This window comes from Falco cherrug, chromosome 2, assembly GCF_023634085.1.
Source record: "Falco cherrug isolate bFalChe1 chromosome 2, bFalChe1.pri, whole genome shotgun sequence".
In the NCBI taxonomy this organism is placed as follows: Eukaryota; Metazoa; Chordata; class Aves; order Falconiformes; family Falconidae; genus Falco; species Falco cherrug.
The window spans coordinates 67,734,640-67,870,127 of NC_073698.1; the positions used below are offsets into that span (position 1 = coordinate 67,734,640).

Genomic DNA, 135,488 nt, shown 5'->3' on the forward strand with positions numbered 1-135,488 from the left:
CTTATCCTCAGATACCTGTGAGGCAGAAAGGGAGGCATGTCAAAGTTGTCCAAATACCTGGTTAGGAGCTGTCTAATTCCAGGATTTAGACAGTCAAGTCACTAAACAAATAGACTGATTTTTAGAAGTTATAATATACCAACAGTTTCATAAATTATTATTGACTTCAGTGGAGCTAAGATGCAACATCGGCATTCGAGCTGCTCTTCTAGATTCAGCATTTGGCAAATCACACCATAATTTTCCACAATTTTAAATAAATTTAAAGAAAGTTGTTGCTTTTTAAACAGAGAAAGCACAGTAGTTATAATGGAAAAAGTCTTTATTACTAAATATATTTATACGACAGTTTTAAATCATAAACCAGTATGTTTGAAATTCTGGTAGCATTCTGACATTCTTTGAATACTCAAACTTAACGCTTTTTCCAAGTGAATTTCCGTCTGGCTCCCTCTTGACCAGGCTTTTTTCGTTCCTTCACACGTGGGTCAAGCGTTAGCAGTCCAGCTACAAAACACAGAAAAGCACCCATTTGTTTACCGGTTTTAGTTGGTATTACAGACATACTACATGTGTGGGATTCAAGGCAGCCAATAACTCTGCATAGGAACGGTAACATCTAGAAGCATAAGGGTTCAGTACAAAACACAAAAGGAATTTTATCAGATGCTCTAATATTTTAACTTTTCTTCAGTAAATGAACTTTCTTCACATTTTACTTCACAAACCACTAAGAAAATCCCACATTGTTTTATATCTATACCGCTTAAGCCTTTACAGCAGCAGACTCCAAACATTTTTGGTCAGTAGCCCCTACCAGTGAAAATTTTAAGCACGCACCCACAACGTATGTGTATTTATTTATTTATAAATCTCATACAGTAGTGCAATTGTAACATTTTCTTCCTGCACTCCAATGGATCATCTTGTGCAACACTGGGGTGCACACATCCCACTTTGGAGACCACTGCTCTGAAGTGGACTTAAGTGTTTCCGAAATATATTTGGCAGTGTCCAAAACACATTCAGAATTACACTGTTCTCATCACAGATAGCCAACTCATTACAATGTCAGTTTACAGGGGTATTCCTAGCAAGTCATACTTGTCAGTACTGAAAAATCAAAGAAACTTGTTTCAAAGATACTAGCACGAAGATAGCTTTACTTCCATGGATGGCAATAGAGTAAAAAAAAAAAAACAAAACACATAGCTGTTCTGCCAGTAATACATGCAGGTATGCTCCCTACTAGTCCAGGAAGAGCACAGTTAAAAGCTCACTGTTCATAATTCTCTATTTGGTGAAAGAAGTATGGCATCTAATCACAGAGAAGCAGCAAACGCTGCAGTTACCCAAGTAAGTTCTATCTTATCATAGGTAACTTGGAAACCCTAAATAAAGCAAGAGAGGAAAGAAGCTCCTTCGGTCTGGCTAACTGTACATAATGTTTCTGCTCATTACTAACCCCTTCAATGCTAACTCTCTAGCATCTAGTTTATGTTCAAGAATAAAACTTCTTTAAACATGAACAAGATGCAACTAACCAAGTAAAACAAAATACAATGTTAGGATCTTACAGCTCACTAATACCTGATCCACATTTATTTGTTAGAGAATAAACATTCATGTTTTGTGATTCTATGTTGAGGCAATATGGTTAATACAGCCAAGAGAGGTCGTGAACAGATGGAAAAATGCTCAAGAAGTCATCCAAAATGTACACAAAGGATGCTAGGAAACAAGTGAAAACAATTTATAAATAAATGCAGAACCCTTCCATGCATTATACAAGGTTTCACTGGGATTATTTACTCAAATTTGCACTATCTGATCCTTAATGATCCTTCTATTAATTCTGTTAATTATCAGAAACACATTAAGAAACACTGAAATAATTTCAATTCCTACCTTGCCTCATGAATTCCACCTCCTTTTCAGTCACAAAACTCCTTAATGCTTTTGCAGAGGCTAAACGTATTGCTCCAGCTTGTGCGGATCTTCCTCCACCAGAGACTGTGCAAACCGTATCATGTTTTCCAACTCTATCAAGAAACTGGAAAGGGAACAACAACTGTTCTCTAAAAAACAAAAAATATAAAATTTAAAAAATTAAAAAGCAAGACCAATTTTCATATAACAGTATGTTATACAGAAACTAGAATATAGCATCAACTCTGTGGAACACAGCACCAAAATATAATTGCACGACATGACTTTTGCTGGAATAATTTAAGTACAGAGAAGAATACAGCATTTCATGGTGCTCTCACCTGTCCTGCAACACTGGGAAGTAATGTAAAATGTCTATTCCATTCACTGTAATTTTTCCAGTCCCGTTGTCATAAACTACTGCAGTAGCTCTTGCTGTTTTTCTTACACCTTAAAGGAATTAAAACCAATCTGTTATGAGGTTTCCATATTCTACAGAACTTCAAGTGCCCAAGAATTTAAGCAAATCTCAACACTTTCATAGAGTACCAGCTGCTTCTTTTTGGAGGCTGAGGTAACAACAACAACAACAGAAGTCTATTAAGCAGGGGGAAAATGTGTGTTGGGAGAAGATGAGAGGTAACACTCTACCTCCCAAAACTTCAGTAGATCAGAACTCTCTATTGACCTGGTGACGTCACTGTATATGAAAATAAACAGTTTGCTGAATTCCTATGTTTATCCTAAGTACAATTTCCAAAAACATTAAAATACTTTATAAAATCATACAAAGGTCCAGAAGTTTAAGAATATTCACATGGAAAAGGTTAACACTTTAATTATACTGGCATAAGTAATGCCTATGCATCATTTAGCATAGTTTCCTCAGAAATTACTACTTACAGTTACCTAAGTGCATTAGCTTCAAGTTAAACTGTGCTAAAGCCTAAGACCAATCTTCTGTAGCACAAAGGAAGCAATCGTTCTGATAAATTATGAATCAAATTGGATAGTTTTCTTAATTTAGGGGGGTGATGGGACACAAGACTGTTCTTGAACTTATAAAATCTGGTGGCTTTTCTTACATAACATGGGGTGCATGTTTAGCAAACCTCAATAACTACTGTTCCGAAGACTCTACTGAAACCCAGTGTGGATTAAGTCCCAGTTAGGTGCTCTCACATCTCCTTGTCACAGCATCTTGAAGCCAACCCAGCTAGAACAGAGCTCTCTAGCCACCTTGTCCTCAAATTCTCTGCGACTTTTGTTCTTATCCTCAGCTGCTGCCTGCTGCTTAAGAATACATGTCATCTCTAAGATTCCTCTTAAATGTGCAGCATAAAGTGTATGTGTGCACATATGCTTCATCCACAAAGTCAGACTTTCCTGTAAGTGTGTTGCTGTGTTACTTTTTCTAGGCAATCACTCATATCGTAGATCATATTCTTCCACTGTGTGATCCTCCACTGAAAACGTAAGCAGACTGTGTTTAGAAAGTACAGAGACCTTCATGGCTTTTCTCTAGCATCTTCTCCACCTCAATACCAATGACCAATTCTTGTCTCTGTCTCAAATGCTCTGTCCACTTGTTAAAAAAAAATAATAACCTATGAATTCCCTCTTTGCGTTATCCTATACTGTCTGTAAATATCCAAATGCCTTGGTATTTGTTCTTTGCATCTTCGAAATTCTCCTTTGCAGGACTCCCTACAAAAGTTATGATAACGGTTACTTAGTGGCCTCAGCATGCCACTTTAATATTAAGCAATGACACTGTTACATCCCCGGAATTCTCCATATGTGTTCATGCTCCCCTAGTCCTCCAACCCTTATGTTCAACACTCAACTCTTGCCAGCAATGAAAGTCTTTTGGTATCCTACAATACACAGCACAACAGGGTCCGCTTTACAGAGGTACTGCTGTATAGAAATACAGATAAAAACTAACAGTTGATAGACTGTGCCAAAAACTTCCACTTTGTTACCAGGCCATGTCATAACTTAGTACGCCATAACATAATTAAGTTATACATACAACATACACATAAGCATATAAAATGAAGTACTGACAGATTCAGCAATGTTGTGTATACTATTAGAAAGTAGCATGAAGACGAAAAATTCTGCATTATTACCAAACAACTAAAAATTATTACCTTCACCAGTGCTGAAGGCCACTCCTCGCTCGTCATACTTCAAGGGCTCAATAACTACCTTTTGTAACTGAATAGGAACTTCTCTGGTAAACTTTTGCAAATAACTCTCCTCGATGTCACTACATGGCAACATCACCAATTTTTGTAGGAGCTGAATAAATCTTGAATACTGTAGACAACAAGACTTCATTAAAGGATGCAAGTGTAATTGCATTTGCTTAAACTTTCTATTTCTGTATAATTTATCTTTCTTATTTCATTTTTTTTATGATTTCTGACAAGATGACACTTTTGCACCTACATGCTGATTTAAGAACAGCATGCAGATGCACCATTTTCTGTGTGACTAAAGATACCTAGTTCTGTCTTCAGGCAACAATGAAACTTTAATTCAAAGCATAACCAACCCCTCTGTAATACAGTATTATTACATTAGAATGAAGTTCATTTCGCTTTTGAAAAGAAAATATTGAGGAGAGTCTTCACTCTTTTGTTTTAATAAAATGGCAAAAGGAAAAGATTTTTCACCTCATTTTCAATAAGTCAGCATGTTCATTGACTTGGAAATAATTTTATTTCACTAAACTGAACCTCTTAAATGATTATATTTCATAATATATACAGGAAATACCTATCTATCTATCTTTGGCTGTTCAAGCTGAGTTACTTTAATGTTTATGATTTCCTTTAAAACTGAACAATCAAGCTATTTAAAAATTCAAGAGATACTTGACTTAAAGGGCAACCTCTTGAAATAAATTATCCTTTGCTACTGTGTGGTTCTCCTTCCCCCTTGCACCCCCCTCCAAAGTTCTTCAACATGTGATTAAAAAGTAAACACCACTGTGTTAACCCATTTGTAGTAAAAGCTGGGATGTCCTGTTATGAAGTGTTACTGGCAGGAGCACTAGGCAGCTGGCCACTGGATATAAAGGTATGCAATCATCTAAAATGGATTTTTCACATAGCTATCATAACCTTATTTTTGAAGTTTTCTTTACTTACAAGTTATTAAAACTACTTTTTCTTCTCTCTCTGACCAGAGTCTTCTGCACAAAATTAATACTTTTCTTGTAACCTAGCAATAGCCCCTGGAACTCTGACATCATGTGGAAAGCTACTTTTGTCTAGTGACAAGACACATATGCGTGGTAAAGCCTTTGAAGAGCACAAACTGAAAAACACAAAAATTTAAAAACTTTAGAGGCTATAGATGAAGAAAGCTTCCAACAGTCTTCACTTGCAGAGTGCAAAGAAGAAAAAATATCAATAGCTCTGATTTTGTTTAATAATGCAAACACCACAGAAAATCAGAAAATTGTTGCAATGGCAAAATACAAGAATTTGAGCAGGTGAGACTGGTAGCTTATATCAAGACATTTCAAACAGATTTAAACATTTGTTTCTATAGACCAAGGCTTTGTGGTTTTACATGCGAGGCCAGTACGTACAAGGGTATGGGGGGGGTTTGTGGCTTTTTGGGTTGGTTTGAGGTTTTTTGTTTGTTAGGGGTTTTTTTTAAAGTGCACTGCAGTCTACTTTTACAGATGTAGAGTGTACAAAAATCAAGCAGTGAAGAACTCCAAGCTGTTTGGTCATACAACTAGACCAGTTCCTGGCACTCTGAAAGGAAGAACAGCCATTCCAAATGCAGGAGCTACCGAAAACACTGAAGTCCTAACTGCTTCCCCACAAGGAAGATAAAGGAAGTCTCCTGGGTATACCAGGATGGAGAATTTACAACAGTGATTTCTAACTTACACTTACAGGCCACAATCTGCTCAAGACCTTTTCACATCGCCCATAGACAAGGAAGCCATCACGTGTTACTGTTCTGAATGTCAACTGAGCAAAGGGCACGCTTGCTGCTGCTATGCTATTTTTGCAATGATGCTGTCCACAGGACAGAAGAGATTGAAGAACACTGTTTCTAGGTGAGGAAATACTTGGGATGCTCAAATAGTGTTATGTTCTCTGGTACTATCATATTCAAGCTTAAACTTTCAAAAGAAAACTGAAGCTGGCCACACAGACTGAACCTGCTGTTACAAAATCTGATGCTATTTGGGGGACTGTAGGAGAAAGCTCTGACTGAGAAAAAAGCATACAACTATCAGGATAAATAATTTTATTCCCAAAGATACATGTAAAGAAGGACTCCAAACTTAGACAGTGATAGAGTTTGCAGCTACCAGGGAAACTGCAAAACCATCCTCTCTCCCACCATATTAACATTCAAGGAGAATATAACAACAGATACCTGTGTCAGACCACAGATCTATGTAGCTTTGCATCTTGTTTCTGGTATTTGATTCTAAAATCATTAAGAAAAAGGACTCCTTATTTCTGATAAGCCTTCTATGTGACTTTTCCATCATTATCATGTCCTTCTTCAGATTAAATAATTAGAAACTGCGTGCAGGTTTAGCATTACACAGATCCATTGTGTTTCCCAACTTGAACATATACCCCATATCTACAATAAGCAACAGAGTTTCTAGCTCTGTCTGGTTTTCATCTGTAACTAGAATAAATAAATATTTATTTCTATTAAAGTGTTACTATACTCCATTCCTGACTACATAAATAGACGGCAAGGAACAAGTGATCTAGGTCGCACAACATCACCAGAAGAAAAACTAATCTTAGTAACAATGTAAACCCCTTAATAGTTCTGTACTGTGCCAGATTAAAAAAAGTGACACCGGTCACTTTTCAAGACATGATGAATGTGACAGTGCTGTGAGCATATACAGACTTTATGAGAAGGATGACAATTCTTTTGAGGAGCACCTGCTTCTACAAAGTACCTTTTCAGTACCTAAAAATGCATCCAGAGTCCGTATTTTTAAAGACACAAGCCTCCTTAAGGTTAGAAAGATCAATTACTTACATCATCATCTGACAGTTTTTCTAACAACATTTCTTCCAATTCAATCTTAGTCAGCCATCTGCTGCCAGCCAGGTTTCTGTTTAAAATACCACATATATTCTCCCTTTAATTAACCATGCAATTAGAATTACATCACAAAGGACCACACATGCAGTCAGTCTTCATTCAGAAATAAGTTTTCCATTACAAATGAATACAGAGCACATCCCTATAGTAAACATGAGAAGGCCTATGTTGATTTTAAAAGATCTGTCTTTTGAAAGGGACAGTAACCATGTATTGAGTTAACCACATGAAAGTTACAAGTATCAGTTATGCATTATTCATATTACTGAAGTCCCAGATTGAACTAAAGTAATATCATAAAACTAAAGTAATACCATAATAGTAAGCAACCTTCCCCACAACTTCGGACTTAGTTTTAAAAGGCTAGGAAAAAAATTGGTTTACAAGCAGCAAAGAACAAAATGAAAGGCAGAACCTTAAAATCAGATTCTCAAGTAGCACAATTTTGCCTCGTCTTTACTTTTCCGATCAATACAAAAAACTCCACTAGCAGCAGGTAGTACTAGCAGTAAGCACAGTCAAAGAACTAATGCAGGAATGACATACTGTATTCTGTCTATTTGTAACCTTCACCTGTTTAGCACAGAATCTGCACTGATGATAACAAAAGCAGAAATGCCTAAGAAAACAGCCTCATACAGAGATGCTATACACAAAGGAAAACCAATGCTTGAAAATCTTTGTGAAATATGTATGATACGGAGTGATCAACTAAACAGAATGCCACCATAAATATATATGTCAACATTATCAGGTAAATTTAAGGCAAAGCTGTAACTAGTTTCTTACTTCTTCAGGTTATTTAGAAACTATCTTAATGAAGGTTTTCAGCAGCATTAAGGAAGCTGTGATTCAGAAAAGCACTCCTTCTGAAGGTGATTTTAAGTAGTACTTCTTCTTAAGTATGTATTTTAATGCTTTCCTGAGTCAGGGCACAAGAAACATTTATTTAGAAACAATGCTGGTTTTAACAGTAATTTTAAAAAGCTTCTAAACCTGACAGACTCAAGTATATACTTACATTTACATATTGCTACTTCCAGTGAAGTCAACAAATTTTTTCACATGTGAAAAGCTCTAAACAAAGTAGTTCAAGATCAGGTCCTCACCCTAGCTAATACTACAAAATGTATCCAAAATAGATAATTTGGGGAGCCTGAGGTGGTTGGCGACCAGCCCTACCCACCCACTACATACACTTCGGAGAGAAATTATCCAGGCTAATCTGAGAGGAAGTACCATATCCAGCGTGGAAAATAAGTCTCAAAAATCCTTTAAATTCTCTGAGCTTTTACAAAGCTAACAGGAAAAAACCTTTCGTCTCTGACTAGCTTTAGGTCGTTTTTCACATCAGTAAATCCACTGGCTGAGCTCTGTAAGGAGTCAGGTTGTTTTTTAGCAGCATACACCAAGCAACTAAATTTATTTTTTCTCGTCTGCTCAGAAGCTAACATGAATCTACAATAAAACATTCTGTGGGTCATAGGACACTTTATATCATGAAGAAACATGAACTTCTGTTATTTAAGAAATTGAAATAATCTCAGTAAATTAATCCTTTCTCTTCCTAACACAAATAACAAATGGCTGAAATTAAGAAATGACAAACCAACATGATGTGCAACTGTAACAGCACATAAATCTGGCTAGAAAATACACAGCAAGAACAAAGATAAAAACAACTTGGACAGTGAAAAAGTAACTACACGGAAAAGCAGTAAAAGCCAAAATCAAAACTTCCTAGCTGTAACCGTTTCTTTTAAAGACTTGCTTAATTTAATATGCTAACCTATCATTAAAATCCTTGTAAAATATCTCAAAATAGAAAAATCAAAGATACAGTCTAAGAGAAGCAAACCCTTCTTAAAGCATATACCCATTTCAAAGACAATCCCGACTGTATGCACTAAGAAAGTAGTGTAGCATCTCCCATAGCTGCTTCTGGTTGACACATCTCTTTTCTGTTCAGCAGCTAAGTAGCTACAGAGCTTGCTGTGCATACCAGAGAAGTATAAGAGGACAAAAAGGAGAAACTAAATTCAAATACTAATAATGGTGATATTTAAACAAATCCAACCAAATAAACTTTTCTAAGATTACTACAGTTTTCAATTTAGCTGTTCAAAGGCATTAGAAGAAAAATAGTGAAATTAAGTATTTTGATACTCTTCAAGTTAAATATTGGTAAGTAAAAATATTCAAGAACTAATTAATGAAAGACTATTAAGAGAGCTCAGCTTTAGGCCTTAGGAATTTTCCAACAACTTATTTGGCAATTTAAAGGCCTCGTTTTCTTATAGAGAGTTTACCTCCTTTTTTAAAAGCCTTTAATAAAGAAATAATTAGAAAACTTCATATACAGCAACGTAGAATTCTGGATATTCTCTACTTATTTTCAAATCATTCTTAAGAATTTTTATATAAGACAGAATATTGAAAAGAGCAGGGAGAGATTAAAGAACAAGATAAATAGGTGGGGTTTCCCTGTTCTAGCAGGGAGAAGCAAGGACTCCACACGTACATACTAAAGGTGAGACTTTTCAACCTGGAATTATCATGCAAGTATTAGACAAGGAATAAGGAGCGTCTGAAAATGTGCTTGTGGAATAAAAGCCAGGCAAGGCAAGGAACCACAAGAAGTGACAAAACAACATACTGAAGCATTTTAAGAAAACTTGTATGAGTATTAATTTTAACTGGAAGTTTACCTTTTTTCCTTCTGAGGAGGAAGGTCTTGAGCAATCAGTTGGTCTTCATATTTCTGAACATTCAGCAATTTTTCATATGTTTCCTAAAACGTATAAAGTATTAAATATTAAATGGGAAAATGCATTTAAAATTTGGTTATTTAAAATGCACGTTTATGTGGTTTTGCTCTCCAACACTTAAGATGCAGAAGTCAGAAAACAAGCAGAACTCTGATGATAAAAAAAAATCACAAGTTAAATCTAAACCAAACAACCTTTAGACAGTGTATATAATATTTTCATATGCAAAGTAAATAATTTTGAATTCTGGTATTTTTCTTCAACAGTGTTTGTTGCCTTCTTACATGCGCTTGTAAATAAAAAATTCTCAACTGTATAGAGAAGAGCAACTACATTTTTATAACTGATGTAACTCTAAAACATACTGTACAATAATTTCATCAGTCCATTCTCATTTTAGCTTGCCTTCTTCAAAATACTGACAAGGTTTAAAGACTATAAATAATTTCATTTAGTTAGAGTATCAACTTTATTAGTGGTCTCTATCAGTCAGAACTCCCTCTTGCCCAGGCATGTCTATAGCGCCACACATAGTTGTACGTTTACCATAATCAGATTTTTTGTTCTTTCAAACATTATAAATATATTAAAAAAATACTGAAAATTCAGAGTAAAACAATTTTCTCAAAATTCTTAGCTATGCTATTATTTTCAAACAATGCTGTGATACCGATTTACCACTTCAGAAAACCTAAAGGAAAAAATATTCCAAAAAAGTCACACGAAGTATTACAGAAGAAACCCACTTTTATTTTCAGGTTTTCAGTTCAGACACTTTCTGAACTATTTGGTTCTAAAATATAACATCTAATGTTCTGAATTACAACAGTGATTCAAATCACAAGTTAAATAGCAGCATTTAGAGAAATAATTATAAATTATACTGAAACAAAACAGGATTGTTATACTACAGCAAAGTACTTATATACCAAATAATTTACTTCCATTAACAGGTGAAAATAGCAAGCTTGTAATAACTTTCATATACCTTATTAATATAATGAGTTTTACCAAATACTAGAAACTAGTATAAGAATTGGTAGGGACAAGAAACAATGGTTGGGGTTTTTTTCTTTGTATTACTTACAAAAGACAGTAAAAGAAGAAATGTGAGACAGCTCTGTATTGTCAGAAATTAACCAATGAAATACCAGTTCTTAACGTAATACTGGGATTTGCAACAGGATGCAACGAAATTTCTGCAATAGTTTACATTTAAAAAAACAAATGAACAAAAGCCCCTTGCTTATTTATAAACACCTACTGTTCAGGCTGATTTATCCACTAACACAAAAATACACCCACACATTACTAAAAATATTTGTATTTAAAGTGTATGAACTAAGAACAGATCATTATCTGAGCTGCACTCAAAGCATTTAAATGGGGACAATTTACTAAAGTCTTTCATGCAGGTCACTGGTTATGTTTTTAACAGCACAATGAAACAGAAGTATTTTTGGAACAACTCTACAGTATAAAATCCTGAAGTACAAAATCATCCATTTTTGAGACAGCAGAACTCTTCGTGTATTATAGTAGTATGCTTTTCAGAAATCCTTCATTTTTTGACAGACACATCTGCATCAGATTGAAGCTAGGAAAAATTACCTTCAAGCATGGAAAACATCATCGAAAAGAGCACAACAAAACATATTTTCAAATATTTCCAGGCCTCACAAATATATCTGTAGGTCTCTAAGATAACAAGATATGGTAGCACTACTTTGGACAAGGTTCATGTCACATCACTAAATGGCTCCATTCAGAGCTATCAGGCTGCAGAAATTATTAACTATATATTAAAAGCACCAGCCATGAGGTGTGCCTTACACCAAGCAAATTTTAGGCTTACAGATTACCACGAGATCCATGAGTTTCTGCATTTGGAAGTGAAACCAGGCACAATGACGGTATTTTGGTGTTAAGATGATGAGAAGAGGCACTGCGTTACTAGGTCTTACAAATGTCTAAGGAGCTTTTTCACTTCACTGCTAGCCTCTCAGCTTACCTCTTGCCTTCCTAAGGCACAGCGTCACCTTCCCACCTGGCAAAAGCAGTCTCGTTTGCTTTCTCACAAATACCCATCATCTTCACAACACTCTGGCATATACATTTATGTACTGGAACAGTCAGCAAAAACCACGTGAACCAGGAGCTCAGCAAAAACACAACTATATCGCAGTTCTTTAAAAAAGGGCAGGGGGACTGAATCACAGCTGGTACCTCCAGACGGACTGACTATAGTTTGAATTGCTTCTAAAGAGAAAGTGAAGTATTTTCAGGTAACACGACGCAAATCAAAGGAAGACCTAAGGATTTTGTCATCATATTCAGAAACATATGATAAACACGGACAAATGAAACTTGCGTTGCCACCCACTGGTTTTTAGCCTCAGAAACTCACTGTTACAACAGCAAAGAAAGCTTTACAACAGCTGGAACAGTAAGATTTTCCTGAAGACCTTCCCTAGGTATTCTCAAAGAACATCAACGCTCCATAGCCTGTTGAAGTTCTAAGAATGTGCACTTCTTAGAATTAAAACAATCTCTTTATACTGTTCTGGCTAAATTTCAGTAATGATGTCCATTCACACAAAGAACTCTTTACACAGATGAAGACAAGTGACATTAAAAAGTAGTATTCTAAAATACATCCCAAGTTTAAGAGAAACACTAAATATAATTTCTTGCATATTTCTGGCAATGAAAGTGGACTTGCATCTCTATGAAATAAAATTTTGGTCTGAAGTATTAAAAAAAATTAATGCATGTATTTAATCTCTGTATAGCGATGAAGTCAACAGACTAAAAGAACCACTCACGTATGAAGAAAAGTATGTGGATAAGCCTTTGCAAAATCAGGAATCGCATGTAATGCCCACTAATTTATCTGACAAATCTTCACTCCCTAACAGCTAGAGAAAGCTTCTGAAGACACACTCGCTCTTTCAAAGCTGGCAGGTGAAGATTTTACTAATCACTTCAGGATTCAATAGTCCAATTCATGAATGTACACATCTGTGTGTCTTGTAAACTCAGCTATTACACAGTCAAAATAGCTGATTTTACAAGATTGGCTACGTACTGAAATGCTTCCATTTCTAATAGAGAGATCAAATTTCAGATCTCTGCAAGGATGCTCTCTTAAAATTAAAAACATAGTATTCTCATTTTACCCTGCATTAAAAATGTAGGGAAGAAATTAGCAAATGGAAGCCTAGAAGAAGAAATTCTTACAGGGAAAAAAACCCCAACGTTTTAGTTAAAATATGCTGCAGAGCCCACATTTTATGTAACAGTTTGCATTTTTCTTTGCTTTTTATGTGGTTTTGACTTCAGCATATACTTTGGGCGTTTTTAGGTTTTGCTTTTTTAAGAGTTAAAATGCTCTATTGTTAGAGCATTTACCTCTGATCTACAACCTGGTATTTCTAAAACCGTGCAAGAAGCACAGTTACAAAACATTACTATTTTGCTAGACACAACGTTATGAAGAGACTGTTTCGTCTTGTTCTGCACATTACAAAAATATATTACTCTGAAAAACTTTTAAGTTAATGATAGTCAAACATTTTTGAAATGGTGTTTCATGCAATAAACATTCTTCTGTGTATCAGATGAAAAATAAATTGTCTTTTTCTCTACAGCTAAACTTTATTCAACAGGCAGAACAAAGACCACAATGGAGTATAAAGCAAATATCCTTTATGAAAGTTAATTTAATAGTCAAGGCATAACAAAATATATATTGGGCAGTTATAATACATACAAATATACAATTTTTAGTATGTGGATTATTAGCATAACTAAACAAATAATGCTGTGACCAGTTATATTATTAATTGCTAGTAAAATTCAAGTTCCACATGAGTCTATGTAGTAATTAATGGCATACAAGTTTAAGCTAAATATTACGTTTATCCGATTTATTAGACTTAATGCAGCAATTTAAAGGACATCCTCAAATGGGATCGATTACTTACACTAGACTGTATTAACACACAACCCTTTTATTTCCCTAGCCAAATTAATTAGCTTTGAGACTTCAAAATACATTTTGTTAAATACACATTAGTCTAATAAGAGGTTAAAACAATGTTGGGAATTTCATGCAGATTTCTGCTTTTATTTGGCTGACTAAAAAAACCCCTGTTAAACCTCACTTAGCGGATTTAGGTTTATAGAAGCCTATTTAACAAAAATATTCAGAAACAGTCAAAGAATGCTCAAGTATCCTGTACTAATGAAAAATGCATTTGTCAAACCCATTTGTCTGAAGGTGGTTGCCACACTATTAGAAACAAGACGCACACTATTCTTTTACAGATTTCTGAGGCAAGCTTGCACGCTCTAACTGCTAGTAAGAGCTAAAAATAAACTTGTGCTCCTTGTAAAATTTGTAATTTCTTCATTATGATGGAATGCAACAAAACATCTTGCCCTTGGGTTGCTCTGTTTCAGCCAAAACAAATGCAAATGGCTTGTCAGATGACAGCTGTTTGATAAGGCTCCTCTACAAGACCTGCATGCTTTACTTTTTTCCGTGAAACTTGGGATGAAAGGCAGAAGGCAGGAAGAGAATTAATGTAGCATACAGTCTAAAGGCAATGCTACAACCGTGATTAAGTAGAAAAGTTAAAAGGCACAGATTTTCCACAGCCTTGCTGCGTGCAACCCATCCGTGTAACAAGTTGACAGGCCTAGCGCGTCAGCTCCATCATCCTCTCCGACAGCTAAAACGCAGCATTGCATCCTTTTTCAGAGAAAATTTGCGTCTGCACCATGAAGCGTTGTACATTATTTCTTAGCACTGCAGGGGGCTCAAGTCCATATGGAACCTTCACAAATATTACCACAGATCAAACCAGCGGCGTTTCGAGGCAGATTTGACATACCTATTTAAATGAACAGCAGGGGTCCTCGGGCTGCCTCAGGCTGTGCAGGAGAAAACCTCTGTGGAAAGCCTATGCTGCAGCTCCATTACTCAGCAAAGACACACTCTACATTTATCATTCATTTCATTTCTGCCAGGGCAAGAAGCTCATTTGCCCAAGGTCAACAAAAAAAAAACAACAAAAAAAAAGGAGGGGGGGGGCATTGTTTTTTATTCTACTAAAGAAATAAATGTACCTGACAAGTGGGGATTTTGTCCTTTGGGTACACAGAACAAAATAAGTATCAGATGATTCAAATAAAAACACTACACTCAGTAAAGCTGTGCACTGAATTTGGTAATATAAAATTACTATTTTTTTTGACAACAGACTAACCATAGAACTAAGTAAAGACTACCTAACGAGGAAACAAAATCTGACATGACTGTCCAATTAAATATTTCTACATACATTATTAATGCTTTTGTCTTCTGTAAGTACACATAACAAACATGCACATCTTTCCATAAACTCCTCCAAAGAGGTAGATAACGCTTGCACCATTGATGGGCATAGATATGAAACGCCTGTTCATAATCCATGTTAAGACCAGGTCTAGTGATGTTCTGTTAGATACAGTGTTTCTTCATAAAGGTAAACAGATGTGGATCCTTTACTCCCTGGAACCGTACATTTCAGAAAAAGCCTTAAGTTTGCATGAATGAAACAGTCTAAGAAAAATCAATTAAGCAGTTTAAATGCAAATTTTCTTCACACTAAATGTCAGCACAAATAACATTTCATATAGCTTTGCCCTTCAAGGGAAAAGAGACTCCTATTTTTTATTCTAAAACAAATTCTTCTAGAACTAGTCATTTTAGTTGCATACATGTTCTCCGCTACTAACCATATACAGCCTACAAGTAAGTGTGCGGACTATTCAAACCCAGTCCATAGCCAAAACTGTAAAGCAAAGCAACAAATAAAGCAAGAACTGTTGCTGTTATGTAAGAGAATACATTCTCTTACACGTGACATAAAAATGCCCCTAATAATGGATATTGTGACATAAAAATACGTTTCATGTAGCTTCAGTGGTGATACTATGGCCTACTGAGAAAACATGAGTAAACTCACGAACTCCTGATATGCATCTCTAGAATAATATGTACTTGACTGGGAGCTAGCATTATTTATTACAGATTTATAACATACTTACATGCATTAACGAGTAATATGATTGCTTGCCAGTATAAAAGAGAAAGTGAAATGGTCGGCCATCTTCTCCCCACTGGATTTCTAATGAAAAGCAAGATTAGACAAGAAAGCAATATACACTCATTAAAAAAAATCCCTTGTATTTAATTGCAGTTATAAACCTCTTTCATAATACTGATTACCTCTTTAAATATCAGAGAACAAAGGCATTTTGCAGGTATTCAGCCTGTCTGGAAATCTAATGATTTAGACTACCTTGTTAAAAACCAATCTCCATGTGCAATTATAACCAAATATTTAATATAATATTTCTAAATATAATTTAGCATGAGGGAATCCCTCATGTACATCTTAAACTTTCAAACACTGTATAGTTGATATTAGAGATAGAAGCATCCATTTTAGAACATGACATACAAATTAAGAGACAACTGAAATCTATACGATGATTGTGGAAGATGAAAGGTCAATAGCTCTGGAAAACAGTGCTTTTAGCCCGCAGCAAATTTTTCAGTAGTATAATGTATCTAAACTAAACTAAGTATTTGTACAATTGTCTTTTGCAGGTAACATAACGCTTTCAGTACTTGGGTAATTTTAGGACTTGTTCATGTCGATACGTTTGGGATATTTAAATACAAAGATCTACGCTGTAGTTTACATAATTAGTTCAGCAAGAAAACATACATTCCATATAATTCAGCACATCCCATTTATTTTATTCATTAAAAAGTGTTATTTAAGGACAAATAAATTTCAACTTTGGGGGGAAAAAAATCCAACAAGTATAACACAACAAAGATTTTTTTACAAATTAAGTGACAAAAATAAAAATCTGAGAGCTTTTTACAAAGTGAACTATAGAGAAACTCCCAGCCATTTTATCCAGTGAAGCTCAAATGAAGCCATCTGTAAGCTACAAAGACAAAAGACTCCAATAACCTGCCTGATAAGCACAGTATGTATTGCATTGGAATGTTAAGACATAATACAACAGAAGTTGAATGTAAAGATGCAAAACTTACTAGAACAGAAGGAATACAGAGAGATTTTACCCACACATACTACTAGTGGAATGTGTGAATTTCCATGTAATGCAGCTGTGAAAGCATATTTTGTTGAAATTGCTGTTCAGAGAACATTCTGAAGGATAAATTTATGGGTTTTGTACTTCACAGTTATCAAAGACATAACGCATAGACAAGACAAAACTGCCTTAAAAGTGATACTTACTGAAAGTGTTATTTTTAGATGTAAATGCAAAGATACATATTTATACTAATTAGCTCTTACACTCCTCAGGACACAACTAGTATTTCAAAGAATTTTTTAGTCCTGAAAGCATATAGAATAGTAGCCCAAATCTGCCATAAAACAGCCCTTGGATTTTAAAACTGCATAACGACTAATGCTCTCCCACCATTTCATTTTCTACTTTGTACTTCACAATACTTTGAAGTTAGAAAATAATGCATGATACCATTTGAAAGCTGGAATTCCAAAATTTTAGATAATTTAGACAACTTTCTAAAAGATACACAAAGCACCAAAAATATTAAGTATCAATTAATTCCAGGAACATGAAAAGGAAGGACAGAAAACTGTAAGATTTTGCTGATAAATCAAAAATGCCCATCTTGAACTTGATAGCTCAGCGAATGCAGAATTTCACACCCACGCCACTAGTTCATATTAAACGTGACTCAAAAGTGGACAACAGGTTTTAATGTATCTTTTAAGTATTCTGTGTAAAATTAATTTGGCAATTTCAGTGAAGTTCTCACTGACCAACACAGTGGCATATCAGTGACAACTGGGGCTTAATATGGTGTCTCAGGAGCAAGATCAAAGACAGTGTGGACATCAGTGGAGAGTTAGGATTTTCAGGTCAAAACTGAGACATGATCGGGAGAGTTTCAACTCACCTTACTTACATCCTCAACTGGCAATTTCAAAACTGTAATTTTTAAGCTTTCAGAACAATGAAGTTACCAGGAAAACTTTTGGTTTAAAATAGTATTAATGAATATTTTATGGCTGTGATAGACAGCTCTGACAAAAAGCTACTGAATTCAACAAAAGGTTTTCCCATGACTTCAACAGATTCTGCACATCACCCTACCTATTATGTTTTTTTTTTAAAACAATGAAAAACATTTATTTATAGTCAGTTAACAAGATGTCTGAAAAGACCACTGCTATTCCAGAATCCAGCAGTGTCCTTTAGCCTAAAAACCAGAATATCAGATCAGGCTCTATGGCTCATGTCTTAGCAGTTATTAGGAACATGGGGGGAAAAAGTAAATCTGTGAAAATAAGGAACTCTACATATGCAGAAGTTCTAATACTTAGAAATTATAATAAAAAAGAACAATCTATGAACACTTACTTCTCTGCTCTGGAAAAATTTCAGAGGGATGCTGCAAATAAATAAACAAACATCAACAAAAGGAAAAAGTTACTTAAAATATCATGCTACAACTATTCAGAAATGCAACCAAAAAAAATCCTACCTTCATCATGGGCCTGGCTCGCTTGTCAAATAAGCCAGAAGGAAAGAGATAGGCAATAGCTTTCTGAAAACAAAATGAGAGACCATATATGTAATTTTTTCCAACAAAATCATCACCAAAATATTTATTAGGTACTTTCTTGTAGAGAAAACCAGTATAACTTTGGTACAGTAGGTAACTAAATCAGTAAGGAAGAGTGCCGCATATGTGCTGTCCTGAAAAGAAAAGCAGATGATTTTCTCAGAAATCCTCACCTAAAGTAAAAACCTCATTCTGAAGGCTATACTCTATATGAGAATGAGTGAACTTTCTTCTGCAAAGTTAAGTTTTTATGGTATGCATTTATCATAACTTACCAAAACTACTCAGTTGCAAAGACCACCTTTATACACAGTGTTTTTCCCCTGAAATTTCAAGTGCTCCAACTTTTGGAGGAAATCACAACATTTATCTTTCTGAAAATACCAGTGCTTGTTAACAGTACTTACTGAGAGACCAAGCATGGAAATTTTATTTAAAGCATCTGGACAAAGCAGAGTTTTACATTTAGAATCCCAATTTATACAGATGCAGTTTCCTCAAGTCTAAAAGCAACGTTTGTTGTGGCAGTAGAAGATATTTTACATAGCCTAAATAAGCATTTCATTGATCAGTGCATTTGAAAACAACTGTGAATCACTACAGTCTTTGCTGAACTTGAACTAACTGCTCAGGAAAGAGACTCTTAAATGCCATCTTTCTTCTGCTTAGATGCCCAAGGGTTTGCTAAAACAATTTAGCAAAGCACATCACATTCATTACACGCTCATTGTTTACCACTGGCTTCACTACGTTTAAGGTACATAATTTTCTTTTATTTAACCAATAGCTACCACTACGATGCATAGTTAGTATTATTTGCCTCCAACAAATAAAGCAGGTATACCAAAATTCCAAATCATTCTGGCAAAGTGCAAGGCAAAGCACCGTAAAAGGTTAAGCCCAATGACATGCATTTTTGTTCAACATCAACATACTCTCCCTCTTCAACATAACCAAAACATAATTTAATAAAGCACAAATATGCCTTTGTTTCCATTTGGTTTTAAGAACAAAACAGAAAATGCTAGCCATCAAAAATCCCCAGATGTAAGAGTCTGGCAAGCATAGCCAACTTCAGACACTGGGTAGTAGAGCTCAAGATCGAAATCTTGTTCTTGTACAGTAACATGGACTAACTGAATAAACCCCTCTGGCAGTGGTCTCATTTATATTTCCATTAGACAGTACAGAAAAGTAGAATTAAAATAAAATCAGAGTTTAAAAATCTTCTCTTTAAGAAGAACAGTTCTTTGTTGGTTAGGCTACCTCAGGGCTATTACTTGCTGATAATTTTTTCCATGGACATGGAGTGGTTTGTCAGTGCTTCAACTGATTTAATATGCATGGCGTGTAAAAAGACCTAACCTATTACTTTCATTAATCCCCCACTGGCATCCTGAAGAGAAATTTTGAGAATTCTGAAGCAAACAAAAGGCTTAACTTGATTTTATGAAATGGTAATTTTGTTTCTCTTAGTGACTACTATATTCCCATTTGTTAGTCAATGGGCATTTTATGCATACACACAGTAGGTGAACACCTATTTACGAACAAATGGGGATTAATTATGATGACAATAGAGAAATCTGCTGTGAACCAAATGATGTTAAACAAACACCTTATATAATATATTAAAAGAATTTATTACAGGATACTGAGACTGACTGTGTGTGTACTTAAGACGTAGTCTTTATACAAGCATTTCCAGAATCTCAGTCAAAATAGTTACAGTAACTATGACACCTTAATAAAAGCTAAATATAACAATTTAACATTTCTAATGAAGAGAATGGCTGCCATCTGAGACCTTCTACTTCTATAAAGTTTATTTTATATTGTTGAGTGTATATCATGTCTTTCACACTAAAGCACAAACAAACCCTACCGTCTACTTTCAGCTCTCCACATGACAACTAGCCAAACAGTTCACTGTGTAAGTTCACTTTTTCATTGTTCCAAAATGGAAAGAAACAAGAGTCTTCCTGCCTTCTACCTTTTTATGGAGATATAACAAAGGATGAGGTATTTGTCTTTACACCCCATTAGGAGCTATCCTGGGATGCAACAGACTCCAGTTCAACTTTATTCAGAAGTTTCTTAATAATTTTAAATAGCCGTGTCCTCAGACTGTACTTTTAAGCAACTACACAGCAAGTCAGTCTGCCTCTTGGAAACTTTATTTTAGAACCTGCTTTTGTCTATGCAAATGTTTCAATCTTGTAGAAAAGGGGTATTTCAGAGAAACTGTAATTCTCAACACCCACATGTAGTAGCAATAAAATAAGATGGTGGATCAAACTTAGGAAATGACATCAGAATTCATCTCTCCAAACTGCAATTGGAGGACAAATAACCATTAAATATTTTCCTGAAATCTGACAATGTCTTCAGATTTGGAACACAGGTTTCCTTTCAGGAATCTCCATGTCTCAAGTCAAAATTCCGTAGAGATTTAACTGCACATTCTGCGTTTTCCTGAACACAGGAAAAGCAGGTGAATGTCCTCTTAAAACTTTATAATCAAGGTTTAAATGCTAGCAGTAAAGTTCCCAAGAAACCTTTTAGATTTAACTGCAGTTTTCCATTCCAGGAGTGGCTTTCAGCTTAAGGGTTATGGCCCATATCCTTCTTCTAGTGCTTAATTTGACTTGAAGTCTAGATGAGAGAAGGAATACTGTGCTTAATATGACCAAGAACCTCTGTCTTCAGGCCATCATTTCAGCTATACAAGATTCATTCATCCCACTAGCCTCCACAGGGTCTGGGATGCTATTTCATAATTCTATTTGTTAAATCACACTGTTGCCACTGTCTTTTGAAATAAAACACAACTTTCTAAAAAACAAATATCCATCATTATTTTCAGCAGAAACACAATTAAAAATCCTGGTACCTAGTAACACACTAGTGTTTCCAAAAATAATTACATAAGCTACTGAAAAAAGGTGGAATAGGTACAGCCTGCTTCTGCTAAGAGTTACTATAAAAAAAAAAAAAAAATCTGAGCTATTTCCTTTCAGGATTTGAAAAGAATGTTTGTTTTTAAACTCCACTGTTGATCCATGCAGGAAAAAAAATACCCAGTAGTCACACCTTTCAAAATAGCAGATCATAATGAATATATGTTAGTAACATGATAATTGACATCAGACATTTCTTAAACTGCATTCGTAAACTTAACATTACTATAGCAAACTAAAAGAAATCCTGTTATATCATCACTAGTTCAGGGACCAGATGATTCAATATACTGCGCACAGGACTACAATGTCTTTCACTTGCAGCTCTAAGTTTAAATTCAAGCCAGTTGGAATAATAAGAACAGAACAAGCTTCCATCCCTATTAAAAAAAAAAAAATAAATCCTATCTGGCAGTCCTTCAAACATGCAAACCAATTCATTAAATAATCTGTCCAGCACTGCATGTGGCATGTCATGCAAATTCAGCAAACCTGCCACGCCTTTATTTTCCCTCTTCGCTGTGCATGTTGCACACACTGACTTCTGATCCTCCTTCCCTGCCTAGGTTTTATTTGCTCACTTTCTCAAACGTCAGAGACTAACTCTGAATCAAACAAATTCAGCTGGGTCAGTAAGGGTTACCTTTTTTTTTTTTTTTTCTCTCTAAGGTCTTGAGAAATTAAGAATTCAGTATCTTAATTCAAATATAGAGTTGACCAAGTCGTACTGGGATAGGGGAAGGAGACTGCGCCAGTTCAGTCCTTCAGTAACCCGCCGTAAGTGGGAAAAGTTTGGCAGGGCAAACTGATCTTGCCCAAGTGTCTTCCCACACTTTTGTTGGATCTACAGCTCAAACACAAAAACATTCCACTAATTTTCATTGCTGAAATCACGTGCAAAGATACGTATCTAAGTAATGTCCTGTGAGGAAAGGTATTGTGTAGAAAAGAATGAAAGGCGGAGGCGGGGAGGGGGATGAAAACACCTCCACCCTGGGGTTCCCTTGCAACAGATCCCTTCTGGCAGAGGGCTCAAGAATCCTGCTTATTCCTTTTTAGATATACACAAAACTTCAACCATGAAAACACTGAGGTGGAAGTGACACTTAATGCCATAACAGTTTAGTTTCTAAGCTTGCCATAACTGCTGGGAGAGTGACCATTTCTATAGGCAGAGATGCTGTCAGTACATAATTACATCAAAATGTCCTTTTATTACATCAAAACATTGTTGATGATTCTGTGTCACTGCTGCTCAGATATCACACATCTGAGCAATAGCCATTTCAGCTTCTGCTCAACTTCATCACGCAAAAGCCTTCTTAAACCTTGCCTCTTGAATCATGTTATTCAGCCACTGCACTTCAGCATTTCTGACTGAGATGTCTGCTGGAACAGCTCTTTTTCCTTCTAACCACACTAGCAGTATTCTTTAAGTTTCCAGCATCCAAAATTCAGAGTATTTGGGGAAGAACCAGGAATGAATGAGACAAAAATGGGAAGTGAAGTGTTGAATAATAAAAATAAAAAAACCAACCAACTATTTCAGACTTTACAAGACAGAAAAGGTTAACAAGCACACACACACAAAAAAAAAAAAACAACCCACAAAACAGCGACACACCTAAGATTACCTTGTAAAACAAAATCCTCCTCTAACAACTAACTAAAATTTATTGAAACCACCCCAATCATTCATCCCTGTTGAATACTAGCTTGGACAGAAAAAAGTTTCAAGTTCACAATAATGGATCATTTTAACCTCATCACTTAAAAAGAAAAAAGACCAACCACTAGCATCATATGAAAAAAAATAACCACTTTTTAATATTGCATTATTTTTATACTAATAATTTTCAAAACAAAAATTAATGTATTTTTCCAGAGCCTGCACAGGAAAAAAAAAAGCAAAAAACCTTTTGAAAGTAGCAGTTATTATTTCTGTCTTCATTTCAACTTTTCAAAACACTGAACGGTATTATACAAGGAAAAAAAGAAATACAGCAGTCATCAGTTCAGATGGATTTTGATGCAGAAGTAAGAAAATATTGATGCAGTTTGGCTACACCGGGGGGGGGGGGGGGGGCGGGGGGAGTGGAATTGAAAAAAGCATTCTAGTCAGCTATTTAAAAAACAATACAAAATCCAATATTTCTTGTAAGGACAATGCTGGACAATGCACTCTTCTTGCAGAAATCAAGTTCAGAAACATATTTTGTTCTGAATAACATTTCTGACGTTTCCATATTCACTCATTTCTAACACTTTGTGTTGCTAAAATCTGAATGTTATTTAGAAATCAGATGTGCTGAGCCACTTTTAAAAGTAACTGAATACAACCTATTTTTCATTAGTCTTAATTCACTGAAAGAAACCATACCCTATGAGGAATGAAGTTTTTGCGCATTTAACGTTTTCATAGTTAACCACCTTACTGCTACTTTTGCAACAATATATATACTATGGAAGATAAACATATATTTTAGATTCAAATTCCTACATCTTCTTGACAACAATCTAGTAGGTCCCAAGGCAGACAAGAGAAAATTAGCAGAGACCTCTAGCTTTTGAGTTTTACTAACTTTTTTTCCCCCCCCTAAGAGTATTGCTTTATGATGAGCTCATATCTGGGAGAGCATTTAGTGACTGCATAAAAATGAATAATAAAAATACTGGCATATAAATAGGTCATGAAGATTAAGACGCTTGTATTAATCTTACTTAGATTTCTGGGGTTTAAAGTAGAATATCACAGAACTGACAGTGGAAAATTAAGGTGGGCTGTTTACTACAACCGTAAGTTAAAACTTAAATCACAAAATAAAAGGATTACAGACTCAACCGGGAGAAGCACTAGGTCAGGACAGCAATCTCTATTAATTAGGTATCCCAGCTGGGCAGTGGGAATGCAGCTGTTAACTTGATCAATGACTTACCTAAATGTCATCTCTACTGATTCGCTTATAAATTACCAGCAAGTGAGACTAATGTACAGGTGCTAATTTATTTAAACTGTTCTCTACAGTTCTACATAGCTTTATAAACTGCATCTGGCACCTAATGTTAGCTGTCAGTTGTACTTAGACATGCCTGTCCTAACGACTCTGTTCATTAGAAATGAGCACAAATTATGAAATATTGTGAAAAATGATACATCAAATGTAATGGGCAAACCAAATCAATTAGAAAAACTTCATAGCACATATTCACACATAGGAGAATAAAACATCCTAGCTTCAGAGCGAGGTTTGTAATATCAATTAAAAAGCAATTGGAAGACTTCTGCAGAGTTATATATCAATTTGCTGGATTGTTTTTTCTCCCCCAGAAACACAGTTGTAATGCACAGCTTAACTTTTCATTCCTAAATAAAAGCATCAGTAAGATGCAATTCTGCTTCCACAACATCCAGAAGGATTAGCAAGTAAGTCAACTTACTTTCCTGTTTAAAACTCCACAAGGTTTAGCTTTTATAAACTATTCCTAAAATTCCACTGAAGGACAGAATTCTGATGTCTGCTTCTGAAACAGACTGCACAGACTGATTAACAGTGTAAGACATGGAGGTATATAAGCACTCATCAGAAAGAATTATTACTGTTCGAAATGTAAAGCTTGATAATTCCCCTGCCAGTGCTTAAGCAGCTTTTATATTTTTATAACAGAAATTTAATTATGCATAGCAGACACCATTACACACTAATTATTTTCCAACACCTGATGGAATATGAAGAAATCAAACATGTACCACAGATATTTGGTACCACCAAACAAAACACTACTCTTTTGGCTCCACTTCTCCACCTTTTCAGAAACAAGAGTCTGCAAAGCAGTCCCATATCTGTCACCTGCACTGCATTTGTAAGAACTGACTTCCAGAATGAATCTGCTTTTACTAATGATGGAGCTCAGTTAATTTTGTGCAAACAATCATAGTGCTGTGGATTCATAAGGAAGAAACCACTGCTTTGATACAGTCATTTACCATTTCTTGCAGTCTTGCTATAAGCCTTCCCACTAGACCCTGTCACAGAAGGATGCCAGACTAAAGATTAACACATTCACCTACCAGTAACCTTTCAGGCAAACAAACTGAACTATTAGCATCATCATCATCCTGTACTAATATGGGAGGTATTCTGGTGGCAGGTCTCTGCACGAATACTTTACAAGAAAGTAACTCAAAAAGATAAAGGTCATTAAAGTTCAGAAAAGCACATCTGAAAAATACAGGAAAAGGAAATTCTGTAGTCTCCACAGAAATAAGAAAGCCAATATACAGAAACAGGCTGCTAATACAGCTGGCTCAGATGCCTCAGTGAATACTTCTGCTGTTGAGAGGACTTTATCCACCCTACCCTGAGAGCTGGAAGGGTTCCTGCATTGGCACCTGTCTGTAGAAGAGCAAAGTGCTATCTATGACTCTGAACAGAAGCAGTCGAAATATCAGTGCATAGCTTTGTACTCACAAAGCTTGGCTTCCTACGGATTTGTGACTTGCAGTGAAGCTTCCCTTACGGATTTTCTGATACCTGATAAAACTCAAGTCTCATTTCAGAGTTTTTCTCAGCAGCCCATTAACTGTGTGTCTCTTCTCTACTTTGCTGTCTATTTTCAGAGAAGTTTTCAGAACTTAAGTTTTGAAGCCTGTCAAATATGTTTGAAATCAGCCTGTATCACCACCTACAGATGTAGGTCTGTCTTGGCATAAGCACGCTGTCAAGACCTCTTATGTGGACTCGGCTATGCTGACAGAATTTTGCCACTGAGAGGCAACAATCTCCTCACCCTCAAAAAACTAAACCATGCACTCCTCTTTTCGCACATACCATTACTATGTCTACCCTAAGGGCTCTGCTGATACACTGTGCTGCCATGGCTATAGTAATAGCATAGCTGCTGCACAGGAAAAGCTTCAGCCATGAGACTTCACACAGCTTCACCTAAGAATGAATGTCACCAAATGACATTTCTCCTCCCTACCTCTGCCGTGTGATAAAATAAGATAGAAATGACAGAAGTGAAGACCATGTGGGACATTAAAAAAATCCATGCAACAAAACATTTTTCTGAGTGAAAGGGAACGTTTCTATACATGAGCCTAAATGACACAGAGAAAGAGGAAGCCACCCATCTGTCAGTTGTCAGGAAACTGCAATAAAATACTACATTTGAAGCTACCGATATGAGCTTAAATTCATGTCTATATTAAAATCTCTAACCTAAACCAGAGTGGGAGTTGTAAAACATCCTATAAAGTTTAATTTGCATTACTAGCAACCACAGTATCATACAAGAAAACCTGACCTAAATATACACAGCAGGTCAAACTGTGGGTAAACATTTTGAAGTGCTACAAAAGCCTTTACAGTGCCTCTTATAACCTCAGATCAACAGGATTATCCATTAGTACTTTTTAAAAGAACCTACTGTGCTTTAGCAAGATACGGTATACAGCTCTATACTGTGATGTCTGACCTTACATGGTAGCAGGGGTAGAATCTCTATTCAGAGTCACAGTTGCAATGTTTTCAATGTATAGTAGTATTCTTTCTTATTCTGACAATTTGATTAAAATTCACAAAGAGCTGAGGAGCTCATGCTGAAGTAAAGTGCTTTCAATATCTGAAACTCTATAGTAAATTACTTCTCCAACAGAGCAACTGTACTTACATCAATATCCTCTTGGGTAAAAGTTTCTGGATCTTCTCCCATCATGTTGGCTAAATGTCTCTTTCCTAGGTTGAACTCTTCAATCTGTTTTTTAATAAATGCCTCCGTGTACTTTTCAGGTCCTGAGGCTCCTACATTTTTCCTCTGCACTGCTGTAGTGGTATAGATTAGCCTTAATGTCTAACAAAAAAGAAAAAAGAAAAGCGAGAGATTTATTTTATATTTTTGGCACAGTGAGCTCTAAATAAAATGAATAGTACACAAGCCACTCATACCTGTAAGAAGATTCAACACATTATTGTAGTAAGTTAGAAAAGGCAGTATTACTCATGAAACCGTTTACTTCCAATTGATTAATGCCCATAGAGATAAATACATTCTAAAAGTTGAACATTTTCACACATTACAATTAATTCAGAAGATTTTTCTGATGGAAAGAAACGTAGTTTCATTTTGGGAACACCCAGTAAAACAGCACTGATCAACAAATGCAGTCTTGAAAGAAAATCAAAATCTAGCAGCACATAAGCAGATTTTGCCTTCATCTAAAAGCATCCCATACAAAGTACGAACAGAATCTGTGGGGTAGCTCTCTAATGGCTTTCAGGAGCATATGGCCGCACAAATACTGCTAAAGGCTCTGGAAAGGCGAGGGAGTTCACAATGCCAGAATGGTTCCTTAAGCTATTTCACCATCTCAGGCAGAACAATTAGAAAAATAGGACGGTAGTTCTCACCAGCAAATACTACTGAGCATTGTTCCAGCTCAGAAATCATATCTCAGGGGACAGTTACCTTTTGATCTTTGTGGGATACAGGTTTGGTTTTATTTCTCTCAAGACAATCAGTAGTTAAGGTCACGAATTTCAACCAAACCCTCTGCCAGACAAACAGGAGCTTCACTGACAGAGCTGTAATGTCCCAAGGCTGGCCTAGTGCCAAAATTATGCACTATTTTGTCTCTCCAACATCAGTATTAAAGTCCTCTGCAGCTTAATTATTTGACAAACTGAATGAGAGCTGATTATTTGTGTGGTCTTCTGTGGGCAGGGGCAGAGCGGGAATCACAAGAAAAGAAAGTATGTGTGGGACAAAAGCAGAGACAGAAAAATAATCAATTCTGAATCAGAAAAATGCCCAGTTCTATTTGCCAGATAGTACCTCAAAACACCTCTCTCCAGCCCCTCCAACGTGCCACAGCTTGGCTTTGTAGGCAGCCAGTGCAGTTTCACAAGGCAGAGCGAGCCCATCTCACAGCCCACACCTACTAGCACTCCTTGCTCCACTCCCTTCACTCACCCTGTGCCAGCTCTGGCACTTGGACTCTTCTGCAAGCCAGCTCAGCTCCCTACATGCGGCAGAACACTGACTTCCAACAAGTGGCCAGTTCTCAGCTGAGCGGGTAAGTCTGAGCAGTTCAGAGAAGGCTCTGAGGAGAGCCAAAGCTGACACGAGAAGACGGCTGAACCACACAACCCTGAGCAAGGAAGCAGAGGGAGAGTCCTCTCTTTCCTTTCTTTCAGCAAATTATTAAACTGCCTTTGCTGCTCCTGGAGCTGCAGCCTCAGTCTACCTTTAGCCAAACATTAAAACCCAAACACACGCAACAAAGTGAACTAGTTAGGGTTCTTATTATAAAGGAACAGAATAAAGCTAGTATTTGAAATTATTAAATGCCCATGTCATGCAAAGTGTCTTCTCCAGACCACAATTTAGACGTGCTCACCATTTTGATGGATTTTACCATTCTAAGTTAAGCTAGTATGAATAGCATAAAAAACTTGCTGTCTTCCTGTAACTAATACAACAGTAATCTTCAAACCCATTTATAACCGCAGTGATACAAACACACAACTCATCAAAACAAGATTACACGGATATATTTGCAAGGTAAACACTACAGCAGATCAAACTTCCACCTTCTGTTAGCAACATGAGTTAGCTTACATGAACTTCTCCTGTGACTAGAAGCTTTGGGTATTCTGTATTACACTTTCAACTCCTACATGAACAGGAAATAAAACACGGCTTTTCTTATACTTTTGCAGAGCCTAGGTGGTATTTTGGACATCTGACAGCCCAGGATAGGCTGGCTGGTCCAATGCATCTAATTGGCTGCACATAAGTAAGTGTAAAGCTATTCAGGATCCATTTACCCGTCCACGATTGTCTCAGGCTTAATATACAAAATCTGACAACCCCACCTAAAATTTCGATTTGGAATAAAAACGACAATAGCCTGCCTTAAACCTATGCACACCACATACCTGTGCTGCAGGATAGGTTCTGTGAATTCAGTAAGGTTTGATATAGCAGGTAAGGTAATCCCTGAATAACAAGGTCACACGAGATGGAAAGAACTGACCCTCTATGCTTTTACACCCTGATATAAAGATATGCCCCCCAAGGCACATACCTCAGAAAAGTAACCAATACTTCTGCCAGAAAAGATTTAAAAACATCTCCAAGACAGAATTTGTTGCTGAAGAGCCTGTTGTTGCTTTGTTTTCTCCAAAGTTTATATGTATCACATGCAATGCTAGTCCTGGTTTGCCCCTTCTTTTTTTTATATTCATGTTTTCTGTGAAGTTACATTGACATATACAGAATTAAAAGAAAAATAATCAAAAATTTAAATTTACACATTTTCCACAGGCAAGGCTCTGATGATTTCCTTAGAAAGCAGTAAGGAAAGCAGAGGTATCTGCATATTCCCTATTCTTCTCTCCTAGTCACTCCTCAGGAAAGAATTCAATTCATCTTCTGTCTTACTTGTCTTAATAGTAACTAATTATTTGTAATTCATGTTAATGAACATATGATTCCTTATTACTTGGTCCAAAATTGCTTTCTCTCTGCTATGCTTTAAACAGAATACTTTAAAGTTAAAGATTGCTTTCTTTTATTCCTGTCAATTTCTATTGTAATTTTCTCATTTTTGTCCTCCTTCCCTCAAGCTATTCATATTCTTCCCTAGTTTCAATTCGTCACTAATCAAAAGTCCCTGGACACACAAACTGTTCATAATTAGAAAACAGCCTCTTATGCAAATTAATATCTATTGTATTGGGTACCTCTTCTGGGATAAGAGTACTATTTCATGGGTGGTACAGGCAAGAACTGCAAAGCACAGCTAGATGCTTCTGGCATTTCAGTCAAACAGGAAAGCACGCTCCTCTACTTTCTAGAGGAAACCATAAAGGTTTGCATTCACTTCTACATATTTCCTAAAGCATTACTGCAGACAGAAGCCTCATCATTACTTAAATAATAATGTTTATTAACAGTACTCCTGAAATAACAGCCTCTTCCACCAGAATAGAGGGGAAAGGAAAGCCTTTACTTCTGCACCCAACTCCTTGGTATTGTCTCACCTCCTGACTTCTTCCTGAGCAACCTAGCTTGGCAAATCCTGATTTTCCAGGGAGACCGTAAATTTATAGAAAATCAGCTTATGTAAAAGTTGCCATAGGAAAAAAAAAAGCAAGCATTTTCAGACAACTTCAACTTCTGTGGCCTATTTTTTCCAAGAAGAGAAAGAACTAGGACTTGTCTGTTTACTCCTCCTGTTCATTTTGCCATTTTGGAGTCATATGCATATAAAATCAACACGTATCACTAACAGAAGAATCAAGATGTCTGTACTTTTGGAATGGGAGGAAAGAAGAATTGGAGACAGGAGGGTTGAATTTAAGAATAAACGTTGCCTCTTTCACAACATGACATAGTTACACAGATTGAGGACAACACCAAACGATGTGGCAGGCATGCAGTTTCACCATTTTCATGCTGCTTCCATGCTCTAAGCTGGCAGGCTTCAACCATCTCCTCTTCCAAAGCCATGCAGCACACCAAAAAATCTGTACTAAAAAGTTATCTTTGGAATAAAGCTTCCCTAGGAGACACAGAGCTGGAGGTGTTTAACCACAAAAGCATGCAGGACTACAGCTGCCCTGTGTCCACTGCTCTGATTACTGGCACAGCTAGTGCTACTTAACCCAGTAGACATTGAAGATACAAACACTGGCCCTCTAGTCACTTGTTGCACAAGAAAAAACATCTATTATGTAGCAATCATACAGAATGTAAATGCGTGGACCCATCTCCAGTTTCTAAAGAATTACTTTTTGTTCAGTGGACAAGTTGTGGCTTTCCGGTGTTTAGACCAGTATTTACGGAATCTCAGATTCCATTCAGCCTACAAACTAATTAGGTAAGCCAGTATCAGGTTTATGTTTTAAGAAGCATTTTGTAAAACACATCAGAAAGTATGACAAGGTGTCAGCAAATATGCTTAACTGATTTTATATTATCTTTATACTTAATTTCAAAAAGTACTTCATCAGAAAAAACCTCTCAAAATGAAGTCTCCTGAGAGGTTAACTGTAAAACGGCATTTCCCCACCCAGAAAAATTCTACTTTCTGTGCATATTTGACCAAATCTATGTATTAAGTTTTGCTTACACTGTGTACTATGGAAATAAAAGATAGTAAATGTATAGATACATGGCAAGTGTCAGAGGTGCGTAACAGGGAACATAATTTAGATCCAGTTGTTCTGAAGCACAAGGAATCAAATATTAACAGGCTCTTCGACTTTAGCTTAGTAACAACTGCAGGAAAAAGCTACTCTATTCCAAGTATGTAGTCCTGAAAGACCATCACCAAAGTTCTATCATCTTCTTTTGATATCAGTACATATACCATCCACAGTGATTTAGAGAAAATACCCGACCCAATCAAATTAAACAGCGTGTATGGCACTCTGTACTTCTCTGTTGAGAACAGCTATTCAAACACATTGGAAGTGACTGACAGTAACTAAGCCAGATCTTTTTTTTTTTCTTTATAAATTGTGCTAAATCTCTGCAGTTTGCTTATTAGAATAATAAGAAACTAAACCTGTTGCTCAGTCAAAGCTAAGGGAACAGGAATTACGAAGCTTCTCTCCCATTTCCTCTCTCAACACCAGACACTTTCAAATGCAAAAAAAAAAAAAAAAGGCAAGAAATTAAACTGTTTCCCCCACTAAGATAGCCAAGAAGTAATGACCTAAACAAGAGATTTTTAAGATAGGCATCATAAGAAGTTCCTTAACAGTAAGGACAGGTAAATGCTTAATATAAGAAACAGCTACAGCAGGTCAGAACAAGGGTACATCAACTTATTGCCCTGTCCTCAACAGCAGCCAGGCATGGGCACAAGGAGAGGAGAAAGAAGTAGTAGTAATTTTCCCAGGACACTTCCCCAGTTTCCAGCAATCTGTGATTCAAAGACATGCTGATATCTTGTTTTTAACAGTCCTCATTGGAATTTTCTTCCAAGTTCCTTACGTTGCTTTTTGTATTCACACAACTGCTTGGTATACTGAATATCCTCATTGAATACTTCCACAGGTTAACCACACCTAATGGAAAGAACAGTCTCTTAAGTTTCCTGAGCCCTTGCCTCCCATTTGTTCCCTTCATATCCCTTAGTTCACAGTTAGATGATTTGTATATAGCTATAGGCTTAGGTACCTGGGGGCAGGAGGAGTAGATAGATGATCTCTCAAAGCCCCTTCCAGCCCTACCTTCTACAGTGACTCCTCCTCCGAGATCATTTCCTTACTTAGAACACAAATAATTTTCAGCTCAAACTCAAGCAGATGCCTAGCCAGGAAAATGAAGCTACAATCATAACCATACCTTCGATGCAGGACAACCAAAGCAACATAAACTATTCCAACCGAGAACAAAATCAAGCATTTGCACATTTTCAGCCCTATTCTCTTTCTCATTCTGCACAACTTAGCCGTGTGTACTTCTGAGCGATGCACAGAGTACTACCCGCACAAGCACCAGGTCTGTATCCCTAAACGGGTAAAGTTAACCTAGAAGTAACCAATATAAACAGCTCAGATTGTTCCTTCCAGCATTACCTCTCATTTCCTCACTGCATCTACCTTCTGTGACCCCACGGTTTGGTTGAGTTCAGCCACCCAACAGGTCTTCGGCCCTTACTCTCCTGAATTACTTTGTAACTATAAAGTGTCACCAGCATGCCTTTTTATCCACTTGCTGGTCACTGATTAAATAAATATACATGTGTATGAAATACCACCGCACGGACACAGTGGCTGCCCACAACACTGGCAGCAGCTACGCTTTTTAACTGAGCGGTGACCGGCCGAACACCGGTACCTCCCAACGCAGACAGGCAACGCCGGTCGGTCAGAAGTCACTGCACTCCCGGTGCTCGTTTCTCTCTCCATGCGGGAACTGGGAGGCTTCATTCCCTACTCACCTGCTGACCAAACACCAGTCGAGATCATCAACCTCAAAAACTACCATGTCAAGGTACCTGATTTCTGCGTTGGCTGCGGTCTCGAGATGACTGTTAATTCTAGCGCTATAAACACGTCAGGGCTTAACCACGCTTCCGCGCGAAGTAACGGCGGCGCCCGGGAGGCTGACCCGCCCGCCAGCGCCGCCGCGCCGGCCCCGCGCACAGGCCGCTGCCTCGGGGACCGGGCCGCCGCCACATCCCGGCCCAACCGGCGCCTCCGAGCCGAGCGCGGGGTCACCCCGGCAGGGACACAGACAACTCCCCGCCCTCCCCCACCCCACCTTCCCCCTTCCCGCCCGCCTGCGGTGGCCGCGGGAGGAGCCGCAGGGCACAAAGCAGGCGGCACCCGCTCGCTCGCTGGGCGGCGGGGAAGGGGCCCGGCCCGGCCCGGCTCTCACCTGGGCGCGCGGCCCGCCCGGCGCCGCCACGCTCCACCGGCCGCCCAGCCGCAGCACGCGCCCCACGGCGGCCGCCATGGCCCCGACACGCCGCCCCGGCCGCCAGCGGAGGGCACGGCGCGGCAGGGCCCGGCGCCACCGATTGGCGGGCGGGGCCAGAGGGGCGGGGCCGAGAGCCGCGCCTGCGCACTGCCCCCCCCGCCCTGCCCCGCGCCGCCCGGCCCGCCTGGCGCTGCAGCCGCTCGGCGCTGTGGCCGGGCCGCGGCCGCGGGGGAGGGGGCCGCGGCCGCGGTATCGGAATGTATTTAAAAGGTAAAACACATCAGCACTGTTAGCGTTCGGCCTGATCTCTGAAATGGTGGTTCACAATTGGCATTATGGTCGTACTGTGGACGAGGTCAGTGGTAGGCGCCGGGCGTGTGCCAGTCACCTGAGGTGGACTCTGCTCTGGTGAACCCCCCTCTGAAAGAAAAGACTAAAAACCAAGGCTCCTGTTCCAGCAGGTAGGGTTGGAAATTGCAGCATGTCTGGAGAGTTGTAGCAGAAAGCATATTTCACCCTAGCACTGGGGGCGGGGCGGGGGGGGGCAGGGAAAAAATGGTATTTTTTTAGAGATGCAGCAGTTGTCACTTGCTGAGGGGGGGCTGGTATCAGTGCTGTCACCTGCCACGGTGATAATAAAATCTAGATGCTGAACCCTGAGAGCTTGACAGTTTTCATCGTTTCCCTGAGTTGCATAGTATATACCCTTAGAGGTGACTGGATTTTGGCAGTAGTGTTTTCTAGCACAGAAAATGTGGAAATTAATTAAAAACTTAATTTTAAAAGTTCTACCTTAGATGTATTGGGACCTTCTCTTTAGGAACAGTTATTATTTGAGAGGAAGTTCTAGAAGTGAATCTCTGCTTTTCCTGGTTGGTTTTTCTTTTCACTTTTTCACAAGTGGCTCTCGCCTCCCCCCATGCAGACGTGAGTATGATTTCCTCCCTGGGATGTGAAAGAGAGTATAAGAAAATTGGCCATGGGCAAGGGAAGTCATCCACGTGGGGAGGTTGAGTAGAAGCCACCTGGAAAGGCGCGTTTATTCTTGCGGTTACCAACTGTGGAAATGAAAACGTCAGTAGCTTTATTGACATGGATGCGTGCAAGGGAATGCAATGAACACTACACCAAAGGAGAGCAGTGGAGTGTCTCTCCTGTGCACACCTGGACAAGAGCTGGGAACCGCAGCTGCACTTTCACTCACAGGGTGCATAGGGATGGCATTTGGTTCTCAGCTGTTTCTCTGAAAGCAAAAAAGGGGGTTGGGTTAAGGTCACAGTCCCGCTGACCTACTTCCAGGAGCAGCCAGCAGAGCTGAAAGAGATGGAGAACACCAGAGATGGTACAGCCTCCTCAAGGCCTGTGGTGAATCTCATCTGCCATCTGTCACCCCATGACTTGGCTTTGTTCAGCAGCAGAGCACCATCCTCACCATGCTGAACAATTGTTACCTCTCACCCCTGCCAGCACTACAGAAACAAAGCACCGCTAGAGTGAGCAGTTTTCATTTCCCACATGTAATTAATTGTCAATTGAACTTGAGGAGCAGGGCCACCTATAAAATATCCTCCACTTACACTTGGAAACTGGTTGATGTAAATCCAACTCCCTTGACCCCCTAAATCTATCTATTCTTATGCCTACTGTGAAAAAATCCTAAATGCTTTTTCAGTCTGCAGCACGTTTTCAGTGATGTGACAGTTCATATAGTCCATGGTTTCAGTCTAAAGTTACAAATTATTCTCTTGAATTGCTGAATGGAGACCTTAGTATATGTGGAGTCCAGCCATTTAACGACAAGGGCCATGTTGTGTGTCTTGGATCTTTAGAGTCGTCAGCCCTTAGAAATTAATGGCTGCCCCTTCGAGATGGAAGATTTTTGCACAAATACCAGGTGTATTTCCCAGCCATCCTGCTGCTGCCAAATTTAGTTGGGCTTGCTTGTCGCTGGAAGACACTTGTGCAGAGATGCCTCAGTGACTGGTTTCTAGACTGATTGTACAGCCAAGAACTAGTGCTTGTAGTTATTACTTGGGATGCTTTGAAGAAAATGTACTTCCACAGTGGGCATGGCTAATGTGTCCCAAAAAGATTCCTTCTAGTGGAAAGATTGCCACTTCTGCTCAAGTGGCAGGAATCTGGGTTTGCCAGTTCAAAATCAGGTTTTAGCACAAGCCAAGGTAAGATAAAAATGAACGGAAGTTATTTACATGCTCAACCACCTGCATCCCGTATCTCTGTCAGAAGTTTGAGACAGAGGTGGAGGGAAATGCAAGAAAACCGTGTTTGATCTACTTACCCCAAGATTAACTCCAAAGGACGTTTTCTATCTCTGCATTTAGTTGACAGACAGTAGATGCTTACCTAATCCATGCAAACTACCCCAGTGCTTTGCTAAGCCCTCTGTGGATCTTTAGTCTCTTGTGTGGCAGGAATGTTCTTTTTGAGCCCAGCTGGGCAACATTCAGCTCTGGGGATCTGCTCAAATTGTGAACCTAATTATCCATATAGTCATGCAACTTGTTCGTTGTGCTCTATGCAATCACATACTGGGGACTGTTGCCTGCAGCACATTACCTGCTTTTGTTTTAAGACTTAGGTAATGAGGGTGAGCATATAATTTGGGATGATAAAAGTTTTGGAGTGCTGTCTTTGAGGGATGGCCTGACATTAAGAAAATGGTGCTTTTGTGTGGGCCCTGAGGTTTCTGAAATGAAAAGTCACTGAATGTGAAATAAGGAAACTAGGCTGAGCCTGCCATGTGCATCGGTCAGGGGACAGCCTGAGGGGCACATCTGTAGTATATGCAAATTCTTGAACACAAACCTAAGGCTGAGCTTCAGTCCAAATTTGCTGATTGCTTACATTACCAGCCTACATGCGGACAGTCCTGCAGCGAGATTTTGGGTATCCTTTCGTAATGTAGATTTGTAGATAGCATGAGTTCAGGTTACTGGTATGGGTAATGTGAAAACCAGTTGCCTGAGGAACAGGTATCCCAGTGGCACTGATGGAGATGTATCTCCAGCTCACTGCCCCATAGATGCAGACAAGAAGGTGGCAAGGATGGCAGTACTGGGTCAGACCAAAGGTCCATTGAGTGTGATGGCTTCATTCTACCAGTGGCTAATGATAGGTGCTTACAGAAGAGTGGAAAGGCAGGGCAAATGTACAGAGGTGTTTCCCTGATAAAGTCTTCTGACCTGCAGTGAGCTGAAGGCAGTATCTTAGGCTTCCACATACAAAAAACTGGCACAGGAGAAGAGGGCAAGGACTTCATGGAGAATCTAGCAGGATCTGCTGCCATGCGACAGAACAAGCTAACCAGCAGCCGAGAGGGTGGGACTCCGTGAACCAGAAGACAAAGCACATAGTTGTAGGAAAGTTAAAACTTCTCAGGATGCCATAATTAAATCCACTTCTGAAGAGATGCCTACGTTTTTCAGGGTTTTCCCTAAACAGAAATAAAAGAGTACATTTGGTTTTGAATTCTGAACTAAACTTATTCTTATAAACTATTCTCTGTTCTGTTTCCCCTGTGCCTTTCTTCCTCAGGCTGTAAGTATTTTGGCTGACGTTCTGGGGCACCTGTGCCAAAAAAAGGGACAGCAATCACCAGTGCTTGTCCAGGGACTGCGTGGTTGGGTGGCAGAGCCTGAGGATGCTAGGCAGAGCATCCACATGCTGAGAACATTACTCAAAGCCTAGCCAGGGGCATTGTCCGGATTCTCGTTAGACCCAGAAAAATTTAGGAACACCTGAGTCCAGTGTTCAACAACAAACGAGTTCTTGGCTAGGGAGAGCACTGGAGAAGGGTGGCTTGACAAAAAGCTTTGTGTTTCAGAAGCTGATCAGTATGTGTTTGGGAAAAACAAAATGCATGTTAAAAATGTGGAGAATTCAGCAGTATTTTAACTCTGTTCCAGTTAAGTAATTTATATATACTTTATGGCTTGTGTGTGCTTTTTGACATAGAAATTGTTCTGCATTGATCTTTTTCATCACTATTGAAAGGCTTGAGGCTGATATATCCAGAAGTCATGCTTTCGTAAAAGCACACACATAAATTTTGTTTTAAAAAGCTAGTAATAAGAACCATTTCATTGCACCTACTTTTCTTCAAACGTAGAGCAAGCACGCTCCATTTCATAGACTGCATACTCTAGCTACCTAAGGGTTGTCAATTATGATACACTATAAAAGGCACAGCACTTAGGGGGCTGTCAACCAATTCTGCTGTGAGAGAGATTTTTTATTCCAACAGTATTTATCAAATATAAAATTAAAACAAATTTACATGACAACACCAAATACAGAGGTATCATATTTCGTTTTATAGTTAAGTGCTTTGGCTTTGGATTGAGCACAGAGTTGGTAAAGATAAATCAAAAATAGCCAGAGATCTTTGCTTGTAAAGCAGTGCCCCCTGTTTTGTTCCTTCCTACAGCTTTCCTTCTCCATGAAGGAAGATGTTACCCAGTTCTTCACTGTACTTTGGATCACAGCCGTGCATCTGTTTTGTCTTTTCTTCACAGTCTGAGGGTCGTTGGTTGGGGGAGTTTTCCACAGCTTACGGCTATCATTGAGCACTGCAAGGCATTTTGGGGAGCATTCTTTTCTGCAGTATTATATTCCAGCTCTGCCATAATTTATGTGGTCAAGTAACCCCCATTGAATTTACAAACAGAAAGAAAGAGAACTTGTATGGTTGTAATGTGGAGGCATCTGAAGATAGTTTTATTCCACATGGATGCCAGAGTCAGCCCAAAGAGATCCAAGTGCAGTGTCTGGGCCTATTTTTAGTTGGCAAGTGCTTTTAGACTATGTAATGTGTCTTTGTCATTTGTCTACCATACGCTTTGCCTCCATATGTTTATCTCTGTTGCTATTGCTGATTCAGTATTTCAATAATAGAATCATTTTAAGCTGTTCTTTACGCTAGGGTTTGCATCAGACTTTTTTGTATCTGTATAATTAAGACTAATGTCATTACTGATTCTAGCAGCAACTTTGAGTCAGAGCTGACATTATATCCAGAAGCTGTGCCTATACTGCTAAGTCAAAGCGGCCTAAGGTCTGGCCTAGAGATGGAGTGACCTTGATGGAGTCACATCAGCACTGATTAGGGCCACCTTCCCTGTATGGCAGGGCTGCTTGGAACAGCCAAAAATAGAACCAGAAATACAAATTATCTCCTCCATCCATAGACACAAAGCGGTAGTAGTTTTATCTCTTCATCACACAGAAGGAAATTTATTGCTATTCCCATTACTGAACCTGTTCAGATTTATAAACTTTTCATTATTGATTTTTTCTAAGTACTTGAGACATACATATATTCAGAATAAATAGAGGAAAAAAGTAGTTTTTCAAAATGTGTGTTCTTCCCAAGATTCATGTTTAGATAGAGAGTAGACACTGTAAGTCCTGTCTACCTTGCAGATAACAAAAATACATCTCAGAGCGTGCCCTCCTGGGACAATGCATGGAGTTTGGCAACGTACAGTTTATGGATGCTGCTGGAGGTTGTGAACTCCATCTGTATCTTTGTCAGACTGCAAGCTCCATTTTGGTTTTAAGGCTGGGATGCACCTTCCTGTGGCCTCATGTCTTTCCTGCTGGATTAAAATTCATGCAGGGTGCCTGACAGTCAATGACTAAGCACTATCCCGTAGAGTGCTGTGGTCCCAGACACTAAGTTACTCCTGCTGAGGAGGCCCGTTGTTAAGGATGTAGTCACCTTGGCCACAAGCTACTCTGGCAGGAGACTGCGTTCATGTGCTGAAAGCTGGATGGGAGCTATAAAGTTAAAGAATAAAAGTGGTCCTCTCTGTGTCTTTGGAGCTCAGGAAATGGCAGATCCAGCACCTAACACTTTTCCATACTTCTTGGAGATGCTCTAAAGAGGACAGAATGGTTATTCAGAATTAAATTTCTTCTTCCCTTAAAATGAAAATTATGACCAAAATACTAGCCAATTGAGAGCTGAAAAGGAATCTTTAACTTTAGCAGGCTTTGAACCAGTCTGTGAATAATGAAACACAAGAAAGTAAGACTCAAAAGATTTCAGGTTTTAAAACAGCCATAGCAGCTGAAGCTTCTGAGTCATCAGGGCTTCCACAGGTGGTCTAAAGAAATACATACGGTGCATCTTTCACAGAAATAAAAAGGAAAGAGAATGACAAATAGAATCTGGATTAAGAAAAAAAAAAACCACCAAGTACTGCTGTTACTTTCTGACCATTATATTCAAATAATAATCTGCAGTTTCTTGCTGTAGGACTCTTTACAGAAACAAGAAATTCATGTGCCTGTATTGAATCTATGTCAAGACTATAAAGCGCCCAGCAAAACCAAGTATCTAACATAATACAGATGTCTTCCCCCGATGTTCTGAGAAAAGAATTGATCATTCTTTTTGGTTTTTATCTTATTGCAGCAATGAGGCACTACCTACAGTCTACCCTGTGAGTGCCAATACCTGAAGACCCAGTCAGTGTGACACCTGGAAAAGATCCCTTCCTGTTGTTCTACTGCACAAGAAGAAGAGCTTAGTCCACAGCAGTCCTGTGTGGGTATGGTTGGAGGGGGAGGTAAGCACAGGAAGCTTCTTTAGCATTTGAACATCATTGCAAGAAGAGCTAACCTGAATGCAGAAGTAGTGCTCTGCTCTCCAAGAACTAGGCTGGTGCCTGGAAAATAGTTCCGCCTCCAGGCGTTTTATGCTAGCCTGGAGAGCCTGTCAACCACTGACCACTTTGGGCCAAGTTGCAACTGTGAGAAATAATCCTTAGAAGAATAGGAAATGCTATTGAATGCTTTCTTTTCTCAACCATCTGACCTGCAGGTAGAAAAGCAGTCTCTGTTTTGACATCTCTTGCTCTGCCATTTTCAATCATGAAAGAAAGCGCTTAAGAGGGCAAATGATGCAGTCTGGAGCTAACTTGTGAAATAGCACACATAATTAAGATTATTATAAGTATCAGTAGAAACTGCCTGAATCATCACCTCCTTACATGTGAGAATCTAATACTGCATGTCAGCCTAAATTTGAACATCTGCAGCAAACAACTGTATTGCTCAGATTATGATAGTTCTGTTTCAAAAAGGGAGGCAAAACAGGGGAGAGAAAGTTTGCAGATTTCGGAGGAAAAAAAGAGAAGGAATCTCCAACTTCTCTAAGCATAGTCACAAACTGACAGATGTACTTACTTATTGATGACACAAGTCGTGTCATTTATAACGTGCTGCCACAATCCAGCTGGACATGGTTGGCTGGCAGCAAATTATTGTGAACCTTATGGAGGTAAGTAGGCTCCAGCTTATTTTAAAGGATGCCAGACATGTAGTCTCTTTGGCCAAGCCTTCTCAGTCATTTATAAAGGTATATGGAAAGGTCAATATGTGCTTAGATATATATACAATGTGATTAAAACAGATCATATTAAATTATTTCAATTTACTTAAGTAAAAGCAAGGCAAAATAAAAAAGCTTGTTAAATATCTCTTGGCAGAGGACTTCACTGTCCCTTGGGATGTGTTTGCTAGTTTTCCAGTCTTCCGGATACATTAAAAAAAGAGAATCAAACAGGAATTTCATCAAAAGTTTCTGTTGGAATCTAGAGGTTCTGAGCAAATACGGAAAGAGATACACATTTTTTTAATGCAAGGAACCTTCAGAAAAAGATCTTCTTTAGAGTGGAGCTGTCAGGGAAAATATGATACTATTCAAAATTTTAAAATGCAGTTTCATACACAAAAAATAAAAGTGTAGAGGAGCCAATTACATGTAACTTTTGTGGGATCAATAGGATAGACATTTTTTTTCTTTGCCTCCCTTCTGTATGTCTGTGTGACTCTCCTATCAGTACTCTTTCCTCTACATTCTTATAAATCTAGCACTGAAACAGAACTTGAAGGCAAGTTTACTTACTTGTCTGCAATAGCTGACATCATTTGGTGTTTTGCTCTTTCATATGCTTCAGGGATAGCTCCATACTTTACTCATCTGCCTATACAGGCTTGACCTTACTGATTGGATTTGCCTGAGTCTGTGGAATGTATGACTCTGATCTTGTGGCTGCTGGATCAGGTCCTGGCTAGGTAGCTTTTATATGTTCATTTTCCTTGGATTTTCATTCTGCTAAAATAGGAGAACAAAAGGTGACCATGTGTTTAGCAGTTCTGGGACCAGCAACTGTTAAGAGCAGGACTTCAATCCCATTACAGACAAGTATCATTGCGTGTGTGAGGTCTAAACAGCAGAACGATTAAGAAAGGTTACTTTTATTTTTAAATGTACTTTCCTGACAAACTGCTAATGTTGTCAGTCTTCAGGGGGAAAATACTGGGTTTAGATGCATTTGTCATAAAAGCTCTGATTCTGAAAATGCTCAAACAAACGAGTAACTTCACTCCTGTGAATAATATTGAAGGAGTTCCTTCATGGTTAGGTATTTGGTTATTGTTCCTGAATTAGAACTACTTTTTCTTGACATCAAAGTAAAGGATTGAGAGATACAGCTGGCAGAGATATTCCTTACATGCCTGGATCTATCCTTTTCCTACCACTTTTCTTGATAGGGCTATTATTCTTGTCTTGATACGGACATTTTCCCTCCTATCTTGTCAAGGCTATTCCTTCATCTTGACCTGATAATGATCTCTCTTAGTCAAACTGATAGAGTGTTTTAAGAATTACAGATGTGTACGTTACTTATAAATAAATCTTTCTGGTGAGGGATTTGTCTCAGTGCCATTTCAAACAATGGACTATACACTGAAGAACATGAAATTAAATGAGGAATTACTTGCTAAAGTGCACTCAGGATCGTACTCAGGTCACTTTGTAAACACCTTATTGGAGCCTGCAAACAGTTGGCCTCGCAATGAAGACCAGGGTTCTGAAAACAAAATTTATTTTACCTTTTTCCCTTTAAAATTTTCTGCAAATTATATGTTAATTGTTACTTTAAATTGTTTATTTAGGTCTATTTAAAGAGGTTTTTATACTCTGCCAGTATGTAATAGTCAAGCACATTCCAATTATTTTGAGAATATTCACAAACACACATTAGTCTTCTTCTCAGATTAATGCAAATACTTGATGTACAAAATTGGAATTGTTTGAAATTCTTAAGAGAAAGCAAATTTTCATCTTCTCATGTTCACACTGGAAATTAGATGATAAATATTTCCCTTCTTCACTCCAGTAGTAGAACAAATCTGGCAAAATGAATCAACATATCTGAATGATTGTTCTCTTTTCAAATATTAGAGGACCTTAACAAACTCTCAGACCTTCTTTGCAATATTTGGTAAGTCTCTCAGTTAAGGTTGAGTTCTAGATGATGGTAATGTATGTGTTTTAGCTGTTAGAATACACAGAACAACTTGTCACTCTCACTGAGTAATGGCACTGCTGTTACTGGTAGTAAATATGGTATTCAGAAAAAAGGTAAGATTTAGGAATCTTCAGAAGTTAAGTTTAAGGTCAGTGAAGCAAATTAACAGAAATGTAGAGTGGAAGATTATAATAAAATTGAACATTAAAAACTGCATTTTTTTGAACCTGAAGCATTGGAATTGCGAACAGAAGCTGAAGAACAGTTATCTCCCCTGAGAAAAACAGATACCATTAATGAAGGCAGAGAATAATTGACTGAACATACTTGCAAAAATGGGGAGATTCTGTTCTCTTGAAATTCATTTTAGAACTTGAAATTCTGTTGAAATTCATTTCAGAACTGAGCAAAGACTGCCATATTTCTTTAAAGAGCTTCTCACCTAGTAAACAAAGCTGTTGCCTTTAATGGCGCACACTATTAATGCGATGCACACCATTTCAAGAAGTGAATTCAAGAAGAGATTTCAAAACCACATCCTAAGCATTTCCAGGATCAGCTCATGGAACTTTTTCAGGCTACGGACTTTCAGCTTGCAGTAGAAGATGGCATCTCTGCCACACTGAGGGACCATCCTCAGGAGCCCTGGAAATCAGCCTTTCCCCCCACAACTGATGCCTGTCTGGCCAGCAGAGAGTCATCAGGTGGCTTGTCAGGGTGGCAAGCACACTAGTGTTTAAGTGTTAAGCTCTAGCAACCTTTTGTGGGTGCTGGCCAGTAAGTAATTGATTTACACTTTGAAGTTATGTATATGCAGCTTGCAGCCTCTTTGAACCCTAGTAAAGATGTCTGAACAAACTGACCCAAAAAAATGGAGTGGACAGGGAAGTGTCTTATTTCTACTTAAATATGATCATTACACCAACATATATAGCATTCATTTATGCTAACACGAGTAAGCTCATATCCATAAATCAAAGACAAGAATAAAAAGAGTAATTAATATTCTCTCTTTTGTACCTATTCTGTGCTTGCTTTATAATTTGTAGCAGATGGAAGCCAAATGTTTCAAAGAATCAAAACCAATTTTATAAGATGGTTATCTTCTCTAAATAACTTCTCCTTAGACTGCCAGTTATCCTTACGATTTTAATCTATAAAAACATTACTGTTGGAATATGATAATATTTTGAGTAGCTGCAAGCAAATCCATGTTCTTGAACCTTCGTCCATATTCCATGTCTGAAGATTCTTCCTTTTAATACCACTATCTCATTGTTTAATTTGTCTTTGGAAAAACCTAGAAACCTTTGTGCCACAGCAATATTCTCACTGTCTGCTAACAAGCTGTTATGGCCCTATTTATGGTAGATTTTTGTGATTTAGATCAAAATCTGATTTTTAAATATATTTTATTGCAATGGTATGTATAGTACATTATGAGTAGTTCTAACACAAACCAATGTCTGTTTTTTCTCTTTGTTAAGATTTAAAGAATTTCTAAGTCAATATATAAATAAATGAAGGTGAAGATACAGAAATAAAAGGAATATAACTGAGTGAAGTAGAACAGAGAAGCACGTTAACAAAATAGGCTTTCTCTTAGGTCACAATTCCAAATATGCATTTAGGAGTAAAAATAAACAGATGATGATGGTGGGACAGAAGCCTGTGGCAGGAAGGAAGCTATGGTGTGTATCCAAAACACCTAAATAAAGAAGACTGATAATAAAAGCTCTTATTCATAAATGCACAGAAACAGTTTCTTGAATACATCCTCAGGTTGCTTAACCAGGGCTTCAAAGCATCTAATATCAAAAGTACCGGATACAGATAAATTGTATTTAATTAAAAAATGCAATGCAATGTTTCAAGTGGCAAGGTTATCTTCAAGTTTCAAGCAATGATCTATCCTGATCTTTCCTCAAGTAAACATCTAGAAAGACTTCTGAAAGAAAAAATAGGAGAACAAGTATATTCGGAAAGTGAATCTCTTGAATAACTAATTTGCCAATCAGGCTGCCACTTAGAAGCTGCAGAGAAACCATTCTTTCTTGGAAATTATCTAATACATTGCTATTGCTGGGAGCAGTCCTACAGTCCTAGTATGTCAGTACCATTCTAACAGGGGTAGCTCCTACCTCTTAAAAATAAATGAGAAGAAAGTCAGGCAAGTTGAATTAATCTATCTATAGACAGAAGAGTTTTGTCTGAGAAGTTTTATACGTCAGCCCTGAAAGAAAGGTTCACAAACTGACCTGTTGTGATGATTTCAGGAATTTTGCTGGGAATTTTTCTAAGAATTGAGTGTGCGGTTTTTGAATGGCTACCACAATGGAGGAGTGGTTTATAGCAAGTGTTTTTAAAGCAAACAAATGCTTTCCCTTACTTTGGTAACAAAGAATGGCTAGTGTTTGTGTAATTCCATGTCAGAAGTACAAAAAGTGTGCAAAGCTAGGAAGTAGGTAATGCTACTGTAAAGTTGTGTGGGGAGGCACATAGTGCGTACTTTGCACTTCACATTTTATGAAACCAAAAGTTAAATGTATGGTGTAAAATTTGCAGAGGCTGAACTATATAGTAATTAAGATAACTGGGGATATTTCTCTCCAGGGAGTGAGCTCTAATAGTTAAGGAGTGAGTTGATGTTAAAATAAAAATCTTCCTATGCATTGATTAATTAAATTAAAGCAATCCAGGAGGTTTATTGCATAGTAGTAAGGCACATGATTTGTACTTTATATGGGCCACAGTATATATTTATTTATAAATTTATTAACAGTCATATATTTGTTTACTGGGACTGCAGCAGGACATACCCTCTCATCTGAAAATTACAACTATGGAAATGAACACCTAAGTGGAAAGATGTGTAATCCTTTTAATTTTCATATTGCCTACAACAGCAGCAGTCCCATGCTCTGTGATGCTTCCATTTCCATTTCTCGTAGCCACCAAAAGGAATACTTACCTCACTCAAATGTAACTCAGGCTAATAGCAGCACACATGCATGAGGTATTGCTCTCCAGAGACATGTCAGAGAGTGCCCTGGAGTTCTGAGTGAAGTGTTCTGGCTCACCATCCACTCTGTCAGTGTCTCCAGACCTTTGGGGAACAACGTCTCACATCTGGTCCTGAATTTCTGCAGAGGCCGAGTATGTCTTCAGTTGGCAGGCGTAAGGCTGTGTTTGGTGGTAGGCAAAGCATCCTGGGGCCCTGTTCTGGCGTTGAGGCCAACTGTCACAAATTGGCTTGCAACTGGTTCTTACCCTTCAGCAAAGGGCAACCACATCCAAACCACCTGCTGGAAGTGGTGCCAGGGCTGCACTAACTCTTGAACTATGCTTGGCAAAGTCCTATTTGGCACAGACCAAAGCTGTGCCTGAAAGTATTCTAACAGTGTAATTTTGTAGTATAGCTGATGGACTTCCCCTGCCCAGGAACTTTCCCTGACACTGTTTAATTTATTAGTATACAGCCTGTATATATACTCTGTGTGTGTCTGTGTGTGTGTGTGTGTGTATATGGCTCAGTAACAGAGTCCCAAGAATCACTTGCATCACTGAAGCAAGTAGCAGCTTCCAGAACAGTGTAGCAGGTCTCAGGTGAACCCATCAGGACTGCATGCAGTGTAGCGAGGCACTGTGGCATAACCTGACATTGCTTCAGCCCCAAAATGCAGCCGAGGTTTAAGTTGCCTGCTGCTCTGCTAGGGGATGAGTACTGGCAAAACCAAACCCACCAAGTGTGGTCCTGTGGTCTGCATGGCAAAGAGCAGTGCTTCCTTGTCTAGTTCCCTCAGGCACTCTTTCCTTCCTTCTCCATCCCAGTCCAGACCTTCCTGGCCTTCTGCCCACTTCTCTCCTGCCCTCTGCTGAAGTAGACATAGAGCAAGGCGTGTGATCTTTTATGCCCTGTCTTCAGGCATATTTAGGAGAAAACCTCTACTGACTAGATACCCTTTCACGATGACCCTGAGGTCCCTGTGCAAATATTGCCTTTGCTGGGAGATATTCTCCTCATGCTGCAGGCTAATGGCCTGGGCTTAGAAGGGGTGACTCTTTCCCTTGAGGTGCAGAGGTGGTTGACACTGGGTGAGGTGAGATTTGCCCTGATCTCTGAGGAGCCAGGTGGCAGCACACACTTCCAGAGTCATCCTATTCAGGTAAGATCTGAGTTATTTTCTCAGGATACAACTACTCAACACTTTGGCTCTTGGGCTCAATCCTTTTATCAGTATATTTAAGCAGAATACTATCGATTCAGAATTAGATTAATTAAGCTGTTTCTCCTCAGGAACCAATGGTGTTTTGATTGGTGCTGAGCTGCCTTAAGTAGCAGGTCACAGTGGTTTCCTCATGACCTTTGAACTGAGGACATTGCTGGAGTTTTTAGGTTCTGGATGTATTAGGTGATGTTTAGAGTTAAAAGTGGGGTTTTTCAGAGCCTTGTTGTCAAGCCTGGTAGAACAACTGGCTTCTGAAATCTGCATGGACAGACTCAAACAAAAAAAAAAAACCCCTGGATAAACTCATTGGTACAGGGAACATTTTCCAGGCTCGGGGAAGCTCCTCTGAAATTCACCCCCTGCAAGAGTCCTTTTTAAACAAGAGACTTCTAGCAAAAGCTCCTCTGCTTGTTTTGGTTGATGCAGTGTGACATGAGGCAAGCAGTTTAAAGGCTGAAGCAGTTGATCTGATGTTCATAGACTGACGCTGAAAAAAGAGATCCAAGTGTTTTTATTCTGAAATCATGTTCTTAACAGACTGATCAAAGTTATTTTTGTTATATTAGGTTGGAGGAATATGATGATGACATAGTGATAAAGCCTGTTTCTCCTAGGCAGCCTACCTGTGATATTTGTTTGTTGTCTTTCTAAGTATATTCTATTAATGGCATATATTTTTGCTATGTAGATGATTCAGTGTTAGAAGCCACTTTCCACACAGTTTATCCTGAGATTGTGTGCCATAACATTGCTTATACTGATACGAATATTACTAGAGCTTACAGTGGCAGAGAGGTAGCTATCTAAACAGGATAGTAAAACAGCTGATTACTTCCTGAAGCACCTCTTTAAATCAGGAATCCTCCCAATAAAATGCCTTTTAAAAAATCCTTTTAATATTAGAGCATACAACAGTTAATCACCTTCAAAAACTGTAGGTACGGCAGTAAAAGGAAGAAAATCTCTTTCCTCTTTCCACTGGTGCTTCATCCTTCTTTGAGTTTAAAGTGCAGGTTTGGTTTAGTTTTTTTAAATGCCTTTATTTAATAATGAATTTGAAGAGAATTTTCTGCAAAATTGAGAAGAAAACAAGGATGCTGAAAACCTCCTCTCGGTCTAGACTGCAATTTTTTGTGTATGGAGGCAAAATGTTTGATGTCATTCCAGAGTAATGTTGAACAACATTTTATCCATCAGAATTATCCAAATACAAGCAAAGGGCAACTCCATATTTCAGTGACCTGACTGGTCCCTTTGTTGGATGGCCAGCTCCACTTAGCTGTAAGTAGTCATATGATACAAAAGTGTAAGACGCCACAAAGTGAGGTGCAGTAAGCTTTGGAACCCATTTTTGCAGTCTTTGCTCGTTTGCTACTGCACTTGATCTTGTCGTCACCAGAAAAATTACAAAAGTCTACATCAATTAATTGTATTTGATCTATGTAAACAAGAAAAAAAAATCCCTGAGGCTGATACTTTGAGTCCAGTTCAAACTTGTTTAGATTAACTTCTCTTAATTAGCAACCTAAGTGAAAACAAAGCAAGGATAAAATCACTTTCTGTGTACCACTGATGGATGTGTCTTCAGTGAAGAGTTAACATGAATTATCCGTGCTTGAATTACAGTGTTTGTATTAGCTCTGTTTGCATGAAAGTAACCACACTCTGAAATAACGCTTAAGTTTGTTTTGCCCACACTATGCTTGTATGTAATACTGAGAGTTGTGGATGGACATCCTATGGGTATCTTTACTGGAGCAAGCTGGAAAACAGGAAAAAACCAAAACATCCCCGATTAATTGCTTATAAGAAAAGGGTGACCTCTTTAGATGAGCAGAAGGCACTGAAGGACTGTATATCCTTGAAGTTTTCCCACGGAGCAAACATATGTCCCTGCTACAGGGAGATCAATTGTCAGACTGCATCCATTAGTGGGCCAGCCAGTTAGCTACAGGCTTCACCATGCTGAAGTTAGGATCCTATGTATGAGTTAAACTTGGGCAACATTTAAGCTAAAGTTAGCTTTGCAGAGACGTTCCTTCATTTGGGATTTGCACTCCCGCACAATAAGATGCAGATCTTCTAGTATCTGCTTAGCGACAATAATATGTCAGATTTGGGATGAGCTCCCTGGGTGCAGCGTGTCTGCACGTGCTTTTGAGGTCATGTGTCTGCTCAGAGTGGCAGTCTACATATTTTCCTGAGCCTTGTTCTATGACATACCCCGTTCTACCTATCCTCTGACATACGTATAAAACTTAGTAATTACATTAAAGACTTATCTTCCCTTCCCCAAAGTTAAAAAAATGGAAGAAGGTAACAGTTTGCAGGACAGATTAGTAAGCATGGCAGTTCATTGTTGAAGGAAATTGAAAATACTAGCCAGCCTTTCCAAACAGGAATCACTTAAATGAATGGCGTGAGTTTTGGAGGTGCTGAGTTGATGCAAACTCTGAATGTTTTTCATCCTCAAAAATCTGGCCAATTGCTTTCATGTCTCTATGTTGATGTAGTCACCCAAGTTTGACAGTTTTGGCTCTAAGGTTTAGCTTGACTGAAAACAAACTGGCTTCAAAACTGTAGGGGAGGTTAGCAGCAGCTGCTCAAACCTATGTATCCAAGAAAGTAAATCTTAAAATGTCAAATGGATTTCTTCGCATGAAGTCAACCAGCAATAAACAGGAACAGAGACATACCTGGAAGGGTAAAACCAGACCGCAGTCTTCTGCTTCTTGCTCAGATGATGTTTCTGAGCAACCCTGCCCTGGGTCAGGAGTTCAGGTGGACTGCCATACGGGAACCTGAGGCTTGTCATGATCTTAACAACATCTATGATTTAGATATTGCTCTCTTCAGTTCTCAGTGGAGGAGCTATGAGCTGGCACAATGATAACCTCTGTATCATCCCTTTTCAAAAAAATGAATAATCCTGCAGAAAACAAGAGCTGCTCAGACTGTGGCAGACTGGTAGAGAACTGCTGTAAGACATTTGCAATGCTTTGTGCATCTGCAGATAAAAGTTCAAGGTAGAAAGATAAAGGTAGTTAACAAGCTTTCCAATTGAATTTGGTACTGCTGAAACTCAAAAGCTAAGAGCAGAATTAGTGAACCTTTTGGATTTAAGTATTTGAAATTCTAGCATAAAATTATCTTTTGGTAATGGAAAAAATAGAAATTAATATTGAAATGATTCTGCATTCAAGAAATGCAAATCTGTCTTCAAGTTCATTTAGCAAAGTGACATTTAAATTACTATGAAGAATTGTGTGCACTATATGTTATTTGTAATTTCATAAAATGTTGGGATGAGATTGTCCTGGGATCAGCATGTGATTAAACTGATTATATACCTTATATACATGGTATGTTTCTTATTCAGTCACAATCAAAATACAGTGTACTTCTATTAATATAATAATTTAGATGTCATAAATGAAATCTCAGTTAAATATTTTTTAATTTCTATTCACAGCCTTCTATTCTCTATTAACAAAGTCATTCCTCTCACCTAAAAAAAGATTCTGCTTTTCCCATCACCACGATGGCTGACATCTGCTAGGATGACCCCTTGCCCTTAGCAGCAAAGCACTGCTATGTAGAAATGGACGACAGACAGATGCTCTTCTCCTGATTCTAAAGAACTTTAAAAATATGTATGGGTGCAGAAGAGGGCACCAAATACTAACCGTCAAAGCAGACACGGTTTTTCTCTCCTTAACACTCATGCTGAGTATTTTTCTTTTCCTCACTCTCAACCCCCGTGTATACATATGTGTCTTAATACTCAAAATAAGTCTTATTATTTTATTTTGAGTCCAGGAACACTTATATCCAATTTCCTTCAGGCCTGTTGATCTTCCTTTTCTCCTGTGAAAATAAGGGTGTGAGTAGCAAACAAGGAAAGGCTATGCTGCTGTAGCCCACGCCGGCACTCTGTGCCTCTCCTGACTGCCATCTTTAAGGTCAGACAGCGGAGATTAACTAAACCCAGAAGCCCACGTTTCAATTCCTGCTACACTTGCTGACCCGACCCTGGGTGTTATACAAGGAGGACTTTTAATGTAATGTGAAGACTCTATGGTTAAAATTACCTTAGGAAATTCCAAAAGTAAGATTTCTGGTGTGATATGTTAATGGCACTATATTGCACAACTAGCGCCTTCTGCATTTTTTATTGCTTTTATTGTTACGCCTTGTTATCTGTCACACATGCATTCTGACCCAGTTCTTCAAAGTAATTGAAGTCAAAATAGTCAAGGTTTCATCACAGCAATCCAGGGATAATTGAAGAATTACGAACTGATGATAAGGTGCACAGGCAGGGCAGAAGACAGAAATAATTACTTTGCCTGGTCATGGAATCCCTCTTGTCCCTGGGGCACAGAATTAGACTCCTCCGTCATTGTTCTCTTTTCCTGGCCTGTATATGTTGGTTGCACTTTTTCTACACTGTGGCTGAATATCTGTAGTCTGGTCCATATATAATTCCCATGGAAAAAAGAAGTCCCAAATTAGAATCCTTTTGGTCTTGGGTGAGTGCAGTTTTCTTCTGGATTAGTAGAGCACCGAACTATGTGGGAACAAACTGCTTAGCTTGTGATGTATGAGAGCAAAGCTGTTCAGCGTGTGCAGAAGAGTGCTTTGGTTTCATGTCTAGGAAATTTCATGGCTGAAAGCAAAGGCAATGGTAGATGTTGGACTTACCAACATCAGTTATGCTGTGCTTGTTCAGAGAATCGAGAAACAAACGGATGATGGTGTGAAAGAACTGAAAAGATTATGAGTCATCAAATAAAAAAATTAATATTACTACAGGAATGCAGATAACTACTGACAGTGGAATATTCTGGACATACAGTATGTGGAATGATTTATTTCTTTGTCTATCTGTCTGATAATATATGTGCCCAAAGAAACATGGAAAAATGTATTCACACTTTCCTGTACAAGGGACAAAAATCTGTACAGTACCCTTTCATCAGATCTGCATGTTGTTATGCCTATGCATACTCATAAGTCAAGCTTTAGAAAAGCTTGGGAAACAACATGGGGTGCTAGTAGCTCAGAGTCAGGGTCTAAAAATCTAGAAAAGGTACATAACATAGACTTGTCTGTAGACTAATAGTGATGCTCAGAGACTACTGATGCTAAAAACTTCAATCAGAAGTAGCTGTCTGTGTATGTTAACTCCAGGTACGCCTTTTATGGGGTCACTGAGGGATTTCTTAGGGTCTACTCCAGACTTGAGAAGGGAAAGGAGTCTTGGATAATAATTGTGCAAGCATCACAGTCAGATCATGGAAAGCTGAGTGCCACGGAGATACATTTTTACTTCTGCTGAAAAATTAATTCTTTTATACTGCAGCTTGACTTTTTGCTTCTCTCTTCTGGTTCCCGTCTTGGTTGCTATATTGCAACTGATATAAACTGCTTGTTTCCATTTTCCTGGTTCTTCACTGTCTATTCCTACTTGACCTATCAGCACTGCCAGTATGTTGACTCTTGCATTTAATTGTCCCATGAAACCACAGTTACTGCCCACTTATCACACTTCCAAATAAACACTTCCATCCTTTCACTCAAGATTTCTCTTGGGAGGAACTCCCAGCACATGTCTGTGAACTGACCTCATGCGCTGCTTTGAAAGCATCACGATGCCTGCGGCACACGTAGAGGCAATCAAGCAGCTGGCTCCTGAGCACAGTTCTGGACAATGGCAGCTCACTCTTCCTTTGTGTTTTCCTATCAATATCTGTGTTCCCACGCATGACTCTAGTTTCATGCTTAGTCTGTCTCCTCTTTTAGGCAAGAGCGTCTTTTGTGATTTGTAGATGCAGCACCTCATTTTGCAGTATAGTGTGGGCTCCAGGTGAGAGTATAAGACTTAGCCAATCACTGTACTCCCCTGTGCAGGAAGACTGTCTGCCAGTTCCTGTACTGGATCTCCAGGCCACTGGCAGAGGAGGAGAGGGCTGGTTCAGGTGGCCCTTCCGACCCAAATGCTGTACAAAGAATTCTCCGGAGCAGATGGAAGTGAAGGGTGGGTAGGGTCAGGTCCCACTTTCTCACTATTGTAATGGCCCTTTGGTTTGCGAGAAAAGTTAAAGCTGCCCTCCGCAGCTTTTATTTGGAAGCTGCTGCCTGGTGATCTGCCCCATCTGCTTCATCTAGGCGGTGAATCAAGCCTGTTGTACTTAAACCATTGACCCCTACTCTGAGAAATACCAGAGAAGAATAGACTTTAACTAAATCTTTCAGTAGCACCCTCTCCCCTTATTTTTCTCCCTCCCTCCCATTGTTTTGAAGCCAAGTCACTTTTTGTTTGCTGGAAGAAGATTAAACAAAGGAACCCACCAGCGGCGCCGGGTTTTGTTGACGCACATGTTGGCTGTATCACTCAGGCAGCCTTCCAGCAGGTATGCCCGTACAGCTGCAGAGCCATTCACTGCTGAGCCGTAAAACTGCTGGCAGGTCTCACCATCTGTGAGGAATACTGTGTGAGAACTTCCCTCCTTACTGGATGGTTTTCAAGACAAATGCCACCGCTGACCCCATTAAGATAGCCAGCGTTCAAGAAGCAGCATAAGGCACTGCAAGGCTGTTCTCTTTTCTGTCCTGGCTGAGTGAGTCATGCAGTTATGTCAATGTTCCCACATCAAAAATACTTGAATGCTTGTGACATCACAAAACACTTAGTAATTGTGAGCCTCTTCCCATCAAGTGTCTGGGACCTGTGGCAAAGATTAGGGTGGGAAATAGTGGAATTTTTAAGCTACACTGCTACCATTACAGGAAAGAAAATGGGAGGGGAAAGAAAAGCAAAGCCAGCCCAAGAGCTAGCACTCAGAATCTTGTTTGGTACCATGGCACAGTCTCTGAGGAGAAGTAAGTCTCCTCTGTACCCACAGATTTTGGTCTTGCTGTCACAAAATCGAAGTGCTTTCTTCCTCAAAGCCCTTGCCAACAGCTCTCCCATCCAATAGTGTATGAATTTCATTTCTAGCTGATTCTGAAAGATACTGAATTAAAAGTAATTTGAAACAATATCTGACTGTTGCAATGCAAGCATCTGTAGCTAAGCCCAGGGCCTCCCTACAAAATATTGGTTTGGGTATCTCATAATCATATAGAGCAAAAAGATTTATTTCTTCTCCGTCTGTTCAGTATTCAGGTTACACAGCTAGCCAAACATTGTTACCCAAACATCTTTGCTTTCATGGGAAAAAGTACATTTAAGTATGAAAAGCCAAGTCATTTTATCTAAAGAGACAAGTTGTCTTCTCTATTCTTTTCCATAACCAGTGTAAGTTTCATCTGCAGCTGTAATAAATGTGCACAAGGGGAAATAACCACTAGGCTCCTAGTTCAAAGGCCACAGGCATCAGTGAGACATCTTCCCTTGCCTTCAGTGGTTCCTGGATCATATCCCAAAACCTGACCTCTGACTTGACAAAGATAGTTACTAGCCTTTCGTTCAGTTCAGTGATGCTTAATGATCATGTCTAAGATATGTTTGAGCAGTTCTAGGATGGCATGAGCAGGAAATACACAGAGCAGTAACATGATTTAAAAAGATAATAAAAGTTATCTGACATTTTTTAAAGATTAGCTCACACCATCCAAACTTTTTAATCCAGATGCAGCTAGCTGTTACGGTTGTGTTAGCCATCTGGTACTATAGTCTTTGGCTGAAAACAGAAGCAATACATATCACCACTGTTTTTTTGTTTCCAGGAAAAAGCAACGCTGTTTTTATGATCATCCATTCATTTGGTATCAAGCACATTTCACACATGAGTTAACTGGAGACCTGCAGTTGATATATTCTGTGGTAAGAAGGGCTTTATATGGCTGATGGTAGAAGCAGAGATGAAGAAGGAAAGGTTGCAGTTTCAGTGTAACTGAATATAATATCATTGGGTTTTTTTTAGCTTTCCCTTCATAAAAAGATTCTTTATTCAGTGACGCATTGTCTCATATAACAAAAAGGTTTGTAGTACTTTCTGGTTTTGCAGTTCAAAGCAGATAGCATCCTCAGCCATATTTTGCTAAGCATAAAAACATCTATAATTGCTTTCCACTAAAATGCCCAGCAAACTACAAGTAGCTTATTTTTGAATATTTACACACTTGAAAATATATTATTTTGTTCAAGTAACAGATGCATGCAAAAAAATTATGAGCAATAGAGAGCAGAAAGGAAACCATGAAGGCAAAGGACACGGTAGCTGCTTAGAAATGGTATTTGTGGTACACAGCAGTACCAAGTGACATAACCCAAGGAAACTTCCTGGCTTCTCGTTGCAGCGGGATTCAACTAGATGACCTTTAAAGGTCCCTTCCAATCCAAACGATTCTTTTTTGGATTTTCCAATCCAACAGTCTTTTCAAGAAGAAAATAAGTGCTGCTGCCACACCATGGAGTGAGGGACACAAGCTCTGCTGTATCTTCTGTGTCCTGGAGACAGGAGTAGAGTTGGAGCAGGTCTGTAACCTCAGGTTTCTCTGTGTCTTCTGGAAAAAAAGCTAGCACGCAAAAGGATGGAAGAAGATAACAAATCCTGGGTTCCTAGTTTGTAGCTTTCTTTGACTGATGCACAGAGTTAGGAGGTGATGCAGCCTAACAAGGATGCTCAGCTATTGCCTGCCTGGCAGCAGTTGCACCAGCTTTTTGGAGGACAGAGTCCAGCTCCCTCACAGGTTGCCATTAAAAATGCCCCCACTCTCTATTTCAATGAAACAGATCTGTGTTTCTGTCAGGTTGGTGTGTGGGTCCCTTCTCTGCTCCCAGTTATGTCCAAGCTGACCTTCAGTGCTCTCTGTTGAGAGGATCATTGCTACAGCTCAGCTCCCAAAAAGCTGACTAGTGTGGAGATTTACCCTGTGCCATGTCTTCTGTATCAGCATAAGAAATTTCACACCCTCGAGGGTCGCTGTCAGCACTTACTGCCTGACAATTTTCCTCCAGGGCTATTGGTGGCCAGGAGATGGCCTTTTCCTGAGCTGTCACTCAGCTAAAGTTGATCTTGCATCCCACAGTGTTCAAACACCCATCTTCACCTTAGGCATGTCATCCAGCTATTGTGTATTTTAGGTACTTGTCACCTCAATATCTAAATCCCAAAGGAACAACTTAAGCAACTGAGGGGAAGCTGGAACTGGGGGCAGATTTCAGTGGAAGCTACTCATCTAACCCACCGAGGTGTCTGAAACACTTCCACTGAGGTATATATATCTTAAGTATTTGAATAGCTTAAAGGATCTGGGCTTAAGTGCTGATGTGACTGTTGAAAATGTCTCCTACGTCACTTACACTTTATTGAAAAAAATTAAGTGTTAAATACAGAGAAACTTCAGAAATGCTGCAAATATATATATAGCTGCACAGGCTTCTCTGAGCAACAGCAGGTTATACCAGCTCGTGTAGCTGCTCACATGTCTGCAAAAATGAACAGATCAAGAGGCCCAATAATCCAGATTCCTAAAACCCCACTGGAAAAATATTCTAAGTGATAGGAGCTAACATTATGACAATGGGAATTTACCCTTGGGATTAAAAGAGTCTGCCACATTGCAGGTAGATTAGCGGGCAGCTGGATTCACCCTGTCCATTAAGATCTAATAGGACATTCTGTTTCTTAATAGGTCAAACTTTATAAATCTGGTCTTCAGGATGGTTCTCGGGAAATGTTCTGCATGGGCAAGCTCTGCTACAGTTGAAACATAGAGCTATGCCTGCACTTCTCAGAAATGGTGAGCTGCAGCACAGAGAAGGGCAAGCTCTGCTTTTTGCCATTTGCCTACTGCCCGCTCGCAGTCCAGCTGACTGCCACGCAGGCAGGCTCTCCAGCATGCCTGGGCATCCCCGGGAATACGGCTTAACGTATGATCTGACGCGCCACCCAGCAGCCATGCCTGCAAGCCTGCAGTTGGTGCAGCAGGCAAGGCTGATCTTGAGGGCAGACTTTGGCAGGCAGGAGAGACATCCCCTCGAGGGAAACCCCATGTGTTTCATTGAGAAGGGAGCTGGCAAACACGCCTTTTACACGGTCCCGCTATTGCCGTTTACAGTTTGTAAGCAATGAGGGTCAGACTGCCTTTTTGTGGTGTACCTGCAGTTGTAAAGCATCAGATCTTCTTTGTTATTTTTCTGTCTGTGTCTATATTTGTGCTGCATGAATCCACTGTCTGCGTCTGAAGAAGACTTGCTAGTGGTATCAGGATTAAAAGGAGTCCCCAGCCTGTCCTCTGACTGACGGAGCTGGAAATGTCTGCTCACAGCTGCCTGCTTTGCACTCAAGTGAAGCAGGAGCTAAATCTTGTGCCTCATCCTCAAAGTGCCTGGCAGTTTTTCTAGCTCTGCAAACACTATCACTGATAATTAAAAAAGGAAGAAAGGGAAGAAGAGAAGAACGAACAAACAAAATGAGCAATGTCCAAAGCAAATAAGGAAAGTGATGGCATAAGGCGAGGCAGCGGGTGAGCTCTCCTGCCTTGCTCTGCTCAGGGCCTTGTCCATCCTCCCACTATCATGGATTGGCATGGTGACATGATGGGGAAACAGCCACATTTTGGGGCTAATATACATCCTCCATCCTCCCCATCACAGCTGCATCTGGCCCTGCAGTGGGTTATCCTCTCTCCAAATGTTCAAGTCATTATCAGTTTGACAAATCCAATATATATAGAAAGATCTTGAGGCAAAATCTGTATTTCCAGAAAACGAGATTCCTATACCATCTGCAGCTAATTGTTTCATACCATATTCGTCTCAGTCCTGCTGAGCCCACTCAAGGCCTGCTGAGCCCATCACTTACCCTGGTTTTACACTGGAGGAGCTCCACTGTCTTCCGTGGATTAACACGATTAACACTTTCGTGTGAGAGCAGAATCCAGGGATGAAGGAGCATCCACCACCACCATTACAGATTGCCCTGTCATCACCTTAACACCGACTGGGATACACTTCAGTGGCAAGCACTGAGTCTGGTTTTCAGGGGAGCGGGAGGGGAGGCAGCCAGCCAAAACTCAGGTTGTGGTGAGGAGGGGAGAGAGGTGTCACTGCCTCTGAAATCAGGTCCAAACCACGGGGCAAGGATGTGCCCACTGCAAAGGGCTGTGGCAATGGCCCCATGCTCCCCTCTCATCTAGGGTGATTGGCAGCATTTCCCCTCATTCAAAATTAGAGAGAAAAACAGAGCTCAGCAGTAATCTCGATTCTAGAGCCTTGTTGAAACTCTAGACACACATATCTGACAGATACAACAGAGATTAATGAGCCGTGACCAGAAGTTTGATTTTTCTGTCAAGTGCTCCCATCCGTTTTTAATAAACAGGGGAACAACATAAACTCCAGTGCCTGCTCTCCACTGTTTAAACTGGGAAGGTTGCTTTTGGTGCCATGTGTGTCTGAGCTGAGTTATGACTCCAAACCACTGAAAAATGCAGAAGTTTTGTTGGGCACTTTTTTTCCCGTTGGCCCTTTTGTGGCTACTCTTGTGATGAGCTTTGCTCCTTGTATTTTTTCTTTTCTTCTCAGCATGGACTGTCTGGTGTTTTACTGCTGGAAACTGTCAAATGTATTATCATGTTTACAGCTAAATGAGTTCAATTTAGTGTCGTTGGTGTATTATCTGGAGCACGTAAATGCCTAAAAAGCCCACTGCTTTGTTTTAAACAGTGCTCTGCTTTATTTTTTTACGGGGTTTTGGAACATGGCTTCCTCATCCCTTCCAAGTACAACGGGCTGAGCCAGCTAGAGCAGAGCCCGAGGAACGTGCCGTAGCCTCTTCATGCTTCTGGTTACTTACATTACGATCAGGCATTGCTCTCATAAAATAATAATCAGTACATAGACATCTGAATTTGTCAGGAATTCGTGGTAAAGCAGTCCCTAAGGATTTTAAGCCACAGAAATGTGTTTGAGAATTCCTCTATTTTTATTTCTCACAAAGCATGATAGAAGCCACAAACAAAACAAAAGACTGTCAGAGGATGTTTTATACCCTGAGGTATTTATGGGAGGGGAAAAAAGAGTGAGAGAATGCTGCCATAAATCTAACTGGCCACAGAATGTCACTCTTGCTCCATGCAAATAAAGCTGAAACGAAATTTACCTGGTAATATAAAACCTGAGTCTTAAGGAAGGCAGCTCAGGGAAGCTCTTCCCTGTAGAGAGATGAAGTACAGCTACACAGGCATGTACGAGTGGGCATGCACACCCTCTCTCGCAGGGAACCGAACGACATGCCTGAAATAAAATTCCTTTGTAAACCACTGGAGCTCTGATCCACGTCTACATCCAAAGCTGAATCCTGCAGATGACTCTTCTCCCGAAGGGTCTCGCCAGTGGGTCAGAGTTGGGGGACTTTGTGGGAGAAACCCCTTGGATCCTAATAACCCTTCCCACACTGAGACAGGCATGCACAGAAAGTCCCAGACTGTGTGTAGGGCAGCACTTCAGTCTCCCTGCTGAACACACCTGATTTTCAGTAGGATTCTGGCCGTGAGTGAGGTCCTTTCTGAGATGCAGGATCAGGGCCACGGAGAAACAGGCTGGGCTATATTATTTCAAACAAAAGCTGCTCTTGGACAGAAAGCACTCTCAGTTTCAACACATGAAATAAAAGCTGCCCTGAAATTGAAATTGTCCTTGACTTGATGCTGCCGACGTCTGAAATTGCCACTAAATTTAACAGACCGATGCTTAGCATTTAATTGCCCCTGAAAAGTCACCGTCAGGAAGGCACAGTATCAAAAAAACAAATCTTTTATTTTTCAGTCAGGGCTTTGTTTCAAGTAACAGGTACCTGCTTCTTCAAGCCATGACCTTGACCTGGCTAGGATGCAGAGGTCACTCCCCATGCAAGGGAGCGACCCTACCATGGTGTCACCTCTATGTAGACGGGGAAGGCACTAGCCGCAGGGCACCTCCACATTTCTCCTTTAGGAAAAAAGCTTTTCCTGGGGTCCAAATGAGACTGGGGAAGCAGAGCAGGGATTATCTGCTGGCCCCCAGGGGTGGAGAGGTCTAGCACTGCAGGACCAGGATCCTCCCATTTCCAGCTTGGTGAAAACTTCTCTGGAGGAGGTACTAGAGCTGCATGATCTGTCTGGGGTCTGCTGAAGGCACATTTTTACAGATCAACAGAGGTGAAAGAAAATGGTTTTCTGCTCTTACCATATTTTGTGTAACTGCAAGAACTCTGCCTGTCTCAGATTGGCCCCAAAAGTGCAAATCTTGAAAAAAAATGAATATAAAGAATACAATACAGGATTTTATATTGGATCAAAAAGAAGTTAGTTTTGAAATGTTGGTCTTTGGTAATCCTTGAAGTATTTTGACTTAAGGGGTTTTTACCGTTGTTTTTGGTGTAAATTTACTTATTTAAAACAGAAGCTTACTTTCAGTCTAAATATTACATCTTTTCTTTTGAAAGTATAGAAAGAGGATATTTTGATCATTTTAAAAAACATTTTCCAATTTGAATATGGCATATTCATTAAAAAATCCCCTCTCCTGCCTAAGGCTTTGATTTTGACAAATCCACATTTTCCACTGAAAAACATTTCCCAGAACACTTCCCAATTTTCTCTAATATTTACATCTGTTCTTCTCTGAGAACGTGTCACAGCTGTAGATCAACAGGAATCGCACAGAACACAGTTGATTTATGGTCACAGTAATACTTCTAAATCAACTTGCATTTAAGAGTAGTGAATAGTACATGTCCATATACCAGCAATGTATCATAAGGATTTTGTACTGCTTTTATATTTTTTACATTTCTTTTGCATAATTATACACGATTCATGTATAATTGTAATTTTTACAATTATTTTACATAATTACATGTTATTAGAGCTGTTAAAGACTGCGAGCCAGATCCTCAGTGTTTCATGCACCCACCCTGACGGCATCATCTGTCTCCAGAACTGGGTGACTTGGACCAAAAGGAACTACTGTCCTCCGAAATTAGGACAACCCTGTAGCGGTACATGGTTGTGAAGTGGCAAGGAAAAAGAAAACTGTTTGTCTCTGCCACTTTTGTCCTTAGCTGCAGCATTGGCCTTGTATCGTGTGATCCTGCTTAGACATGGAGCTCCCAGGGAGTCGAATGAAATCCATGGGAAGCTGTGTGTTGCTCTGCCTTCCTCTCTGGCCCCCAAACCACAGGCACTGGGATGCAAGGCAAACGTACTAAGGGGCTTCCATTTAGTCCCAGAATATTGATTCCTCTGCAGAAAAAATCAAATTTTCCACGGGCTTGGTAAATAAGGGGAGGAAGGGTCCTGCACGCAGCAACCATGGGGGCATTTTTTTCACCAGGCAGTTCAGGCATTTTCTCCATAAGAGCAGTTGCTTAGTGGCACACACTACCCTCTGTGAAGGTGAATGTTAATAACAAGTTTAGCTCCTGGGCGTTGCCAGCACCCTATTTTTGGCTGGCTTTCTGCTCCTCAGAGCCCAGGAAGGCCTCTGTCAGCTGAGACACGGAGGGTGGGGGCATACCTTGCTTCCCCAGCTGGATTATCCCTCATCCCCTCTGCATTTTAAGAGATTTGGTGGGCCTGTTAACAGCTTCTACCTGTTTTAAGACCTGTGACAGGAGGCTGAATGGCTTGCTTCATGCAGCCCCGTTTGCCCGCCGCTCCTACTAGCAGTGTTGACATGATTTATGCAAATCATAAAATGTGGCAGGGTGACCTCACGAGTGTCCAGCTCTCCTCACGCACGTCTCCAGGCAGAAGGGCTAGTATTTATAAACAGTGGTATATTCACGTCTCAGTGACCTGCTTTATTTACACTGCTCGCGCAGGGCTGCTACCACACAAATGAAATATTATTCCCCGCCATGTGCATTTAGGTTTTCTGTCGGTTCTGTGTTTTCTTTCATGAGTTGCCCTCACTGCCAGTGAGCTTGTCAGCAGCTCTCCCCTGCACGGGGCTGGGGAGAGGGGAAAGGAGAGAGTTACGTTCACTGCCATTTCCAGGGCAGTGTGGTGACAAATAAGCACGGGACCCTCAGCTGGCAGAATAGTGAAGCCTGCAAGCTCTGCCTCGGTTTCCACAGCCTGGAGGGGAGTGAGTCTGTCCCCCGACACTGACAACCAGTCAGGCTGCCTTGACACAGCCCTTCGTCACAGCCAACACCCCCGCTTGCCTTTGCTCATGGCACCCCAGCCCATTGCATCCTCTGCTTGCTGTGCTGCAGCTGGTGGGATGCTGCCTCCTGGGAGATCCTGGTCTTGGCTGTGCATTGGTGAGGGCAGCTGAGAGTTAGTCGAGCCATCATCAAGCTTCTCAGGCATATGGATATGGCTGAACCAGCTGGAATTTTCTAGCAAAATCATCTTTGTGCAGTCATTTTGAAGGAGATAGCCTCCAAAGAGCTCATTTCTGGCTCACAAATTAAGAGAAAAATGTCTGTTTTCCCAAAATAATCATAGTAATGAACTCAACAATAAAAGCTGCTTATCACCCTTTTGGTTTTGGGGAGGGTTTTTTTTCATATTTTCTTTTTACCACTGGTTAAAAAAAGGGAAGGAAGGTTTAATGCTTTTTAAGATAACGTTTAAAGTTTTGCCTTTTTCATTATCTCCCCAGCTTCTGCCGTTTTGAAAATGACTTTTTTTATTATTTTGTTTTCTCATTGAGATGTTTATGGTAAATATTAACTTATGAGCAAGTCAAGGAAATCAGTAGCTGGAATTCCGTCAATCTTAGAAGGCTGCGCGCATTTCAAAATGAACTCCACGGCCTGAAGCTCCAAAGGAGAAAGAGCTCTCTATTGCCTTCACTGATGGAAAGGGAAAAGTATCTCATAAAAAAGCTCCGTTTCTGTAAACTGCATATGCATGACTCCTCTAGCAGCACTTGAACAACATCTAAAGCATGGGGCCCCGGAGTGCTCGCCAGCTTCTGGATTTGGATGCACATTCTGGCCACATCCTGGCTGTGTGCAGGGATGGGACCTGTGTCTAAAATGGATCTTCTCTCTCCTGTCCTGTACCATGGCTGCCACGGGAAGAAAACACCCATGTCTGGACAAGGATGGGACAGTCAGCTCTGTGAAATGTGATGGAAATAAGGAACATCTTTCCAGTGTTTGTTAGAAACCATAGCAGGGGCAGAGCTAAGGAAAGATCAGGATTTGGGCAGTCACTTATTTGTTGGGTACCCCAGGAAAGTTTAGCTGCCAACCTGGGGTCATGGGCTGTGGGATGGAGGAGCAGCCCTGCTGGGGCCAGCAGGCACATCTGGAAGCAGACATTTAGCTTGCAGCTACAGCGCGTGTGTTGGGTTTGGTGTGTGTCTGGAAAAGTGTGCTGTAGGGACCATCACCCCTGGGAATGGGGCGGGGAAAGCGGGAAGAGCCAGATGACTGAAAAAACTTGCTAAGGGAAAGTACTTTACTCTTTATGTGCTTGCATATCCTTTTACCTGGCCTCCCAGGTTCACAGCTGCATTTGCTCTCCCCTCGTAAAGGTTTCCCTTTTTTTGTTTTCTTTTTTTTGTTGTTGTTCCCAGAATGCGATGAAGAAATTTCTGTTTGTAAAAGGCATTCAGCAAGGCCCTGGTTTGCTGTTTGGGATCACAAGGTGGTTTAGTTATTTGTCAGAATGCACTTACTGAAACATGGGCCCTTTTGCATTTCCCCATCTTTCAGAAGGCTTTAGGAAGGGTCTCATTCTACCCACACTCCCTCATAGCAAATAGCACTTTTTTTCGTAGCAGCAGTGGGATTGCCTGTACACAGCCTGCATAAATAGAGGCAGCAGAATCTGGCTTCAGGAAATTTTCAATATTCTTGACGTATATAATAAATTATTTTGGAAATCTAAATGACACTGAAATGAAAAATTTCCCCATTGAACCAAAGGGAAATTTGGCTGGGGAAACCTCACATTTAGTATTTGATATCTTGAAAAATATCAATATTCTCTTCAGCTTCTAGCTGAGGAACTGAGACCACATTGTAACTCTTACAAGATGGATTTCCTGCTCTCACTCAAGGGGTTTTCCCCATAAAGTTCGGTAGGAAGTGTGTTGAGCCTCATTAACTCTCATCTTGTTGCTGAAACCGTGCTGGAAACTGTTGGAGGTGTGTATTAGGCAAAACTACTTTGGCTGGATGTGTGAGCAGCAGTGAGGAGTTGCTGTGAGGTGAGGTGAACCAACGTATGGTGAAAAGCAAAGGCAAATCAAATACAATTGCAGAAGGAGGTTTGTCTCTGGCAATACATACTGTATCCCATTGTTCTTATGTGTCAGTAGCTAAAGTCCAATTTCCTTTCCAAAGTCAGGCAGGACTGAGTTGGGAACTGAGGAGGCCATTTCAGAGCGCTGTACTTTGAGACAGCTGCACCTTTATTCCTGTTATATTTAGTTGACTGTCCACAAAATCTCCATAATGTCTCTATGGATCTCAAAAAAAAATACTTTGCTTTTGTTCTCTCCATCATCTGTTTTACCCTGGCACTGGTCTGTTGGCTTCTGTCGAGCTGCTTCTCATTTACAGAGGGGTGCAGGATAGGAGAGTTAGAGACTTTGATTTTTTACACACTGTACATAGTCTTCCTTTATCCTTGCTCCAGTCTAGCTCTCAGAGAAACAATTAGAAAGTCAACTTCAGGATCTGGCTCTGAAAACACTTCAGCATCTCCTAAAGAGAAGACAACAGGAGCCAGCAGTGCTTAGGATACTGCATCTCACAGGACTAGACTGCAATCTTGTGCACGTTCTGTCTGTTTTATTCCCTGGCTCAGGGTTGGGATAGCCCACGTACATGACTCCAGATGCTAGCAATATAGAGTACATTGAAAGCAGAGTTGGGCCAAAATGTTCTCTTTGAACTCCTTTAGGAATATGGGAAACTACAGATTGAGATTCAGGATATAAATTTTCCCAATGGAAAGACTGATACAGTCAACACTATTTCTAGGCAGAGGGAGAAGGCTGGGGAAAACCTGCTCCCCTCCAGCGTATCTGCTGCATGATGTGAGCAGTGATGCTTTCTAGCCTAGCATCAGAAATTCTGCCTAGGATGCCGTGTACATTCCACCACTGAAGGGAGAATAACGGTATTGATGTCCAACTGCGTGGGCCTTAACCTTTTAGCCCCGAGGGACCGCTTGGAGTTTTGTCTGAAGAGCGCCCGTAGGGTCAGGGCACAAATTTGCAGGTGCAAAATAGCATTCGCCACTACAGATCACAAAGGTGCAAATGTCACGTTCTGCTCTTTTGCTCTGCCATCCACCAGACTGCAGGCAGAAAGCCGGGTGCTGTGCAGAGCTCCGGGAAAACCTGTGATCCTAATTGTTTAATAATGTTCCAGTCAAAAGATATATGTCCTCCTGCTTCTGTGATGTGCATTTTCATTTTCTGACTGGGCTCAGACACCACCTCTTTCTGACAGTTTCTAGAGTCATGACCTTCAGAGTCTGCGTGTGGCTTTTCTCTCTTTCTGCATCCTAGAAGTCCCACCGAGGAGGATAGATTATTTCTGATTGCACTGACACCTGCATTCTTTTACCTTTCTGTGTTCCCAAAGAGCTGTAATATTTACCAACAAGAATCTCTTCTCAATCTAATCCCGTTCACATGAATATCACATGAGACTACCGCCTGCAAGAGGGAGCCTGAAGATGTAATGCATGTTTTTGTGCTTACCATCTTCCTTCCCTTGTCCTTATTTTGCCTTCAAAGGGGCTGTCTGTGCAAGAAGGGCACAAAGACATGGGCTTTGGAGTGCAGACCTGTCTGAATGAACTTAACAGTGAGTGCAGCTGAATATTTGCTATCTGGAGAGCACGCAGTACAGTGATTACATTTATTAAACATGTCAGGGTAATTTCCAAGCTCCAGCACTGCCACAGCACTGTGAGAGAAGGCTTGTATTGCTGTACGAGTTCAGCTTGTCTGCCAACATGGCTACCCCTTCTGCAGGTGTATGAGTTACAGCCCAAGGCAAAAATATCCATGCCTTCCCCAAAGATCTCATGGTGCTTCTGCAGGCCAGATGGTTCCAATTTGAGGCCTACGCTCGGTGATGTAGCTGTATTGAGTTTCTTCCCTGAAACCAACAAAACCTGCTTTAGCATTTTGCTTGGATTAAAATATTTGTCCCTTTTTTCACAGGGCAGAAGAGGGACTCCTGAAGCCACTGAAGGAAGGAAATCATTACAGGGTTCTACAGAAGTAGGTCATGTGCTACAGCTGCTCATAGTTTAAGAGGAAGAAACATGGGACCTCAAACATGGAACATGACTCCTTCAAAATGCTTGAGAGCAACCCAAGAAAAACATCCTCAGAGGCTTATTTAATAAACATTATCTATAATAGTCTCAATGTGTGCTCGTGTTTCCTTAGGAGTTTGCACCTACTTCCCAGAGCTAACAAGGTTCCAAAATGGAGCGCAGAATAATTTAATGAAAAGGATTTAATAGTTTGTGTTAAACCTAATACGGTCCATTAGGAGCTGTCATTTTATAAACAATGAAGGTATGTTACTCTCTCTATTGCTGTAAAGCCATTCCAAACAGGTTCTGTAAACAGTCAGTAATGAACATGCACAAAAGACAATTAGAGCCACATTTGAAAAATGCGCTTCCCTGCACATTTGATTTCTTTTTAAGTAAACTGAAGAGGAGCATATATGTAGGGATATGTATGGAGCATATATAGATGGATAAATGCGTAGCATGAAGACCGCATATGTATGTATGTATGTATGTATATGTGGATTTCATTAGCAGTCATACAATGTTCATTATCTTAAAAGCACTGCTATTTCCATAGCTCAAAAAATGCCTAAAGTGAACTGTTAAATCAACTGAAAAGTTTTTAATTATAGTCAAAGTGTCACTTCACTGCTGCTTTTTTTTTTTCCCAGCCAACTAACATTTTTGTGAAGAGTCAACCTGTTTTCTTTAACAAATGTGAACACAAAAGATGATGGACCAAAATAGTGTTAATTTCAAGATGCAGAGTTTTTTTTTCTTAATGAGACTTCATGTAACCATAAAACATGTACGTAAGTTAAAAAAGGGACTCTCCAAGGCTTGGGGCTTCTGACGCTTGCTGCCGTTTTCCACCGGTGTTATCCCCAAGGATGGCAACACTGTTGTAAGCCACAGCTTAAATCAGCCTGAGGAGGAAAGGGACAGAAGAGCTACCCAACCCAGACACACACCCCCTCCCCACACCCCCGTTTTTTGGAAGCCAGGCAAGAATGAAGTATGAGAGAAATCAGACCTAACGACTACAGGGGAGTTACTTCTGGTGTACAGTGAGGTAAGTGTTTGGAAAATCAGGTCCATAAAGTGCCTTTATTCCTTATTACTACATGATCTAGAAGCAGATGAAATATTCAGAAGATGACTAACTTGGTAAAAGAAATGGATACAACCTTTTTATTTATAAAGTGAACTTCTCATTAAAAAGGGGCAGCTTTTTCAAACAGCATTTAGATTCTTAGTCAAGAAAACAAGCAAGAAGGAAACTTCAGACTGAGATCACTCTGTTACACGCTTACCTTATAAGGAATTATCTGAGCTACTTCTGCGAGGTTTGTGCAGTGTCTTAGGACTGCCAGGTGCTTGAAAGCCAGGTATATGGAAATCCTACTAAAAAGCTAAGCAGAGACATGTATGAAGAAATAGAATCAAATCTGGGTAAACAATTGCAGCAAGTGTTAAACAATCTTCTTGAAAGCTTTGATTATTCAGTATATTTTGCTGCTGCTTCTTACAAATGGAACAGGCTGCCCAGGGAAGTGGTTGCATCACCATCCCTGGAGGTATTTGAAAGACACATAGATGTGGCATTTAGGGACATGGTTTGGTGGTGAACTTGGCAGTGCTAGGTTAACGGTTGGACTCGATGACCTTAAAGGTCTTTTTCCAACCTAAATGTTTCTATGATTCCATGATTATTTGAACAGAGGGTTGGGCTGAGAATGAACATTGAACAAGACAAGAAATCCATCCCATATAAATCGTAAGGAGGATGAGGCAATATTATCTGTCTTTTCACATGACAGCAACACCAATAAATTACAGGGAAAAAACCACAAATGTGCTGTTTGGGTATTCCCTTCTCTCCTATAGCATGTTTAATTTCTCAGGTGAGTAAGAAAGGAAACTATTTTACATCTATATTCTCAATTACTGTCAATGGGTTTCATTGAAATTAGTATTACTGATTTACAGCACTGCCTTGGTTGGCTTCATGATGGCACACTTAAGAGACTCAACCCAGTTTCCTTCTTGGTCAGTGGACATTTTTAAGATAATTTTTAATAGGAACTGCACTGAGTCTGATCTAGCATTAAATCCATGTCTAGGATTATTTAAATCTGCTGCTCAAGTGCTAGGGAAAACTGAAAAGAATTTACAAACTGCCCTAAACAGGAGAGACATTCATTGCATGAATGTACTTTGTCAGCTTACACTATCTTTGTCACAGGGATAGAAGCACAAATCAGTTTTCTAATAGAAGACATCCAAATAAAACTAATGCCAATGGATGAAAGGTAGAGCGTAGCAGAAGCTGAGCGGACCTGTGAAGTCTGGGAATGCGTATGAGCACCCAGCATCCTGGGATTCATCTAACGGGACACAGATGTTTCCATCCGAGATGTTTACATCACTTAAGGCTCCTTTTGAAGTCAATACAGAGAAATAAGCATTTCTAGGAGGTACCTTTTCATCATCAGCTAGGGCTGACATCTGCATTTGACCAGATGTATTGAGTCTTCAAAACACCTGTTTCCGTCTATTGACATTGAAGGGATCCAAGGAATCTGCCTCAGGTGTCAAGGTATACAGGACAAATGTCTGAAGCTAAGGGCTGAAAGAGACCATCCCACAGTCTACAGAACCGCTGTTGCAATCCAAACGAAGCATACAGAAGCATCACACCCTTTGAGGTGGCGAACATCTAGATTTTACTAGTCCTGAGTTTCTATTGTACCATGGTGACTGGTCTTGACCTGGGCAGCTAACAGGTATGATGGACTTGTTTAAAGATTGCTGATATTTCCGGTATATTTGCAGTATTTATGTCTTTGACTTGGTGAGCGCAGAGCCAGTCTCATAGTTTCAAATGTAATTAAAAAAATGTCCTACTGCCTGATGGTTTTAAAATGAAAATCATTAAGAAAGAGATAACTTTAGATCTTTACCCAAGTGGATATGTTTCTAATGTTTACTTACTTTTGAAAACTTCCCTACAGCTGGAGAGGATTGAAAGATGGGATGCAGGATGGGAAAAGAGATTCCTGTGTTCACATTTGCTTTGCTTTCAAGGAAAATTTCAGTGCTTTACATTTCTTCCTTTCCACATAGTGAAGAAAACAAAATATTGGTGCCAGGGACAGGTGCCTCTAATGTATTCTTGTCAGACATGCTGGGAACAGGAGAGCTCTATTTTTGAAATACTACTGTTAGCTACATTACGTGGAGGTCTTGTTAGTGGTAAGCAGCAAATTGGTGTTTAGCGATGCAGGTGACAGCACTTATTAATTTGGGGGAAAAGGAAAGAAATCTCCAAATTCTCAGGGAGACAGGCATAGTCTTGTGTGTCAATATGAGGAATTTATGCAAGCATCCTCTCATTATAATGAGGTAGAAAAAGCAGTACTTCAGAGACGGTAGTAAAATAACAGCTTATGCCCTGATTCAGGAAACATGTACTTAAGCCATCTTTATGCAGGACAGCACTTAATCCTCTGCTTAACTTTGATTTACATGGGTGCTTATGTGGTATGTCGGGTAGGGATGACTAAAGGCTGGGATGAGCGGTACCTCAATTAATAGCAAACTCAGCTCTGCATTCATCTAGTAATAATAATAACAATAATAGTAATGACAATAAATTGCAGTTAGGTAGCTACTTTCATTTCAATAGATCATGTATTAAGCTGTGCAAACATTAATGGTTTAAGGCTCCCTGCATTCCCGAGTTGGGAGATTTGCTAATTATTCTGTGGTGGTAGATGACCAAAAGGTGGCCAGTGGGAGAATCACACCACTATGGTGTCTAAGATGAAGAGAGCAGTGGACTGGTCAGCCTGCTTGGTCTCCAGTAGCTGGTTCCTGGTACACTCACTAGGCAGTCTGTACAAAATGTAAAAAGTGAAATCTTCTGTCCACAAAGACAGGCTGTGGCAGAATTCAGAAATATTGGGGTGTCCTGAGCCCCCCAGGCCTTCATGCAGTCACAAGAACATCCTTTCCATTGTCATCATCTAATAATGTACAAAGAGGAACTTAATTTGATTTACATTCTTCATTTGAAACAAAAGCATTGAAATTTGCATCACCACTGCAATTTTTTTTTCTTTTAAAACAACCCAGTTTGGAAAGAATAAAAGAATGAGATATGTCTGGTTTCTTGTCTGGGTTACACTCCAAAGTTTGGTGATCACACCCAGATGACTAAAATAATGAAGGTGATAGATTAGTGTATTGATGCATAATCACTGTCTAGCCTGCAAAACTTATGAGCTGCATGATTTTGAGAACAATTACTTGTAATTAAAGCAACACTGCTCCCCCCTTAAAGAAATATTTTGTGGATAACACCAATTAATTACATTTTTCAATGAGAATAGCTCTTAAATGCCTGTGCTGCTATTTATTTCTGACCACATTCAGAATTCTGAAGAGATATGAATTATGTATTGTTTAGCAGTATTATTTTGGGTTTGGGTTTATAAAAAATAACTCCCTCTTTTTTGATAGCATCTCTTGAATGAATTAAAAGCTAACCACTTCCACAGGGTGAGGATATGAACTGACTCTCATAATGATAAAAGGGAATTTTTAGCCAGACATTGTGTGATGAAGTCAATATATCTATCCAGCTTAACTATCTGCTTATTCGTCTCTTTTTGATTTTTCACACCCTTCAGATATACATTTTTTGAATCTAAAAGGAAGCCTCATACCCTGGAAAGAAGAAATCTACCATTGTGCTAACTAGATGTTACTACATTTGCTTTTAAAAAGCCAGGACATGTCTTTTTCAGAATAAAACAGGGTGTAAGACTTCCATCCACTGAAGGGGTTATAGCTGATCCCAATATTAGAACACTGCTGTGAAAAAAGGTTCTTGCAGCAGTCTAGCTCTACGTTTGAGCTATTAACTTAAACATGAATTATAAACTGAGCTTGGCATTTGAATCTTGGCTTAGTATTTGAAACCTCACACAGACTTGAAAGAGTTGTATGCAACAAAAGAGGATAGGAAGCATCCATGGTTTATTTTTTTCTAGAACCGCATCTTTACCTCACTGATTCTGCAAAAGTAAACTCTACAGTCTATCTCTAAGTGAAATAAAAAACAAAGCCTGAGCTTTAGTCTAAGAGCTGTTGTGCACACGCAATTCCCTTTAAATCTTTCCCACCTCTTCTCCCCTTCCCCAGCTACCAGTGAAGCCTCTAAAAAATTGGGTTTGGTAACCACATCTATCTGACACCTTTCCTTCTGGCAGCTGTGGTTCCCTGAAGAGACAGATAGGTCTCACTCTCTTTTCTGCTTCGAAACAGTGAGTTCTCACTTCCTAAAAATGGCCAGGCTTCTGATAAATCTCTTCCCAGGTTTGTATCACTGGCAGCCACATGAAGTGGTGCTTTCTCCCCAGAACCTCTCTTCTGTGTGAATTGCCATCCTCATCTTGGTAAGTGCTCTGCAGAATGCAGTCACGGTGGCTGCCAAGGGAGGAGCAAGGACTGGACTCTTCCTGCCTTCCCAGCTGGCTCCTGCCACCCTGAAATTCTGGCCTCATCAACTCGTGGAAAAGAGAAGCATCCTCTGAAGATACCCATGTACCCAACCAGCATACGAGCACCTGTACCCACAGAAAAGTACGTTTAATATGTCATGTATGACACACATGCCCTGGGAACAAAAAGCAAGACATTTCCTTTAAAATCAGTCAGCACTCCCAGCAGAGAAACTTGTCCATATAACCACACACTCACTCGTGAGCGGTAGAGACTGAAATCATGGCCTTGATTCACTTTGTTTTTCTCATCTGTCACACCAAGGTCTCTGCAGGAGCTCAGCCACCCAAGGAATGGCATGCTTTGGCACTCAGACTTTTCTGTGGCCCACAGAAACGTTCCCCGTGTCTGTTTTGGCAGCTGGGCGTAACTCAATCTGCTGTGGTATCCACGCTTAGACAATTCTACGAGTAAGCAAAACAGCTACTGTTTTCATCTTACCATGTTTTTCATAGTATCTGGATGTTGAAATAACACTGCCAAAAAATTGACGTCTTATGCTTTGACAATGGTTGCTCCTGATTGTACACAGTATTACATGATCTCAGGCACAGCAAGGGGCCCAAGCCTCGGCTTTCTGATGTGTCAATCAATCCTCAGCACCTATCAGGCACACACACACGCTGCTGCTAGCCAGCAAGTTCAAGCACCTCCGCTTGAAAATAGCTGCAGCGATGCTGGAAAAGGAGGCATGTTTTCCAGAATGTTGCGAACTTGTGAAAACAATTCTGCAACTGAAACTGAGAATAGCCTTTGCAATCGCTACCCCTCTCAGGCAGCCAGCTCACTCTTGGGTGCTATAAATACACAGTAATAAACCGTACCAAGAAACCATGATACAGTAATGTTACAGTAAATTCTGGTGGAATTGCTTCTGAGGTGCACCAGCCTGTGAAAGAGGAAGAGGAATGGGAGACACTCGCATGTTCGAGGGAATGAAGAGGAAATACCTTTGCAACCTCATTTCCCTACCTCTGAACACAGCTCTCCTGTACTTTGTCTGTAGCCTATGGTGCCCTGGCAGCCCATTCATGCATAGAAAGACTTGGCAGAACACATGGTTACCCTTACACTGAATTCTTTCGCCATGTGTGTTTAATATATCTCTGTGATCTGATTCAAGTAGAGCAGATTTGAATACCTCATTATACGAAGACCAATATGTCTTTATACACACAGTAATTATATTGTTCATTCTGATGTTAGAACGCTGGATTTCTTGCTGAAAGTCAGAGGACTCGCATATATTTTTCAGTCACTTAGATGTAAGTGACTATGCTGACATTCAAATTCTAAACAAATTGCTAATGAGCTTCCCCACTTTTTTTTTTTCTCCCCAAAAGCAGATTTCTCAGCCTCTGAGAGAAACAGAATGGAAGAGCTTAAATGAGGAGACGCATGCACATGACTGCAGTCTAAGGAATAGAAGCCCATTTCTCAGCCAGTGTGAACTGCCAGAGCTGTGCTGGCTCCTTGGGGAGAGGGGAAAAGGCAGGAGAAGCAAGGGGATGGAAATACTTTAACCACATTTCAGATGTCTACCTTTGTACTTGGATTTTGTAACGAAGATTTATCTAAATCTCAGCAAGTGAGTGTTTTCCCCTAATGGAAACACAGGTTGCAGTCAGTCGTTTTTTTCCTTTCTGTGCTCCACTACTTTTTTATTTTGTAGTAGCCTGTTTGTTTTGATAATACACATCGTACTTGTGATGCTATTTAATGTGTACTCTTTGGGGTTCCTAAACAATGTCTGGGGGTGCTTCAGGACTGCAGGGTACGGTCTGGATACAGACATCCATAGGATAGACTGGCAAGATAGATAACACCTTATGTGACCAGAAGTGAATTTTGCAGTTTAAAGGACATGCCTGTTACCATCATAGTGACTAGTACAGGAGCACCCTTTGAGCAGTGTTCCTTGGATGTGACCTGTGGTGCCCCCACAGGTGGTGCCTCAGGCAGGCTGCAGGCATTCAGAGCACTCAGTGCCTGGACTCCACTTCCTCCATCACCACCTGTGGGTATAACTCCCTGTTTTAGCATTACCTTATAAAGATCTGCAGCCTTTGGGTTCTAATTGCTTGGTAGTCATCTTTTCTTCCTTTCCAGTATGTTGATACTTGAGGTCAGGTGTTGAAATGCCACTTGGGTGTCTGGGACCTGAGTGTTAGCAGCTGGCTTTCACTCCAGTTCCCAAACCATTTACTGTCGGGGTCTGTATTCACTCAGAGTTCGCTGTGACATTCATACCCTTATTATTATCCTGTGTTAATTAAATTTCATATTGTTCTTAATTGCGTGCGTGGCCCCTGAGACAATGTGAAAGATTCATTATTGAAAAGACAGAGTTTTATTTAGTGCAGAATTCAGCGCTAAGAGAGACCTCACTTCACCTACCCAGGGAAAAAGCAGCAATCGAAGGGAAATAGCTGCTGGCATATTGGTCAAGAGCAAAACCAGCAGGCCAGGCTAGAAAAGGCAAGACCAGAAGGGTGAGAGTGAGAAAATTTAAGTACATGTGTTTAAATTTAACCTTAGACTGAAATGCAGTGATAAAATTATGTGGCATGCCACTTGTCTTTTACCAATGCTGTGTCTTATGACAAAGTTTCTAATGTAGAATTTACTCCATTTTCAGTTCACAAAATGATTCAGCTGTGGGAAGGGAAGGCATGCAGCAGGGTAATAGCACCCATGTGGCTCAGAGCACGGGTACAGAGCCAGGCAGCAATAACGTGGCCCCTTTCCCTCTCCCCCATCAGGGGTGCAGAGGCCATCTGTGGGCACAACTCTGGGCTCCTTGCTTGCTGATCTGCTCCTCCACGATACTGAATTTTTTTCCACTTTCTGTGGAAAAAAAAAATTATACCACTGTGCAGCAAAGCACATAACTTCTTCAAGGGGTGATGAACATTTGGTAACAAAATTCCTTGTCAATCTATGTGGCTCACTCCGTGCATTCAGACTAACAGCTGCTCTCCCTGGTGAAAACTGGAAGTACATGTGCTTTCTCTGCAGTAATATAATACGATGCCCCAATGATACTGTCCTAGATAAGCATGGCTTTCACAGGCTACATCCTCTTGTCTATCTCCCTGTTTGTGGGAAAATAAATGAACGCACAGTGTGTGTGCTTGTTCTCAGAGACTTCCAGATGTGTTTGCTGGTTTCCATGTTTTTTGTCAAACCACTGTGGATGTTCTTTCATTGCTTCCCATACGAAAATAAGTCCTGGTCAAATACAGTACATACCAGCTGGCAAAGGGATGGGTTCCCAGCAGGCTTTTGGCATTTGGTACGCTAATGTATGTGAACAGGTTGATATGATTAAGGTTAATGAATAAGAGACAATTCCAGACTTTTCTAATTATTGTACAGCATTAAATATTTGCTGGTGCTTTTTATTTTGAAGCAGTCAGGAAGCCATTTAATGTTCATAATGGCAGGCTGGTGGTTAATAGATAAGGGACGTTCTATCCTTCTCCTACCATTGCTATGACCATAAACCACACTTGCAAGCAGAAAAGAACACAGCACAAAATAGAATTGTATTTCTGGATGCCCAAGTTTTAAAAGCTTCACTATCACCAAGAGAAAAACTGCATAGGTTTCGTTTCTGTAGCATTCAGTAGAAAGTTATTAGGAAGTGATTCAGGGACCTCTACAGCTGTAAAGCCAAGGAGACCAAGGGGACAGAAATCAGTGTAGCCAGCACGCTGCAATGTGCTGGCTTGGGTCTCCTTCCAGCCCTGCAGTATACCCAGTTCTCTTTGTGCCGTGCTCAGGAAGGGCACAAAGCTGTTTTCTTTCCAGACAATTTTACCAGTGGGCCTGACTGCTTAATTGGTTTGGCACAGGATACCAGAGCTCCACCATTTGTCTGCGCTTCCTGTTTGCTTCTGGTCTGTAATTCAGGCTGTAGAACTGCTCTTGAAAGTTTAGCATGGTATGGTGTGGCAGATTGTGTAGCAGATTGTGTGGCTTCATATTTGGTGACAAATTTGGTGTTATTTAGATGGCCTTAGGTAGCTCTTGACCCTCTAGCCCCTTGACTACTCACTTCCAGCTCCACATCACCGCAATGCTTTGCTTAGCCAGGTGTTTATGTGGCCATGAAGTACAGCTCAGGAAATCAATCTGGTGGGAAAAGCAGATCTTGCTTTCCTCACCTGGTTCACTGCTTGGCCATGCAAGCAGCTGTGCCAGCGCTGCCCAGGACACCAGTCCTGGCAATGAAGGACCACTTGAGGAACTGTGGTCAACACAAGTCATTGCCCCATGGAAGCACAAGTCTCTGCAGAGCACTCATGGCCTCAGCCCAGAGTTTGCACTGCTTCCTCAGCTTTTGCCTGCAGGGATTGGAGGAGTTTTGGTGTGGTGATCTGTTTAGCTCAGTCATATTCTGCTTCTACTTTTTTGATACAGCATTGTCAGGGATGAGCACACCTTAAAAGCAAAAAAGGAAGATGCGCTCAGTAAAACTCCAGCAAAAGCTTGTCAAGCAATATAGGGCATGTGACTGCATGTGCACTCCTGTGTGTGATAGCCTGAATGACATTGGAGAAATGCCAAAAAGAGATTAATCCTTTAGCATTGTCCAGTTCTTCCTTCAAGGAAGGTAGGTAGCACTGTGTATAGTAAGACACGTACTTTATCAAGGTTGCACAACTTGATTTAAAAAAAAGTGATTTCTTAGACATTTGTCCTTCTAAACAACAAAAAACAACTAAACCAGCTAAAACAGAGAAATTGGGAGGTCTGTTACAAAAGAAACATCAGGTTATGATTGAGGAACAGTGAGGGCTTCAGACAGATGTTTGGTGGATGAAAAGCTGGGCATGAGCCGGCAATATGTGATCACAGCCCAGAAAGCCAATCACGTCCTGGGCTGCATCAAAAGCAGCATGGCCAGCAGGCCGAGGGAGGTGATTCTGCCCCTCTGCTCTGGTCCGGTGAGACCCCACCTGCAGTGCTGCATCCAGCTCTGGGGTCCTTGGCACAGGAGAGACATGGACCTGTTGGAGTGGGTCCAGAGGAGGGCCACAAAGATGATCTGAGGGATGGAACACCTCTCCTGTGGAGAGAGCCTGAGAGAGTTGGCGTTGTTCGGCCTGGGAAAGAGAAGGCTCTGGGGAGACCTTATTGCAGCCTTTCAGTACTTAAAGGGGGCTTATACAAAAGATTGTGACAGACTTTTTAATAGGGCCTGTAGCGATAGGACAAAGGGTAATGGCTTTAATCTCAAGGAGGGTAGATTCAGGCTAGAAATAAGGAAGATATTTTTCATTATGAGGGTGGTGAGATACAGGAACAAGTTGCCCAGAGAGGTGGTAGATGCCCCACCCCTGGAAACATTCAAGGCCAGGCTGGACAGGGCTCTGAGCAACCTGATGTAGTGGAAGGTGTCCCTGATCATTGCAGGGGGTTGGAATAGATGATCTTTAAAGGTCCCTCCCAATCCAAACCATTCTGTGATTCTATTCTATGATTCTATGTTAATTTAAAAATTATATTTTGTTTGTTAATTAGGGAACACAATTACAAAGCAATTGAGGGTCAGATTCTCATCTAACTATTTTAGTAGAGCTCCATTGAAATCAGTGGAGCTCTGTTGATTTATGTTAGTTGAAGATCTAGTCGTGACTTTTTATAACTTAAATTAATTCCTGCAGTAGGTTTATTTTTGGCTTGAAGGAAGGATTTGTAGATCAGGATTGATTAGCTCTTTTTTATTATTATTATTAGAGCATCTTTGGTTTTATTTTAAATTTACTTTTACTATCGATGGTAGCTTTTGTCTCTTGCCTTCATAATTTATCTGTTAAAAGTTGCTCTGAGTGTCAAAGACTTAGAGTATCTTTCAGATTCTCAGGTGACTAAGATAGGATTCTTTCTTTAATTAAAAAGAAGAAGATTGAGTTTCAGGGCAATCATGTTTTGATATTCCCATGTGTATCTAAAGTCACTCAGATTAGGAGAACTGGGCTTCAGTTTTTGAAATTAGACTTTGTTAAATTGGACTCTGAGAGTGCATTTCCCTATCTGACTAAAATACCAGTGTTACCAAATATTACAAGGTAAGCCCTCATCAACTCTGATAGATGCTAAATGCTTTACAATGTGATTCTGACCTCGTTTCTTACACGGTAAATCTGGTGTAACTCCTTCAAACTCAGTAAAATTAGTCTAGGTTTAGACCTTAATGAAGGTTGAAGTCTGTCTTTAGACTACTGCTCCTCTAAAGAAACATGATTTGATACTGTAACCAGTGTAACCAAAACCAGTATGTCAGATAATAGAAATTAATACAGCAACATTGAAGGGTTTGGAGTTTGTCTAATTTATACCACATAAAATATGACCTTCTGTTTTCCTGAATTAAAATACTATCTTTGGGGTATTTTACTGAACTTGACTAATTATAACAATTAATTGGAACTCAGAACGTTCACCATGAGGCACCATATCAATAACATCACTGAATAGTGCAGGGCTTCCTTGGTTGAGTGAAAGAGAGTTTTTGTGGGCCAGGTGTGATGGGTTAGTGTCACACCATTCAATGTGATTACCTCTTTAGACCAGAGGTTGTCAGAGTACATGGTGAGCACCACTTCCAAGGTCCCCCCACGCACACAGGCCCTGGGGCGTCCGCATTGTTTCTGGGCCATTTCTGCTTCTCCCTCCTTGCTCATTTCCTCACCCCTGTCAGGGCTGTCCGGCTCCCCTCCCCTCCAGCCTCAGGAGTCTGCATGTCATCAGCCAGCAGACATCCCTAGCTTGCCAAGCAGATGTGTGCAAAGCAAACCAGATGCAGGGAGAAGTGAAGATAGAGCTAGTGCAGGTGAGCAGCAGAGTCCAACAGTGTCTCCAGCTTCAGATTCCACAGCTGGACTCTAAGGTCCTCTCTCCTGTTGTTCAGCAGCAAAGGCCCCATGCACATCTCTTCTTTCCAGTGAAGGAAGCATTTCAGAGCTCAGCACAAAAGTTCCTGTTGAGATTCAAGTCCTCACAATGACCCTGGCTTTTAATAACACACACATACCCAACCCCTGTGGTTTCAAAACCCCACATAGTCACATTTACTTACAAATGATTCTGCCTAATCAATCCCTTTAAAGGGATTCTTGCCAGGCTTTCCCTTCCCTTCCCTTCCCTTCCCTTCCCTTCCCTTCCCTTCCCTTCCCTTCCCTTCCCTTCCCTTCCCTTCCCTTCCCTTCCCTTCCCTTCCCTTCCCTTCCCTTCCCTTCCCTTCCCTTCCCTTCCCTTCCCTTCCCTTCCCTTCCCTTCCCTTCCCTTCCCTTCCCCTTCCCCTTCCCCTTCCCCTTCCCCTTCCCCTTCCCTTTCTCTTTTTTTCACTGGTCACTTCTCACAACAAAGCCCTGCACTTTTCCATTTTCAGGATCTCTTCTCCCATTGCCTTTCTAGGATAATCGCATAGTGGCATCTGCTTGTTGCAGGTGTAGGTGAGCAGGAGCCAGCAAGGGCAAGGACAAGCCGAAGAAAGTAGACACTGGGATCAAGACTTGCATATAATGAGGGTTTGCGACTTCCAAAGCAACAAGCATATAGCACCTCAGCATCTCCAGCTGTGGTCAGGGCCTCTGCACAGAACAGGTGGGAAGAACATCCATTACAATTTGGCTCGGTTGGATCTGATGGGTAAATGACTGTGTTTTCACAGTGTTTGACTCCACCTCAGCCTCCTCCTCCAAACTTCTCCCATCTATTCCCCCTTGGCCTTGCTGGCATTGTACAGAATGTGGTCTCAAGCCTGACAGAGAAAGTTCACCACATTGCTCGTAAAAAAAAGGGGGCAGGCGGATGGAAAAAAAAAACCCACATTTCTATTTCCACTCCACAGGTTTTTTTCTGGTGAAAACTGAAGTGCTCTAGATGGTAGCTGAAATTGGCAGTGAAGGATCACTAAAGTAAGGTGAATAGTGGATAGCATAATGGTTCTGTTGACCTTGATAGGTTTAGTTGCCAGGACAAACTGAGTTACCTGCAGAGCCTTGGACAAGCAAGGGCTGTGGAAAAACTTGGCATGGTATGTCCTATCAGCTGGTAGCAATGGCAGGGAAACAAAACAGTGAACAGCAACAGCTAAAAGCACAGTGGAAACATATGCCTTCCAACTGATAGGTAACTGAGAGGTCAAGAATACAAAAAATGGTAATATAATCCTCTAACAGCCCTGACAGAGTCCAAGCTTTGTGCACCTAGTACCTACAGGCAGCACCACACAAGAATCTTCCAAATGGCACATGGCACTTTGCGGGCAGTCTTTCTGTTTTTCATCTTCAAATTGTCTAGCAAATGTAATTTGGGTTGTCAGTTTCCAAAAAACCTCTACAATCCTTTCCTCAGCATTTCCTGAGAATCATGATAGTCACCTTGCTCACCAGCCAAGATGTGGCTCAGATTTCCACGAATGCTATCTTTCTTCTTTCCATAGCTGATCATCCTTCATTTACAGCATGCTCCTCTGTTGCTATCACAGGTCCTTAGCAGCCTGGATCAGGTCCATACCTGTGCTGCCACCAGGTAAAATGGCAGTCTGCAACTTCTTATGGCAAGCAACACGTGCAGTTGCAATTTCTAACTCTGCTTGGAGTCTAGGTCACAGAGCAGTACGCAGTGGGAACCTGCATGCCTCCACATTTACACCTGTAGGACAGCTGCCGTGACCAACAGCATCCTCCTTTTCACTGCTGCTTGCAAAAGGCATGGAAGCAACAGTGAGATACACTTTGTATCCTACTGCTGAATTAGTGTCCTAGATGTAGTGTGAGTTTCTTTATTGTGAAAAGAGGACAACCAACCTTCTTCAGAAGGATCATCAGAGCTACTTCAGCAGGGCTGCGTTCCTACCCTCCCCGTAAGCCAAGGCCAGCCAAAGTGCAGAGTGAGACAGCAGGCGGTGAGGCTGCAGCATACAAATAATCAGACAGGGAATTCAATTAAAATGTATATGTGCCATGTGTGAAGGGGGCAAAATGCATTCTTACAAATGATGTATAAACCCAGCACTAATGACTGCAGAACAGGTGTTATAGACAGTTAAAAATAGTTTCACAGACGTGCCACAGGCTGCTCTATAACATCGTGGATGCAGTACTCACCTCTCAAATAGAAGAGCTCTGGCCGCATCCCTGCTCTCAATTAGGAAGAAGATGGAACCGTACACTGCTTTCTTACACGAACATCCAAAATGGACCAGCAGTTGATCCTACTCACACCGCTGGTTTTGCCTGGAGTCCCATTCAGAGATAGTGGAGTCTGCGCACATGCTGTGGAGGAGCTGTTTGCACCCAGCTAGAGCTACAAAAAGCAGCGGGCACCTGAGATAAGCTGCCATCAGCAGAAACCATCAGCAAGGGAGGCTTCTGTATTGCTCAGTTTGTGATTTACACTGGACCTGTACTTAAATGTACTGAAGACATCTTGGGGCAGGGCTGTCATTTTAGCATTTAGGCAACCTCATACCCACCTCCTGCTCAGCACTGTGCAATACTTTTGCTTCCATCCTCTGACTGATCTCATATGACTTAAACTGGCTGAAATAGGTAAAGATAGCTGTTGTTATTGTGTCATGTTTACATGCATTGATGTACGGTAGAAATGGGGGGAAAAAAGTGATTGTGGTCAAGTGAACTACTGTAGGATAAAGAGAGATAAATAATTCAGATTCTCATTATAACAGAAGAGTACAGCTCCCATAGAGAGGAGTGAGACTGTCTTTGTGTGAATTGGTATGCAGTGGCTGTTTAGTAGCCATAGCATGTAATCTAGCATTAGTATTAACATAAATCAGTGGCAGGAATTAACAATATTTCTAAAGTCTTATATGATAACTGGATCCACACTATATTGTTTAGTCCTCCTGGGCATTTTAATAATCATGTAATAGAAATGTTGGAGTAGCTGAGATATTCTTTATATTGCTCTATGAAAGGTCTTTAACACAATGTCTTTAGCAGACAGTTTTGATAGAATGTGTTGTACAAAAAGAAATATGCCTATTTTAGTAATATGGGTATGTTTCATTAGCTCAGCCTGCAGCGATATGACATTACATTTAAAAAGGAATACAATTAATAACAATGAGAGGGGTTTTTTTTAGTTCTCAGAGTATAGCTGGAGGAACTGAGCAAGGTGTCAGGGCAATTAAATAGAGGCACTGTATTACCTTTGTCTGAACACTCATAACATCATCCTGTCTCAATGTGTTGAATAGGGGATTTCTTTGCAGTAGGATTCCTAATTTATTTTGATGTTTCCTATGACTCAGATAATAATAAGATGGACTTTTTTATTAATCTTTAAAAATGTACAAATCTTGGGAATTAGCATGTCTGTGGATCCATGTATTTTCCATTTCCCATAGAGTATGGAGCGATTGTGTTAGAGATACACACAATAGCTTCTCAGCACTGAACCATCATAATGGTTAATGGAACCATCATATCAGCGCCGTGAAGAAGTACAAAATACTGCCGGTGCATGTACAGCACATGGATTAGATAACTGCAGTCCAGGGAAAAAGTTATACTTTGAGACTATTAAAATAATCAACATGGGTATTATTTTATTCAGTATTAACCTTTATGTTCTACGTTAAATGACAATGAAACTAGTGAAACACAATCCTTCCCTAGAGTAACGGTACCTGGCATTTCTTTCATCTCTAAAGAGGCTTTCTTAATATCCTGCAATCCTAAAAATACTATTTTTCCCCCACTGCAGGTCAGATTTAATAACAGTAACAGGAGATAAATGGATTGGGCTCAGCTGAGGCTTCAGCAGCCTTGCGGATGGGAGGCAGGGATCTCTGCCCTCCTGGGGGAAGCAGCAGCAGAAGGCAGCAGGTGCACTGCAGGGGTGGCCTCGGCGGACCGAGTCCTTCTTCCTGCTCGGGACACCGTCCTTCCCGCTGCGCTCGCTTCTCTGCCGCAGGCTCTTCCACTCACCCCAGTCTGGTCTGCACATCTGGGTGGGAAGGCGGGACGGCACCATGCCCCCGGGGATTAGGGTGGCAAGGACGTAACCTGAGGCCTCACTGCAACCAGTACCCAAACATATAGGGTGATTTGCGAAAGGCTGAAAGCGTCTCGTTTGCAAGGGCAACTGGCTCGCACTGCTCATGCTTTCTCAGCGGTGACAGTTACGTGGGAAAAAGCATGAGGCTGGTGCCAAAGCAGAAGCGACCTTCCCCTCTCCCCACACCTCCACGCGCCCCAGGCACAGCGGTGCCATTTTATGGGTGCCCAGCAGCAGCACACCAGAGACGGCAGCAAAACACTGTCCTGGGGCTCAGGGGGTTTAATGAACAACTCCGCAGCCGTTCATGAGTGACATATTACAGCTCGGCAGAGAACAGTTTCCTAACCCACGGAGCACCGGGTGACTCCTCCCGCAGCAGCAGCCGGGTTAATGGCACACGGCGCCGGCTGCCCCGTCCCATCCCTGGGCAGCAGCTACCCCTGGCCCTGCTTAGCCCCGCACATATGCAGCGGCACACAGTGCCTCGAGTGATTAAATCGCCCCAATGCGCTGGGGAGGGCCCCGTCCCCTGCTAAGTGTTATTGACAGACCCATCAAAGCCAGTGATGCATCGGCCCCTGCCTCAGCCCCAGCAGGCCTGGCTGGGGGCGACATGCCATCACCGTGGCAACAGCGGGGCGTGGGGCCTGCCGGGAGGGGCGTGGTGGCCGCCCGGCAGCCATGTTGGCGGGGCCCAGCGGAGAGGCCTTGCGCCCTCCCATCGATCCGCCAGGCCTCAGCGCTATCGACCGCTCCAATTTGCAGGAATTTATGGTATCGATGTGGGGCTGATTAACATTTTGCGCCAGAGCGGTTCAATACAGGCTGGTAACAGCTTTTAATGATTAATCGACATTTATGATTCTGCCTCGGCGCTGTCAGCGAGCTGTGAACAGCGGGCATGCTCCTCCCCGAGCCACTCTCCAGTGGCACAGGGCAGTGATTGAGTACCTGGGAAATTAGTGTCCTTGCTGTCTCGTTTTATGAAAGATAAATGCTATGACATTTAATGCAGACCTTAATTTAGAACAGAACTAAGCAGATCATTTTGCAATTTAATCATAAACAGGTAAATATCAAAACTCGTTTAGCATTTCACGAGTTAGGTGGGCAGACAGCAGAGGCAAAGCGAAGCAGGCAGTGGGGAAACAGCAGAGGTAAGGTAAGGTAATGAGACTCGATGCCAGCAATGTTTTAATAACAGCGGCAGTGTAAGTGTAGACAGTACCACATCCACAGTTCAGGTATGGTCTCCCACATGGCCATCTCGCTCTCTCTTTCTTTTTCCTCCTATAATTTCACTCACTGTTCCCATGCTAGCTGTAAAATGAGGCTTCTGACACATGACATGATATATGAAAAAAAAAAAAATGTCACCTACAGTTAATCTGTTACCTAAAACAAACATAAACATTATGGAAAAATTGCAAAGGAAAACAAAATTTTATTATACTCCATAACAACTGAAAAAAGATTGTCTGGAAGGCTGTGTGCTGTCAACTCCTACCTTCCTGTGTTCATATTTATAGCCTATTCCTTTGCATTCATTTTAATTAACGAGATTGTAAGTTTCTTTTTAAATAACTGTCTAAACAAAATGTCATATTATGCATGTTTATACATACAAAAGCTAAAATGGCATATTTTGATCTTCTTTGAAATTTTATTCTCTTATCTTCTCACCACTCCATCGTCCCCTGTATTTGAGCTGATTTACAGAGGAAATGAGGCCGCAACGGGACAGATTCTTAAATCATTTTGACCAACTTCAGAAGAGCTGGAGAGCTGCCGAATCTCCCCATTCGAGGATTCCCTTGGCACGAGGGAGTTCCTAGCTTGTACAGAGCTGACAGAGCCAATTCCTATGCCATCTGTTCCCACAGAACCCGTTTAGAGGAGCCTAGTGGGGGCAGAGTAGGGGTGCAATTGAGGTATTTCTGCATTTTCCCTCTTCCTTTCCAAGACCCTCATGGGGGCAATAGCTCATCGATTAAAGTGGCATGAATCCCAGAAACAGAAAGCTACAATGGGCTCCCTTGCAGCTCTTCACGTCCCTCTGAACTGCACCCAGTGCTCCTTTTACAAATTGGCTGGGATACTCCAAGAAGCTGTGCAGATGAAACCAGCTCCAAAAGCACTCTCTTTTAACCTGCATCACTTTATGGAAGTCACTGTCAAGGAGCAATCAGACAAAGAGTTAAATTGCAATACTGATCGGGCAGTAACCTCTGGGGAAAGGGGGCAAAGAGGCAAACTTCTGGACATGGCTGAGTGCGTCCATATCTTAACCCTGATCAGCAGAAGTTAGAAGAGCTTGTCTAATAGTAGCCCTCAGTGCTGTCATGCCAACTATGTGATACATAGAATGCTTAGCTCTTGAATCAAAATTCATAGTGCTGAGCAAGACACCTAAAGCTCTGTGTACACTGGATGTTTGCCTATGGATTTGTCCTGATGAGCTTTGGACCCTCCTGGCGCTGTGATCAAAACAGCACGTACCCTGGCAGGTATCTACACTCAAAAGCACCAAACTATTAGCTGAAAGGTAGTAAAGGATGGCTTTTAAAACCACTTCTCAGCTTGTGCTGCTTGTTACACTGCCACTTGACAGTAGGAGCATGTCCCCTTCTCAGCATGCAGTCAGGCAGGCTGGCAGGGAAGTGGGGTGCACGTTTCCCTGGAGTGAAGCAGGGGCAGATTCCACACAACGTATCTCAGCAATGAGGTGGTGACGACATGCTGAGGGGGAGCCTTGACATGCTGTTTCTTTGTATCGTTTAACACTACCATTCAGGTATTTACTTCTTTCTCTCAGCCAGACCTTCTGTGCAACTGGCACATTCGGCATGTGACAGCGTACCACACCGTGCATGGGACAGACCGAGAGGTGCCTTGCCAGTGTCCCAGAATACAGCTCTGTTGCCCAAAGGGAGAGAAAGCAGAACAGGTCCCCAGGGCTGCTCCAGCTATGAGGGGAGGAGAAGCAGTGAAACGTGTCAGAGAGCCATACTTGGACACTGCTGTCACTGGGTAACTGGGGGAATGACTGCTGATCCTGGGAAGAGCAGCAGGTTCCCTGACGCATACTCCGACCTCTCACTTCATGTCATCAGACAGCCTGGCTTTCAAGGAAGCAGAACACCAGTTAAATGGCTATTATAATTGCCCATTATAACCCAGGCAAAGGTCAGTCTAAGCCACCGCTCTCACTTTGTTTGTGCTAACAGCTGGCCCTCGATAGAGCTCGAATGCGTCCGCACAGACTGCCTCTCCACTGGCCCAGCAGTTTGAAGATCCAAACTAGAGAGCGTGTGCATTCTGGCTTTAGAGACAGCACTGAGTGAATTTGAGTTAGGTCACAGGCTTGGGATAAGGTATAGGCAACATGCAGGAAGTTAAAGTTTAAATTTGACTGAGGAAAGCTAGCACTTAGAAAGTAGCCATGTGAAGATGAGTACAGTGAGACACACGTCTGCTCCTGTCATGTGTGGTGACCCAGCTCCAGTCCCACAGCTGCATGTACCCATACAGCTACAGCAGTGGACCTAAGCTAACAGGCCTTATCGCCTGGACCAGAATGCCATATATCCATTTGGCCTGTATCACAGATGACACGGATGTGTCTGTCCATACTCATCAATTGAAACATACCCTAAGAATGGGCACAAGATGTGTGCCACCAAAGCTAACAGGAAATCCCAATGACGAGAATTTTTCTTCCCACTAGAGCTGCAGTTAACTGTGTTTTTGAATGACAGCTTCTGAACTGAGCTGCCCTGTGTTTAGCTTAGTCGCATATTTGGAGACAGGTGGCTCATCTCTGCTCTCCTTCGGGACAGGGCTCGTGGTGATAACTGCTTTTAGCTAATAGCCTGTTGAATATGTGCCCCAGAAGTGGGACTCCAGCCCTATCTCAGCAAACTCTACAGTAACGTAGAGAAGCGGGTCTCATCAGAAGGATTTAGGTGAGAGTGGGAACAGTGATGAGAGAGTGCTTCTGTTTTCTTTCTATTAGCTAGGTCACTGTGCAGCCCAGAAGGCACAGCTCATAGAGCCAGAGGGAGTAGAAAGGAGTGCTGTGAGTGGTGCAGGTAATGAGTATTCCCACTGAGAATGGGAAGCTCTGAACCCTAGTTTTCAGTCTATACCTGTCTACATGCAATGCAAAAGCAGTGCCTCGCCTTTGCTCTATTTAGCTCTGCAACTCCTGACTTCTCAGCTGCACTGTGGCTCACTTCAGTGTGAAGTATGATGTGGTCCTCTCCCCTACTACCTCTTCTCTCTCAATGAAAATCTCCTTAAGAGACCTTCAAACCCATACCTTAGGTTAAAGAGAACTGAAAACTTTTATTTCCAATAGTGTTCTGGCTCTCAGGCAATTGCACAAAAGGTAGACAGCAGTTGTCGCCTTTGAAAGGAAGTGGCTGAGAATGCTGAAACTAAGACCACAGTAGACGGTGCTGACATGGTCTTTTGCAGACAGAGGTGACCCTGTTTTGTCCTTTTTCCAAGCCAGCTGGGGAACTGCTTTACTGTAAGCTGATCCTGAGCTAATGCAACTACACAGCTTCATGTTCAAAGCTTCTAGTTAGCACCATGTGTCCCAGAAAGGAAGCAGGGGGGCTCTCAATTGCTGTCAAAAGCCAGAGCAGTCCTACGTTCTGTTTGGGGCAAACCTCACTGATTCGGACCCAACAGGGTATGAGTTAGGGAGGGTGCAGCTTGTGAAAGGAAATGGGAATGATTCAGTTATGTAGCTGTGTAGCAGGGCCAATTCAAGATGTAAGACAAGCAGGCTGTTGCTTTTTTTCTGCCTCCTGCTGGAAAAAAAAAAAAAAAAAAGAAAAAAAAAAATCAAAACCCCAAACCAGACCAAACAAACAAAAAAAGTAATAGCACTGCTTTGCTTCAGACAGAGCCCAGGAAAATGAGGCAGAAGGCTGCATCCTGGTACCTCTGCCTCTTTATTTCCCTGACAGGACCAAAAGCCTTGTTCTCCTGAACCCTCAGGCGCTGTTCCAGCCTTCACTGTACCATAGCACTCCCTGCTGCAGGAGAAAAGAGGCCCCAGCTCCTGCCCCTGCAGGAAGGCTCCATTCCTTTTGACCTGAGCTGGTGTGGGTAGGAGTAGCTGGAGATATACAGTAGGACTGTATGGGCACCTAAGGAAGTCCCACCCAGCAACATATATGCTGGGAGACACCTAATCAAGACTGGCAGAATTTTTTGTGTGACCCTCAGTATGCACCTACATTCTGACTAAACTGCATTTTACACACATAGAAGACAGTTCAGGATCATGCCCAGGTTGATCTCATAGTGTCTTGAAGAAATTCTTCCTGCTTACCTATACAAATGAGTCTTTATGCTTCCTGCTCCTTCTGTGGGGGAGCCAAGCAACGAGGAAGCATCCTGTGTTGTCTGAATAGCACAGGACAACAGGAGTCAGAGAAAGAGAAGACGAACTGTGTGGGCAAAATCTGAACCCCGCTGAAGTCCCTGGCAAAAATTCCACCAACTTCAACAGCTTCCTATTCTATGGCTGCGCATCCTTCTGTCTGACTGCAGACCCATTCCAACAACACAGTGTTAATAAGTTGTATGACTACTACCAAGAGCAGAATGTAACCTCCATTTTTATTACGCCACAGCACATGCACTCTGAGTAGCAAGTAGCATCTCTTCACATCAGGCCTTGTGCATCAGGTAATACAGGAAGACTATACTGTATTATTAGGGAAGTGTTTCTCTCACAATGTAGAATGACTGGCATTGAATCTTTTCCCCCTCTATTCTGTGACATTCCTCTCCATTCTATTACATTTTGGGCCATACATATGTTGCATTCACTGAATATTCCCATATTCAGCCTCACTGACTTTTGTTTAGGTGCGTGATTGGGAGAGGAGTGTGGTGGACTGTATTTATAATCACATCTCTGATATTTATCCATTCAAAAATAGCACAATAAATTTTGGGGCAACAATAATATTCAGTACTTTGCCAAGAGAGGCCATTGCTTTTCTGCAGCCACATGCCAGGCATATCTCCACAAAATTCCACACATTATCGTTTTCATGTGTTCAGAGGGCAGTTACCAAGTGTAATTTCCACCTGTAGGCACTGATTTAGTTTTCCTTTTATGATTCCTCTCCCAGATTTATAAAAGAATTTAATTAGGCTTCTTATAGATTTCTTTGGCAATTTTTGAAAAAATATATATCTCTTTGATTACGATCCCCTTTAACTCACTGGATGTCCCAAATTATAAGCTTTGCATGGAATCAGTTGCCTTTGGCTATGTTTGGTATTATGTTACCTTCTGTTCAGTTAACGGTGTGGAGATAGGCCATAAGCACTGGAAAAACCTCAAAGCTCTTTTCTGCTGTTTTGAAATTGAGAAAGCAGAAACATAATTGCTTTTGTTGGATCACAATCCTGAATAGCAAAAGACTTTTTAAACATCTGCCCTTCCTTTGATTGGCTTTACATCTTCTCTCTTTTTTGTCTACTGTTCATTATTCTGCATTTTATTCACTAATGAAAAATTCTATCCATGACAATATTTTCATATGCTGTAAGATGACTGGGATTCAATGCACTTAATCTGATCTAGCCCTACAGAAAACCTTAATAGAATGTGACAATATATGTTAATTCTATGAGGTTTGTATTTCCTTCTTGCTCGTGTAATATCTGATCTGTCCTGCCTACAATCTCAGTGCAATCTCCTGCAACCCTGACTTAACAGAGCCAGAGTCTAACTCCCAGCATGTATTTGCAACATCTATTGAAGTCAAACAACAATGCATAGCTACATGGGAAATAAATTTTGCTTTCTTTGTCACTGGGCCCTGCTCGCATTCAGATCGGTGGCAAATCAGCACTGACTTAAATTTGCCAAGATCAGGCATCAGAATTGTCCCATTTTACATGGGATTCTCTCTGATGAGAGAGCTTGCATGTGTCCCCATGTGCTGATCTCTGGCTTCCTTTTTATCACTAATCGAATGACTTGATATGTCTCTCTTCTTTTTTTTCTTTTTTTTTTTTAATACCACTGTCAAATACCTGTCATGATATTAGTATTCATTCCCAGGGAAATGTAGCAGCCAGAAATAATGCTGATCCCCGAGTGGACCAGAATAATCTGTTCGTTCTAGGGGGAGTAGCTATCCCTATTCAATAATAATATTGAAATTAAGAAATAACATTCTGTCTTTTAACATGGGAAGACAATACAAATAATTGGGGAATTTCCTAATGAGTCTCTTATTAAAACAGTATCTAGAGGAAACCTGAGCATTCAGCCAACTGAAATGTGTCCTTTTCTGTCTTTTTTTTCCTGGTTTGAGCATAATGCTTGACATCAATACCACAAGTATTTTCAGTGCTACCTGGGAATAAGGGGGAACGAAGGCAGGAGGCTTTTGAAAAGTCACTTCTGATTTTGCTCATTTAAGAGCTAAGTATTTCAAAAGCAATGAGGGCCAAATTTTCAAGTGCCGATAGTCCCCGGTTGGATCCAGATTTTCAGAAAGATTCCATTCTCATTTACACTTCTCAATAAAGCATTTTTCCACAAGTGCTCAGCAGCCAGCAATTCTTTCTGGCCAGGAAGCCATTGAGAAAGCTGGCCTTCTGGGGTTTTTTCAGTGCCTAAAAGGGAATGGGGAGCTCTTTTGTGAATCGGGTTCTTCAGACAAGTTATGCCTGATGAGCCTGGCTCTGAGGAAAGAAGTGAAATATAACTTTCCCCCCTTGAAACCTCTAGAGGCAGCAGGCACTAGAAAGACCCACTGTACTGCTGGGCAGAGATCGCTCCAAGAGAGCTAGCTTGGAGACTGGAAGCAATGGAGAAACACCCATAATTCCTCCTGGAGCTTTGCAGTGTATGAGGGAACAAGTATTTCCATGAATACCAGAATTATTCCGGAAGCCTAGTTTCCAATGGAGTTCGAGTTTCATGGCTGACTGACATTTTAAATGAATTATACTCTTGCTGTGGTGTGAATTCTGCCCTTATCAGACACTGGAGAATCCATAGGGGAGAGAAGCCTAGGCTGCGGAGTGGATTCCCTGATATCTAATAAGGTGTAAGCTCTGACTGAAGCTTTCCTTCACATACATCCAGTCTCTCTCCCAGGTGGATTCTCTCCGTGTCAAATGAGAACCAAGCGTGGGCTGCAGCCTTTCCATCAGTAAGAAAAATCTTCAGCTTTCTATTTTCACGTACGAAGCTGATTATCTCTGAAACCTCTACCTTTCTGCCAGGTTCAAGCTACAGTTGGCCAATGGGTACAAAAGTTATTAGACAGCCATGTGCACAAGCACACGCACACACTGCAATTATATGAGCTGTGCTTCCTTACGGAGCCAGGCTGAAAACACCCACTGCTAAACTCTAAATGACTGCAGCCTGCTGTGTCTACGAGCAAGTTGGGGAGGCTGTAATAAAGGACTGAGTGGAAAGAGAAATAAATTATTCCATATCTCCTGTCCCATATAGCAACCAGTCACATGTGTCCCTCCATCCCAAGCCGTGGGGTCTCCCTGTCAGACATGAGTGCTGCAGAGCCCCTCTAGCATGGACCGCACTGGGGGGGCAGTTAGGGGAGCTGGAAGCATTCCTGGACGGTCTGCCAGTGTGAAGGATTGGCAGTGCTTCTTGCAGTTTCCTTTCCCATGAGCAACTAGCAGCAATCAAATACAATCTAGCCTTCATTATTTGCCGTTAGTTTCTTTGATTGTGATTTGGAAATACGTTGCTAAGGAAAGCAAAAACCGTGGTTAACTGATTGATAGAAACTAAGAGTCATAGAAAACATCTGGAGAGCCAGATGAGTACAAGACATTGTTTAGTTTAATACCCTTACAATATTTGCTGCAAACAGCCAAGCTGAAGGGTGGATTCTTCATCATTTTTATTATGTGCTTATTCCAAAATATTAGGGAATGGGCTTTGACAGCAATGTTTGATCCATGCCCTTTTGCCCAGACATTACCATGTCTTGGCTTCCTGAGGCCGTGTAAGGCCAAATTATCAGAACATAATATCAAAATGTAATAATGGTCATACTGGATCAAACCAACATCCTTCTAGACTCTTACCTCTGATGGTGACTAATAGCAGATGTTTAGGGAAAAATACAGAGCCAAAAAATGCAGCCGTGGTTCTCCGATACACCCTCCTAGCTTCTAGTGATTAGCAGCTAGAGGACAAGCTGAGCCAGAGGTGATATCTTTGTATTTAATATGGCTAGATGGAACTTTTTTCTTCTGGGATTCTCCCTCTCGGCCTTTAAAGGTAGAAGTAATGAAGAGCTTATGTTTCATCTAGGGAAAAATGTTGAAGAGGGAAATCCTGCAGCTGGAAACTTTCAGAGTCACCCCTAGGAAATGGACTCCATCAGGCTGCAGGGGCATGTCTAACTCTAAGTTAAAGAAAGTCTTAGCCTCCATTTTGACATTTTGCTGTTCACTCTGTCTAACCACACAGCTGGTGGGCAGCAGAAAGCAGTGGGGGAAATGGGGTGGAAACAAGCTGCCCAGAGCTTCTCTTCAGGTAGGCAGGAGAAAACCAGCACATCACCTAGCTGACCATGCAGCCCTCCAGCTGCAGCCCTGGGAGCCAACACCCTGGCTGAAACATGCTCCTCAAACACCTTTATGCAGGGTGGTTGCTGAGTACATTAGGTAGTTGACAGAAATGTGGTTAATGGTGAACTTTTTTCAAGACTTTCCAGGTCCATTCCTATGTTGATTATAGTTATTCAACAACTGTGCTTTACACTGTCCTGGTTTCAGCTGGGATGGAGTTAATTTTCTTCTTAGTAGCTGGTGCAGTGCTGTGGTTTGGAGTTGGTGTGAGAACAGTGTTGATAGCACACTGATGTGTTTAGTTGTTGCCGGGTGATGTTTATACAAAATCGAGGACTTTTCAGTTTCTTGGGCCCTGCCAGCGAGAGGGCTGGGGGGCACAGAAAATTGGGAGGGGACACAGCCAGGGCAGGTGACCCAAACTGTCCAAAGAGGTATTCCATACTATATGACGTCATGCTGAGTATATAAGCTGGGGGAAGAAGAAGGAAGAGGGGGACATTTGGCATTATGGCATTTGTCTTCCCAAGTAACCGTTACATGCGACGGAGCCCGGCTTCCCTGGCGATGGCCGAACACCTGCCTGCCCATGGGAAGCGGTGAATGAATTCCTTGCTTTGCTTCATGTGCAGCTTTTGCTTTACCTATTAAATTGTTCTTATCTCAACCCTTGGGTTTTACATTCCTTTCTGACTCTCGTCCCCATCCCTCCACGTGAGGGGGAGTGAGCAAGCAGCTGTGTGGGGCTGAGTTGCCAGCTGGGGTTAATCCACGACATACACCTACATCAGAGTGTTGTGGATTTCTTAAGAAACCCTCTGCGGGCCCAGGAGGACAGACAAATGTTAACATATTCCCAATTGTACAGATACTGAAAAGGAGACAAAGGGTTGAAATCACTTGCCTGAAGTTCACTAAGTGAATCAGGAACTGAACCAGGTATAGAAACTACGCACTTCTAATTCTCTGTTTTCAATAGGTAGCCAGCACTTTCTTTCATCTAATTCGCTGTTAAATCTAGAGGAATAATCTAGAGATTCTTTTACGAAGGGGGCTGTTTCCTCAGAGAACTTTATTCAATATTCATAGTATGTGCTTATGATGCTGATCATCTACGAAATCACATTGTTTTGACTCTATAAGTGATATTTTAACTAACAAGAATAGTTGCATTAAAAAAAATGAACTGGCAGTTCCAGAAATACCATGTTTTTTTCCTAATTCACACATCAGTTCTGAATTCATTACAATACAAAGCTGTTTGTAGTGCCAATACATTTTTGCACTTAATTCAATCAAATTTCACTGTGAGTTTAGATCAGCCACGTCATCTCACATTCCACAGAAATATGAGCCTTGTAAGGAAGAGGAGAGGAGAGAGGAGAGGAGAGGAGAGGAGAGAGGAGAGGAGAGGAGAGGAGAGGAGAGGAGAGGAGAGGAGAGGAGAGGAGAGGAGAGGAGAGGAGAGGAGAGGAGAGGAGAGGAGAGGAGAGGAGAGGAGAGGGGAGGGGAGGGGAGGGGAGGGGAGGGGAGGGGAGGGGAGGGAGAAAAGGAAAGTGTGGAAGGAGGAAGGAAGGAAGGGAGGAAAGAAGAGGGGAAGAAAACCTTGGATGCGTTTTGTCTGCCCAAGTCAAGTGACTACCTTACTTCTTCAAATTCGCTTACATTTAAGCCTGGTTTTGCTTACATATTTGCCATTGTTATGAAGTCATTCATATTCTAGGTAGGTTTTTTATGGCTTAACATGATCAAAATGTTAGTTTGCCAGAAGTAGCTGCTGAGCTAGTGTTGAGCCCACAGCTCAGAAACATTGACTCCTGAGAACATTCTGTGAACATACATGAGGGCATCCACTGCAGCCTTTTTTAATTCTACAGGGTCTGTTCATGCCCTTTCTCACATTGCATTAATTTCTACCCAAAAGTGGTGTGGTCCTAAAGCTACCCCCACAGAATCACCCTTCAAATCAGAACAGACAGTGTCGTCCCTGCTCTCTACTATTCCATTACACCTTGTTCACTACATGTGAAAGGGCTTGCCAGCAAAGCTACACTAATATAATACCAACAGAGCCACCTCAGTGGAACCGTTTTGATGAACAAAATAATAAACCAGAAAAAAGACTTTTTTTCCCCCCTAATATTGTTCTGTCCACAGGCAATTGTTTTCATGCTTCTGACTGACACAGCAAGAATGGCAAAACTCTCTGCGTATACAAGAAATCTTGGAGGGGAAAGCGGGGAACAGAATATTCACTGCTGGTTCTGGTTGCATCTCAGTTGTCTCTCTGAGCCGGCTGCTTGCATGTGGGAGTTTGCTTTTAGAACTGTGTTACTGGAGATCTGGGGAAGATGCCGTTATTATTTTTTTTAATTTTCCTTTTTTAGTATTGCTTCTTATTTAAAAAGAGCACTAGGGTCTAGCATTTCTTGATGCTATAGCAAATAAAAAATAGGCCAAAAAAAGAATGCTTTGAGGAAGATCAACAGATAGCCGAAGGACTGGCAGTGTTTGACCGTTGGGATGTATTTACTGAAAGAAGACCCTTTTTGAAGGACAGACTCTCTCTGAGCAACTGTGGAAATAGCCTTCTGGAAGCAAGTCTGGCAGAACTGATAAGCAGAGCTTTGAACTTAGAAATGAAGGGTACAGAGTCAAAGACTTGAATAATCTCCACATGCCCGTAGAACACCAGAGGAGAAAGCCTAGGTACACGAGGGTATGCCAAAGGATAAAGAAATTTCAGTGATCAGAATGGCAGGGAATAAGAAAAAAGAAAGTTCAAACTGTGATGAGAACTGCTTCCAAGTTGGCAATACAGTGAGTGTCAGGAGCAGGTCTTAACAAAGCTGTGGTATGGGGTACAGAAATATTTAACAACAATATATGTACCAAAAAAAGGGAAGAGCATGAACTGAGCTGACAGGGTACTAGGCAGGACAGGTATGCACTGGTAACTCAACAGAATAGCAATCACGGCTGGAACACTGGTCTCAAAGCATATGCATTATTCAGAAAGGCAGAGATAAAGGTGAAGGTGGTGGCAAATAACTGCACATTAATGATACGAAACACTGCAAAGAAGGATGTGCAGAAGGGCTAACATGCGAAAAGCAGAATTTGTTGCAGTTAAAATCACTTTGGGGAAAGCTGGTAAAAGAAGTGCTTAGAAAGTGCTGGTTATGGGTAAAGTCAGCAGTAATGCCATTAGAGAGACAAGTTCTGTAGTGTTTGTATCACACAGGGAAATTTTTGCCCTCTCAAATACAGATCAAAGAGCAAATGCCACTAATTGCGACAGAATACAGAAAATTCTAGTGGTAGCAGTCAGCAAATTTCTTAATAAAATTCTCACAGAACCAGTAAAAAGTGATGCTGGTTGAGACTTGGGTTTGGTAACTGACAACTGCAGCAAAAAATTACCTTGGCTCAAGTGACCAGGGACTGACACTTCCTAAATAAATGGAACAGATAAATGAGTCTGTTAATAAGGCTTTGCATTTCAAAAGGGCAAAGTCTGGTAAACTCATGGAATTGATTAGTAAAGCTGGATGGACTGTAGAATTTGGGCATTAAAACATGAAAGAGGCCTGGAGCTTCTACAGGTCTGAGTGACTAAGTTTCGGGAATCTGTGTAACAGGCAAAAAAGAAAGTCTGGCTGCATAACGACTTCAGGAGGGGTACTAGTACATTAGCTTATGTCTTTTAAAAGAAAGACCAAGTGCTAAACAGGGAATTGATTAAAATGTGACATGAAAGATCACACCAAAGTCCTCCTAAGCTTTCTTGGACAAGATGATTTCCTACACAGAGAGAACAGCCTAGATACTGTCTATTTGCATTTTGCTACAGCATTTGACACAGTGGCACAGAAGATGTTATTTTTTTAGCTGGAGCTTTGCAGAAAAACTGAATGTATAATAAGGATCTGGTTTATAGCATATAGGCACTACTGAAAAAAAGAGCATTACAAGCTTGGAAAGAAGCAATTAGGAGAGGTCTTCAGACTAAGTGTTGGGACCAATCTTGTTTACTGTTTTCATGAATTATCATTACATAGATACAGACTTTTAAATTTTTGATGACGCAGCATTGAGAGGTGTTGTTAATGCAAGGAAAAGCATATCAAGACCCTGAAAATAGGTAAAGATTTAAAAAAAAAAATTTAAATGCAAAGTTAGGACTGATAGTACAATTTCCTCTGGTTGCTCCAAGCTTGTAAGTGAGCAGAAATACCTGGCCACACTACCCAGGGTGACTCTATGCTACACTATGACTCAGCCTTCAAAGCAGGTAACTAAAATCCAGTGAGACAGAGATCAGAAAGTGTTAATGCTTTAGCACAAAACCTGATTTGTGATGGGATTTCATGTGCAGCTCTGAGCACCCACAGGCAGGAAAGCTTGATTCCAGATGGAAGCACTGTGCAGAAACACAGCTAACTTGACCAAGAGGAAACAGAAGAAGCCTGAATAACTTGGCTGGTTAAGTTGCAGAGAGTGGGGGGAAGGAGAATGAGAAGATACAAGCTATCAACAAGAAATCAGCAAAATCAGAAAATGCTTCCTAGCTGTTAGTCATCAGTCTTGCTGTGGGGGAGAGTGAGCACCAAGAACTGAACGGTATGTAAGACTGAACATGACACATCGTTGAAAGCAAATCTATGTGTTTGTGATAAGAGGAGGTCTTGCAAGTCCAAGAAGCCTATTCTAGTCTGGTGGGCCTAACTGTGGCTGAATACCCAAGGAAGAGAATAAAAGGTGAGATTTGTGTGATGAGAGAAGACTGCGGGTCTCGGGTGTTTGATAAATATTTTAGCTGCTTCTCAATTCTAAACTTTTGCTAGTTTGCCAAACATGAACTGAAACAGAAAGACCCAAATCTTGCAAAAAACTTTTCATTTCAAGTTTGAGCAATATTCAGTAGCTTGAATGGTGAAAGAGGAATAACGTGGAGCTTCATGTAAAATTTAAAACATTTTTCTCAGTCTTGTCTGACTGCTCAGATGAACTTTACCATCTGAAATATTCAGGCTGGCTATGTCCTACACAGAAAACAATCCCCACTCACGACTTGCCTGCCAGCCAGGCATCAAAAGTGAAAACAAAGTGGCCTAGGGCATTTGTTTAATACCATCTCATGTGTATGCTGTGTTGCTGTTTGCCAGCTTGAAGATAAGTCTGCTTGCAGGGCTAAAGGCTTGGGCATCCTCTTGCAAGAGGTCATAGGAAATTATCCATTGGCTTCACTGGGATAATATATATGGAGTTGTTATAGCTGAGCAGGTGGATATTTTATCCTCTGTCCACAGGCTCCATCCACTTCTGCTGCTTCTCCAGAGAGGTCCTTGGAGTGAAATTTTTAACAAAAGGGACAGGGTCCCCTGAGATATGTTCTTCCGAAGAAACTGGTACTTGGTTATCCTTATGCTTCTGCCGCTCTTAATCAGCCATTCCCTGTGTCATGTTCTACTCTTGGGACTCACCTGTCCAGCCCTGGTCTTGCACTGTGGCTCTGGCAAGTTGCTTGTTTCCAGCCCAGTGCTACAGGCTGTCTCAGGCTGCTGATCTCCCGAGCTAGGTGGTTGATCCCCCCACCGTGTGGCTCCAACTGACCCATGAAAACTTGGAGCAAAACACAAAAAAAGGTTTTGGGGGTATGTACATCTCTTCTACCACAGCCCAGCACAGATGCTCTTTTGTCTTCGTACCTCCCAGTTCATGGGGTGTCACTAACTGGGTAATGAGAAAAAAAGTTTGAGTTTAATATGGTATAGACCTAACTCTATACAAGCTGTGTGTGCCAGCCCTGGTTAAAGAGGTACAACCACATGAAAAGGTATTCCTATATTCATTTCTGCCAGGTTTTGGGTTGGGGTTTGAAGGTCTTTGGTTTGTTTTTTTATAAGCAGTCTAATGCTGCTTGGTATTTGCTTTAATGCCTGGCTCCTAGACTCACACGGTTATGTAGAAAATGCTGGAACAAAAGGGAGGGTCCAGCTCATCCTGTCATGACAAAAAACTTGAAGATCTCACACCTCAAAGAAGCAGCACAGCCTGGATGGCAAATAAAGAGGTGCCAAAGTAAAACTGCATTTCAGTAGACATCACAGCAGATTGATCAAATGAGCTAGCTGTAGGCTGGGGTCATTTTTCCTGAGCATTTTACCACTGGCTGCGGTATAAACCAGGCCCCAAGAAATATTGTTTGTCATGGGCAAAACACATTCACACTCAGTAACAACAGCTCATCTCGACCAGTTCTGAGTCCTGAGAGAGCGCTGGACACAGCTAGTTCCTGTCTGCACTGCCTGCAGAGAGGTAGGACAGGATCCATCTACCCTAACTGCAGCCATCTGGTCAGGTACACTATAACTAAGATAGCTGCCTGGCCTCCTGCTATAATCGACTGAGCGACGCAGGCAGCTTCCAAAGGTGACTCATCCCTCCCTTTAATAGATGCCTAAGTTAGCTGGCATGAATCGCCCTCTGTCTTTCTCCACTGAATACAGAGGGAGCCCAGACTTGGCCTACGCATTAACCAGTATGTGTCTGGTGAAGATAAACCCCATCTGCAGTCAGTGCTGAATCTGATAACTCAACTGCTAAAGCCGCATTGGAAATGCAGGCATTGCTTTTAGGAATAGGTATCATAAACTTATTGGTATCAGATGTTCTCCATAAATGAGCAGTCCTAAAGTGGGGACGGGACGGGGCAGGGACAGACACAGAGAGGGTGGAAGGGGGATGGGGGGCAATAGTAACCCCTTGATTGTGAAATTACATGATTAGTAAATGTATATGATTCTTCAGCAGGCTGTTTTTAATGTCTAGGTTGTGTTTCTAATGAAGGAAAACATGTTGTATCACTGATCCATATCACAGAGCTCATGCTGTCTGCTATCAAGTGAAGGCAGCCTCTAAACACAGGATCTCTCAGATTTTTATTCATACCTGCAGAAATAAAACCAGAAGGTTGTTCTTTTTTAAAATCAAATAGTCTCTGTGCAGTGTATCTGATTCAAACCATATTGCTAGCAAGGTAGAACCTTGAAAACATTAAGATTTTTCTATGGTAAAAGTTAAAGATTAGAGGGCCCTGAGGAAACAGAACACATGGGCCAAAAGTTTTAAACCCAATATTAAAGATAGTCAGCCAAGTCAAAACATTGGCATCTACATGAAGGGATCACGAATTACAGAGGGACTGAGCACCCACTGAGTCTGCTTATTCCCCGGCACTTCTGAAAACTACTCCAGTTTTAATTACATACCTTAACGTGGATGAAGCTGCTTCTATTTTGTACAAAGGAATTCTTGTGCTCCTTGTTTTACTAGAAAAAACCCTAAAGCGTTTGGTCCCTTGTCTTTCTACACCAGAAAGGGAAGAACGATGAGAGAAGCCTTTGGCGCTGACAGAGTTTTTTTCAGTTGAATGAGAACTAACCCCCCAGACAAAAAAAACAAAGGGACCTGTCACATAGTTCACCAATGGCACAGCAAAAGGACTTTGGAGGAACAGAAACCTTCCGCCACAACTTCAGCAAGTTCAGGATCAAAAGCGTAGGATGGTCTAATCGCCATGAGTTGCACAGCGAAAGGTACTGTTGACTTGCTGCAGCTGATGCTGCCTATGGCCCTCCTGGGACTGACCTGGGAAATGCATTGCCTTGAGTTAGCTCAAGGAGCTGTTCTCATCTTCCAAGTGTAAGAAAACTGACAACACTGGAGCAATTTCAAAGCCAAAGCTTAACTTCTTTGAATGATAAAGAAAACCCCAAGGTCCTCTAGATTATATAGTAAAAGAAAATAGGTGTCGTGTTTTAGGGTGAATAACAACCTTTATGTCCCACCTGATAGTAACAAATGAATTATCTGCTACTGTAGAGATGAAAGTAGGTCTCCCTCACCAATCTCAGGAAGACCTTTCCCAAGTTGGAAGTTGTGACAGCAAAATGTGCCATCTGCCAGCCTTCCGGACTCGTGCTTCTTGTGGGGTGACTGAAGAACAAGCATGGGGAATCCTCCATCTGAAAGACATCGGGCAGCTGTCCTTCCATCACTCTTCACATAAAAGTGGAGGAAAAACTTTTCCTCTCTTGGTTTAAAAGACTCTCTCAGTTAAAACCAGTAATTCGCATTTCCTAATGTAACCACAAGCCTGGGCTTTTCTGCTGTTCCTGTCCTTTGCTGGACAGTATGGCTTTGGACAAGGCACAAAAGATTCATCTGTACATACCTTCTTCACTCACGGTATAGTGAGCCCTGCTGCCAAATGCAACATCAGGGATGCCAGTCTTGGGGCAAGGCACTTGAAGTTTAAGTACTGAGACAACTAATTTTCAAGACATGTAAATCCTTCACTGGATCTAGTCATAAACCTCTCTAACCTAACTCTTCATAGATGGCTAATGAACTGGAGTGTGTCTGAGTTTTCATGCCTACTCTGAGACATCCTAGCCTGACTATCAGAGGTTGTCTACTGTCCATACACCCCAAAATGCATTCTTATTTCAGCACAGATGGAAATTGCCATCCCTCCTCAATCACTGAACAAGATAAGCATTCCTAGACTCCAAAATGAAAATCTATCCCTGTCTGTGAATAACACACATTACAATCTCTTGTCTATAAAACCAGCTCAGCGTCAGTACTCTATTTCATTTTTGCCATGCAAAGTTTAGTTTTTACAAGCCTTATTTTGATACTGGAATAAATGTGTGTTATTTTTAATTATTAGTGCTCATAAGGTGTCAGAAGAATACATGGGACGGGGATCACGAATCACACTTTCACCTCTGAAAATGCAAAACCTGGTAAAATTTGACCAAACAACAGAGAACTGATCAGACGGTTGTTACTGACACTTAATTGTCTGGTCACTGTAGTGGCCTGTGGTGCAGCACAATCAGAAAGGATAAAGTCCTGGTCACCTTGCACTTCAGATTCCTTCTGGTGTGTATGTATGGGAAATTTTTGCTCCCTACGATAAAGCAGGAAAGAGCACCTAAAAAGTCTGCTTCTGGCTGTCAGGGGACTTCAGAGCTGAATTTCAAGGTGTAGATTTTTTGACATGTTTAACCATCCTTCTGTTCAGAAGGCGTAGGCAACCTAGGATGAATGACGGATGAATCCTGTTTCCAAGCCGTGTGGATCCCATCAAAGATGTTTCAGATGTTACAACGAAATAAAGAGGGAGTTAGAACCTAAATATTTTAGTATGGGCTTTAAGACTAAGGGCCACATATGACAAAAATGATTTAGACTTTGTAACTCTCGTGTAGGTTTTTATCTCCCTGTTGGTGTCTGGAGGAAGTCAGGACCTCACCCAGGAGTCTGTAGCCTAAACCCTCTGTTTGGGCTGGGCCTTAAATGCCTTGGAAGTGGTAAAGTTCAGAGTCAATGGATGTCAGTGGCACTCAGGTACCTAATCTGCCAAAATCACCTTGGCAAATGTAACCTGGCCATCTGAGTCACACAGGATTTGCCACACACAGAAATCATATCCAACAGCACCGGACAACCTGGACCGAAAAATAAATACAGTTTGAGTGGCTGATGCAAATACAGTTGTTGCTAGCCAAAGGCTACACTACCGTTTTATGACTTGAGGTACGGACAGAAAGTTTTCTGTGCTTCTTTGGGACTCCCTGCCAACATGCGTGTACAGAAGACCTACGTAAACACAGAGAAATTGGTATGTGTAATTGAAGACATAACAGAAATTCAGAAGCAGAATGAAAGTAAACTTCAAACCTAATGACAAACCTCTATCCTGGTTCAGCAGAAATGCCTGTATTCTCCCATTCTAACTTGAGTACTTTGAAGGGGCAAGAGCTGAAGAAGCAGGCACCAGTGGAGACTGGCTGTGATCTTACAAGAGCCCAGACATGTGCGGGAGAGTCTCTGTTTCCTTTTGCTGCCCGTGCCACAGGCCTGGGGTGAGCAGGCTCCTAATCTGGGCAACTCGGTGCCTTAAACAAACTGGGGGGACCAGGTTGAGTGCCTCCCAAAATGAGTGTCAGTCTGGCTGTCAACCCAGGCATGGCTGCAGTGCCCTGGCAAAAGGGCAGCGTCATAATTTAACCTTTAAAATTAGCATATGCTCAAAGTTTTGGGAACAGAGAGCTTCCTGGGATACTGAAGAAGCAGCAGAAACGGGGGGCCCTATTCACTTTGAAGACACAGCAGCTGGCTGGGGCCCTCCCTGACCTCCCAGAAAAGGGAAAGAGTCGATCATGCTGGGCTGGGAGAGCATTCTCCCATCCACCCTCAGCTCTGTCTGGCTTTGCTGGGATTTATTCCCCTCCTAAAAAAGAAAACAAAACAAAATAAAAAGCTCTACCAGCTTTTCACCGCTATGATGACATAAAAAATAAAAGCGCAGAGGCTGGAAAAGCTCCTGGAGGATGACCCCTCCGGCTGAGTTACAAAGCAACTTTTGGGCAGGTTTGGTGCAGAGAACCCTTCTGGCCCAGCCTCCTCGCTCCCAAGAGCCATCCCCACGCCAGCCCCTTGCCCCGCTGCCCCACTCCCAAGGGCCAGGGCATCCCCCACACTCCTCTGCATCCCACAGGTGGTGCCGCTGAGCCGGCAGGGTGTCAGGGCAGCAGCCTGGCACCTGCCATGAAAGAAATCAGCGCGCCCTGAGGTCGATACCTGTTTTGCCTGGGACAGGGGGTGCTTTAAAAAAGAAAGAAAAATAAAAGCAGAAATAAAGAAAAAGGAGGAAACGCAATAAAGGCGCCAATAAAAAGGGGTCAAAAAAGGGAGCAAATAAATCCTTCACCCCCAGCCTCGGCGTTTCGGAGGAGGAAGGGTGCCGGGAGGAGCGGGGCGGGGGTGCAGCTCCCCGCGGGGCCGGAGCGGCGGGGCAGGGCCCGCTGGCCCCGCTGCCCCCGGTTGCGCCCTGCCCCCGGCGGCGCGGCGCGGCCCCCGCCCCCCGTTAGGTGGCGCTACAGACTTTGCAACCACGTGCGGCGGGACACACACCGGAGCAAACAGGGCGAGCCCCGCAGCGCCCGGGCGCCGCGGCGGGGGGACGGCGGGGGACGGCGGGGGACCCCTTCCCCGCGGGGGGCGCCCGGGACCGGCCGCACCCCTGCGCCGGCGGGGCTCGGCCCCCGGGGCAAGGCAGAGGGCGAGCGAGGGCCAGCGGAGCCGGTGCTCCTCCCGGGGGAAGATGCTGCCCCGGGCGGGGGGGCCGCCGGCCGGTTCCCAAGCGGGGAGCTGGGCGAAAACCGCGCTCAGGTTCCCGTCCCTCCTCCGCGTTACTTTTCCTTTTCAAAAAGCTGCGCTGGCAATCTGCACAGCCTGCCTGGCCTCTGCTGGTTGATTGTTTCGTCAATCCCCCCCCGCCCCGCCCCGCTTTTTTGCGGGTTGTTTTTTTTTTTTTTCCTTTTTTTTTCTTCCCCGAGTCCCGCGTTTTCCCCCCGTTCAGGACCCTGCAAGTTCTCGGGCAGCCGGTCGGTGGTTGCCGCGGGGACCCACCGGAGCCGGACTGCCCCGGGAGCGCGGCTCTGCCCCCCGCCCATCCCGGCCGAGGAAGGGGGGACGGGGTCGGCGCTGCGGGGTGAAGGCGCCGGTCCGCTGAGACGCAGCTCACTGAGGCGGTGCCCGACTTGCCATCACTTCTCCGCCCGGTCCCGAGCATAAGGGCTCTCCCCAGCCCTGTTTGCTGAGCGTGTGGGCGAACACCATGGGAAGGGGTTAGGGCTGTCCCGACGCAAGGGCCACCCCCGCCCCCCCCCCTCCCGTGCCTGCCGTCGGGCTGTGAACTTTCCGGTGGGGTAAGTTCTCCTTTAAGAAAGCGAACTGTTCCTTATGCATATTTAACGCTGTTTGTCTGCAGTGCCCAGCTGACGCGGGGCTGGAGGCTCACACGCGGGACCTGAATTGTAGGGGAGTAAATCATCCACACTTTAAACGCACCTTCTGCCAGGGCTCCAGTTGGGAGCCTCTTGCCATTGCTCTAAACACATGTAAGTCAGAACCGGGGGGGGGTGGGGGGGGGGGGTGGAACGGGAGGGGAGGGAGGCTGAGTCTAGTTAGGGAGATGAGTAGGTAGGTTATTTTGCTCATTCCCATCACCAAGGGGACAAAAAAAAAAAAAACCAAAAAAACCCGAAAATCCCAGAAAACACAGTTTAGAGCACGAAATCTTGCCCTTGGACTTTTTTTTATTATTATTTCCGTATTATTTTCCGCCCAGCCCAGGGGCTCCTGACCCGCTCCTCACGCGTGTACCCCTGAGGCAGCCGAGCGGCGGGCTGCCGGGCTCCCTCCCTCCTTTCGGCCTCCACGGGAGCGCTTTGCGGGGCGCGCAAGGGTGCGTGTGAGGAGCGGAGAGGAGCGCCGGGAGGGCGAGTGACTCCCTCGCTTCAGCCGGGGGAGGGGGGGCGCGGGAGGAGACCTCTCTTGTCACCCGCGCATCAGAGGGGCTCCGCCGCCGCGCCGGGGGTGGGATCCCGGGCAGCCTCCATCACCCTGCAGCGAGCGGGGGGGGCCTCTCGGGGATGCGACCGCCTTGCGAAAGCCCCCCACCCCACCCCCCCCCCACGGCCAGGCACCCCGCCACCTACACGCGGTATGCTTCTGCACGTGTACGGAACGGCGAAGTGTACGTGAAGGTCAGACGGGCGATCTTCCACTGGAGCTCAAGTGGGAAGGAGCAACTTTCAGTGCTGTGCTCTTAGCGGTTTCCTGCCTTTTTAAAGTGAACTTGTTCGAGTGTGTTACTCAAAATGTGGTTCAGTAGTTTATGCCTTCAAATTAAGTCGCTTCTCCGTCCTCACTGGGAAAAAGCAGACATGTGTCCTCAATTGTATAGTATTAAAAAAAAAAAAAAAATCTACTAGGTACTTTATGATTCCATCTGGAGAAATTAAAAGCCCAGAGCTGTAATGTTTATTCTTACATAGTTTACAAAAAAAAGGGGGGAAAATGTGTGAGACACATGTCTCCAAATATAACCAAAGTGCTTTCCCTTCTGGTTAAAAAGTTGCATGGAAATGTTTTCATTTTAACACTCCCTGCCACCTGTACTTCGCAGGGAAACTTTTCTTGGCGTTAGTGATGAAGCACCAATAGTACTTATTAATGAATTAATTATTATTATGGCTGCTGAATTGACTTAAAGTGCTTTGGAGGCCAAACTAATCCATGTTAATCAGTTACAATTAATTGTGTTTCAGCTGCTGTTTTAAACACAGTTTCAAAGGGCAGAGGCGAGGAGGCTGTGCATGGGGTGCGGGGGGGGGTCGGGCGTACTCTGGGTCCCCCACCCCGGCCCCCAGCACCGACCCCCCGCACCCAGAGGTTTCTTTTCGGATTGCAGAAACCGGTGCAACGTTGTCCCGGTGCCCGCGTCAGGTCGCACAGAGGTGCGAGGGGCAACCTGGGTGACAAACTCCGCTTTACCCTGCGGAAAGCTGCAAAGGTTAAGTAAGGGACTGCCGGGCTTAGGAGGGAGATTTCCCTCTGGAGTTCGCATTGTGGGAGGGGGGCAGCGGGGCGTGAGCTTTGCTGTGCCGCCTTTGCTTGACCGCTTTGGTCCGGGGGCTTTTGTGTTGGCGGCGGGAGACAAGGAGGCACGGGTGGGGCAGCGAGGCTGAGGGGTGCCCTGCGGAGGCTGAGCCCCCTCCGGAGGGCCCGGCTGCAGCCCGCGCCCAGGAGGCCTCGGGGAGAGGGGGAGTGGGGGCAAAGAAGAAAAAAAGCCCCCCGAGGGGACGAGCGGCAGCTGGGCCGGGCTCTGTGCGTGCCAGGGGGCGGGGGGGGACGAGGGGCGGGCCGCAAGGGCCGAGGGCAGGGCAACGCAGGGGGCGGGCGGGCAGGCAGGCGAGACACCGAGGGGATGGTCACCCCCTGCCCTGCCGCTCCCCGGCAGCCCCGCCGCCGGCGGGACCTGGGTGCTGGGGGCCGCCGCACTCAGCCGGGCGGCGGCGGGGGAGAGCGGGGGGAAAGGCAAGGCCGGACAGAGGAGCTGGGAGAGCTGGGCCAAGTCTGGGAAAGCCCCCGGGGCGACGTGCCGGGGCGGGGGGCGAGGGCCGCCGGTCGCCAGCTGGTCGCAGGGCGGCCCGTCTGTGCCCGGCAAGGCGGCGTGCGGGGACGCATCCCCTCCCCGAGGGATGAAACGCGAAAGCAGAGCTGGCCCTGGCTCAGGTGGGCCGGGCGAAGCCGGGGTCGAGCCGGCGGGGGCCGGGGGCCGCGCACCGGCTGCCCGCACGCCCGGAGGGGGAGATGGCGGTGGGGGAGGCTGGACGCCCAGCTGCCCCTCTTTTGCCAGGGAAGAACGGGCTTTTCCACACTAATAACGCCCCCCCCTCCCAAAGTTAGGGGGCGGGGAGAGTTGGAGAGCGGCGGGTTGCGCTGGGGAGAGCTGGCGCCCACCCCCACTCACCCACCGCCGCCCCAGGCTGGGCGCCGCACCCGCGCCCTGCCTGCCTCGGGGGCCCCGGGGGGCAAGCCTGCCCGGGGGGGCATCAGGTGTCACGAAGGACTGATTGTCGTTAGAGACTTACACTTCGCAAAAGTAAAACTCCCCCCCCCCCCCCCCACTTGTCCCAGCCCTCAATGAGATTTTTTTTTCTTTTATGGCAGTCCGCAGAATGGCAATTGGGAAATTGTACCCCCTCCCATCCTCTCTGGAATTGGGCTGCTGGGATTTTTTTTGTGGTTTGATTTTTTTCTTCTACCACTCCACTGAGAAAGAGGGCTCTTTCTCAAAGATTCACCCTCTTTTACATGTTGTTGTTTTGGGTTTTTCCTTCTTCATCCATTGACTCTGCTCAGCTTTTGCTTAAGACGGGCAAGCAAAAAACCAAACAACCTTCCCCTATACGTGCAAACAGACCTTTCTTGGAGAGCAGTAAAACAAACAAAAAAACTTTCACCTGCAAGAGAAGCTAGTGTATAAATTTATTCTCACCCCACCCCCACCCGCCACGTCCCGTATCGAATATAGCTGTAATTCAATGAAAATTGAGGGAAAAGATGCATTTTCCACGTGGGAACAGAACAAATAAGGCAGCAGCGGGCGGCCGGGTAGGTAGGACACCTCGTTTGCTGCTCATCTCGCGTGGAATCGTTGTCTCCAGCTGGGGGCAGGTGCTGGTGTTCTCGCAGAGGTGCAGGAAACAAATCCTTGGCCTTTCGTATATCACAAAAGCAGGCTGCGTTTGTTGAAACATGAGTGTTAACCAACTCCCCCCCCCCCCCCCCCCCCCCCATTTTTATTTGCTTCCCTTGGTTGCTGGACCTCGGTGGTCAAAACAAAAAAAAAAATGCACTTGCGTTTGTGGTGGAACTTTGTCGTTGGGGCTGCAAACCCGCATTAGATTATTGCCGGGGATTTATTTGCATGCAGCTGCAAACCCACAACCCGGCTGCTGACCGCTGTGCATAAAGGGCTGCCGGGGCCAGCCCCTGCCCGGCAGCCGCGGCTCCCAGCGGGAGCACGGCCCGGGCGCGCCGCGGGGGCGGGCGGGGGGCAATTTGGCAGGGGGTTTGCTCCCGGCACAGCCCTGGGGGGGTCCCCCAGCGCAGCCAAAAGTTGCAGGTGCGTGAGGGGGGGGGCGGCAGCCCGCGGCCCCGACCCACAGCCCCCCTCCCCGCCGACCGGCTCGCCCCCAAAGGCAGGCGCGGCTCCCGCTGGCCTTGCTCACAAGCACCTCCGAGGAAATACTTCGCCTAACGCCTATGTCCCGGGTAAAAAGAAGCGGTGGTGGATCCTCGGGATTTCTTAGAGCTATTTTCAGCGCTTTGAAATTTGCAGTAATGTTGATGTTCTTTTTTTTCCTCCCCTTCTCCCCTCTCTTCAGCCCCGTAGAGGTAGCGTTTGGCAACGTTTGACGAGGGAGCTGTTAACCTTTGAAGCCAGGACTCGAGGTTCAATTAACCTTTGAAGCCAGGACTCGAGGTTCAAACGGCCTCCTTGGCTACTCCCTGTATCCCCACACACACCCACGTCGCAAGGATGGATTTGGCTGCATCTGGGATCGATGCATCTGTCTCCTAAGGCCTTCTTCTACCTCGGGCTACGCCACCAGGTCCCCTTCATCTGCTCCCGGAGAGCCAGGTGAAGGCGCGAGGTTCCCGGGGCTAGAACTTGCTCCCCTCCGAGCACAGCGGGAACAAAAGCTGCCCCTGGAGCGGGGCCGGCGCGGGGGGAAACCCCACGGCAGCGCTGCCGTGGCCTGGCCTGGCACCCCCCCTCCGTGCGGGGAAGGACCGGGACAAACCGGCCTCCCGAAAACTTTGGGGGAGCTGCTATCCATCCCTCTGCCCCGATGGCCCGCATGGGGCTGTAGGAGAAGGGGAAGACAAAACTGGATGTGGGGAGCTTAGTTATTTCGGCAGAGGAAGGAGCCGTTCCCATTCCACACAGGCTCCTGCGGCTGGGCATGAGCAGGGGGGCTGCTCCGGGCGTTTCTGCCACATACGGGGGGCTACGGAGCGGGGTCTACCAGGTCGTGTGCAAGCAGGGAGGGCAGTGCCGAGTGGGCCCCGAAAACCGCCCCGGGGGGGGCGAAGCTGGAAGGACAATGGAGGTCCACACACAGAGTCGCTCGCCCCCCACCTCCCTCGCATCCCCACGGCTGTGCGTGGGCATGTCGCGCTGCCCCTGGGCCAGGCCATGCCACCGAGAGGGGGTGCATCCCTTCTGCTTGCTGACAGGCCGGGGAGCGGGGCGGACACGGCTTGGGCGGCCGGAGGGCAGCTCACCCCGCCGGGCCGCCCCGTCTAACGCGGCGCCCCCCGGGTACGGCCCGGCCGCGTGAAGGATCCTGCCGGGCTGCGGAGGCACAGGAGCGCGCAGCCCCCCGCTCCCCGCCTCTCGCCCTCCCAGAGCGGTGGGGGTGGTTCTCCAGCCCCTTCCCTCTGAAAACTGGGCGACAAAGGGCTGGGGGTGCTTGCGCCAGCCGGGAAGCGCCCGCGGGCTGCAGCGGGCAGCACTTGTGGGGGAGCGGGTCGGCGACCAGAGTGGCCAGAAGTGCAGGGAAAGGCAGGAGGGGATGAAACCATTCGCAGACTCCACGCGGGGCGGGGGTGTGTTGTCATCTTTGTTTTGGTTGTGTTGTTTTGTTTTCCAGGGGATTGGGACAATAGGTGGAGTGGATTATTCATTCCCGTAGGCAATACTTCCCTGTATGGGCTTCAGGATGCAGTTGGAGGCTCGGGAACAAAGCGGGCACCTAATGTCAAGGTAACTGGTCCCCTTCCTTTGTTTATGCTATTGTTAATGACGGGGCTCACTCAGCCCTGGCCTCAGCCGTGCTGTACGGCATTGATATTGACTTGAGAGAGTAGGCAGGACAATTAAAAACCAAAACCAAAACCCAGGACAACAGCAGCATCCAGCCCAAGCCCAGTACTTCAGGTAAAACATGCCTCTTCTGGGCTACTGAGAATGGTATCGTCATCTCTCCTGGTATTCACAGAAATATACATACCATTCACAAGATTAAACACGTCCATATATCCATCATTAACACCTAGGGGAGACACTGTAACCCTGTCCTTCAGTACAAAATCAGAAGGGAAAGAGCATTATTTTCAAATACCCACTACTAGAGCATGAGGGAATTCTTACCATGCTAAAGAAAAAAAAAGAAAAGAAAAGAAAAAAAAAAAGGAAAAAATCTAACAAAATAGTTCTTTTAATTACGATAATCTAAAAGTAGCAGAAACCTGAGCGTTTATTGACTCATTTTCTTCTTCTCGAGGTAGCGGATGGTATTTAAAGTTCAACATTTCACACAGCTCCTTGTTTAGTTTAATTTCCTCGACAATCTAGGCGATTTTAGCAAACTGAGTTAAGAATTTTGGTACACATTTGAGTATGGACCTGCATAAAATAGAGAAGGCAGCAGAACTGGGGAGCGGTTATTTTATTATTTTAGGAAGAGAAGGGAGTGTGTGTTTGCATGTGTGGGAATGCATGTGTGTGACAGAGAGAGAAACAAATGAAGAGCTTTGCACCTTACATTTGGTCTGTGGCTTTAATGTGGACTCTGGAACAAATATCTATTAGTTTTTGGTGAGAAGTGTCCCACTCAGGCAGATGGGCCCCTGTTTTGAATGAGAGCTCCAGAAGAGGAAAGAAATGTATGTTATTCCAGCACAATTCTTCACTAACCCACTCCCGCCATCCCCCCCAACGCCCCCCCTCCCCCCCTCCCCCCTTTAGAAAGATTAGTTTCAGCTCTGCTATCCTAGGCCTATTTTCTGTCAGGGAAGGGATATAATAATGATCAATACCCAGCACTTCTCATTTCTTTTGTACTTGGTAAATATTCACAATGTCTCAAACTTGGTGGGAAGGTGGAGAGATGAGACCAAAGTTAGGTTCAGAGGATGTCCCTGTCCTCTCTGGCTTTCACAAGCACTCACACAGAGGGGGAAAAGAATCCAAACCACCAAACCAACCCTTTCAGAAGACCCTCCAGCCCACACCTGCCCTACAGCCACGCGCTTGCTTCTTGTATTTTAGCAGCCTGCTCGGTGAAATGGTCTACATACATTGGGCTACCTGGGTTTATGCAATCACCTCCGGGTGTATGTTAGTACTCCAGTTGGAAATAGAGCCTGGAGTTGTTGAGCAAACAGCTCCTGCTTGACTGTAGCGTGGACTGAATGCTGTATAGTCAGCTCTATGGAGCGCTGGCAGGGAAGTAACACCAACCATTTCCAAAACTAATAACAAAAAGGTTACTATATATAAAACATTTACACAGCCCACACTGCCTCAAGTTGTTTAAATTTCGGTTTGATGCACATAAATATAGCAGCCATGCGGTTCCCCATTAGGCAGTCCCTGCTTTTTTAAATCAATTCATTTCAATTTGAAAGAATGGCCCTGAACGCGAGACGGTGAACAACCCTTTGGCTTTCTCCACTCAACGTGGACCTCAGGAAGAAATAGCATCTGTCTTTGTCATTTCACACGCATATCTCAGCGCCTTGACATTGTGTTTAAGAGCAGGCCTACCACCAGCAACAGTATAACAGTCCCCGGCTGGTTTCCCCTTTCTAATCCATTTCCCCCTTCTCATCTTAGGCTTCTTCCAAGGAAGAAATAATTCTGCTGGGACCCCATGCCTGGACTTTGGAAGGCATGGCACAGCAGTCTGACCTGAAAGTACCGTCCCTGTGGGTAGAAAGTCTCCTCTGTATCATGCGCCTTGCAAGGAAGGCAGCAAGGGGATGTTTGGGGTGACCAGGCATCTGGCATCGAGGAGCAGCAATCCACTTCACACTACTCCGGAGGGAAGTTTGTTCCCAAACCAAATATTTTGTGGTACTCAGTACTGGTGTTGAATTGGTTCGAACCATCCCAAGTCTAAAATAAAGATCTCTATTGCGGTATGCCCGTGAGCTTGTCTTGCTAAACCTTCCCTGTTTGCGTTGAAGGTACCGAGCTGATGTAATGCTGTCTTTTCACCCCACTGATGTGCGCAATAGGAACAATTCAGAAAAGTTCTGTTTAGCTTTTTTTCCCTTGTACTTGAAGAAATGCAAGCTATCAGAAACAAGCCTATGTTTGAAGGTACAGTTTTCAACACGTGAGTGGGAAACATATGTACTGGCACAATTCAACCACTCTGTAAGGGCTGTGCTTGGATTTTGGCTTTTAATCTCAACTCTGTTAGAGAGAGAGATGCAAAATGGAAGGGAATGTGATTATTTATGCTGTAGCCTTGTGATACTCATCCTATAACCGTTGGGGAGAGAAGCAAAACACTCTGCTAAAGCTATGCATGAGCCTGAGTTTCAGGGGGACTCTAGTCTTCACAGGTTCTCACTTCACTGCCTTTCTTCCCTTGGTATTTGTTATATGGGATGTTTTTTGGTTTGTTTTTTTTTTGTCTGCCGTTCTACATTCTACATTTTAAAGTGTGTAGGAACTAAATCCTGCTGAGAGAGCGAGCTCCCTCCTTCTCAAACTCACGTTTGGAAAACGCCTACTCCCCTCGACCGCCCCCCTTCAAGCCATCCTCCCCCTGAAAGAAAATAAAACCTTAAAAGGCGGGGGGAAGGAGGGGGGAACCCCTGATTCCTCAGTGACCTGCACACAGCTCCGATGGACCTCCAAGTTCCCCTTCTCCTGCAGACAAACCCCATGGGAAACACACCACCACCCCCCACGCCTGAACTTTTAACGTGGGTTGGGGTTTGTACAATTCAGGCTCAATGTTAGCACTTTCCAGGGGTCCAAAAAAAAAAAAAAAAAGATAAAAAGGGGGAGAAGGCAGCAGAAGGTTTGGATTTAACCCTTCGTTGCTACAAAGGCACCACGACCAAACCCTCAGCCACCAGCGAAAGCAGCCAGCGGCCCCCGTGCCCGGTGCCCGGTGCCCCGAGGGCAGCCCCTCCCGCGGCAGCGGCCCTCACACAATGGCGGGCGCGGGGGGGGGCGGCCCGGCCCCCGGCCCTGCCTGGCAGCGCCCTGCGCTGGGCTGCGGCCCTGCCCGGGGCACCCCACCGCCCGCTGCGGCCCTGCCCCACCGCCCGCTGCCCCGCGGTACGGGGCCGCCTCCCGCCGCAGGCTGCAGGGGAAGCCAGCCTGCCTGCAGGCTCCGGAGCTGGCAGCGAAGTTTTTTGGTACTGCTGGAGGCATATACACACACTTATATATATATCTCTATATCATATACACACATCTTTATATATAGATTTATATGTAGGTGTCTAGTCTATGTTTAAATAATCCTATCTATACACACAGTCCTCCTCTGATGAGGTCATTCTCCCATATATACGAGATGGGGTGCATGATGCCAGAATCTAACACCAACATCTTATCTCCACCGATCTAAGAGCAATATAAAGTAAATGTTAGCAGAAGGGGAAATAAATTATGGAGAGAAACATTCAACAAGGTGTCCCTGAAGGCTTTTCTCCTGCCCTCCCCCCCCCGGAATACCCACGCATGTTTTGCCAAAGGGAACCATTTCGGCAGCCGAGGCTCCCGCTGCAGAGCAAGGGCAGGCTGCACCCCGGGTCGTGGGGCTGTGCCTGGCTGGGGCTGCACCCTGACATTTTTAATCCCCCCCTTCCCTTTTCTGAGCGATGCTCGCCTCTCCAACGCGCCGGTCGGCTGCAGCTTATTTATTTACTTTTTTTTCTCCCTGTGGCTCCAAATGTCTCAATGTTGGTTTTGGTTTTGTTTTGTTTTTTTTTTTTTTATTTTATTTCAGGAAACTCAACGCAGAAGGGGGGATGCTACTTGAAAGTGTGACTCAAAAAAAAAAAAAAAAAAGGTTTCGCTTTACAGCCATCAGTAGCACCAGGAGACAGCTCCATTAAAATAGTAGTTTCCACTGCTCTTGAAAAGCCGTTATTTTTTACATCGCTTTTAGGAAGATAGATTAACAAAACATCACATTTCAAGCCACTCTGATCTGTAATTAAATGGAGGAGCCGGTTTGTATTCTCCTATGGCTTTTACAGAAGTTGCAGTGATCCAAAGTCAGGTTGCTGTGTCAGAGTGGCATTTTTATTAATGAGAATACAAAAAGCTTGCATATTCTTAGCCCGGCTTGAATTTAGTTGCTAAGCAACCGCTGTATGGTAATTCATCCGCGAAATTTAAATCTTGGAGAAAGGATCCTGCGTTTTGCTGAATGGTCGCCACGAGGAAAACAACTTGTGGGACCCGCAGCAGCTGCCGCCGCGGCACCGCGCCGCCCGCCGGACCGCCCGCCGCCTCCCCCGGGCCGCCCGCCGCCCCGGGCCGCCCCGCCGCCCGCCGGGAGCAGCGGCCCGGCCGCCCCTCCCGGGCCGCTCCGCCTCTCGGGCCGCCCCGCCGGGGAGGGAGCGCTGCCGGGCACCGGCGGCCGCCCCGTCGGCGCGGCCCGGGACCGGCCTTCCACGCGTGGGGGAGGGCGGCGCGGCCCCGTTTCCCCGCGCCCCGCCGCAGCCGGCCCCGGAGAGGGCGGGGGTGGGGGGGTGGGGGGGCAGGGCCGGGTCCCGGCGCGGCCCCGACGGCGCGGCCCCGCGGGCGCCCCCGCGGCCCTGGCTGCTCCTTTGGCGTCGGGCAGGACGGGATCGGAGGCGAGCCTTCCCCCGCTCGGCCTTCGCTCCTCAGCTTTTTGTCTCGCCAAAGCCTCTCAGCCAAAAAAGCTCCCTACTGCTGTGTCATTGATACCGCGGGGTCGCTGGCTGCCTTTCTCTCCCCTCTCTCCCGCCGCCTATTGAAGGCTGCGCCCGCTCCATTATTCCAAACTGCAACTGAAAATACCGCTGGGGCAATCACCTCCTTGCCTCTCCTCCGCTCGCTCCATCCATCCGTCTCGCCACAGGCGACCGAGCTCCTCGCCATCCCCGGCCTTAGCAAGGTCGGTCCCTGTCCTAAAGCGCTCGCTCCGCGCCCGCCTCCGAGGCCGGGACTTGTTGCGTCCCTTTTAAAGTTTGATTAATTACCCTGGAACTTAAGCAAACTAAAGTACATGTGGCGAAGAAGCTCACGCCTACAGTTCGGCCCTGCAGCCTGCCAGTTACAGAGGCAGTCTTTACACTCTCGCGCAAATCGGAACAAGCATCTCTGCGCCTCAGGAAGGTATCCCTGGATAAATATATAGAAGTATCGATTTTGCCGTAGCTTGAAGGTGTTGATCATTTATTACAAAAATAAACGAATAAATACAACAATATATTGTTGCTTTCAACAGGATAAATATTTTACAAATATATAATTTAAAAAAACAAAATTAATTGTTAAAATTATTTAAAATATTACACTTATTGATAAAATTATCAATAGTATATACTACCGATTATTCTCTAAACGTTCCATTTAAAACCATTCATACAAAACAAGTTATGAGCATTGTAATGTGCAAACACGAGTCACTACATTAAAGCATAAGGATTCTGTAAAGATCACTTTCCCATAGGAGCCGCTGCGTTTTCAAACCAAGGTAGAGCTCTTTGCTAAATTCCGGAAAATATGCGGATCAACAGCAGTGAGATGACTATTTTAAATACACCTGAAAATGATTTATTGTGTACAGACTCGACGGGGGAAGGATGGGATGCAAGTGAGAAGACTGGGGCGTAGTAGAGGACCGCAGGATATGAAAATGTAAACTATAAATAATCACATCTCAGGATTACCCAGACTGATCAAACATAACTTTGTAAAACATTTGGCTTTCCTTTAGGCAGGAAATAAAAAAAAAAAAGGGGGGGGGGAGGGAGTAAAGAAAATGATGCCGACTCAGTTACCAAGCACAGAACACTGATATTATAAATGAATACAATTACTAAATTCATTAAGAGATCTGGCGATATATAACAATATTTTCATTATTTACACGTGTAACAATATAACCCTTAGCGCAAACCCTCTCAGTTATTATCTACCTCTCGTTATCTCATAGACTCGCAACCCTGAAATTCCTAAATACATTCAAAGGATTCAGTTTCTTGGGGGCGGGGGTGGGGGTGGGGGGGAGTGGGGGGAGCGCCCATGGCCTCACTTTTTGTGCATGACAAGCCCGCGGCACGGGCACACGGGGCACATTTTGCCAGTCCCTCCGAGCAAACGCGACTCGCCCGGCCTAAGCCCCAGCTTTTCTCACGCAGCAGCCCGCAGAAGGTTGCCTGTTAACAGAAACCCGTGCGGAGCCTCACGTTGGCTCTTTGTTGCCATCCAAATAGAGTAACCAAATACCGCTCCGAAATTTAAACAGACCCTCTCCGTGCCTGACCAGCCGCTCCCCTTCACCTTGAGCGGCAGGAGCCCACCGCCCGCGCTGGCGGTGCCCGGCACCCGGCGCTGCCCGCCCGCCTCCCGCGCCCGGCCTTTCCCTCCCGAGCCGCGGAATTACCCGGGAGCTTTTGCTAAAACGAACAAAAGAAAGAGCGTCCTTTACCCTTTCGGGTTTTCTTTCTCTTTGTTGGTTCCCCCCCCACCCCCCCGCCCCCCCCCCCCCCCACCCCCCCACCCCCTTTCCTCTGTGCCAGTCGGGCCTTTCGGATTTCACAAATCAAACCGACAGTGATATTTACTACGAGCTGGTGTTAAAATAATGCATCCCGGTGCACGGCTCTCAGGTTGGCTTTAATTTATGGACTGACACAAGGCCTATCTGAAAGGAAGAAATGTTTGTTGTCCCTACAGCAGTTTTCTGGGGGTTTAACCCCTGCCTCAATAGCACGTAAAGAAGCAAGGCCGGGGAAGGCGGACGGGGGGGGAGGGGGGTGCGGACGGGGGGAGGGAGATGAAGGTGAGGAAGGTCTCAGGGACAAGATGGATCATAAAAAGAAAACCTTATTCTCCGGTAGGCTATCAGTGGGGGCGGGTGGAGGCGTTAGATGCAGCTCTCTAATTCCCACAACCTCCCCACTTCAAAATGAAAAGAGTTGAAACGGTCATTCACTTGTCCCTTATTGCAATAAATTACAGCGGATAAATATGACAGACCAGCCAGTGCGTCCATCGGCATCTCCAACCCTACTAACGCACGCGTGTGCTTGCAAAGAAGGTATGGCAGCGCTATGGCAGAGTGGAGGAGAAAACTAGACTACACCACTTCACACCCCATAGAAACCCCCCTAAAACAACAACAACAACAACAGCAACAGCAACAACAGAAATGGTGAACTAGGCGGACCTCACGGAGGATGCTGAAGATATTATTCTATATATCCTTTTCTGGGGGGGAGGGGGGAAGTACCTTCTCCTTAATTTATAAAGATAAATTAAATACAAATATTTATACAGACATAAAATGCGTCAAAATAAATCATAGCTTAGCTTCCTTTCTCCCCCCACCCCCCGCCCCAAGCCCCAGTTTGCAAAGAGAGCAGACCAGACCGAACTTTTGGGAACACCCCTGCCCTCAGCGTCGGCCGCTGGCGGCCAGGGGCCAGGCTCAGGCATCGCCCGCACCGCAGGGCGAGCCCAAACCGAACCGGTACAGCCCCTCCCGGGAGAAGGCGGCCTTTGGCGACCTCTCGCCCGCCTTCCCCACGGCACAGGGTCCCCGGGCTGAGGGACGGGGCCGCGGGCAGCGGCCGGGCGGCGGGCTGGGCAGGGGGCGAGCCCTGCGCCGCGCAGCCCCCGGCAGGGACGCGCTGCCGGGGAGCGAGGGGGGCGCGCAGTAGCCAGCAGCTCCGACCTCCCGCATTTCTCCCACTTCAGCATTTGCAGTATTTCCCTTCAGAGAACTTTTTTTTTTTTTTTTTTTTGACACAGTGTTTATGCATCAGACACAGACTATTTCATTCTAACAAATTTATTTTCTCAATCAGCTCTTACGGAATCACTACTCAAATTAAATTACAATCAAATTATCACATCAAAAGATACCCTTATTACCTAACAACTGTCCATATTTTCATTTCATTTTGATTTGTGCTCGTCTGAAAAAAACACGTAATACAAGATCTGGGGAAAAAATAAATTACCGTTTTGCAGCAGTTCATAGGTATTCTGAATAAAATATTAAAAGAAGTCATTTAATGAAAATATAAAGCAAATTTTTTTTTTTAGATCAACAACGGATCTAACAATTCTATATTGCCGTCTTTTTGAAAAGTCTGTTTATTAAAACCTACCAAAAACACTGCTTGGAAATGGCAGTATTATATAATCACATCCACAGCACCCATTCAATCAAAGTTGGCAACGGATTTAGGAGAGGAGAAGTTCAGATAAGTGCAGCTGCAGATGCTCAGTCCTTCTAAATCCCTTTATCTGAATCAGTCCAGAAATAAAAAATAAAAATATTAATAAAAAAAATATTAGCAGTGGATTTTTTTTAATGACTCTTCCATGATGATTGGCAGCCGTCAGGAGCAGGACTTTGACAGCCCTAAATTATTTCCCTTTCTCTCGCTGGTTCCCTTAATTCATGCAAAGTCCTTCTACAGAGCTTGAACTTTAGGGACCAACAACCTCTCCTTCTCCCACCCTCCCCCCCGGCGTCTGTCCCTCCCCCCTTCCTCCTCAGGGTCAGTTTTTCGGCGTGCGGGCATTTATTTCCATATTTTTGTTCTATAGCTATACCTATATATATAGATAAATATATATATATGTATTTGCTTCCCTATGCAGTCTGCTTGTTTTTAGTGCTGTGTGCATATTTTTTTTTCCTGGAAAAAGTGGCCCCTTTCATTTTGCAGAATATAGATATATATGTTTTTAGAGTGGATGTCTGCCTTGCACCAAAATTCTATGGTTTGGCCAAGAAAAACAGGGTGCTGGAATGCAGCAGGCACCCTCTGATTAACAGGATTATTTTGCTTCTGCTTCCCTTTTTTGGATTGCTCCCATAAAAAAAAAAATAAAGAAAGAAAAGAAAAAGAAAGAAAAGAGGAGAGGGGAAAAAAAGAGGGAGAGAGAAAGGAGAAAAAAAAGTTTCTGTGATTCATAGAAGAGAGCCCTTTTGGGGATAGGGGGGAGAGTGCAGGGAGGGGGGGAGGAGGGGAGAGAAGAGGCGCAGACATCAGTGGTGTTCCTCACTGCGAGAGGGGGCTAATTTGGAGAGTGAAAAATAAAAATAATAATAATAATAATAATAATTAAAAAAAAAGCCCAAGCCACCCACCCAAGCCCTCTCCCCACAACCAACCCCCCAGCACATCTGCAGTTTGGTGCATTACGCATCTCCACCCCGTTTTCCCAACACGGTCTGAACGCACTCGCTCGGATCGACCTTCTCCACCGCTCCCTATTGGTATCGATCTTATATATATATAGATGCACGCATATATCCATATATATATAAACACAAGCAGTCTGAACGAGCCTGGATCGTGTGTGTGTGCGCGCGCGTGTGTGTATGTGTGTGTGTGTGCGTGCGTGCGTGTGAGTGTGTCGGTGTGAGCGTGCGGCTGTGCGCGGCGGTGCCGGTGCCGGCGGCGGTGGCGGTGCCGGCGGCGGGTGGCGGTGCAGGCGGCGGTGCCCGGCCCGGCCCCGGCCCGCGCTGCCCCCGCGCCCCCCGGCCCGGCCGCGGTGCCCCTCACTGCACGCTGGTCTGCAGTCCGTGGTGAGGGGGTGGCGTGTCGGAGTTGACGGTGCCGACCTGGGAGTAGACATCGTCGGGGGTCTGCTGCTGGATCCCCGGGGGGGTCATCCGTTTCTCTTTCTGCCTCCGATTGCAAAACCAAACCCTGACCACCTCCTTCTCCAGCTGCAGGCTGTCCGCTAGGTTCGTAATCTCCTGGGCGGAGGGCTTGGGGCATTTCAGAAAGTGGCTCTCCAAGGCCCCCTTGACACTCACCTCGATGGAGGTCCGCTTCTTCCTCTTCCTGCCCTGGGCGGCGATCTTGTCGATGCTGGTGGGGCTGCCCGTGGAGGAGTCGGCTTCCTCCAGCCACTTGTTCAACAAAGGCTTCAGCTTGCACATGTTCTTGAAGCTGAGCTGCAGGGCCTCGAAACGGCAGATGGTGGTCTGCGAGAAGACGTTGCCGTAGAGGGTGCCCAGCGCCAGCCCCACGTCGGCCTGGGTGAAGCCCAGCTTAATCCGCCGCTGCTTGAACTGCTTGGCGAACTGCTCCAGGTCGTCGGAGGTCGGCGTGTCCTCGTCCGAGTGCGGGTCGTGGCTGTTGACGCCGCCGTGGTGCGGCGGGTGGTGCCCGGGGTGCTGGTGGTGGTGGTGGTGGTGGTGCCCGGGGTGCTCGCCCAGCTCCGGCGTCTCGCCGCGCACCAGCCCCGGGTGCACCAGGCTCTGCCCGCCGGGGGGGGGGCTCAGCATGCCGTTCACCGTGAAGCCCCCGGGCTGCGAGTAGAGGAGCGACTGCTGCTGCTGCTGCCCGCCGGCCATGGAGGGCAGGTGGGCGGCCGCCGCCGCCCCCCAGGCCGCCGGGTGCCCCTGGTGCGGGGGGCCCAGGTGGGGCGGCCGGTGGTGCAGCGCCGCGCCCGAGTGCAGGTCGTCGCGCCCGCCGCTGCCCTTGACGTCGGGCGGCGGCGGCGGCTGCTGGGGGCTGCCCGTCATGCCCACGGGGCTGCCGGACCAGGGCGAGCCCGCTTCGGCGGCGGCGGCGGCGGCGGCGGCGGCGGCGGCGGCGGCGTGGGGCAGGGCTGTCACCCACTGGTGGGCATGGCTCAGCATATGGCCGCCGTTGCTGGCGGCCATGGCGCCCGGCATGAAGTCGCTCTGGACCATCTTGGCCGCCGGGTCGCCGCGGTAGCCGCCCGCCACCGAGGTGACGGCCACGCTGCCCGGCTGCATGCCGCCGCCGCCGCCGCCGCCGCCGCCGCCCGAGTCCGCGTGGACGATGGAGCCGGCCGCCAGGATGCCGTTGCCGGGGAGGTAGGGGTTAGAGGTGGCTGCGGCCATCCCGCGCCCGCCGCCCGCCGCTCGCCCCCGCCGCGCCGCCGCCGCCGCGCCGCCGCCGCCGGCTGCCGGGCGCCCGCCGCGAGCGCCCTTGCCCGGCGCTGCCGGGGCCGCTGCCGGGGCCGCCGCCCGCGCCCGCCGCCGCCGCCGCCGCCGCCTTCCCAGCCTCGCCGGGGCGCCGGGGCGCGGGGTTCACCTGCTAGCGCTCCGCGGCGCGCTCTCCTCCGCCCGTCCGCCGGCCGTCCTGCCTGCCTCCGCTCCGCGGCGCGCTCTTTGCAGTCGCCGGCTCTCGCTTCGCCTTTTTTTTTTAAATCGCTTTTCTTTTCTTTTTTTTTTCTTTTCTTTTTTTTCCAAAAAAAAAAGAGAAATATTTAGCCGTACATGTATTTTTCCTCCGCCGCCTTCTCGCCCGGGTTTGCTGCTCGCAGGGAGGAAACCAAACAAAGGCTAAAAAGCGAAAAAGGGGGGGGGGATCAAAAAGCCCCCGTGCCTTCTCCCCTCCGCTCCCCTAGGAGTACATCTCCACCTCTCAGCCTTCCCCTCTCAGAGTGAAACTTTTCCTTTTCTTCTTCCTTTAAGGCTTTGTGTGTTGGGTATATTTTCCTTTTTCTGTCTCTCTCTCTGTCTTTCTCGCTCTCCTCGGCTCCTCGATCTCCTTTGCTCTTTTATTTGCAAGTTTTGTTGGTGTCCTAAGAAAACTTCCTGTGATGATGATGGTGGTGATGGTGGTGATGATGCATTTCTCAAAGTTGTGCTGTTGCTGGAGCACTTTGTGCCCTTTGAAACAAGAGTCCTGTCGGAGCCTTCTTGCTAGAGTCACGCTCTGGATAAGACATTTTTCCTCTCTACCTTTCCTTTAGGCGGTTGGGAAAAAAAAAGTAAAAAAAAAAAAAAAAGTTGAAATTTCTCGTTACCTCGCGAATTGTTTCTCTCCCTCTCCCGCTCGCTCGCTCTCTCGCTTGGTCTGTTGTTTTTTTTTTTTGTTGTTGGTTTTTTTTTTGGTGTTTGTTTTGCTTTTTTATTTTAATTCCAGCAGTTGGTCGAGGGAGGAGGCGGGAGGAGGAGCGCCTTGGTGGAGAGGTGTGTGTATGTGTGTGTGCATATATGGTATCCTTTATACACTAACTCCAGCGGGGAAGTTGGCTGCCGGGCTGGCAGCGCGCACTGGCGGTGCCGGAGTCCCGCCGCTCGCCTCTCCCCGCCTCCCTCTCCCGGGCCGTGCCCGCGCCCTCCCTCCCTCCCTCCCTTCCCTCCCTCCCTCCCCTCCCTCCCTCCCTCCCTCCCGCCGTCTGCCCGCCGCCGCCGCCCGCGCCGCCACCACCCGGCCCCGCCGCGAGGAAGCCGGCCGCCGCCGCCCCCGCCGATTGGCTGCGCGCCCCGTGACGGACAGCCCGCCGCCGGCCGCGCGGCCCCCCTTCCGGCCGTTCCGATTGGCTGCTTTTTAATTTAGGCAAAGTGGCGTCGGAGCTGGAAGTTGCCCCCCCCCCCCCCCCAAACCCTCCTCCCTCTCCCCTCCCTCCTCCCGCCGTCCCTCCCGCCCCTCCTCCCTCCGCCTCTTAACTCTTCCCGCCCGGCAGACACACGCACCTCGGAGCTCTGCCGCCGCCGTTCGGGCAGGGGCGAGTGCGGGGGGCGGGGGGGGGACGACAGCGGGCGGGCGCTCATAATTAATATCAACAATAATAACAACAATAATAACGACGGCGAAGCCGGAGCGGTGTTTGCGCGGGGGTGCACACGCATCCACCCCCGCCCCAGCACCCAGAGCTGCCCCCCCGCCGCTCTGCCCCGGAGGCGTCCGCCCCCGCCCGCCCCCTCCTCCCTTTGTCCGCCCCCCCCCACCCCCGCACCCCGGGGTGCGCCCAGGACCCCGGCCGCCCTCCTGCCCGCCGCCGTCACGCCGGGAGGCCGGCCCGGCAGCCCCGGCGAGGGGCCGCCCCCGTCGGTGGGGGAGGCGGGCGGGGGAACCGGCGGCCGGGCTTGCCCTGCGAGCCGCGGTCTCTCGCGGGGAGCCGGCCCCGCGGCATGAAACGCGGCATTATTTCCCGTCCAGCGGAAAGAGTTAAGGGGGGCGGGGGAAGGCGGGGGAGCGAGGGGGAGAGATGCGACCGAGCGGAAACGCTGCGCACAGGCAACCTCAGTGAACCACGGAAAAAGAGAAAGTGGCAACAAAAACAAGGGCAAATTGAACGCTCCTCGGGGACCGCCGGTGCAATAACACCGCTCGGACATCCAGGGGACACGGCGCTGCTAACGACCGTCGCGCCGTCCCACGCACGCCGCCCCGCACACGCTCCCCTACGGGCGAGCTGCTCCGGGAAAACACGCGCGGGGTGGGCACCGGCGCGGGGAGCGTGTGTGTGTGTGTGTGTGTGTGTCCCGCCCCCCGGCCGGACCTGCGCGCCGCCCGCTCCTTCCTCCGCACGCTGCACAACTTGACCCCGGGAGGCGGCGGCGAGGCGCGTCCCGCCGGCAGCGCCCTGCTGGCCGCTCCGCTGCCGCGCATCCCGCCCGCTGCCGCGCAGCACGCCCCGCTCCCGCGCAGCCCGCCCCGCCCGCCCGGCAGCCGCTGCTCGGGGCTCCGGCCGGCCCCCGGCTGGCGCGGTAAGAAATACCGCGGTGGGCAGGTTTAGGAAAACCATTAAAGTGAAGCGTAGGGATCTGACGGGCTCTGGTAACTAAACACCAAACATAACGATCCATATATATATATATATATATATATATATTATTATTTTTGTTCCCGTGCGTCTTCCAAAGGTTTCTTTTTTAAATATAAAGGATCCAACACAGATTTCATTGAATAAATCTGAGATCTCCAGGTGCAGACGTTTGAATAGTCAGTGCCAGAACCCCATGTTTTCCTTTCCAGCCGATTTTGCTTGGATCAGGCTCAAAAACCGAGTGAGTCTCGTGGTTTTGTTTACACTGAATGGGGAGGATAGGAACGGTGCCATGGGGCCGTCTTTCATTAATATACAGTGAGGATTTTGTCTAAATTACTGCTATGAATTTCACAGTACACGCTTTCAAAAGCCGTCTCAGGTGGCCTGATGAAACGTGATAGCGCCTCTGCAAACAGATCTACTTTCTTAATAAAAAAGGGGGGGTGGGAGGAGAGAAATCCCCCCAAAATAATAATAAAAAATTTACACACCCTCCTAACAGCGACAACAAAAAATAAAGCTCGATCTGGAGTAATGTCTTTTATTAAAAAAAACAACCCCTAAAACAACCAACTTAGTTCCCCAACTCTTCCCACCCCCTCCCTTGCAGAGTGAGATTGTTTTGTCTGGAAAAAAATCCAAAGTATAACAAGGGGAGAACAGTTAGTGCTGATTTTCATTTGCATAAATTTTCATATATTTTGGTGAAAATAATAGACTAGTGGAGAGCGGGGCTTAGTGGAGTCAGTGCAAAGGAAAATCTTAACATGGATCGTTTCGCTGGAGTTGAGAACATGCTTTTTTCCCCCTGTCACCTTATTAAAATCAAAAATTAAAAAAATTATCTCTAAATCCTGGAAGTATGATCGGTAAGTGTTTTACATTTTTTTATCTACTTTTGTTTTCTTTAAAGTCTTCTGGATATATATTTTCAAAAGCTTAGGACAAGAGAGGGAAACCCATGGCAACTGCCTGGAAGGAAACAGGCTGAAAAAAAAAAAAAAAAAAAAAGGGAAAGGGAAAGGAAAAAAAATCCCACCAGCAACAAAAAGCACCTTAGTGAAATATTACATAAAAAGCATGGATTCATTCCAAAGCTCAGGGCAGCAAAGCAATTCTTCAGGGCTGGAAAGTCTTTCTGGTTACTACTGCACTTTTCTGGGCACTGTTAATTATTGTAACACCAGGACTCGGGGAGGGTTTTGGGGGGGGTAGTGGGGGGGGAAGGAAAGCTCTCGAAAATATTACAGATCTGCAACGGAGAGGCAGAGATGCGGGCTGTTTTCAAACGCTGCTTCTCGGAGGGCGGGGGGGGGGGGAGTCGCCCGGCGGGCGGGGAGGGGGCCCGGCCGGTGCAGCGGTCGGAGAGGGGCCGGGGCCGGGGCCGGGGCCGGGGCGCGGGCAGAAGGGCACCTGCTGGCAGCGCCGGTGCGGAGGGACGGGCGCGGGGGGAGGCAGGGGAAGGTGCGGAGCGGCGGTGCACGCAGAGGGTTAATATTGTAACTAGGGAACAGACGGTTAAGCACAACATCTAGAGCTCTGTAGTGAAAGTCCATCAGAAAGAGTATAATCAATCAAAACTAACCAGGACATCCCTTCATTTTATTCTCCAAGGAGATTGGGGCTGGAGGATTACAGACCAGATTTCACTTTGTTTCTCTCTCCTGACAGTCTTGCCTGTCTCTTCGCTTTCCCCGAATCCCGTCTAATTGAGAGGTGTAGGCTAATGATCTGAAACTCTTTTATAGCGTTTGGGTCAGTGTGATAAATAATGTGATAAATAATGTAGGATAAAATTAGTAGGCCAGATACCGCTCCTGAAAACTTTACCGAGGCTTAAATATCCCATTACGTGACTTTCATTTATTTTAATTTTGCCGTGTTATTTGCATTTTTTTTCCCCTTTCCCCCTCTGTCGCTGCTCTTTTGGACACACAATAGCCGGTGATCATTGTAATTTCCTAGAATTAGTTACTTCTTTGGAAACGGTCGATAGTCAAATCAATAAAATGGCTTGTAAAACTAGGGAGGTATAGGTTTCAATTTGGGGGGGAGAAGAATCGCTCATTTTCCACTTCTTGTTGACGTGCCCAGCGTCTCTTTTGACTGGGGTTAACTCTGTGTGCTCCATCGGAACAGATGCCGTATAGAGCTGCTCCCTCAAGATCATTTGTTTCCTTGATGGGGGAACATTTCTGAGCAGAACATATTGGTTGCCATAGAGAAAGAAATAAAAGGAAGAACACTAGTCACATTAAGCTATATGTTTGTGCACTGGGCTTTAGATAAAAGGACCCCAGTTCTAGCCAGAGAGAGCGGGGCCAAACCAGAGCTTCTTAGCTTCACTAAAACTAGCTTTATTTTGTTTTGGACTTTTACGGTTGAAACATGTAAGCTAATTTTATTGGCTGCCGTTAATTTTATACGATACGGCTTGCTGAACAAAATCAACTTTCGGCGCGCTCCGCCAGGCGCCGGCCTCCCGCCAGGGGGCGCGCTGCTGCCCCCCCCACCTCAGCACACCCTCCCCCCTGCCCCCCGTCCTGTCCCGTCCCGTCCTCGGTGTGTGTGTGGGGGGCACGCTCGGGTTTTTCCTGGCCTTTGGCCTCTGCCCCCCCGGCACAGCCCCATCGCCGAGGCAGCCCGGCCGGGGGAGAAAGCCCCAAAACTCCCGGGGCCGGCGGGCGGGAGCGGAGCTGCGGGGGCGGGGGGACTGCCGGTGCAAAGGCCGCCCCGACGGTGTCCCCGGTTGGTGCGATGCCTCCAACGGACCTCAGGCCTGCAAGGGGGTGAGGGCGGCTAATTAAACACAGTCATGGGCACCACGGGTCGGTGTAACCTAAGGTGCCCCGCAGGGTTGGGAGGGTTCTGGTTTGTTTTGGGTTTTTGTGTTGTTTCTTCCAAATAAGGCGCTTAAGCCTCTGGAGATGCAATAAACCGACTCGGGTTTTTTACATCATTTAATATTTAATCGCCGTATTAAACCTGGAAAAGTAGCTGCTTTATTTTTCTTTCTCCTCCCGCCCCCCCACCTCCTCAAGCTGGCCACTCCCCCCCCCCCCCCCCCCCGCCTTCTGTATCTGCCAGAGCCAGCGCCGGACACCCCCCGCCTCCCGCCCTGCCCACACCGGCCGCACACCGGGCACGAGTTGTCGCCGGCCGGGACACTCGCAGGCGTTAACCTCAACTAAAAACAACACCGACGGCGACCACAGCTCAGCTCGACACAGCTCGGCTCTCTGTCCCTTCCCAAACGAGTAGTTTCAGCCCCTTACCCCGAGCGCCCGCTTCTTTTCTCCGTTTCCCTCCCTAAGTGGTTACAAGAGAGGACAGGAGTGAGGAATTTCGTTGTTGGTTTTTTTTGTGGTATTCCTGCCTAAACAGGAGTAGCAGCCCTGCTTCTCCCCTCCTCCGCCCGCCGGCACGATGCTGGGCACGGGCCGACAAACGTGGCTGCAGCATCCCCTTAACGCACCTGCAAGGGGGATGTCCCGGGCAGCTCCGGAGGCGGAGGGGGGTGGGGGTGGAAAGCGACGGCCCCGGGGCCGGAGGGGGGGAATTGAAGTCACTTTGTTCCCCTGCGCTGGAGCCCCAGCAGTTTCCGTGCGACTGGGCAAGTTTTATTCCTTGCCTCCATAAAGGAAAGACCAATTGGAGCCCTGGAAATCACACAGCCCATAAATATGATAGATCCTGGCAAGATGAACTATCCACCTAAAAACCTAACACATACACACACACAAATTAAAAAAAAAAATTTAAAAAAAAAGAAGAAGAAAAAAGAAGGCTGGGGAAAGAGAAAAGTAATCAAAGAGAGAAAACAACCTACAAGAAGATACACTTTTCATTTCAAGTGTTTGTGGGTCTTCATTTGGAAAACGGAGTCAAGTCTCCGTGTGTATCGACCGTGCGGGAAAACGGTCGAGATATTTACATGAACAAAACTTTCCACCTACCGCATTTGGCGAAATAAACACTAGCAATATTCCAGACTAGTAAAACACATTTCCAGAGCTCAATTCTCCTCAGAAACGTGCTCGCTTACTTGAGATTTGCCGTACTTTAGCGAACATTTCCCTCGCCTCTGGAGCGGCCGGTTTTGGAGTTGAAAGAGCCCAGCAAAGTTCATCATCCCGGCTTGGGGACTGAGCGGATTTCCCCACAGCTTTCCTCTGCCCCCTCCTTCCCCCGACCCTCCAAGTGTAACCCGCGTTATACTTTAAACAAAACAAGAGTTAGCAGCACAGCCTCTCCGCTGTGTGTCCGCATCACTTAGCCGCAGCAGGCTTCGGGGTACCGCAGGCGAACAGAAAAAAAACGCTAAAACGAGCAACAAGTTAATTCGGCAAAACTGAACTTTGCTGGCTGCCTCTGGAAAAGCCCTGCCCGGCCAGGGGTGCCGGGGCTATGCCTGCAGTGGCACCTCATCGCAAAAGGGCTACAGAGAGCATTTTTTTTTTTCAACACCCCCCCCCCCCCCCTTCTTTTATGAATACCTATTTTGTCCGAATGGACGCCTCTGGAAAATGGATGTAGAAGCGATGCTGTCGCTGAGGTAGGGAAAAGAAAGTGAATGTTTACCGTATTTAGTATTCATTTACTTATAGTGGGAAATGATTAGGTATCTCCTAATATAACCGTGGAGACCAACTGCCTAATTAGCATTTACAAATTAAAATGTTAAACATAAAGACATATTCCGTATACAGTCTGCTATATGTAAAACACATTCGTGCATAATACAGCAGTCAGCTGCAAACGTGAAGTTGACTGGCTTCCAGATATGTAGCGTTCTTGGCTAATGTGATCTGCTCTGGGTTTTTCAAGCTTACCCATACTGTAGTTCATAGTTCTTATGACCACGTTGATAGCTGCACTAGGGATATTACACTAACCAATCTGGAGAAGATAGGAAAATACACAGATTACTTTTAAAGGCTGACGGTAATAACGATAAACACAATAGGCAGGCGGATCATTTATCCATACCTTTTATTCTGAAGGCTTCACTCTGAACCTTATTTATTGTTTTCAGCGTAACAAAGCAGTTTGGGTTCTGTAATAAATTAGAACAATAATACAGAATTGCACATGCAAAACAAGATAGCTTTTAAAATAGGGGTCCTTTCTCTCCCGGCTGCATAATTCTGATATTACCCAATGTGTCGTGCTCAGGGTTCACCTCACGCGGACTGTAATGAAAGTTGCCAAATTAATGGAACAATCTTTCTGTTGACTTGAGCTCAACGTAGACACATCACATATGATAGCAACCTAATGCTCCCACAGACATTAATAGTTCCAATCCAGCTCCTTGAACATGTAGATTTTTATTTATAAGAATAATTGTGCATGTAGTGACATAAAAAGGGGATTTACAAGTTGGAGTCTTTTAAAAGAGACTGTGAAAACCTTAGCTCGGCTTTTATTAGACATGATATCATTCTGATTTGCGTGCTTGCCATCTCAATAGCGTTTCACATGTTAAAAAAAAAAAAAAGAAGAAGAAAGATCCATATGCATTACATAGATTTTCTTTTACACGCATAAGGACTGGCAGTCTCGTAGTGGATAAGAGGGTGAATAATTGTGATACATCAGAAAACAGTTCGTGCAGTTTGGCAGCTCTGGGTTTTATTATTAGATTTTTTGACATTTGAACTTGTCTATTGTCTGAGGAGCTCAGTGCAGATTGCAGTAGGTCAACCTTAAGGCTGCTCTTTTTGGCATTGCACACAAACATGCACACGCTGTCTGTTCTCCTTGCGTGAATGCAGCAGTTACAGTTTTACCGTGCTTTTTTTTTTTTTTTTTTTATGCACATGTATTTATATTTATCTAATCCATTTGGGGTTTTCACGGTCGTGTGGTTTGTTTGTATGCTCGTTCATTTTACACCCGTTCCCCCAGTCTATGTGTTTGCCTGATGTTGGATACTTTTAAGTGCTCAATCGCTTTTACATCAGCGTAATTCCAGCATCACGACGTTTGATAAAAGGGACTTCGGTAGCCCTGGGATTAAATGACATATTTCCCCGCAGCTTCGCTCAACTCCATCATGACTCCTACAGTCAAAAGTTAACATTATTCATCATCTCCTCGCATTTATTCCCTCCTCCCCTCTCTAAATTCAGCCCCGTCATCCGACTTCTGAAACAATTTCTTCCTGCCTGCTAAGCGCTGGGAGGGGAGAAGGGAGAGGCAGGGACACCCGAACGCCCGCTGGGAGCCCACCGCGACCCCACGGCCCCGGGGGCGGCCCCCGCTCCGCCGGCCTTTCCGCGGGCGCGCAGCGGGCCACGGGCGCTCCGAGCTCCCCGCGAACGCTCGCCCAGGCGGGGCGCCGGGGGAGAGGCAGCCGGGGCTGGGCAGGAAAATGTGGAATAGGGATGGATCCCCCCGGGGTGGGAGGGGGAAGGGGAGCGGGAAAACTGGATCAGGCGCGGTTAGGAGAGTCAGTTTGCGCTGCGAAAACCCAGAGAAACGTCTAAATAACTTTTCCCTGGAGTGATTTGCGCCTCTTCCTTCCCTCGTTCGGTTGGTGCTGTTTTAAACTGAGGCTCATCTGCCTGGGTGCAGGGACTCAGGCCGAACAACTGCCGATCTCATGGCAGTCTTTCATTTAAATGTGTATCTATATACATATCTAAGGATACGCATATACAGGTACACGTGCACCCAGGCATGCACAGACGCATATACGTCTACATTTGTCCCCCTCTTCCCTTCACTCCCCCCTTCCTTAACAAGCGCCTGATAACGCGTTTACGGCTTGTTATTTGAACTCTCAGATCAGCATGCAGAAATGTAATTGCAACGTTTTTCATCAGGCAAGAAAAAGGAGGAAGGGCTCCCCCCCCCGCGCTTGGTAATCGCTGAGTCACCGTATTGGGGGTCAGTGGGTAAACACGAAGGAGAGAGCAGCATCTTAGTGAAACCCCCGGCGCAAACCGCATCCCTCCTCATCTCCAGCCTGGAGATCCCTCCCCTCCTCCTTCCCCTGGATTTATTCATCCGGACTTGGAATAAAGTCACCCAAGTGCGGCCAGGGCCCTCTTTTGGGGCTGGACGTCCTCCCCAGGCGCAGTGGGACCCGCTTTGTTGTGGGGACGTGGAGGGGGGGGGGAGAATCAACATTAAACTGCTTTTGGGCTAACGGTGATGGGCGTCGTTTCGGGGGGGGGGGGGGGGGGAGAGGGGAGGAGGAGGAAAGGGGGTAACACCGGCCAGTTCACCTAGGGATGTAAAGAGAGGGAAAGCTTTCTCTGGGGCTGGGCTCTGATCTGGGCATGTTTATTCCTGTTTAAATGCTATTGTTCCTGCCAGCCTTTGACACAAACAAAAGGGGCTTGGGGGGCGGGGGGGGCGGGAGGGTGGTGACGGGTGACTGGAACAAAGCTGCTCAAACCCAAGCAATCCCTAAAGGCAGAGGAATACTTTCTTTTCATCCTTTAAAAATGTATGTGAGAAGACTTTCTGTTTGAGGTTGTTTTCTGGGTGTCCTTGTGTCTGTCCCCCCCTCCTGTGAGCTGAGTGCCTTGCTGTGATTCACTTACCAGGGCCCGTTTAGAGAGATACGTCCCCCCAGATGTGTGCCAGGGAGCCTTGCAGGGACAGCTTCGTGGGCCCGTGGGCTGCCGGTGGGTTGAAGGAGCAGACTTGAAATCGGTTTGTGGCAAGGCCTGCAGTGGGAAACAAAGAGGCAGAAATGTTGGGAGCCCAAGGAGAGCCTGAAATACAGAGAGGCATTGAGCTTCCCAGAGATGCTTCAGCTTCTCAGTGGGGGACAGCAGGATCCTTTTTGGGCTGACTCTGTGCAGTTGAGGGCTGGACTGTACAGCCCACAGTGAATCAGAGGCATTGTGTGCAAATGAATAAGTGCACATTGTTTTGAGATGCTGCTATTGTATTTGGGGTTGGGGGGAGGAGGGGGTTATATTTTGTGTGCGTGTGTGCATGTGGGTCTGTGTGCTTTTGAAAGGTGAGTGCAGATTGCAATAGTTGCTGCTCTGTTTTTGTTTGTCAAACAGGGCCCTTCTCTTGGGAGAGGGGCATGTGGCAGATCCCGGCCCAGGATTACATTAATCAAAGCATTATTTCCCCAGGGATGCACAGCACAAATGATAGTAAATCCTAATAAAATTGGATCGCTGAGAAATTGAACGCTTAAAGTAATCTGCTCTGCCTGATAAAAACTTCAAATTTATAAGATATTATGCATCCCCACCCCCAAACACCTTAGGTATCATCACTATGTGTGTGTATTATACATCTATCTGTAGGAGAGAAATCACTGCTCAGTGTAACAGGCCCATCACTATTGAATATATACATACATATAAGTGTATGTGTGTGCGCACACATACATATATTGCACACACACACATTCACAGTCATAAAATAAGCTAAACTCTCTGCGCACATAATCATAATGACGATGGTCAATATTTTAAGGACTTTGCATATACCACCTTTGCTGTGGCAGGTGCTGTAGAAGGCGGGGAAGAGGCTGTACATGGTCGTGTACCAGCACTGTAATCTTCTTGCCTGGGGACTCTTATTTTCCTCCTGCTCTTTACTGATGCTCACCATAGGCCTCCACGATGGCACCTGCGATCTCAGGCCCACTAAAAGCAGCTTTGCTTTTTAAAGCTGAGACCACGGCGGGGGTATAAGGGGAAAAAAAAAAAGAATAAAAAATAGATGGACATGAGCATTTGAAGCAGAGTTTAGAAAGCCTTTGAGGGGGATGACCTTTAGAAGGGAATTGCCTTGGACTAGGTGGGCATAGCTGAAAGAAGGGAGGGTGTTCCCAGGCCAGTTATTTTGCCTCAGGTGTTAAGTGTGCTGCACCCACAGCCCCTCTGCACAGGGCCAGGCCACCACCTCCCCTGCCCCACGGTGAGGGCCAGCGAAGGCCAGGGCAGCCGCTGGCCACTTGCCAGCTTCAGACCCTCAGTCTCAGCTACTTCCTCTCTGCAGAAGGAAAGTTTGTTTATAGTTGCAGCCCTAGGACATGACAGTGGGCTCAAAGAGACCCACTGTCCAGCAGGGGGGAAAGAAAAAAAATAATTGCTTTTTCCCCCTGCTCCTCCCTTTAAAAGACCCTTGCGCTTCCAAATGTGAAGGGGGCAGAAGGCATTTCCACTCACCCAGCTGAAACTCTTTGAAAGGCTGCGAGTTTTCCCCGCAGTTACAAATGCCGATCATTCCTCCTGCCCCTGCCTTCCCGGGGAGCCTGTCCGGCCGCAGGACCCCGCTCCTCCTGCGGGAGCTGGCCCCGCTGAGGACCCCCACTTGTGGCCGTGACCGGACCTGTCCCGCCCTGCCCCCCGCCCCACACGCCGCTCCCTGCCCCTTTCCCAGCATCGCTGGGCACACCGAAGGCGGTTTATCCCTTTCCCTGGAGCGGGGTTTTCCTGCCCCGTCCCGGCCCCGGGGGCTTGCGGCGAAGGGCGGGGGGAGGCGGCCCCGGCCCCGCAGCGCCCCGCGGGGGGGGCGCCCTGCCCTGCCCGTAGCTGCCCCCCCCCCCCCCCGCCGTGTGCGGGCAGGGACGTGGCGGGGGGAGCGGGGGGCGCTGAGCCCTCTCCCAGCCCCGAAATGACGCAGCCCCTGCTTCAGCATCGTCTCCCATTTGGGCTGGCTCCATTTCAGGAGCTCCGTCTCCCCCCACCCCCTTCTTCCCAGCCTTCCTCCTCCTCCTCGCCTCACCGTCACTCTCAAACATTCCCCCCCCCGCCCCCCCCCCCCCCGCCGCCCGCCCGCTCCCCCACTCCCCCCCGCCGCCCCAAACTCCTTCCTCAGGACCGTGGGATGCTGGTGAGCTCTGGTGAGAGTTGCCGATCTCCATTTCCAAGCGGGGAGCCGCCGGGAGCGGTGAGGCAGCGGGGCCGGGGGAGCAGCGGGGGGTGGGAGGGGTGGGGGGCCGAGAGAGGCGATGAATGAAGGAGGGCAGAGGGGGCGGCCGCCGCACCCGCGCACCCCCCGCCGTTGGAGCACCCCCGCTCCCGGGCAGGGGCAGCGCCCGCGCCCCGCCCGCCCCTGCCCGCCGCCGACACGGCGGCTCCGCGCCCCTCCGCGCCCCTCCGCGCCCCGCACGGCTCCCCACGCGTGTGCGGAGCGGGCGGGCGGGGACCCGCTCACCCCGCCACTGACGGTGCCTCTTTTCCTCTACCCCCCGCCTTTCCCTAAAAAAAAAAAGCCAACCGTATACCACCGCCCCCCAAAAACCCCCATTCATTTGCATACCGTTTGGCTCCCTCGCCCGGTACCCCCCCTCCGCCGCCCCGCACTCATTTTATCCCCCCTCCACCCCCACCCAGAACGACCCTTCTCCCCCCGCCTGCCGCATCCCGGGTGTAGCCGGATGACAAAAATCAAAGCTGTTTCCAATTTACCCCAGTTGTCTTCCTTTGAACACTCATAAGGTAGGTATGGTGGGGTGCTGCGCTCCCACTCCCCATGTGTTCAGTAAGGTGCCGTCCTCCCCCCCCTCCCCTCCCCGCTTTCTTTTCCTTAATTGGCTCTATCTTGATGTGCACTTGTTTTGTTTAGCCTATTTTACCACTGCGGACGAGATAGGCAGAAAAAGGAGCGTTTGACTTGGTATGTCTCTCTGATTCTTCCCCCCCCCTTTCCGAGGTTAATTTGCATTTGAGGTTTAATTCATATTTCAAAATCCTGGTGTTTGAGGTCCGTATAGGAACAGGGCATTCATTGCTGCTGCTGAGGAGAAGCCTCTCCTGTATTTGCTCTTCTCTGTGTAATTTCATTGTATTCACAAGTGACAGGGATTTGCATCAGTTATTTTGCAATTAATTTTTTTTTGAGACTTGGATCAAATTTAAAGAAAAAATCTTATTTTTTAAAAAATTGCAAAGGGAGCGAATACCAGGCTTTAAAAAAGGAATATACATTACTAACAATGTTGCAAACTTAAAGGCACAGACTATATATTTATAAAAACGTATTAATCTTCATAACTTGGGAGTTGGATTTCTAGCTCCTGAGCATCTAATTTTGATGACAGTCAGAGAAAGTCAGCTATACAAATACTGAGGTATATTTATAGTTCCTTACATCTATTTACAGGTGATTTTACAGATGCTGTTTGCTACTCTTGCTCCAGCGCTTTCTAATTGTTTCACTACTGAAGGGCGTTTCATAGGACTAGATGTTGCTTTACTCATGAAAGATTTTCAGCCTGTCCAGGTGTAACTTCCATCGGCATCTCTGGAAATAGTTACGTGGCCATGTGGACTTTATGGAAACATTATAAAAGATACATAGCCATATAAAAAGATTCTGTTTTATATCCACAGTTCTTTCAGTTCTTTGGATGTGATGAAGAATTTGTCTACATTTAGGCCTTTATAGGTCCTTTAAGGACTTCCTCCACATATTTTATTTGTATCTATGAAATGAATTTTATTTATATATATAATGATTACATGAATGGCATATGTTGCATAATATGCATACGAAGCATTTTAAGTATTTCTACACACGCACAAATTTATTTTTCACAAATGTATATGTGTGCGTCCGTGCATGTTTATACACCTGTGTGATGAAATACACGCTGGAAGAGAAAACTACTGAAAATAAAAAATGTTCATAAAGGAAA

General features: G+C 44.1%; 2 protein-coding genes and 2 long non-coding RNA genes across 5 annotated transcripts; 2 read left to right on the plus strand and 2 right to left on the minus strand.

Moving 5' to 3' along the window:
- Positions 1 to 304: 304 nt before the first annotated feature.
- MRPS9 (mitochondrial ribosomal protein S9) lies at positions 305 to 34,023 on the minus strand. Its single transcript, XM_055701980.1, has 11 exons — positions 33,861 to 34,023; positions 27,135 to 27,314; positions 18,421 to 18,483; positions 18,297 to 18,327; positions 15,909 to 15,988; positions 9,753 to 9,835; positions 6,979 to 7,054; positions 4,086 to 4,254; positions 2,271 to 2,379; positions 1,909 to 2,078; positions 305 to 507 (listed from the first exon to the last, which is right to left on the minus strand). The coding sequence occupies exons 1-11, from the start codon at positions 33,936 to 33,938 to the stop codon at positions 416 to 418; spliced, it is 1,131 nt and encodes a 376-aa protein (XP_055557955.1). The 5' UTR covers positions 33,939 to 34,023; the 3' UTR covers positions 305 to 415.
- Positions 34,024 to 34,060: 37 nt separating this feature from the next.
- On the plus strand, positions 34,061 to 66,822 carry LOC114017420 (uncharacterized). Its single transcript, XR_003562477.2, has 3 exons — positions 34,061 to 34,363; positions 40,342 to 40,495; positions 66,617 to 66,822. It is a non-coding gene; the product is annotated as an uncharacterized LOC114017420 (long non-coding RNA).
- Positions 66,823 to 104,760: 37,938 nt separating this feature from the next.
- LOC114017419 (uncharacterized) lies at positions 104,761 to 112,267 on the plus strand. 2 transcript variants are annotated; one of them, XR_003562476.1, is made up of 3 exons: positions 104,761 to 104,891; positions 110,001 to 110,113; positions 111,968 to 112,267. It is a non-coding gene; the product is annotated as an uncharacterized LOC114017419 (long non-coding RNA). The 2 variants fall into 2 exon arrangements; XR_008731004.1 differs by lacking the exon at positions 104,761 to 104,891 and adding an exon at positions 108,817 to 108,985.
- A 7,229-nt stretch (positions 112,268 to 119,496) lies between these two features.
- Positions 119,497 to 121,199, minus strand: POU3F3 (POU class 3 homeobox 3). Its single transcript, XM_005446642.2, has one exon. The coding sequence runs from the start codon at positions 121,197 to 121,199 to the stop codon at positions 119,880 to 119,882; it is 1,320 nt and encodes a 439-aa protein (XP_005446699.2). The 3' UTR covers positions 119,497 to 119,879.
- Between the last annotated feature and the right edge of the window lie 14,289 nt (positions 121,200 to 135,488).

Excerpts from the sequence above, each read along its gene's own strand:
- MRPS9 (XM_055701980.1), bottom strand. The coding sequence starts at position 33,938 with ATGGCGGCCGCCGTGGGGCGCGTGCTGCGGCTGGGCGGCCGGTGGAGC. Across the intron at positions 4,255-6,978 it reads AAAAACTGTCAGATGATGAT|TATTCAAGATTTATTCAGCT; the intron begins GTAAGTAATTGA and ends TGTTGTCTACAG. Across the intron at positions 2,380-4,085 it reads GGCCTTCAGCACTGGTGAAG|GTGTAAGAAAAACAGCAAGA; the intron begins GTAATAATTTTT and ends AATTCCTTTAAG.
- POU3F3 (XM_005446642.2), bottom strand. The coding sequence starts at position 121,199 with ATGGCCGCAGCCACCTCTAACCCCTACCTCCCCGGCAACGGCATCCTG.